This window comes from Scyliorhinus canicula, chromosome 2, assembly GCF_902713615.1.
Source record: "Scyliorhinus canicula chromosome 2, sScyCan1.1, whole genome shotgun sequence".
NCBI classification, from domain to species: Eukaryota; Metazoa; Chordata; class Chondrichthyes; order Carcharhiniformes; family Scyliorhinidae; genus Scyliorhinus; species Scyliorhinus canicula.
The window spans coordinates 148,000,130-148,144,308 of record NC_052147.1 but is presented as its reverse complement, the minus strand read 5'-3'; the positions used below and the strand labels follow the sequence as shown (position 1 = coordinate 148,144,308).

The window sequence follows — 144,179 nt, the reverse complement described above, 5'->3', positions numbered from 1 at the left end:
TCCCATAAACTCCTTATAAATATCTGAGACTCTCCCCTCTCCTACCTCACCTCTGGAAACTACCCTGTCCTGGATCCCCTTTGGTAGAAGGCGTGGAAAGGACGGGACCTGTCTACGTATGAAATCCAGCACCTGCAAGTACCGAAAGTCATTCCCCCTCGCCAGCCCAAACTTCTCCTCCAGCGCCCTCATGTTCGCGAAGCTCCCTTCCAGGAACAAGTCACCCATCCTTCCCACCCCCGCCCTCCGCCACGCTCGAAACCCGCCATCCATCTTCCCCGGGACAAATCGGTGGTTGTCACATAGTGGGGACCAGACCGGCGCTCCCACGTCCCCCGCGTGCTTCCTCCATTGGCCCCAAATCCGCAAAGCCGCCACCATTATAGGGCTGGTGGAGTACCTGGCCGGCGGGAACGGCAGGGGAGCCGTGACCAGGGCTGCCAAACTGGTGCCCCTGCACGAAGCAGCCTCCACCCGCTCCCAAACCGACCCCGTACCCACCATCCATTTCCTTATCATGGCTATGTTAGCCGCCCAGTAGTAGTTGCTGAGGTTCGGCAACTCCAGCCCCGCCTCGCTACGGTTCCGTTCCAGCATCCTCCTCTTTACCCGCGGGGACTTCCCCACCCAAACAAATCCCAGGATGATTTTATTGATTCGTTTAAAGAAGGACTGCGGAATGAAAATAAGGAGACACTGAAAAATAAACAGGAATCTCGGGAGGATCGCCATCTTCACCGTCTGTACTCTCCCCGCTAGTGACAGCGGGAGTGCATCCCACCTCCGAAACTCCCTCCTCATTTGCTCCACCAGCCTGGACAAGTTCAACTTATGCATTTTACCCCAGTTGCGCGCCACTTGTATCCCTAAATACCTAAAACCTTCCTCAACCAGCCTAAATGGTAGCTCCCTCAGCCCATTCTCCTGACCCCTCGCCTGCACCACAAACATCTCGCTTTTTGCCATGTTCAACTTGTAGCCCGAAAACCGGCCAAACTCCCCTAGGTTTCCATAATCCCGTCCATCCCTGCCGCTGGATCTGACATATACAAAAGCAGGTCGTCCGCGTAGAGCGAGACCTTGTGTTCTATCCCCCCCCCCCCCCCCCCCCCCCCCCCCTGACCATTCCCTTCCATCCCCTTGCCGCTCTCAGAGCAATTGCCAGCGGTTCTATGGCCAACACAAACAGCAGTGGAGAGAGGGGGCATCCCTGTCTTGTCCCATGGTGTAGTCTAAACTACTCAGATGTCGTCCTGTTCGTCCTTACACTAGCCTCCGGGGTCTGATATAGCAGTTTAACCCAGTCCACAAAGCCCTCTCCAAACCCAAACCGTCCCAGCACCTCCCACTCCACTCGGTCAAAAGCCTTTTCGGCATCCATTGCCACCACTACCTCCACCTCTCTGCCCTCCGGGGGCATCATAATCACATTGAGTAGCCTTCTTAGATTGGCTACCAGCTGCCTGCCCTTAACAAACCCCGTTTGGTCCTCCACAATCATGTCCGGTATGCAGTCTTCGATTCTGGATGCCAGGATCTTGGCCAGCAGTTTAGCGTCTACATTAATCAGGGAGATTGGCCTATAGGACCCACAGACCTCCGGATCCTTATCCCGTTTTAATATCAGCAAGATGGTGGCTTGCGACATCGTCGGGGGTAACACCCCATTGTCCCTCGCCTCGTTAAACACCCTAACCAGCACCGGCCCCAGTATACCCGCAAACGTTTTGTAGAACTCCACTGGATATCCATCCGGCCCCGGGGCTTTACCCGACTGCATGGCCTTCAGGCCCCCCATTACTTCTTCAGCTCTAATCGGGGCCCCCAACCCCTCGCCCATCCCCCTGCCCACCTTTGGGAAGGTCAGCCCATCTAAGAAGCGCCTCATCCCCTCCAGTCCCGTGGGGGGTTCCGAGGTATACAGCTTACTGTAAAAGTCCCTGAGTACCCTGTTCAATCCTGCCGGGTCTCCCACCCGGTTCCCTGCCCCGTCCACTACCGTCCCTATCTCCCTGGCCGCCTCCCTCTTCCTAAGTTGCTGTGCAAGCATTCTGCTGGCTTTCTCCCCATACTCCTACACCGCGCCCCTGGCCTTTCTGTGTTGCTCTGCGGCCTTCCCAGTGGATAGCACTCCCAGCTCTGCCTGCAGTCTCCATTGTTCCCTAAGTAGCTCTGCCCTCGGGGAGTCCGCATATTCCCTATCCGTCCGTGTCATCTCCTGCACCAGTCTGTCCATCTCTGCCCTATCCGTTCTGTCCCTATGGGCTCGGATTGAGATCAGTTCCCCTCTCACCACCGCCTTCAGCCCCTCCCAGAGCACCGCTGCTGAGACTTCCCCTGTATCGTTGACCTGCAGGTAGCCCTGCATGCATTTCCCCACTCTCTCACACACCCTCTCCTCTGCCAACAATCCCACCTCTAACCTCCATTGTGGGCGCTGGTAACTTTCTTTGCAGACCAGCAGGTCGACCCAATGTGGAGCATGGTCCGAAATAGTGATCGCCGAGTATTCACTTTCTCTCACCCCCTCCAAAATGTCCCTACTCATAATAAAGAAGTCAATACGAGAATAAACCTTGTGAATATGTGAATAGAGCGAGAACTCCTTCCCCGTCGGCCAGCTGATTCTCCAGGGGTCTACCCCCGCCCTCTCCCCCCCCCCCCCCCCCCCCATTTGTTCCATGAACCCTCTCAGTTCTCTTGCCATTGCCGGGACCCTGCCCGTTCTGGAGCACGACCGGTCCAGGTCGGGATCAAGGACTGTATTAAAGTCCCCACCCATAATCAACTTGTGCAAATCTAAGTCGGGGATTTTCCCCAGCAGCCTTTTGATGAAATCTACATCATCCCAGTTTGGAGCGTAAACATTCACTAGGACCACCTTCACCCCCTCAAGCTTGCCCCGGACCATGAGAAATCTACCCCCCCCCATCCACAACTGTGCTGTCCGCCTCAAATTTAACCAGTTTGTTAATCATGATCACGACCCCTCTGGTCTTAGCGTCAAGCCCCGAATGGAGGACCTGGCTAACCCAGCCCTTCCGTAATCTAATCTGGTCCGCCACTTTCAAATGCGTCTCCTGCAGCAACATTACATCCGCCTTCAGAGCCTGTAAGTGCGCGAACACATGTGTCCTCTTGACCGGCCCGTTTAATCCTCTAACATTCCAGGTGATCAGTCTGGTTGGCAGGGCACCCTGCCCTCCCCCTACGCTGATCAGCCATCCCCCTTCTTGGGCCCACCCCCTGCCCATATGCCGCGCCTCCCCTGGTCCACCTCTTGGCAGCTCCCACCCCCGACCCCTTCCCTGTTACCTGGTTCAGTTCCCTCCCTCGTCAGCAGATCATCTTCTCCCCCCCCCCCCCCTCTCCCCCCCCCCCCCCCCCCCCCCCCCCCCCCCCAGCAACAACCCCCTGTAACCTAACCCCTGCCATATACTGGCTGTATGCGGGGCAGCATAGGTTTAAGATGCAAGGGGCAAGGTTTAGAAGAGATGTAAGAGGCAAGTTTTTTACACAGAGGGTTGTGGGTGCCTGGAACTCACTGCCGGAGGATGTGGTGGAAGCCGGGACGATAGTGACGTTTAAGGGGCATCTTGTCAAATACATGAATAGGATGGGAATAGAGGGATATGGACCCGAGGAGTGCAGAAGAAATTAGTTTAGACGGGCAGCGTGGTCGGCACAGGCTTGGAGGACTAAAGGGCCAGTTCCTGTGCTGTACTTTTCTTTGTTCTTTGTTCTTTGATATTTAGTGATAATTATGCCAGGTTGGCGTTGCCAGGGTGTCCTGGTGGTACTGCCTGGGTGCTGTGGTTATATGCCCATGCACAGTTCTGTACATAATTAGCAATGCGACCTCCAACCAGCTGGTGGTGATAGAGATCTATCATGTGACTCAAGACACCTGCCAGTTGGCAGTAAGTCGTACAAGAAGCTAGTTGTACTTAGAGTCGCTCCAGGAGTTCAGTAGCCATTATCTCTATTATAGTTTGTTAGTTATCTTCCTATGAGTTTGTTAATAAATCATCTTTGTAGTTAAACAACTACATGGTCTGTGTGCATCATTACACCGGTTATATCACAGAACAGATTGACACTGCCAAGGGTCAGGGCCTGGGGAGCCATGCCCATGAAAGGGAGATTGAGACTGTAGTTGAGAGAGCCGCAGAGATCGGGGAAGTCTTTCAAAAAGGTGCCCCTATCTCTGAGAGGTGGCCCTGCTGGCAAGCTCAGCTCCCCAGTGCCAGAAAACTTTCAAAGTGCGGCATTGATGGGGAGACACTCCCTTTGCCCAAAGAAGTACCATTGAGTAGCGGAGTCAATCTCGCCTGAAACTGAGCTCTATACAATTGAAGCATTACTTTTTCACTTTTGAATTCTAATTCTTTTAAGATAGTTCCCAGAGATGGTGGTTGGGCAAATGCAGGATGGATAGTACAGGATATCAGGGGAGAGATATTGCAGGCTGTCCGCGGAGGGATAGTGCAGGGTGTCTGGGGTTGAATAGTGCAGGTTGTCCGAGGGGGGATGGTGCAGGATTTCCGGGGAGGGATAGTGCAGGGTGTCCGGGGAGGGGCAGGGTGTCCGGGGAGGGGCAGGGTGTCCGGGGAGGGGCAGGGTGTCCAAGGAGGGATAGTGCAGGGTGTCCGGGGAGGGGCAGGGTGTCCGGGGAGGGGCAGGGTGTCCGGGGAGGGGCAGGGTGTCCAAAGAGGGATAGCGCAGGGCGCCCGGGGAGGGGCAGGGTGTCCAGGGAAGGGCAGTGTGTCCGGGGAGGGGCAGGGTGTCCGGAGAGGGATAGTGCAGGGTGTCCGGGGAGGGGCAGGGTGTCCGGGGAGGGGCAGGGTGTCCGGGGAGGAACAGGGTGTCCGGGGAGGGGCAGGGTGTCCGGTGAGGGGCAGGGTGTCCGGGGAGGGGCAGGGTGTCCGGGGAGGGGCAGGGTGTCCGGTGAGGGGCAGGGTGTCCGGGGAGGGGCAGGGCGCCCGGGGAGCGGCAGGGTGTCCGGGGAGGGGCAGGGTGTCCGGGGAGGGGCAGGATGTCCGGGGAGGGGCAGGGTGTCCGGGGAGGGCAGGGTGTCCGGGGAGGGGCAGGGTGTCCGGGGAGGGGCAGGGTGTCCGGGGAGGGGCAGAATGTCCGGGAAGGGATAGTGCAGGGTGTCCGGGGAGGGGCAGGGTGTCCGGGGAGGGGCAGGGTGTCCGGGGAGGGGCAGGGTGTCCAGGGAGGGGCAGGGTGTCCGGGGAGGGGCAGGATGTCCGGGGAAGGGCAGTGTGTCCGGGGAGGGGCAGGGTGTCCGGAGAGGGATAGTGCAGGGTGTCCGGGGAGGGGCAGGGTGTCCGGGGAGGGGCAGGGTGTCCGGGGAGGGACAGGGTGTCCGGGGAGGGGCAGGGTGTCCGGGGAGGGGCCGGGTGTCCGGGGAGGGGCAGGGTGTCCGGGGAGGGGCAGGGTGTCCGGGGAGGGGCAGGGTGTCCGGAGAGGGGCAGGGTGTCCGGGGAGCGGCAGTGTGTCCGGGGAGGGGCAGGGTGTCCGGGGAGGGGCAGGATGTCCGGGGAGGGGCAGGGTGTCCGGGGAGGGATAGTGCAGGGTGTCCGGGGAGGGGCAGGATGTCCGGGGAGGGGCAGGGTGTCCGGGGAGGGGCAGGGTGTCCGTTGAGGGGCAGGGTGTCCGGGGAGGGGCAGGGTGTCCGGGGAGGGGCAGGGTGTCCGGGGAGGGGCAGGCTGTCGGGGGAGGGGCAGGGTGTCCGGGGCGGGGCAGGGTGTCCGGGGAGGGGCAGGGTGTCCGGGGAGGGGCAGGGTGTCCGGGGTGGGATAGTGCAGGGTGTCCGGGGAGGGGCAGGGTGTCCGGGGAGGGGCAGGGTGTCCGGGGAGGGAGAGTGCAGGGTGTCCGGGGAGGGGCAGGGTGTCCGGGGAGGGGCAGGGTGTCCGGGAAGGGCAGGATGTCCGGGGAGGGATAGTACAGGGTGTCCGGGGAGGGGTAGGGTGTCCGGGGAGGGGCAGGGCGTCCGGGGAGGGTCAGGGCATCCGGGGAGGGGCAGGGTGTCCGGGGAGGGGCAGTGTGTCCAGGGAGGGATAGTGCAGGGTGTCCGGGGAGGGGCAGGGTGTCCGGAGAGGGGCAGGGTGTCCGGGCAGGGGCAGGGTGTCCGGGGAGGGGCAGGGTGTCCGGGGAGGGGTAGGGTGTCCCGGGAGGGGCAGGGTGTCCGGGAAGGGCAGGATGTTCGGGGAGGGATAGTACAGGGTGTCCGGGGAGGGGCAGGGTGTCCGGGGTGGGATAGTGCAGGGTGTCCGGGGTGGGATAGTGCAGGGTGTCCGGGGAGGGGCAGGGTGTCCGGGGAGGGGCAGGGTGTCCGGGGAGGGGCAGGGTGTCCGGGGAGGGGCAGGGTGTCCGGGGAGGGGCAGGATGTCCGGGGAGGGGTGGGGCAGGGTGTCCGGGGAGGGGCAGGGTGTCCGGGGGGGGCCAGGGTGTCCGGGGAGGGGCAGGGTGTCCGGGGAGGGGCAGGGTGTCCGGGGAGATGCGCGGTGTCTGGGGAGGGGCAGGATGTCCGGGGAGGGGCAGGGTGTCCGGGAAGGGGCAGGGTGTCCGGTGAGGGGCAGGGTGTCCGGGGAGGGGCAGGGTGTCCGGGGAGGGGCAGGATGTCCGGGGAGGGGCAGGGTGTCCGGGGAGGAGCAGAGTGTCCGGGGAGGGGCAGGGTGTCCGGGGAGGGGCGCGGTGTCCGTTGAGGGGCAGGGTGTCCGGGGAGGGGCAGGGTGTCCGGGGAGGGGCAGGGTGTCCGGGGAGGGGCAGGATGTCCGGGGAGGGGTGGGGCAGGGTGTCCGGGGAGGGGCAGGGTGTCCGGGGGGGGTCAGGGTGTCCGGGGAGGGGCAGGGTGTCCGGGGAGGGGCAGGGTGTCCGGGGAGGGGCGCGGTGTCTGGGGAGGGGCAGGATGTCCGGGGAGGGGCAGGGTGTCCGGGAAGGGGCAGGGTGTCCGGTGAGGGGCAGGGTGTCCGGGGAGGGGCAGGGTGTCCGGGGAGGGGCAGGGTGTCCGGGGAGGGGCAGGGTGTCCGGGGAGGAGCAGAGTGTCCGGGGAGGGGCAGGGTGTCCGGGGAGGGGCGCGGTGTCCGTTGAGGGGCAGGGTGTCCGGAGAGGGGCAGGGTGTCCGGGTTGGGGCAGGGTGTCTGGGGAGGGGCGCGGTGTCCGGTGAGGGGCAGGGTGTCCAGGGAGGGGCAGGGTGTCCGGGGAGGGGCAGAGTGTCCGGGGAGGGGCAGGGTGTCCGGGGAGGGGCAGGGTGTCCGGGGAGGGGCAGGGTGTCCGGGGAGGGGCAGGGTGTCCGAGGAGGGGCAGAGTGTCAGGGGTGGGATAGTGCAGGATGACCTGGGAGGGATAGTGCAGGATACACCTGGGAAGGGAGTGAGCTGTGGGTGTTCCAGGACTTTTAGGGGGTAGCGGCAGGCAGGGATTGTGCGCTTTGGTGACTTGATTAAAGGGGGCAAATAGGCGGGCTGGAGGAAGTGAATGAATCACCAAGGGAGAATGGTTTTAGATACCTGCAGGTTCAGGACTTTGTAAGGAGAAATGTGCCGTCCTTTCCTGGGCTGCCGGCGCTGGGGTTGCAGGATAAGGGGTTGTCGAACGACAAAATAGGGGAGGGGAAGGTGTCAGATATCTATAAGGATTTGATGGAGTGGGAGGGACATTACGCGTAAATGGGAGGAGGCGTTGGAAGGGGAGGTGGGGGCCGAGATGTCGACGAAGGCCTTGCGGAGGGCGACTGCGTCCTGCTCATGTGCAAGGTAAGCCTCACCCAGTTTTAGGTGATGCACAGGCCCCACATGACGGTGGTGAGGATGAGTAGGTTCTTTGAGGGGGGTGGAGGAGATGTGTGGGCTGTGCGTGGGGGTGTCTGCAAATCCCATCCACATGTTCTGGGCGTGTCCAAGACTGAGGGGGTTCTGGCAGGGTTTCTCGGACGTGATGTCCGAGGTGTTGGGTGTGGATATGGTTCCGAATCCAGAGGTGGCGATACTTGGGGTGTCAGAAGACATGGGAGTCCAGGTGAGAGAGGGCGATGGATTGGCCTTTGCAAATAGCTGAGAACTAGGGTGGTGGGACTCATCCGCTGGAAGTGTGGGTGAGCGACCTGGCAGAATTCCTGAGGATGGAGTAGGGGGGGTCAATAGAGGGGGCCAATAGAGGGGGCCAATAGAGGGGGCCAATGGAGGGGGTCAATAGAGGGGGCCAATAGAGGGGGTCAATAGAGGGGGCCAATAGAGGGGGTCAATAGAGGGGGTCAATAGAGGGGGCCAATAGAGGGGGTCAATAGAGGGGGTCAATAGAGGGGGTCAATAGAGGGGGTCAATAGAGGGGGCCAATAGAGGGGGTCAATAGAGGGGGCCAATAGAGGGGGCCAATAGAGGGGGTCAATAGAGGGGGTCAATAGAGGGGGTCAATAGAGGGGGTCAATAGAGGGGGTCAATAGAGGGGGCCAATAGAGGGGGCCAATAGAGGGGTCTACCCGGAGGTGGAAGCCATTTGTTGATTTCTTTAAGGAGGATTGAGGGACCAGTAAGGGGTCGGGGGTAAGAGGGTTAAAATGGGGAAGACGAGATGTGGTGAGGGGTTGGCGTCAAGGGGAAGATGGAGGCGTGGTTGTTCATTGTATTGTTCTGATTTTTTTGTGTGTACGTGAAAAATACTTGAATAAAATATTTTCTAAAAATATATATATAAATGATTAAGCATTTTCTATATCTCATTGTGAAAGATTTGGTGTGTGTATTAATTGTATTTAATCTTATGGTAAGTGAAAAAGCCTGATTTCAATCTTGTGTCCCACAGAGATGACCGAGGGCCACTCATGTGGCCCACTTTCTAGCCGAGATTGGCCATCACTATTCTAGGTGACAGATGTCACAGGATGGGAAGGTGCTGTTGAAGGGTCCTTGTTAAGTTCTTTGTAGATGGTACACACTGTCGCCATGGTTCACCGATGGTGCAGGGAGGGAGTATTCAAGATGTCTAAAACATGACAATATGGTCCAGGGTCATTGGTCGAGCTGATCATTTGCTGCCTGTTCATCCCGGTCCCCAGATTTCTTTATGGTCCCAGCGCGCTTCCGCTGCGCCACTCTGCTCCCCCCAGATTTCTTTATAATCAAAGGAAAAATAATTCTTTTCTTCTTCTCCAGACATACGGTGCTACTGATTGGGAGGTTTTCCGTGTTCAGGAAAGGGTTTTCCTTGCCGTTGCAAACAGCCAGAGCTACGCGACAGGGGGATTGAACAGACTCAACCCCTTCAACATTAACTCCACCATCTACGAGCTCAACATCACTGCCCAGATGTTTGTCAAGTTTCAGGACATCCCAACAAACAGGTAGCTCATTGGTGGGCCCATAGTGGTGAGTGAGACTCCCACTGATATCGGCCCATCCTTTTGTTTACTCTGATCCTTTATTCCTTCAGCCTTCAATGGTCAACAAGGGAGCTTAAATCTCTTGGGCACCAAGCATTAACACAATGGCAGAAATGTTCAGGCTATTAACAGGTTTTCAGTGGCTGGAGCCTGATAATTGATCCCGGAAATACAAAAGGACGGGAAATCATTCCACCATTGAATATGTCTTTGGTGAAATCACACTGTACCTTCCCAGTGTTCCTGCTGAAAAGAGAGATCTGTTATCGAAGCTTCTCACCTTACACTCGTCAGGACAAATGCAAGAATCCACGTTTCAACCAATCACATTTTTTAAAAAAATCTTTATTATTGTCACAAGTAGGCTTACGTTAACACTGCAATGAAGTTACTGTGAAAAGCCCCGATTTGCCACACTCCGGCACCTGGGTACACTGAGGGAGAATTCAGAATGTCCAATTCATCTAACAAGCATGTCTTTTGGGACTTGTGGGAAGAAACCGGAGCACCCGGAGGAAACCCACACAGACACGGGGAGAACATGTAGATTCAGCACAGACAGTGACCCAAGCCGGGAATCGAACCCGGGTCCCTGGCGCTAGGAGGCCACAGTGCTAACCACTGTGCTACCGTGCCACCCATCAATCACAGCGATTTGTACTGCAGGAGAAAAGAACAAGAACAAAGAAAATTACAGCACAGGAACAGGCCCTTCTGCCCTCCCAGCCTGCGCCGATCCAGATCCTTTATCTAAACCTGTCGCCTATTTTCCAATTATCTACTTCCCTCTGTTCCCCGCCCGTTCATATATCTGTCTAGATGCATCTTAAATGATGCTATCGTGCCCGCCTCTACCACCTCCACTGGCAAAGCGTTCCAGGCACCCACCACCCTCTGCGTAAAAAACTTCCCATGCACATCTCCCTTAAACTTTCCCCCTCTCACCTTGTAATCGTGACCCCTTGTAATTGACACCCCCACTCTTGGAAAAAGCTTGTTGCTATCCATCCTGTCCATACCTCTCATAATTTTGTAGACCTCAATCAGGGAAAACAATCCTAATCTACTCAACCTTTCTTCATAGCTAGCACCCTCCATACCAGGCAACATCCTGGTGAACCTCCTCTGCACCCTCTCTAAAGCATCCACATCCTTCTGGTAATGTGGCGACCAGAACTGCACGCAGTATTCCAAATGTGGCCTAACCAAAGTAATATACAATTGTAACATGACCTGCCGACTCTTGTACTCAATACCCCGTCCAATGAAGGCAAGCATGCTGTATGCCTTCTTGACCACTCTATCGACCTGCGTTGCCACCTTCAGGGTACAATGGACCTGAACTCCCAGATCTCTCTGTGCATCAATTTTCCCCATTGACCGTATAGTCCGCTCTTGAATTAGATCTTCCAAAGTGCATCACCTCGCATTTGCCTGGATTGAACTCCATCTGCCATTTATCTGCCCAACTCTCCAATCTATCTATGTTTTGCTGTATTCTCTGACAATCCTCCTGGCTATCTGCAACTCCACCAATCTTAGTATCATCTGCAAACATGCTAATCAGACCACCTATACCTTCCTCCAGATCATTTATGCATATCACAAACAACAGTGGTCCGAGCGCGGATCCCTGTGGAACACCACTAATCACCTTTCTCCATTTTGAGACACTCCATTCCACCACTACTCTGTCTCCTGTTGCCCAGCCAGTTCTTTATCCATCTAGCTAGTACACCTTGAACCCCATACGACTTCACTTTTTCCATCAACCTGCCATGGGAAACTTTATCAAACGCCTTACTGAAGTCCATGTATATGACATCTACATCCCGTCCCTCATCAATTAACTTTGTCATTTCCTCAACGAATTCTATTAAGTTTGTAAGACATGGGCAGCACGGTGGCCTAGTGGTTAGCACAACCGCCTCACGGCGCTGAGGTCCCAGGTTCGATCCCGGCTCTGGGTCACTGTCCGTGTGGAGTTTGCACATTCTCCCCGTGTCTGCGTGGGTTTCGCCCCCACAACCCAAAAATGTGCAGAGTAGGTGGATTGGCCACGCTAAATTGCCCCTTAATAGAAAAAATAATTGGGTAATCTAAATTTATAAAAAAAAAAGAAAAAAAAAAAAAGTTTGTAAGACATGACCTTCCCTGCACAAAACCATGCTGCCTATCACTGATAAGTTTATTTTCTTCCAAATGTGAATAGATCCAATCCCTCAGTATCTTCTCCAACAGTTTGCCTACCACTGACGTCAAGCTCACAGGTCTATAATTCCCTGGATTATCCCTGCTACCCTCCTTAAACAAAGGGACAACATTAGCAATTCTCCAGTCCTCCAGGACCTCACCCATGCTCAAGGATGCTGCAAAGATATCTGTTAAGGCCCAAGCTATTTCGTCCCTCGCTTCCCTCAGTAACCTGGGATAGATCCCATCCGGACCTGGGGACTTGTCCACCTTAATGTCTTTTAGCATACCCAAAACTTCCCCCTTCCTTATGCCGACTTGACCTAGAGTATTTAAACATCCATCCCCAGCCTCAACATCTGTCATGTCCCTCTCCTTGGTGAATACCGATGCAAAGGGTACTAATTGATTGGCAAGTTGACTGATTGGCTAAGGAGATGCCATTGGGCTCCCAAACATCTGGGTAATTCAACAATGGCACAAGGCTTGAATGTATCCCTTTGTTTGCAGAGAATGTATGTCACTTCGAGCAAATGTAAATGAGTCACATTATGAGCTGGACTGATTATCTTAAATTGGTCATTAGTGTAGCTATTAGTGCACTCAGGATTGTTCAACAAGCGCTGCCCAATCGTGGAATCATTTCTACCGGCATTCAGTCTGGCCACCACACCTCAGAAGGGCTGAATGGCCTACTCTTGCTCCTCTGGTTCCCACAATGTTCCCAGGCTGCCTTGCTGCAGCGTGCAAGTATTTTGAACAAAGGGAACTCCATTTGGGGGCAAAGTACAGAGAGGAGCCGGGAACAGTGACCCCAGAATGGTGGTGATGGAAGAAAGAAAAACTTGCCTTTATATAGCACCTCATTCACAATCATAGCACTTCCCAAAGCGCATTACAGTCAATGAAGTGCTTTTGATGTGTAGTCACTGCTGTAATGCAGGATGCGTGACAGCCAATTTGCACACAGGAAGCTCCCTTAAGACAGCAATGAGATGATCACCAGGGCCCCCTTCTCCTCTTTGAAAAATACCATGGTGTTTGTGCACCCGCCTGAGAGGGCTGACAGGTCCCCGGTGGAACATCTCATTCAAAATGATGGCAGCTCTGACAGTGCGGCACTCCCTCAGTACTGTACTGGCAGTGTCAGCCTGGATTGTTGTGCTTAAGTCTCTGGTGCGGGGGCTTAAACCCACAATCCACTGACTCAAAGGCCACACCAGTCCTACAGAAATGCAAAGCCATGCATCTCGCTGACTAGTCACAACGCAACACAAACATCTGCTCAGTAGACCAGAGCTAATTTGGCTTTTAAAAAAAATATTTTTATTCTCCTCCTTTTTCACATTTTCTCCCGAATTTACACCCACCAACAATTAACAATAATCAGTAACAAGTATGTAAATCCCTATAACAATAACAATGATCCCATCCTCCCACCAACCCCCAAACATCAGCCCGCATGTTCACACAAACAAATGACAAAAAAGGAATTAGGGATTACCCATAGTCATCCTTAATATACACAGCCCCCCTCCCCCCACCCCTCCCCCCCATCCCCCCCCCCCCCCCAACTAATGTTCAATGTTATCCAGTTCTTGAAAGTGCACAATGAATAATGCCCATGACTTGTAGAACCCCTCCGTCCTTCCCCTCAGTTCAAACTTAACCTTCTCAAGGGTCAAGTATTCCAACAGGTCCCCCCCCCGCTACACCAGGGCACAGGGTGGAGAGGCTGCTCTCCATCCCAGCAGGATCTGCCTTCGGACAATCAACGAGGCGAAGGCTAAGTATCTGCCTCTGCACCCGGTTCCAACCCCGACTGGTCCGACACCCCGAATATGGCCTCCCGGGGACCCGGGTCCAGCTTCACGTGCACCACCTTGGAAATTACCCTAAAAACCTCCTTCCAGTAATCCTCTAGCTTTGGACAGGACCAAAACATATGAACGTGATTAGCGGGGCCCACTCCACAACGCTCACACACATCTTCTACTCCTTCAAAAAATCGGCTCATCCTCGCCCTCGTGAGCTGCACTCTATATACCATCTTCAGCTGTATCAGCCCCAACCTCGCGCACAAGGTGGAGGCATTTACTCTCCGGAGCACCTCACACCAGACCCCCTCCTCTATAACCTCTCTCAACTCTTCCTCCCACTTTGCTTTGATCCCTTCCAGTGGTGCCTTATCCTCTTCCAAAATAGCTCCGTAAACCGCTGACACAACCCCCTTCTCCAGTCCCCCTGTCGTCAGCACCTCCTCCAGCAATGTGGAGGCCGGTTCCTCCGGGAAGCTCTGTATCTCCTTCCTGGCAAAATCTCGAACCTGCATGTATCTGAACACTTCTCCCTGCTCCAGCCCATACTTTGCTTCCAGCTCCCTCAATCCTGCAAACCAACCCCTAAGAAACAAATCTTTTAGCGTCTTAATCCCCTTCTCTTCCCATTTCCGAAAACTTCCATCCCACCTCCCTGGCTCAAATCTGTGGTTCCCCTTACATTGGCTTTTCTTAAAAAGAGGGATTTAATAGCCCTGTGTCACGCATGGATGAGTAACAACGCACTTTAAACTAAAATCAGTTAAGGAAAGGCTGGTAGATCAACTTGAGCCAAAACTGTTTCAGCTTTTACTTTAGACCCCCAGCTGTCGCAGCATTTTGTTTTCAACCAAGTTACTTACTCCTTGTAAACTGGTCCCATTATGAGGGGAGATGATGGTGTTTTAATCTAGTCAATGCTGCCTAAAGATCTGGGGACATGGGTTCAAATCTCCCTATGAGAGCTGGTGGATTTTAAAGTCAATTGATAGAGCTGGAATTAGGAGCTAATCATTAGTAATGGTGAAGATAAAGCTATCATCGAGTGTTGTCACATCTTGCCAATGTTAGCCCTTTGAAAGATCTGTCCAGTTAGCCCCTTACTTTTTCCCTTGCACCCCTTTGGGTATTTTTCCAATTTCCTTTTTAAAGTTATAACTGAATCTGTTTCAGGGCAGCACGGTAGCGCAGTGGTTAGCACTGCTGCCTTATGGTGCCAAGGACCCAGGTTCGATCCCGGCCCCGGGTCACTACCTGTGTGGAATTTGCACATTCTCCCTGTGCCTGCATGGCTCTCACCCCCACAAGCCAAAGATGGGCAGGATAGGTGAATTGGCCATGTTAAATTGTCCCTTAATTGGAAAAATAGAATTAGATATTCTAAAATTTAAAAAAATAATAAATAAAATAACTGAATCTGTTTCCATCACACTTGGTGTTGCACATTCCAGATCACTACTCGCTGCGTATTCTTTTTTTTAATACATTTAGAGTACCCAATAAATTTTTTCCAATTAAGGGGCAATTTAGCGTGGCCAATCCACCTACCCTGCACATCTTTGGGTTGTGGGGGTGAAACACAGGCAACACGCTGCGTATTCTTGAAGATAATTGTACTTTGTAATTTCCCAATGTCTGTGATGTCCTGCATAAACTATCGCTGTAATGACAAGGGTATGGGAAATAGTAGGGGTGGCACAGCAGCACAGTGGTTAGCACACTGTTGTTTCACAGCGCCAGGGACCCAGGTTTGATTCCCGGCCTGGGTCACTGTGCGGAGTCTGCACATTCTCCCCATATCTGTGTGGGTTTCCTCCGGGTGATTCGGTTCCCTCCCACAAGTCCCGAAAAACATACTTGTTAGGTGAATTGGGCATTCTCAATTCTCCCTCTGTGTACCGAACAGGTGCCGGAGTGTGGCGACTAGGGGATTTTCACAGTAACTTCATTGCAGTACTTGTGACAATACTTGTGACAATAAAGATAATTTTTATTGTGACACTAATAAAGATTATTCTTATATTATATACTGCTGGAGCTTGTGTACTTGCCTGGGTTTTACCATCAACAGCACCATCTGGTGGACATGCCTTCTCTGTTCTTCCCCCTCCCCGCCTTGTATTCACCAGAATACTTAAAGCATATCCCAGCATGAAGGCGACCATTCAGTCCATCATTAGTTGACAAATCCAGGTTAATCCTGCTTTCCAGCCTCACACCTTGCACCAGTTTGAGTGACTGTCCACGTTATTTCTTCACCTTTTCCAACGGTGACATCCAGATCCCCACCACCCGCTGGGTGATAAGATTCCCCAGCAAATGCCCTCTAATCCTTCTTTCTGAATCCTCTCTCAGTGTTCCAGAACAGGCACCTGAGTGTGGCGACTAAGGGATTTTCACAGTAACTTCATTGTAGTGTTAATGTAAGCCTACTCGTGACATTAATAAAAATTATTATTTTTTTTAAAATAATTTTTAGGGGATACGGCCTTCGCTGGCTAGGCTAGCATTTGTTACCCATCCATAATTGCCCTTCAGAAGGTGGTGGTGAGTCACCATTTTGAACTGTTGGAGTCATGTGGTGTAGGTACACAAACTGTGCTGTTAGGGAGGGGATTCCAGGGGCGGGATTCTCTGTGAACCGGTGGGGCGGGCCACTCCGGCGCCGGGGAGTGGCGTGAACCACTCGTCGGACTGCCCCGAAGGTGCGGAGGATCAGGGGCTAGGCTGGCGCTGGTGGGTTGGCGCCATGCTGGCCGGCGCGGAAGGGGCTTGGCGCCATGCCAACCGCGCTGAAGGGCCTCCGCCGGCCGGCATGAGTTGGTGCATGCGCGGGAGCACCAGCGTGTGCTGGCATCATCCCAGTGCATGCACAGGGGGAGGTTTATCTCTACGCCGGCCATCGCGGAACGTTACACTGGTCGGCGTGGAGGAATAGAATGCCCCCATGGCATAGACCCGCCCGCGGATCAGTGGGCCCCGATCGCGGGTCAGGCCACCATGGGGGCACTCCCTGGGGCCAGATACCCCCGCACCCTCCCGAGGACCCCGGAGGCCACCCGCGGAGCCTGGTCCCGCCGGTAAGTACCTGGTATATTTTACGCCGGCGGTACCGGCCTAAAACAGGTGGCCACTCGGCCCATCGCGGGCCGGAGAATCGCCGGGGGGAGGGCTGCTGCCAACAGTCCCCGACCGACGCGGCGCAATTCCCACCCCCGCCAAATCCCCGGCACCGGAGAATTCGGCAGCCGGCGGGGGTGGGATTCACGCCGCCCCCCCCCCCCCCCCCCCCCCCCCCCCGCCGATCCTCCGACCCGGCGGGGATGTCGGAGAATCCTGCCCCAAGACTTTGGCTCAGCGACAGTGAAGGAATGGTGATGTATTTCCAAGTCAGGATAGTGAGTAACTTGGAGGGGAACCTCTAGGTGGTGGTGTTCCCAGGTATCTGCTGCTCTTGTCCTTCTTGAGATGGTAGTGGTTGTGGGTTTGGAAGATGCTGTCTAAGGAACCTTGGTGAGTTGCTGCATCTTGTAGATGGTGCACACGGCTGCCACTGTGCATCGGCGGTGGATGGAATCCTGCTACCTATCATCCTAAACCTATGCTTCCTGTTTATGGACCCCTCAATCACGGGGAATAAATTGCTGTCCATTGTATCCATACCCATCGCAATTTCATAGACCTCAATGTGTCTTCATCCAGCCCTTTCATATCCATTGGAAACATAGGAAAAAGAATGGGCCATTCAGTCCCTCTAACCTGCTCCATCGTTCAATTAGATTGTAACTGATTATCTGTTACAATATCTGTTTATCCATCCCGGTTCTATATCCCTAACAGCTGACACATCAAATAATCAAACAATCTCAGTTTTTGAATTCCTAATTGAACCAGCCTCAACAGCTTTGTTTGGTGGGGGCGGGGGGGGGGATAAGCTAGGGAGGTCCACATTCCCACCACCCACTGTGTGAGGAAATGCTTCTGGACATCACAACTGAACGGCCTGGCTCTCATTTTGAGATGCTGCCTCTTTTGTTCTGGATTCCCTCCACCAGAGGAAATGGCTTCTGTCTGGTCACCCTATCGAACCATTTAATCATCTTAAACTCCTCTGTTAGATCCCTCTCATTCTCCTATGCTGGAGGGAATACAAGCGTTTGTGTGAGGTAGGAATCAGGAATGAGTGAGATACTTGCAGTCATGCATAGGGATTGTATAATGGTCTCATTGGCCCCGGTCTCCTCTCTGTTACAGTGCGGTTGACTGGGAGTTTTTCACTGTGGGCGATGACAGCTTCCTGGTTGTGGCAAACTCTTTTGATGGCTCCAAGTTTTTTTTAAACAGTGTTATCTACAGGTAAGTGTCTGTCTGTCACCAGCGAGAATGGCAGGGCTTAATGTAACATGTGCAGAGTCCCCATTCGCTCACTGTCCCTGTGCCCGCTGACCTGCACTGGCTCCTGATCCGGCAACACCTCGAATCGCTCCACCACCTCGGTCGCTCCTTCGCCCTGTCATTCCTTCTGGGATGTAGCCCTCTGAGATCTCTGACCAGCTCCAATTCTGACTTCTTGTGCATTCTTGATTTTAATCACCTCACCATTTGTGGCCATTCCTTCAGATGCCTTGGCCAACGCTCTGGAATTCCCTCCCTCACCTGTGACTACCCCATCTATCTCTCTACCCCCCTTTCGTCCATTTAGATCCTTTAACTCTATCTCTTTGACCGGGATACATAGATACATAGAAGATAGGAGCAGGAGGAGGCCTTTTGACCCTTCGAGCCTGCTCCGCCATTCATCATGATCATGGCTGATCATCCAACTCAATAGCCGAATCCTGCTTTCTCCCATAGCCTTTGATCCCATTCTCCCCAAGTGCTATATTCAGCCGCCTCTTGAATATATTCAAAGTTTTAGCATCAACTACTTCCTCTGGTAATGAATTCCACAGGCTCACCACTCTTTGTGTGAAGAGGTGTTTCCTTATCTCTGTCCGAACAAGAAGTGTCTCCTTATCTCTGTCCGGATGTTGATCACTTGTCTGAATGGATCTTAACTTCTGAGCTTCAGAGTTCGGGATTGAGGGGTGGGGATGAGGGTGGGGGGATGGGGGTTGGTGTACACCAAAGATGTGCTGGGAATCCCCCTCCCTCCAAAATCTTCCCCCACCCTTAGAGGTTTACAGGGACGACTTGCATGGCAATTTCCCAGAAGTGCAAACTTCTACTCTGGGAACCATCTGAAAATAGGATTTAATTTGCATAATTTGGACGGTTCCAACTGGGTGACATCAACAATTACCCACATAAAGTTAGACGGAGTAAAACCTCTTTTAACCTCTGGGTAACTATTGCACAGACGCACACCAACTCCAACCCCCTCCCCCACCCGTCCGGCCCCAACTTCCCTGACGCCAACCCATGGGTTTCTTCCCATCTGCCCAATTATCTGCCTCAACAGAACACCCCCTCCAATCCCTCCCCCAAGAGACTACACCATCTGACAGAAACTCCCCGACCCACGTGATTCCCCCCCCCCCCCCAACCACCCCCACGGGGACTCCCCCCCCCCCCCCCCCCCCCCCCCCTTAACTGCCAAGGCCCCATCTTGCAGCCTCTCCCCCAACCGGAGACATGACACTACCTCATCACTAACCGCACCCCCCTCCTCCCCCCGGGGGGGGGGGGGGGGGGGGGAGCTAAACAACCTCAGGGTAAGAGACTGGAGCGGAGTGGCACAATCCGACTCCGACTGTCACTGCGAGGATGTTCAGCATCAATAATATCTCCTCATGTGACTCGGGGATCAAAGTCCGCCTGATCACGTTCCAGTGAGGAGCCTTGGGATGTCCTACTGCGTTAGAGTTGCTATAGAAATGCAAGTTGTTGTTGTTGAGGACAGAAATTAAACACAAAATAGCAAAACAATTGATACAATTGCTGAAAGACTTTTCTTCCTCATAGGTGGCAGGGTTATGAAAGTTTTGTCCCGGTTCATCGGCTCCCAACATACGGATGCACGGACTGGGAAAAGTTCAGCACGGCTGATGGCTCATACCTCATCTATTCCAGTGCCAAGGAGCGCATTTCTAAAGTGCTGAAACTGAAGACCTTTTGACCGAGAGACAATTCAGTCAATGCTCAATGGACGCAGAAAAGGAATTGGGTTCCAGGTTAGAGGCTCTGAAACCCAAGGGCCAGTCACTCACGTTGTTGTTCCTTGCTTGGGAGTGGTTTTCCTTGGTTAAGTGTCAGCAGAAAAGCCAATCCTGTTTACTTTGATTGGAGAGCTTCTTTTAGTTCGAACACTCTGCTTAATCCCAACTGTATTCAGGATTTATCACAAAAGAAGATTGGGAGTATGGAATTCACAATACCAGTGAAAGCTGGCTATGTGTGAGCAACAAAAGGAAGCTATCATTGGTATTTTTAAAATAATCTTTACGAATTTGCTCCTCAGGCCTTTTCCATGTGTTGCCCGAATAAACAACTGGAAGGCCTGGCTGGTTGCAACGGTAGACACGATACTCGGGATTATGAGAAGTGAAGGTTAATGAGTCATGATAGTAGCAATACTGGATGGACAAGGAATCTATGCTATATGTGGTCTTTATTTATTTATATAAATCTATATATAAGGCATAGGCCCAAAATACACACACACAAGCAGACAGAAACTCACAAACAAACACACACAAACAGCCACACCCATGCATCGAGACACACACAAACAGGTGAACACATGCATACAGACAAGCACACACAAACAGACACACACATAGACAGACACACATAAATACCGACACACACAAGACGCATCCACACAAAGACACACGCATGGATATACACACACATACACACATAAATACACATACAGACACACAGAAAGGAACACAAACATGGATGCAGACAGACACACACGCACATAGACACACAACCACACACACACAACCAAACAGACATGTACATAGACACACACATGGATATAGACAGACACACATAGACACACACAAACATAGACACACACATAGATATTGACTAACACATACCAACATTTACAAGATACACACACAAACAGACGCACACATGCACCGACACACACACACGTAGACACACACTGACACACACAGATACAGACACACACATACCAACACAGACACACACACACAGACACTGCCACAACCACACAGCTTCAAGTCTGCTCCATGGATTAAATTACATTTGAACCTCATGAACAGAATGGGGGAGCAGGTCTCCCTCATTGCCACTATTTTATTCTCCTCCCGAGGGCTTATGTTACTTTGCACCCAGTTACTCTGCATTTTCTTTTTTTTAAATGTATTTTATTCCAAACTTATATAAAAGGTTACAAAACATAAGCAATTCGGGGAGCGAACTCCTCAGCACACAACTAAACAGTTTGTACAAACTTTTCCCCATTCCCTCCCCTCCTTCTTCCCCACAGTGAACGACTCGTCAAACACAGCCACAAACTACCCCCAACCTGCCTCAAAGTCCTCCGCTGAACCCCTTATTTCGTATTTGATCTTTTTCAGCCGAAGAACTTCGCCAGCACTTTCACATCCGTATTTAACAGCAATATGGGCCTATATGACCCTCACTCCAAAGGGTCTTTCCCCTTCTTTGGCATTAATGTGATTGTTGCCTGCCTCATCGTCTTCGGCAGCTCCCCCATCTCCAACGCCTCATTAAACGGCAGGTCCGTCGCAAACTCCTTATAGAATTCCGCCTGGCAACCATCAGGCCCCGGGGCCTTTCCCGACTTCATACCCCTTTTTACTGCCCAATATCTCCCTCAGCCCCAAGGGCTCCTCTAGCACCTGCCTCTTCTCTTCCTCCAACTGTGGGAACTCCAGTTAATCTAAAACCCATCCCGTATCCACCTCTTCATCCCCCAGTTCCGCACTGTACAGCTCCTTGTATTAATCTCTAAAAGCCTTGTTTATCTTCCCCGCTCTGACATCACCTCCCCTGCCTCAGTTTGTATCTCCAATATTTTCCTGGACGCAGCCTGCCTTCGTAGCTGATGCAGAACATTCGACTGGCCTGCTCCCCGTATTCGTACTGCACCCTCCTTGCCCTACGCAGCTGTCCTACCATCCTCCCCGTCGTCAACCTATCGAATTGCCCCTGCAATCTTTTCCTCCTCGCCAATCCCTCCGTGGTGGTCACCCTCAAGTACTTCCTATCTACCTCAACTATCTCGTTCATTAGCTGTTCACATTCCTCCCTCCTTTCCGTATCCACATTTGCCTTGAACGAGATAATCTCCCCTCGGACCACCGCATTTAGTGCTTCCCAAAATGTGGCTGCCGGCGCCTCCCCATTTTGGTTCAGTTCTACATAATCTTTAATCGCAGCCTGCACTTTATCGCAAAACCCTCTATCTGCCAACAACCCTGAATCGAGCCTCCATCCGGCCTCTGCTCCCGTCCCGATCTCAGACGAGTCTCCAGCCAGTGGGGCGCATGGTCCAAGATTACTATCCTCGCATACTCTGCCCCCTCCACCTCAACCAAAACCTCCCGGCTCACCACAAAGAAGTTGATTCTTGAATACATCCTGTAAACTCCCTTTCCCCTGGTTTATTGAAACTCCACGGGCGGGATTCTCCCGCAACTGGCCGGATGGCTCGACGCTGGTGCCAAGAGCGGCGCGAACCACTCAGGCATTGGGCTGACCAGAAGGTGCGGAATCCTCCGCACTTCCGGGGGCTAGGCCAGCACCGGAGGGGTTGGCACCAACAGAACCGCCTGCTTGGTTCCGTGCATGCGCACACCGGCCGGCGTGTTCCTGCGCATGCACAAGGGGTTTCTTCTCCGCGCTGGCCATGGCGGAGCCCTACAGAGACCCCCCCCCCCCCCCCCGGAGGACTCACCTAGCCGGCCTACAAGCCAGGTCCCCCCGCCGGCGTGAAACGACGGCCACTCGGCCCATCGGGCCCTGAGAATTGCAGGGGGGGGCCGCTGTCAACAGCCCCCGACTGGCGCAGCGTAAATACCGCACCTGCCCGAAAACTGAATACGGCAGCTGGCGTCGGAGCGGCGGGGGGGGGGGGTCTCGCGCCACCCCCTGGGGATTCTCCGACCCGGCGGGGGGTCAGAGAATCCTGCCCCATAGGTTCACCATAGTCATCTTTTCCATAAACCCACCCAGCTCCTTTGTCATTCGTATCCTACTCATTGACCTGGGTCTCGACCTTTCCGCCCTTGGCTCTAGGACACAGTTTAAATCTCCTCCCATAATCAACTGGTGTGTGGCCAAATCTGGGGTCGCTGCTAGTAACCACCTCATTAAACCTACATCATCCCAATTCAGTGCATGCACATTCACCAGTATCACCGGTGTCCTCTCCAATACCCCACTCACCATCACATATCTCCCAACCAGGTCCCTCAGTTCCTTTGGGCACACAAACCCTGTTTTCTTCCTCATCAAAATTTCTACTCCCCGCGATTTTGAATCAAAACCCAAGTGGAAAACTTGTCCCACCCATCCCTTCCTTAGCCTAACCGGGTCCTTCATGCGGAGCTGCAGCTCCTACAGAAAGACCACCTCCGCTTTCAGGCTCCTGAGGTGCGCAAACACCCAAGATCATTTCACCGTCCGCCACCCTCCCCTTTCGGCTCTACCCTTGCCTCCCACCCCTCTCATGGCCACCTCTCGGCCTTCTCCCTCACCTCACTTCCGTTCACCAGCATTACTTGCTAGCGTGGCAACTCCTGCCCAAAGGCTCCTCCTATTGACCCCCCCCCCCCCACCTTCACCTCTGTTCTGTGAAGAAGACTGCCCGTTGACCTCCCCCTCCCCCACCCAAACAGAATCTCATCTCGAACCACAGGTCACCTTCCCCAAAAACAAACAAAAAGGAAAATACAGCCACAGGCGGCAGGAGGGGTGGGGGGAGGGGGTGTGTGACAGTCAGGACAACCGTCCCCTTACAAACTTTTCACCTCTGCTACCCTTTGTCGACCCAACAGTAAAAAGAAGAAAAACCTCCACATCAGAGGAAAAGAAAAAACCTCCCCCCTCCCTCTGACTCCCACTCTACCCATATTCTCCACTACTCCAGAGTGCCAGCACCTCCATCTCCCAAAATTGTTCAGCTCTCCCCCCAGTTTATGCTCCTTGATAAAGTCATTGGCTGCTTCTGGGGTCTCAAAATAATATTCCCGGCCATCATATGTCACCCATAGTTTCGCCAGGTAGAGCACCCCAAACCTGATCTGCCATTGATATAACACCACCTTGGCTCTGTTGAACCCCGCATGCCGTTTTGCCAGTTCAGCTCCGATGTCCTGGTATATTCAAGGGAGGTCCTTGTTCCCCTCCCATTCGCAGCTATGCTTCTCCCTGGCCCACTGCAGACTCTTTTCTTTCCACACAAATTTGTGGAGTCCCACGATCACCGCCCACGGCAGCTCCCCCTCTTGGCTTCTGCCTCAGAAACCTGTGCACTCTGTCCACCTCAGGGGCCTTGTCCAGCACCCCCTCCACCAGCAGCCACACCAGCATCCTCGACACATACCTCATGGCGCTCGCACCTTCCACTCGAGGCAGGCTAATTATTCACAGATTCCCGACCTGTTTTCCTGCACCTCCACCTTTGCTCTCAATGAGTTTCAAAGGTCTCCGAAGAGCCCCACCTCCACCTCCAGTGCCACCGCTCTATCGCTGTGTTTAGAGATCACTCTCTCGGATCTGTGACATCTGAGCCTCCAAACATCTTTCCACCCTCTCCATCAAGCCCTTCAGGGGTGCCGTAGCCCCTTTGATCAATCCTCCTTCACTCCTTCCTCTGCTGGTGGATCTCTTCCTTGATGAAAGCCATCAACTGTTCCATCTGGGGCTTTGCTACTTGCACTGATCCTTCCCTCTTTCCATGATCCACCATCTTTCCATGAGCTGCTGCGCCACAGGTCCCTTCCAACTCCTTGGCCAGATCTTTCACCTTCTGCCGGGTTTGGTAACCAGCAGACGTGCCACTCCCGGAGGGAACTTCTCCTCCGACAAAGAGCTCTTTTCTATGCCTTCAAGCAGGAGCTGCCCTGTGTGCGACCAATCACACCATGACCGCCATCAGAAGTGTGTCTTACTTTGTATTTTTATATTGTTGCATAGCTGAGCTGTATGGAAGCTATTGACAACCTTAGACTGAGAAAGGGACTGCAAGGCCATTGTGAGAACATTACAAAAATAACATTGTCTAACAATTTAAAGGATGTGACTTCAGCCCTCCAAGTGTGCCAGTGTAAAATTATAGGAGGAATCCCTTAAGTTCAACCACTAAGCTCATCCCCACATAGAGCAGAGCTCTTAGGGCAGACCATGGCTGGATACCCTCCGGTTGGAACCTCAATCCTAGAATCACTCCTGGTTGAATTACTGTGATAAGGAAGGGCCAGAGGACAAGGAACATTCCTGCTGCCTTTGACTTTTATTCGTCCTTCCATCCTAATGGTGTTTTTTAACATGTATGAAACTGCTGCTCAGTAATTTGGAGAAAAGAGAGAGCGGGCCAATTGTTTGTTTGCTACTCCCTGAGCTGGAAAACCAAACAGTACCTAGGGAAAGAAAACCAAACTCTTTGATTGTATTGGATTGCCAACCCCGCATTTGGAATACAACAGAAAACTACACAACGCTAGAACATTGAAATGTATCTGACCTGGAATGCCTGACTGCATCTCAATTGGTATTTCAAAGACGAGCTAAACTAGAGCTGCTAGCACAGGTTCCCAATATAGTCAGATGAGAGAAGGGTGTCTTTGCCTTTCATAGAACATAGAACAGTACAGCACAGAACAGGCCCTTCGGCCCTCAATGTTGTGCCGAGCCATGATCACCCTACTCAAACCCACGTATCCACCCTATACCCGTAACCCAACAACCCCCCCTTAACATTACTTTTTGTAGGACACTACAGGCAATTTAGCATGGCCAATCCACCTAACCCGCACATCTTTGGACTGTGGGAGGAAACCGGAGTACCCGGAGGAAACCCACGCACACAGTGGGAGGACGTGCAGACTCCACACAGACAGTGACCCAGCCGGGAATCGAACCTGGGACCCTGGAGCTGTGAAGCATTTATGCTAACCACCATGCTACCCTGCTGCCCTATAGAGCCTTCTCAAAATGTGTTTGTACAGGGTATTTCAAATTATACAGGGCCTATAAAACACCAAGTTTACATTAGTATCTTAGCAACAAAACCATTATGATTCTTTTAAAAATTTGAATGGTCAAGAATGAAGGATGGTTTACTTTTTTAGAAAACCAAAAGCAGTAAATTAAACAAAAATCAATAGATGAGAGGGGGATCCGACAGCCCCTGGTGGGTCATTGTAAATTAAAAATCAAAAATGGTTATCCACATTGTAAGAACACAATCACATGTTCTGTTGCCTCTTTATCTGCAAGTAATTTGAACCATTTCTGATTTATTTATTTAAAGGGGATTCAATGGTCTTTTAAAAGAACGATTAAATGTTCAAAGTGACATTCTAATGTCTAAATTATGTGATGATGTTTTTCTCTGGGGACTGCCAACGTGTGCAATGAAATTCTGAGGCAGCATGTGGTATGAAACATCCCAGGCCGCTTTGGCTCGGGGAAGAAATAGATCGAATTCTTGTCAGACTGTGAGCTCGGCAGCATCATACAGTTCCCCCAGTAAGTCTCCTTCTTGCTGCAAGGATTTGGGGGCAGAGAGAAACAATAGCCGGCATGGTGCCTGCAAAGCAGGCCTCTCTGCAACAAATGAGGTGCCACGCTTTGTGTCCTAAATACATTTCGACAATTTGCTCAAAACAATTCATCAGGTTAATTTGTGAGATAATTAAAAATATTTAATATTGTTGTTTCTATATCTTTAGGGTGTTATGGTGGCGCAGTGCTTAGCACTGCTATCTCACGGCGCCAAGGACTGGGGTTTGTTCCTGGCCCTGGGTCACTGTCTGTGTGGTGTTTGCACATTTTCCCCGTGTCTGCGTGGGTATCACCCCCACAACCCAAAAATGTGCAGGGTAGGTGAATTGGCCACACTAAATTGCCCCTTAATTGGAAAAAAATAATTGGGTACTTTAAATTATTTTTTAAAAAGTTTTTATATCTATACACTCTTCCCTTGTAAAACAGTAGTGGAAGGATTCGAAGGCTGATTAACAGTCCAACAGGCTGCAGTGTGAACACTCCCAACTGCCTCCCAAGTGCCTCAAACATCCACCCTCACTGGATCAGAGCATCCCATTGGATGTCAGCCATGTACACAGGACCCCAGCTCAGACCTCCACTCATCAGACTTACCTGGAGCTGGGACCGAGCCCAGGAATAGAATCACTCCTAATATAGACAATGGGAAGTCTTGTGGCGCAGTGGATAGCATCCCTGCCCCTGAGTCAGAAGCTCCGGGTTCGGGTCCCATCCCAGGACTGGATGGCCAAGGACAAAACAGGTTGAAATTCTTCCAAACACACTAAGAGCTGGCAGTGAGAACGGGAGAGACTCCTAGTCAGCCATACTTGATGCGGAGTGGTGCCCCCTCGCACTATAGTTCCCTAGCGACAGAGTAGTGACCTGTTCCAGTAATGACTAGCTTTGGAAACAGACAAAATTCCGCCTTAGCGCAACCACTCAGTGCGGGAAGAGAATTGGAAATGGAAAAATACAGTCAGTATGATCTCCAGTCCAGAATCCCTGAAATCAAGTAAAATAAAGAGGCAACAAAACAATGGCCATGAGCTTCAAATATGGGGCTGGTGTTAAAACAGATCGTTTGATGATTTATACTGAGAGGGGGCTTCAGATTTGGCAATCAGTGTTATCTAACAATTCACAACAGTTGGCATGTTGGTTTCCTTTCCTGGGGTATTTTAACTCATCCTGGACATTAGAGTATCTTTGTATCAGGCCCTCTCATACAGCTTCCAAAGGGAAGATGAACAGAATGCATGAATACAGTTTAACTACTTGAATTCAATCCCCTTTTCGATGTTTTGCATGAGAGCTAGTTTGTAATTGTCCTTTTTGTATTAAGGCTGTTCACTGATGCCCTACTGTGATGATACATTGAAGAGTAAGAGATGCCCCTTCAGCAAAGACTCAAGATTATTCAAACCTCAAGAGTGTTGAAGTTTGTTGAACACAGGCTCAACCCTTTTATTTTAAATTATAATCACAAATTAATTGTGCTTTGCGGGCCAGACAAACATTTTTGTTTTCTTAAAAAAATAGTCACAGGATAGAGTTTCAGCAGAGTTTCATCATTTGATTGGATGCTGATTTAGTGTGCAGTAACATCAGTGAATGCCAGATACAAACTATAATCATGAATGGAAATGGGAATCATCGTTGAAGCAACATGTTGAAATGTTCTACTCTTGTGGGAACAGTTCATTATTTGCATTGTATTGTGTTAAGATTATTTTTTGCTCTTGTTCACAAGATGTAAGTGTCGCTGGCTAGGCCAGCATTGTTGCCCATCCCTAATTGTCACTTGAGAAGGTGGTGGTGAACTGCCTTCTTGACCCACTGCAGCCCCTGTGGTGTAAGTACACCCATGGTGCTGTTAGGGAGGGAGTTCCAGGATTTTGACCCAGCGACAGTGAAGCCGATATACTTCCAGGATGGTAAATGGCTTGGGAGAGAACTTCCAGGTAGTGATTTTCCCAGGTATCTGCCACTCTTGTCTTTCTAGGTGGTAGAGGTCTCAAGTTTAGAATGTTCTATTGAAAGAGCCTGCCGCAATGTATCTTGTAGGTGGCAGCTACTGTACATTGGTGATAAAGGGAATGAATGTTTAAGGTGGTTGATGGGTTGATCAATTAGGATGCTTAGTCCTGGATGGCATTGAGCATCTTGAGTGTTGTTGGAGCTGCACTCATCCAGGCAAGTGGAGAGTATTCCATCACACTCCTGACTTGTATCTTGTTGATAGTGGTCAGGCGTTGGGGAGTTAGGAGGTGAGTTACACTCTGCAAAGTTCCTAGCCTCTGACCTGTTCTTGTAACCATAGTATTGATATGGCTGGTCCAATTTAGTTTCTGGTCCCAATGTTAACCCCCAGAATATTGATCGTGGGGGTTCAGCAATGGTAATGCTGCTGAATGTCATAGAGTCACAGAAGTCTACAGCCCATCGCATCTGCACCGGTCAAAAACAACCACCTAAGTATATCAATAGAAGATGCTTAGACTATGTCTTGTTGGAGATGGTCATTGCCTGCCACTTTTGTGGTGCACATGTTACTTTCCGCTTGTCAGCTCAAACCTGGATATTGTCCAGGTCTAGCTGGAAAATGGACATGGACTGCTTCAGTATGGAGGAGTCGTGAATAGTGCTGAACATTGTGCAAACATCCCCACTTCTGACCTTACGATGGAGGGAAGGTCTTGAGAGAGCTGAAGATGGTTGGGCTGAGGATACTACCCTGAAAAACTCCTGCAGTGTTGTTCTGTAGCTGAAATAAATGGGGCTGGATTCTCCATCATTGAGACTATTTCCCCACGCCAGTGGAGTTTCACGCCAGAAAACCTGGCATGAAAGGACCATGAATTCTTAGCCCTGCAGGGGGCTAGCAGGGACCTGGCGTAGATCTCACAGTTTTGCTGCAGATACGGGCCCCCGCACTTCCAGGTTGGAGGCTGCGCATGCACACGGCGGCGGCCTCCAGCGGCCGCATAGGTGCTCCATGGCAGACTCGGACCGCGGAGCTGGACCCAAAAAGAAAACCCCTGATCGGCCACGCGCCGACCCTCAACACCCGCATAAGCATTTACTCGCCACCTATGAGGCCTTCCCCCTCCCTCCGATCGGCCTGTCCCTGACCAGGGTGGCCGCGGACTGAGTCCGCAGCCTTCACGCGAGCATCCCGACCTGCTGGAGCACATTAGTTCCACACCGTCGGGACTTCGGCCGGTCAGGGGCAGAGAATGGCAAAGCGGGCCTCTGGCAGTGGCCTCAGATAGGTACCAGGCAGCGCAGTGTACTCCCCAAGTATTCCGCTTTTCGGGGCCCACAGAATCCGGGAACCGGCACGTCCCAATTCCTTGTGGGAAAATGGATTCTCTGCCCCCGTGACGGCCACGATTTCGGTGTCGGGGTGCAGAGAGTTCAGCCCATGACCTCCAACAACCACAATCACCTTATTTTGTGCTAAGTTATGAATATTAGGGATTGTGTTGGTCTTCTCTGTGGGATATTAAACCACTGGGAATTATGCTCGTAGGCAGAGTTTAAGAAAGGAAAGAACATTATTATCGATGATACTTTCTACTGTCTTTGTGATGGCAAGCCAGCAGATACTGATAGAGGAGGGGGTCAACATACAGATGTTAAAATGCTTCCTACTTATCCTGCACTCTCCTCTATTCCTAGATAACAGAAAAGGCAATAGTAAATTTTGGAATGGAAGATTTGTCTTTCAAATCACAATATTTTTCTCATCAGAGTGGGAGAGGTTAAGGGAGATTATGGACGGGATTTTCCATCCATTCAGGGCAGTGGGATTCTCCAGTTCTGCTACAGTGAATGGGAGATTTGGCTGAGCGGCAAATTCTCCGTCCTCGCTGGCAGCGGTATGCGAGGTGGACTCGCAACGGACATTCCCGGTGTTCATTGTGAGGGGTTTTGACAACGTACTTAGGAAGTGACTGTTTCCATGGTAACCAGAGGACACAGATTTAGGGTGACTGAGAAAAAAAGCGGAAGACGGACATGAGAATTTCTTTTCACAGCATGTTACGGTGATCTGGAATGTTCTGCTTGAAAAGCACTGTAAATGGATTCGACATTAACTTCCAAAAGGGAATTGGATAAAGATCTGAAAGTGGGGAGGGGATTCACAAGTCCATGAGGCAAGAGCAGTGGGACTAATTGGAGTGCTCCGACAAAGAGCCAGCACAGACCTGATGGGCAGAATGTTCTCCCCCTGTGCTGGAAGATTCTATGAACATGGTGCTTTCACCAACTACTCAATTAGAAAAAGCAAGATATTTATTTTATATAATATATACTCTTTAAAGATTGTTGGATAAAAGCATAAATAAAGCTAAAATAAACCATACTGAGTCATTCATGTTTTTGAGGATGGTAATCATATGAATTCATCACGTTGTACAGAAAAATTTACAGAATTTATGTCTGTATACTGAAGAACATTCCATATCTTCTTATTAACACCACATACAAACACCACATACTACTGCTACCAGTGAATCATGGTTATGCACGCCTGACTTTAGAATTGTATACTGTTACAATCCCAGTTGATGTTACTAATGGACAAGTCAGACCTCACTTTTACTTTTTGTTTAGGAATGTGAGAGTGGCTACTGAACAGAATAACAGAGTCAGCTGATGAACTTTTAAGAAAATAGTAAAACATTTATTAAACCAGAAAATATGAGTTATAGTGTAATTCTCCTTCCCCTTCAACACAGATATATAGATTCGTAAGGGTAACACAAGTTACAAAATCTACCTTATCCTCTAACGCCCACAGTAAGTAAGCAGTCCATGTAAACTAATAGGCAACCGATGGTCAGACACATCACCCTCCAGAATCAACTGACGGATGCCACCTAAACAGTTGCTATGGATTTCTCAACTCCCCCAGACACTTGTCACAATGTAAGCCGATTGGTCTCACAGAAGCTTGGTCTTTAACTTGGGTTTCCAATCTCCACTCTCAAAGAACTATCCATGGAATAAAAGCAAATTACTGTGGATGTTGGAATCTGAAACCAAAGAGAAATTGCTGGAAAATCTCAGCCGGTCTGGCAGCATCTGTAGGGAGAGAAAAGAGCTAATGTTTCAAGTCCAGCTTTGACAAAGGGTCATCTGGACTCGAAACGTTAGCTCTTTTCTCTCCCTACAGATGCTGCCAGATCTGCTGAGATTTTCCAGCATTTTCTCTTTGACTATCCATGGAATGTTCCTCCCAAACCATGCTTTCAATTGGCCATCTTTTATTTTTTTTAAATAAATTTTAGATTACCCAATTATTTTTTCCAATTAAGGGGCAATTTAGCGTGGCCAATCCACCTACTCTGCACATTTTTTTTGGGTTGTGGGGGCGAAACCCACACAGACACGGGGAGAATGTGCAAACTCCACACGGACAGTGACCCAGAGCCGGGATCGAACCTGGGACCTCAGCGCCGTGAGGCGGTTGTGCTAACCACTAGGCCACCGTGCTGCCCTCAATTGGCCATCTTCAACAAGGATCTGTGAATCTGATTTTTTACTCGTCTCTCAGTCCGGAAGAAAGTACTCTCAAACACGTTCGTACTTTGGAATATCTTTTATTACGATCGGGGCCGCCCTCTAGGTATTCCGGGGAACCACCTTGGAGAGTGCCAAAGTTTTGCTCAAAACATCCTTCTTTTATATGTATTGTTAGGGGGCTGTCCCTTACATTCACTTGAGCTCGCCCCCATTACAAAGCGTAAATTTGTTATTGCAATAGTTCCAGTACATAATTTTACAGACTTTGGGTTATCTATTGGCACATGAGTATGTAGCAGTCTTAGCTTAATTAGCAGGTGTTAGCCATAGTTGCAAGCGGCTCCCATATTTCATATCCAGTCATCTGGCCATCTTCCTTGATTCTCAAGGCTATTCGGCTTACAGTCATGAGTCGGCTCACGACTTCAAATATCAACTCCCTTATCTCAGCAAGTTCATTATCCGTCAATAACAAGCTCCTCCACTTGTGATTTTCCACTAATGTATCCCATTCATTCTGGCTCTTAAGCTTTGCTTCACATCCTCATTCCCCCCTTTGATCATTCCATGGTCACACAGCCCTCAGGGACTTATCATTGAGAGCCTGAGGAATTCCTCCGGGAAATCATCCTTTGGTCCAACGTCCTCATACACATTTTCGGCACCTACTAGGCCCTGCTTGTCTAACTGGGGAAGCCACTGCAGCATCTGTGGCATCACAGAGGCGCAGCCAGATGCTCACGACTTCAAATATCAACTCCCTTATCTCAGCAAGTTCATTATCCTTCAATAACAAGCTCCTCCACTTGTGATTTTTCACTAATCCCATTCATTCTGGCTCTTAAGCTTTGCTTCACATCCTCAGATCCACCTCCAGGGTTTCAACCGCTTCTTCTGATGTCCTCCTCACCTGGATCACCATGTGCATTTGATGTTGTCTTCCACGCTCTCCCTCGGATACTCAGCCATGCCAACAGAACACTACTGCTTTACAGTAAAGAGTCACAGACCTTCAGCTGTCTCCTTAGACCTGGTGGATTCTCATTTTACTTTATAGCTGTTTCCTGCAGCATTCACTCTTTAACTTGGAGCCTTCTCCTCTGCTTGTTACTTTACCTTCACTGAATGGGACCTGTTTTCTCTCCCTGTCCTTGTCCTTGTTGACATAACGGTTGTCTTGGGACCTTTTCCTGTCCTTCCCTAGTTTCTAGAACCTTTTTATTTAATTTGGGACTTGCTATCTGTCCCTTTCCTGTGCAGACTGCTCTGATACCTTCTTCCAACTAACTCCAAACTGGTTTTTTTTGGCCACCCTGTTGCTCGACAACGGCATAGTTTTTTTTCTACTTCAAGAGTCATAAAACTCAGCAGAATGTAAGCATCATTTAAAGTGAACCTAAAACTCAGGTTCCCCCCTTAACACACAAATACAGAAATACAAATTGAACTGAAACTTAAGGCGATAGTTTATTCGTAACACCCACAAATGCAAATACAACGGGCGTGATTCTCCGCCTCAATCCAGTCTCGCTCGAGTGAAACGAGGCCGGTGAATAGCGGGAGAGGCCGAAAATGAGAACCGTGCCAGGAGCCAAACAGTTTGCGATGCAGCTGGCCCGCTCACATAGGCAAAACCTGGATCTCGCCATAGCGTGGTGAGGAACCAATTCTCACCATATAAGCTCTATTTCCATACAATGTTTTTAAAAATTTAAATTTAGAGTACCCAATTCATTTTTTCCAATTGAGGGGCAATTTAGCGTGGCCAGTCCACCTACCCTGCACATCTTTGGGTTGTGGGGGCGAAACCCACGCAGGCACGGGGAGAATGTGCAAACTCCACACGGACAGTGACGCAGAGCCGGGATAGAACCTGGGGTGCCGGCACCGTGAGGCAGCAGTGCTAACCCACTGCGCCACCATGCTTCCCTATTTCCATACAATTAACTCGAACAACCCCATACCCAAAGAGCCCCAGTGCTCGACGGGTAGTGAAGGACTCTCTGCAGTGGTGGAGGGAGAAGCTTTGGGGGGTCAACCAGGGGCAACCACTCACAGCACCACAATGCCCACCTCTGGATTGTGTATATCCATTCTGGGGGCAACCCTTGTCCGCCTGCCCCATCAACTGTCAAGACCTCTGGCCGTGCGGCTGAAGGCTATTGCTAACAGGGAATAGGCTATCATGTTTAAGTGAGCATTTCACACAACCCAAGTGGATTCCCGTGGGTGGGTGGGCCATTTAGCATGTGGGAGTCATTGCCCAGCATCCCAATCACACCCCGATGCCTGGACACTGCGGGAGGCAACACCACACACGCAGCAGCCGATATCTGAACACCCAGGGGTTGGGACACAGCTCCGGGAACATGTCCATGGTCGGAGGGTGGGTGAGTGCCATGGGGGAGGGGGACATGCCTGGAGTGATGGACCAAGGGTTTGGAGGTCGGGCCGCATTGCAGAAGAAAGTGACAGAGGCATCATACTAGTTGTGCACAAGGGTATTTATTATGTGGAACAATTCTCCACACTCCCGATGGTGCCGCCCCTCCCTCTCCCTACCTACCCCCTCCACTCCATTCCCCCTTCCTGCCCTCAGTGATGCTCGATGTGCTTGGCCCTCCTAGCTCTATCACCAAGTCTCGGTGTGACCCCAGGATGCACATCTGAGGTGGAGGCAGCTAGCTGCTTACCATGTCCCGTGGCCTTCGATGCCTCTGGTGGGCGTCTTCTGGGGCCGGTGAGTCCCAGTTCACTTGTCGGCAACACATGCACAACCGTGCCACCCTGTACCGTGTGCTGTCTGTGAGACACGGCCTACTCAGATGTGTGGAACTTGGGGGAGCTGGTGGCCACTGTGGTGGCAATTCCATGGGATGGATCCGGGTTGGCACTCAGCACCCTGGGGCTTCCTTTGGATAGAGGTGCAGCTGGTTTGAGCTCCTGCTGCCCTTGTATCATCTGGTTCTGCCAGTCTTCACGGTTCCTCATGGTCTGCACCATGGTGTCAATGCCCTCGGCGATGCTCCTCAGTGACTGGGCCATGCAGTGTTGGTCTCGGTGCCAAACATTGCCGGTGCCATCTCCTGTGCCCGTAGCCTCTAAGCGGCAATGGATCTGCTGGAGTGTCATTGACATCTCTCTCTGAATGTCCCGAATGTCTCCATGAGCTCCGGGATGATCTCGTCTACAAGCTCAGCATCAGGCTGGGACCCAGCTGGGTCCTGGGATCTAGCAGCCCTCTGACTGCTTTCTCGCCTGGGGGCTCTTTTCTCCACCTGGGATGTGCATCAGCAGATGTGTGGTGCTCACCAGATTGTGCCCCAGAAGCCTGACTGCTAACATTTCCCACTGAGGTGTGTCTATCTGCGCTTGTCGAGGGTAGGGATGACAGCTGATAGCGCTACAACTATTATGGTGGCATCCTCGGAGCTCTCCTCCGAGGTGTTCTCCTGGGAGACTGGACAGGGGGCCACACGGGATGGGCCGGCGCCATCGGCTGGAGGGCCTGTGGGAGAATGGACATGTGGTCAGTGGGAAGGATGGGTCAGTCAGTAAGCAATAACAACTCATATTTGACGGGTCCTTGGGTTGGGGTCACATGGAGAGTTGGGGGTGGATGCTCACGTGGGGGCTGAGAGGTCTCAGGATTTGGTGGGGAGGGGGGGGGGGAGTTGGTGTCTAGTCACTGGTGCTGCCCGGTGTAGGTCGTTGACCTTTTTCCAGCCATTCCTCCTGGTCGCAGTCCCGACGCTCACAGCCACAGCCACCTTGTCCCAGCCAGCACTGGCTGCCCTGTGGCTGACCATCCAGGACACTAGGGGGAACAGGACATCTCTTCTGACCTCCAGGAGCCTTCCCTGATCTGCATCTCCAAATCTTGGGGCCAGTCTCCTGGAAGCCATTGTTGTGGGGTGGCTGGGGTTGGCTGAGCAAGTGCTGTTTTCGTGCTGCTCGACCTAGTTAGCAGGGGGCTGGTGAGAGTGGTGCCAGCGAATCAGCTGGTGAGTCTTAACTTGTGGCAAGAAGCCCATGAGGTATCGTTAAGTGGACCAATTAACGTTGAATAGTGGTGCCAGCCTCACTGGGCCGAGCGTCGGGAAACCCGCAGCAATTCTCGCTCACTATCAACACTTAGATACCTTTTTAAAAAAATGTTTTTATTGAGTTTTTGGTATACAAAACAAATACTATGGACAAACAGGAGATGAGAAAAAAGGAACAAAACGATAAAAAGTAAAACAAACTTTTTACACATAGATTGCCCCCTCCCCCCACCTTGTGTCTCATGTCTGTCTTGTTGGGCTTGGTTGAGTTACATGTCTCCCTTGCACATGTGGAGGTGTTGACCCTGTGCAGTGCTTCGCTCCAGAGTTCCCACCCTATTTCAAACCACAAGTCTTTCCCGCACTTCTCCCTTGTCTTGTCCAGTTGGACGTTGGCCCCCTTAGCAGTCGCCCGTACATTTCACCACAGTTCCCTTTCCCTAAGATGTCCGCTTCCAGCAGGTCCTGTAGCAGTGATTGTTATGGTGGTCGCGGGTATGTCCTTGTTTCCCTGCACTTTGCAATCAAGGGCAGCACATGGTGCAGTGGTTAACCCTGGCCCTGGGTCACCGTCCATGTGATATTTGCACATTGTCTCCATGTCTGCGTGGGTTTCACCCCCACGACCCAAAGATGTGCTGGTTAGTTGGATTGGCCACGCTAAATCGGCCCTTTATTGGAAAAAACATAACTGGGTACTCCAAATTTATTTTTTTAAATCTTTCCGGAGTGTGTAACAACACACACTACTGACACCATCAATGACCAATCACTAATCCATCATAAATGTGATTTATGTAGTCTGTGTATATTTAAATGAGGTTTGTCCACATTTAGAAGCCTATCACTATTAAAGAGTTCTGTGAAGGTGGGTAAGAGACTGTTACGGGAGAAAAATTATGATTAAATAGATATCATTTTAAATGTTTTTTACTTTGAATTCCACATTGTTCTTTTTTGGAAATGTAATGAACCCCAAGGTAAAGTAGGAGGGGAAGCTTTCTCACAGCAGAAATGCTCAGTTTATTTTTGTTTAAAATATTTTTATTCAAGGAATTTTCAAATTATTTACAAAGCACAGAACACAGGTAACCATCATCCATAAAGCGTTGTCCTAATTCAAAACCCCTCTATAGGGGCTGGTTTAGCGCACACTGGGCTAAATCGCTGGCTTTTAAAGCAGACCAAGGCAGGCCAGCAGGACGGTTCAATTCCCGTACCAGCCTCCCCCAACAGACTCCGGAATGTGGCGACTAGGGGCTTTTCACAGTAACTTCATTGAAGCCTACTCGTGACAATAAGCGATTTTCATTTCATTTTATTTTCATTCATTATGTCCCATCCCAATCTAATTTCCAATTATAAAAGCAAACACACACAAAGTAACCCACAAAACAGTAAAATCATCCCCAAACTGTCCCCCCAGCTGACATTTACCATTCCTTACAGAAGGCAATGACCAGCCTCCATCTCAAAAATAACCCCTCCTCTGAGCCCCTAGTGGCAATCATTATTTTCTCTAAATGAAGGAATTCCACCAAGTCATTCAACCACCCAGCCGCCTTAGGTGGCTCCAGATGCCACCACCCTAACAAGATCCGCCTCCGGGCTATCAGGCTATCAGAGAGGCAAAGGCCATTACATTAGCCTCTCTCACCACCAACACTCCCGGATCCTCGGACATCCAAATATTTCCACCCACGTGCTGGGAGCCACCCACACACCCAGAGGACTTCCAGAACTCCTCCAATTTCGGGCAGGCCCGGAACATATGGGTGTGATTGACCGGACCCCTTAAGCACCATCCGCATCTATCCTCTACCCCCAAAAAAAAACGACCCATCCACGACACTGTCACGTGCGCTATGTGCACCATTTTAAACTGAAAAATAAAAAAATAAATTTAGAGTATCCAGTTATGTTTTTTCCAATAAAGGGCCGATTTAGCGTGGCCAATCCAACTAACCAGCACATCTTTGGGTCGTGGGGGTGAAACCCACGCAGACATGGAGACAATGTGCAAATATCACATGGACGGTGACCCAGGGCCAGGGTTAACCACTGCACCATGTGCTGCCCTTGATTGCAAAGTGCAGGGAAACAAGGACATACCCGCGACCACCATAACAATCACTGCTACAGGACCTGCTGGAAGCGGACATCTTAGGGAAAGGGAACTGTGGTGAAATGTACGGGCGACTGCTAAGGGGGCCAACGTCCAACTGGACAAGACAAGGGAGAAGTGCGGGAAAGACTTGTGGTTTGAAATAGGGTGGGAACTCTGGAGCGAAGCACTGCACAGGGTCAACACCTCCACATGTGCAAGGGAGACATGTAACTCAACCAAGCCCAACAAGACAGACATGAGACACAAGGTGGGGGGAGGGGGCAATCTATGTGTAAATAGTTTCAGTTTTACTTTTGATCATTTTGTTCCTTTTTTCTCATCTCCTGTTGTTTGTTCATAGTATTTGTTTTGTATACCAAAAACTCAATAAAAACATTTTTTTTAAAAGGTATCTAAGTGTTGATAGTGAGCGAGAATTGCTGCGGGTTTCCCGACGCTCGGCCCAGTGAGGCTGGCACCACTATTCAACGTTAATTGGTCCACTTAACGATGCCTCATGGGCTTCTTGCCACAAGTTAAGACTCACCAGCTGATTCGCTGGCACCACTCTCACCAGCCCCCTGCTAACTAGGTCGAGCAGCACGAAAACAGCACTTGCTCAGCCAACCCCAGCCACCCCACAACAATGGCTTCCAGGAGACCGGCCCCAAGATTTGGAGATGCAGATCAGGGAAGGCTCCTGGAGGTCAGAAGAGATGTCCTGTTCCCCTAGTGTCCTGGATGGTCAGCCACAGGGCAGCCAGTGCTGGCTGGGACAAGGTGGCTGTGGCTGTGAGCGTCGGGACTGCGACCAGGAGGAATGGCTGGAAAAAGGTCAACGACCTACACCGGGCAGCACCAGTGACTAGACACCAACTCCCCCCCCCCCTCCCCACCAAATCCTGAGACCTTTCCGCCCCCACGTGAGCATCCACCCCCAACTCTCCATGTGACCCCAACCCAAGGACCCGTCAAATATGAGTTGTTATTGCTTACTGACTGACCCATCCTTCCCACTGACCACATGTCCATTCTCCCACAGGCCCTCCAGCCGATGGCGCCGGCCCATCCCGTGTGGCCCCCTGTCCAGTCTCCCAGGAGAACACCTCGGAGGAGAGCTCCGAGGATGCCACCATAATAGTTGTAGCGCTATCAGCTGTCATCCCTACCCTCGACAAGCGCAGATAGACACACCTCAGTGGAAAATGTTAGCAGTCAGGCTTCTGGGGCACAATCTGGTGAGCACCACACATCTGCTGATGCACATCCCAGGTGGAGAAAAGAGCCCTCAGGCGAGACAGCAGTCAGAGGGCTGCTAGATCCCAGGACCCAGCTGGGTCCCAGCCTGATGCTGAGCTTGTAGACGAGATCATCCCGGAGCTCATGGAGACATTAGGGACATTCAGAGAGAGATGTCAATGACGCTCCAGCAGATCCATAGCCGCTTAGAGGCTACGGGCACAGGAGATGGCACCGGCAATGTTTGGCACCGAGACCAACACTGCATGGCCCAGTCACTGAGGAGCATCGCCGAGGGCATTGACACCATGGTGCAGACCATGAGGAACCGTGAAGACTGGCAGAACCAGATGATACAAGGGCAGCAGGAGCTCAAACCAGCTGCACCTCAATCCAAAGGAAGCCCCAGGGTGCTGAGTGCCAACCCGGATCCATCCCATGGAATTGCCACCACAGTGGCCACCAGCTCCCCCAAGTTCCACACCTCTGAGTAGGCCACATCTCACAGCCAGCACACGGTACGGGGTGGCACGGTTGTGCATGTGTTGCCGACAAGTGAACTGGGACCCTCCGGCCCCAGAAGATGCCCACCAGAGGCATCGAAGGCCACGGGACATGGTAAGCAGCTGGCTGCCTCCACGTCAGATGTGCATCCTGGGGTCACACCGAGACTTGGTGATAGAGCTAGGAGGGCCAAGCACATCGAGCATCACTGAGGGCAGGAAGGGGGAATGGAGTGGAGGGGGTAGGTAGGGAGAGGGAGGGGCGGCACCATCGGGAGAGTGGAGAATTGTTCCACATAATAAATACCATTGTGCACAACTAGTATGATGCCTCTGTCACTTTCTTCTGCAATGCGGCCCGACCTCCAAACCCTTGGTCCATCACTCCAGGCATCTCCCCCCTCCCCCATGGCACTCACCCACCCTCCGACCATGGACATGTTCCCGGAGCTGTGTCCCAACCCCTGGGTGTTCAGATATCGGCTGCTGCGTGTGTGGTGTTGCCTCCCGCAGTGTCCAGGCATCGGGGTGTGATTGGGAGGCTAGGCAATGACTCCCACATGCTAAATGGCCCACCCACCCACGGGAATCCACTTGGGTTGTGTGAAGTGCTCACTTAAACATGATAGCCTATTCCCTCCTCGCACACGAGGAAGTCAAATTTACCATTCGCAGTGCCTCACTCCATAACCCCAACTCAAATACCCACAGTTCCTCCTGCCACTTCCGCTTCATATCCTCCACTGATGACATCTCACTTTTCGTCAATACCTCGTATATGTCCGAGATCCTACCCTCCCCATCTCATCCTCAGACAGAATGTTTTCATGCAACAGCAGGGGTGGTAACCCGGAAACATGGCCAGCTCCTTTCTCACAAAATCCCTAATTTACAGGTACCGGAACCAATTACCTCTCGGCAACTGGAACTCCTCCGCCAACTTGCACAATTCCTCAAAAGTAGCTAAAACTACTAAAAGTAGCCAAAAGGTTCCTAAAACGCTCTATCCGCGCCCGCTCCCAAACCCTAAACATAGAATCCAGCTCTGCCGGAATAAATCTGTGATTGCCATAGATTGGCGCCCAGAATGGCCTACCTTCCATCTTAAAATGTTGCCTGCAGTGATTCCACACACTGAGCCACTGACCAGTGAAACGACCACTGGGCTCATGGGGTTCCTAGCCGGCGAGCATGGAAGATGTGCCAGTAACAGTGCCCTGAAACTAGTCCCTGTACACAAGGTCTCATCCATGCGCCCCCACACTGATCTCTCCTCAACTGCTCACCTCCTGAACCTTCCAATGTTCGCCGCCCAGTAATAATTCAGCAAGCTCGGCAGCACCAACTCCCCCCCCCCCCCCCCCCCCACCCCTCCATCTGTCCCTTTCCAAAAACACCCTCCTCATCCGTGGTACCTTACCTACCAGATAATCCTATTCATCCTTCCAAAGACAGACTTGGGCACAAAAATTGAGAGATTCTGAGAAATAAACAGAAATTTGCACGACCGTCATCTTTACTGCCTGGACCATCCCAGTCAGCAAAAGCGGTAGAATGTCCCACCTCTTAAAATTCTGCTTCACCCCCTCCACAAAGTTCGCCAAATTCAACTTATGCAATTGGACCCAATTATGGGCCACCCTTGTACCCAAGTATTGAAAGCAGAAATGCTTAGTTTCTAACTCCATTCTGGTGAACCCCAGGTTGCAGAGGAGACTGGTGAAAGCCAATCATGATGACCAGTATGTCATCCTGCAATCTATCAGTTACAGCTTCATATCCTAACACTGCCTGGAAACTTCATCGACTGGTCCAATCATTTAGAGGTTAGCAAAGTTTAAGATCCCTATGGTCTCAGTGTCAGGAGGTTGTGTATCTGGCACAGCTATCGTTCGATGCATCTAACTTGTTCGCTCTCTGAGTTGCACTGAGAAGGCGATGGCGTCATTAGTATGGCTGACAGTCAGGAAAATGAGTGTGTCGTTCAAACAAGCCCGACACAAATTCCGCTACCTGGGGATCCAAATAGCCCATGACTGGAAAGGGATCCACAAATGGAACCTCACCAGCCTGACGGAGGAAGTAAAAAAGGACCTGCAAAGATGGAACACACTCCCGCTCTCCCTCGCGGGGAGAGTCCAGACGATCAAAATGAACGTACTGCCCAGGTTCCTCTTCCTGTTTAGATCCATTCCGATCTACATCTCCAAGGCCTTTTTCAAAGCGCTGGACAAACTTATCATGGCGTTCGTATGGGAGGGTAAAAATGCTAGGATCCCAAAGAAGGTCCTACAAAAAACAAAATCCAGGTGGGGGCTAGCCCACCCGAATCTACAATTCTACCACTGGGCGGCAACAGCCGAGCGAGTAAGGGGATGGATCCAGGAGCCAGAAGCTGAGTGGGTGCGTGCGGAGGAGGCCTCCTGCATGGGAACCTCCCTCCGGGCCCTCGCCACGGCAGCACTCCCATCCCCACCCAAAAAACACTCCAGCAGCCCAGTGGTGACAGCCACCCTCCAATCCTGGAACCAACTGCGGCAGCAATTTGGCCTGACCAAAATGTCGGACAAGGCTCCCATCTGCAACAACCATAGGTTCACACCAGCACTGACTGACGCCACCTTCAAAAGGTGGAGGCAGGACGGGGGGACACTGACAGTCAGGGACCTATACACGGACGACAGGATCGCAACACTGGACGAACTGACAGAGAAATTTCGGCTAGCTGGGGGGAACGAGCTACGGTACCTGCAGCTCAAAAACTTCCTAAGAAAGGAGACAAGGACGTACCCACAACCGCCACGACAGACTCTACTGGAAGATCTACTGGACGCAAGTATCCTAGAAAAAGGGAACTGTAGCGACATGTTTGACCGACTGGTAGAAAGGGACGACACCGTACTGGACACAACAAGAAGGAAATGGGAGGATGACCTGGGGATTGAGATAGGGTGGAGACTCTGGAGAGAAGCACTGCATAGGGTCAACTCCACCTCCACGTGCGCAAGGCTCAGCCTGACGCAACTAAAAGTGGTACATAGAGCCCACTTAACGAGAAACCGTATGAGCAGGTTCTTCCCGGAGGTGGAGGACAGATGTGAACGGTGCCAAAGAGGCCCGGCCAACCACGCCCACATGTTCTGGTCTTGCCCCAGACTTGTGGAGTATTGGACAGCCTTCTTCGAGGTTATGTCCAAAGTGGTGGGAGTGAGGGTGGAGCCATGCCCGATAGTGGCGGTCTTCGGGGTTTCAGACCAGCCAGATCTATTCCTGGGGAGGAGGGCGGACGCCCTTGCCTTTGCCTCCCTGATCGCCCGCCGTAGAATCCTGTTTGGCTGGCGGTCAGCAGCACCGCCCAGAGCTGCAGATTGGCTGTCCGACCTCTCGGAATCTCTCCAAATGGAGAAAATCAAATTCGCCATCCGAGGGTCAGACGACGGCTTCCATAGAACGTGGGAGCCATTCATGCAACTGTTCCGGGACCTGTTTGTGGCCAACGTACAAAAGGAAGAATAGCCGGGTAGCCAAGAATCGGGGGAAAATAGACGGGAATTGGGGGAAGGTAGCCGGGGGGGGGGGGGGGGGGGGGTTACGGGTTCGTTATGAGGGTTTGATGGCAAGCTAAGGCCCAAAACCAAACTATAAATAAATGCCTATAAACATGTGCCTCGGCCATATTGGGGAATGTAAAATATGTATGCTGGCTAAAGGGGGCGGCCACAATTGTTGTTATAAAGATGCTTACCTGTAAATATACATGTTAAATTTTTGTGTCTTTTTTTTTCTCTCTAACAATTTGTAACTTGTCATATATAAAACATGAAAACTCAATAAAAAACATTTATAAAAAAAAAAGGAAAATGAGTGTGTCTAATATCCACTCTCCAAAGGCCCATTTCTATCTTTGGAACATAACGCCTGCGCAATATGATCCATCCCGAATTGTGTGGTTGGGAAGCTTGAACTGTGAGACACTCACACCATGAACAGCATGGTGCATATCCTTGTCTGTGCAATAACTTGCTCCTGGGATATTGGCACATCGACTTTTCACATCGAGAACCATGTCAATGTGCAAAAAAGGGTTGAGGTTCAGGAAGCTGCCGGCAGCCCTCTTTAAACTGAAAGAGCAGTTGTCTATCTCATGCAATTGCAATCTCCAAGTTTGTGCATTCTTAAAAATGCACGCTGACTGTGCAATAAATAAGTGTCCTTCCAAATCAATTGTTTCAAGAAGAAAATATTCAAAACACAGTTTTACTTTTAAAATCATCATCATGATTTAAAAAAAAATATTTTTATTCACCTTTTTCACATTTTCTCCCAAATTTACACCCAACAATAAACAACAATCAGTAACGAATGTAATGTCAATCCCCATATCAATAACAACGATCCCATCCTCCCACCAAACCCCCAAACATCAGCCCGCATGTTAACATAAACAAATGACAAAAAGGAATCAGGAATCACCCATAGTCACCATTAACACACACCGCCCCCTCCCCCCAACCTTCACACACATCTTCTATCACCTCAAAGGGCTGGCTCATCCTCGCCCTTGTGAGGTGTGCTCTGCATACCACCTTCAGCTGTATCCGCCCCAACCTCACACACAAGGTTGGGGCGTTCACCCTCCGGAGCATCTCACACCAGAACCCCTCCTCCATACCCTCTCCCAACTCTTCCTCCCACTTTGTCTTGATCCCTTCTAGTGCCGCCTTCTCCTCCTCCAAATTAGCCCCATAAACACTACCCCCTTCTCCAGTCCCCCTGTCGTCAGCACCTCCTCCAGCAATGTGGAAGCTGGCTGTACTGGAAAGCTCTGCATCTTCTTTCTTGCAAAATCTCGAACCTGCATGTGTCTAAATATTTCCCCCTGCTCCAGCCCATACTTCGCTCCCAGCTCCTGCAATCCCACAAAACAACCCCCAAGAAACAAATCTTTTATTCCTTTCTCCTCCCATCTCTGAAAATTTCCATCCCACTTCCCTGGCTTAAATCTATCGTTCCTCCGAATCAGCATTTCCCTTGACCCTGCCCCCAACCCGAAGTGCTGTCGAAACTGCCTCCAAATCCTCAACAAATCTTTTACTACCGGACTCCCTGCATATCTCCCCAGGGCCGTCGGGAGCAGCGCTGTCGCTAGTGCCTTCAATCCTGACCCCCTACACAAACTCTCTCCTCCATTCTGACCCATTGGGAGCTCCATACCTTCTCCACATTCGCCGCCCAGTAATTGATGTGTTGGGTATGCTGCGTCTGCGAGGACTGCGTTTACTATAGCAGTGAGAGAGAGACAGGCTTCCAACACTTGAAGAAATGCAACTCTATTTTATTGAACTCTTAACTATTAAACATACTTTAACTGTGGGTTGACACTATGCTGAGTTGACTGGAGACTTGAGGCTAACCTGACCAGACTATCTTACTACCACATGGTGGATGTTCTAGTTGTTGCTCACGGGCTCTGACTGTCTTAGAGGCTGCATCCCAAGAGAGCGGGAAAACGAGTGCCCTCTGGCTTTATAGTGGCCGTGTCCTGTATGGTGATTGGCTGTTTTGTTCTGTGTGTTCATTCGTCATCCTGTGTGTCAATCAATGTCTGTCTGTGCACCATTATATACTTGTGTATATATTATGACATCTCCCCCTTTTAAAAAATGTGTATATGTCAATAAATAGTGGTTGTGTGTATGAGCCTGACTATGTACAAAGTATGTGAGTGTATTTACATGAGTAGGAGCCTGACTATATACAAAAGACGTGAACGTATTTACATGGGAAGGTGTCTAGTGCAGATAGAGTGACTACAACAAATTAGGAAGAAACAATATGTACAGATGTGTAAACGAAGCATAAGGCAATGAAACATTGTCTATAAATTCAGTCTCTGTGGCGGGCGACAAATTCTGGTTGACCGTCTCAAGGGAGGGTCAGGGGCCGCCTGCACTGGAATGGGCAGAGCTGCCTCCAATGTAGAGGGTGGCAAAAGAAGCGGCAGATCGGTGACCTCTTGGAAGGGTGTGTCCTGAGGAATCAGCAGGCGAGGCGGGACATCACGTTCAGGTGGCAAGCGTGGAAGCAGCCGCAGTGCCCGCCTATTACGCCAAAGAAAAGAGCCATCATGCATGCGAACAAGAAATGATCCGGGGGCCACTTGCTTGATCACCACAGCTGTGACAGACCAGTCACCGTCAGGTAGCTGAACATGAACTTGGTCAGCAGGGACGAGAGCAGGGAGATCTGTGGCGTGGGCGTCATATACCGACTTGCATTGGGCCCGAGACAGTTGCATTCTTTGCAGGACCGGAAAATTGTCAAGGTCCGGGATGTGGATTGCTGGCACCGTCATCCGTAGTGTGCGGTTCATTAGCAGCTGTGCTGGGGACAGGCCAGCGGACAAAGGAGTCGCCCTGTAGGCTAGCAGCGCCAGGTTAAAATCTGAACCCGAATCAGCCGCTTTACACAACAGTCGTATGACAATGTCCACCACCTTTTCAGCTTTCCCATTTGACTGGGGGTAGTGGGGGCTTGAAGTGACGTGCGTGCGATTGTACTGTCGGCAAAATCCATCCACTCCTGACTGAAGAAGCACGGGCCATTATCAGTCATGACTGTAAGTGGAATGCCATGACGGGCAAAGGTCTCTTTGCATGCCCTGATGACTGTTGCTGATGTGAGGTCATTCAGTCTGACCACCTCGGGGTAGTTAGAAAAATAGTCCACGAGGAGGACATAGTCCCGGCCTTTTGCGTGAAAGAGATCAATGCCAACCTTGGTCCATGAGGACGACACCAGTTCATGCGGCTGCAAAGTCTCTTTCAGCTGAGCCGGCTAGAACCGTTGGCACGTTCGGCAATTGAGGACAGTGTTGGCGATGTCCTGATTGACGCCAGGCCAATATACTGCCTCTCTGGCTCACCGGTGACACTTTTCCACCCCCAGGTGACCCTCCTGGAGTTGGCCGAGGACGAGCTCTCCCATACTCTGTGGTATTACTATCCTGTCCAATTTCATTAGTATGCCTTCGACCACTGCCAGATCGTCTTTTATATTATAGAACTGTGGGCACTGGCCCTTTTGCCAACCATCTGTGAGGTGGTGCATGACGCGTTGGAGTAAAGGATCCCTGGCAGTTTCATGATGAATCTGTACAACCCTTTCGTCAGTGGCCGGAAAGTTGCATGTGCAGAACTCAACATGGGCGTCAATCTGGCAGACGAAGTCCGCCTGCTCGCATGGCGTGGTTATGGAGCGAGAGAGTGCATCGACCACAATGAGCTCCTTGCCCGGGGTGTAGACCAGGTCGAAATCATAGCGTCGGATTTTGAGGAGGATACGTTGTAGGCGTGGCGTCATATCATTGAGGTCCTTCTTTATGATGTGAACCAGTAGCCTATGGTCCGTTTCGACCGTAAACTTGGGGAGTCCATACACGTAATCATGGAATTTGTCAATCCCCGTGAGGAGGCCCAGGCACTCTTTCTCGATTTGAGCATAGCGCTGCTCAGTAGGTGTCATGGCTCTAGATGCATATGCGACTGGGGCCCAGGAGGAGGATTCGTCGCGCTGGAGGAGTACTGTCCCAATGCCAGACTGGCTCGCGTCAGTGGAGATCTTCGTCTCCTTGGCAGGATCGAAAAACAGCAGTACCGGGCCTTGGTGAGTTTCGCCCTGAGCTCACGCCACTCTCGATCATGAGTGGGGAACCACTGGAAGTTGGTAGATTTTTTTACAAGATTGCGGAGAGCTGTGGTGTGAGATGCAAGGTTGGGGATAAACTTCCCAAGGAAGTTGACCATCCGTAGGAAGCGGAGGACCATCTTCTTGTCCTCCGGTGTCTTCATAGCATCGATCGCTGACACCTTATCTGCATCTGGCTGCACATCGAACTGCGAAATATGGTCGCTGAGGAACTTTATTTCTGCTTGACTGAACGAGCATTTGGCTCTGTTGAGTCGGAGGCTATGCTCGTGGATCCTCTGGATCACTCGCTTGAGGCGATCGATGTGTTCCTGCGGAGTTGTGGACCAGACAATGATGTAATCGATGTCCACTCGCACCCCCTCAATGCCCTCCATCATTTGCTCCATTATTCGGTGGAACACCTCCGAGGCAGAGATGATGCCAAAGGGCATCCGGTTGTAACAATAACGACCAAACAGGGTGTTAAATCTGCAGAACTTTCGACTGGAGGCGTCCAGCTGTATCTGCCAAAACCCCTTGGAGGCATCCAGCTTCGTGAAAAACTTGGCGTGAGCAATTTCGCTGGTGAGCTCTTCGCGCTTAGGGAGAGGATAGATGTTATGGTTCAAATCTTTGGTGTCGATACAAATGCGCAGTTCCCCATATGGTTTTTTGACACAAACCATGGAGCTAACCCAGTCCGTGGGTTCTGTGAACTTAGAAATTACACCCTGGTCCTGGAGGTCTTGCAGCTGCTGCTTGAGGCGGTCCTTAAGGGGTGCCAGCACCTGACACGGTGCATGAACCACAGGTGTGGCATTCGGTTTCAGAAGAATTTTGTACGTGTAGGGGAGTGTGCCCATACCCTCGAGGACGCTGTGGTATCGTGCTATGATGTTGTTTAATTGGGTTTGGAAGTTGGCATCTGGCGAGGCTGATGCCTCAGCGGGCGATATGGAATTAACCTGCTGCACAAGATTCAGGATTTTGCAGGCCTGAGCACCGAGCAAGGAAGCTTTGTTGGACCCTACAATTTCAAAACGCAGGGTGGCTCTTGAAGAACGATGAGATACCACAAGCTGGCATGAGCCACTGGCAGCAATGGCATTGCCATTGTAGTCAAGAAGCTGGCAGGCCGATGGAAGAATGTTCGGCTTGACGTGGATAGTATCCAGGTCAGACTGCGAAATGAGGTTAGCTGAAGCGCCAGTGTCCAGCCTGAATCGGATGCGAGATTTGTTGACCGTAAGGGTGGCACACCACTTGTCGTTCGGATCAATGCTCATCACTGGGAGTGGTTTAGCCTTTTTTGCGGAAGCATCGTATGCTTGGTGATGATGCCCACCCGGAATGGGGATGTGAGATCCTTGGTGTCGGGATGTGGAACCATGTCGGAGTCGGAGTCTGCAATGGGTTGCTGCACTGACCGAACGTTCCCGCGCTGCTGCTGGGATCGATGTATGTTGGGCAGTAGAGCAGATCTGCACAGGGCTGCGTAGTGGCCAAGCTTGCCACACTGGAGACAACATCAAGATTGCGTGGGACATTGCCGCTTTAAGTGGGCGGAGCCACAGTTGTTGCACATCATGGCGCCAATGTCCGGACGCTCCGTGCACCACCGTGCATGCGCGGTGCGGTCGAACAATGTGCGCACCTGCGCAGTTTGGTCCTTGGCCTCGCCGCCCCCTCAGTCGTTGCGCAATCACAGGAGCCCGGGAAAAGCCTGCAAAATGGCTGCTCTCATCCAGACTCAGGCCCTGGAGCTGTTTTACAGCCTGCACCCGCTCCGCATTGTGGGGGCCTTGCCGCACCGTCTCTGCCGCCTTGATATGGGAGTACCGGTTATTAGCTTGCTCATGTAGGACGCAGGTCTCGATGGCGATGGCGAGGGTGAGCTGCTTTACTTTAAGGAGCTGCTGGCGAAGGGGATCGAAGTGGACCCCGAAAATGATCTGGTCGCTGACCATGGAGTCGGAAGTGGAGCCATAGTTGCAGGATTGCGCGAGGATACAGAGATGAAATGAAAATGAAAATGGCTTGTTGTCACGAGTAGGCTTCAATTAAGTTACTGTGAAAAGCCCCTCATCGCCACATTCCGGCACCTGTTCGGGGAAGCTGTTACGGGAATTGAACCGTGCTGCAGGCCTGGTCTGCTTTAAAAGCCAGCGATTTAACCCAGTGTGCTAAACCACTGTTAAGAAGGACTGAAAAGGTTCACCTTACCCCGAAGCCTCTGCTGGAACACATAGAGTTCAAAGCTCTCATTGACTTTGATGTCACAGTGGCTGTCGAACTTCAGCAGGACTGTTTTAAACTTTGTCTTGTCCTCACCTTCAGAATAGGTGAGCAAGTTAAAAATGTGGATAGCGTGGTCCTTGGCTGTAGAGAGGAAGAGAGCAATCTTTCTGGCATCCGATGCGGCTTCAAGGTCGGTGGCTGCAAGATACAGGTGAACCTTCTGCTTAAAAATCTTCCCGTTGGCACCGAGGTTGCTGGCGATGCGGAGCGGCGGGGGAGGGCGAACGCTGTCCATGTTACCGGATAGCTGATCAATGGTAAAAGGCAGACTATCTCAGGGTAGGTCCGTCAAACTCAAACATGACTCACTGGTACCATGATGTGTTGGGTATGCTGGGTCTGCGAGGACTGTGTTTACCATAGCAGTGAGAGAGACAGGCTTCCAACACTTGAAGAAATGCAACTCTATTTTATTGAACTCTTAACTATTAAACATACTTTAACTGTGGGTTGACACTATGCTGACTTGACTGGAGACCTGAGGCTAACCTGACCAGACTATCATACTACCACATGGTGGATGTTCGAGTTGTTGCTCACGGGTTCTGACTGTCTCAGAGGCTGCATCCCAAGAGAGCGGGAAAACTAGTGCCCTCTGGCTTTATAGTGGCCGTGTCCTGTCTGGTGATTGGCTGCTGTGTTCTGTGTGTTCATTGGTCTTCCTGTGTGTCAATCAATGTCTGTGCACCATCATATACTTGTGTGTATATAATGACAGTAATAATACATCAGGTTCGGAAGATCCAAACCCCCTGCCTGCCATCGTCTCTGTAGCAACGCCTTTTTAATTCTGGCCACCTTCCCTCCCCATATGAACGCGGTAATCATCCCTTCAATCTCTCTAAAAAATGCCTTTGGCAGGAAAATCGGCAGGCATTGAAAAATAAACAGGAATCGCGGCAGCACATTCATTTTAACCGCCTGTACCCGACCCGCCAGTGCCAGAGGGAGACCAGACCATCCCGCCTTTCCAAATCAGCTTTCACCCTCCCCACCAAACTAGAAATGTTGTACCTATGGAGCCCCACCCAATCACGAGCAACCTGCACCCCCAGGTATCTAAAGTGAGTCCCTGCCTTACGGAATGGCAGCCCCCCCCCCTCCCCCCACTCCTGCCCCCGACTCCTGGCCGAGACATCATAAAATATTCACTCTTGTCTAGACTTAATTTGTAACCCGAGAAAGACCCAAACACACAAAGCAGCTCCAGTATTCCCTCTGTTGACATACTTGGTTCCGACACGTAAAATAACAAGTCATTGGCATATATGGACACCCTGTGCTCTATCCCTTTCCATACCCTCAAACTTCTTAATGCGATGGACAATGGCTCAATCACAAGTACAAACAGCAGGGGGGGACATAGGACATCCCTGCCTAGTCCCATGGTGGAGAGAAAAGTATTCTGAGCTGATGTTATTTGTGCAGATACTGGCCCTCGGCTCCTTATGTAATAGCTTTACCGAGTACACAAATATGGGTCCAATTCCAAACCGCTCAAGAACTGCCATCAGGTCCCCCATTCTACCCGGTCTAACGCTTTCTTGGCGTCCAATGCCACAACCACCTCTGTTTCCTTCCCTTCCGCCAGCACCATAGCCACATTCAATCCCCTCCTAATGTTCAAAAAGAGCTGCCTCCCTCCCACAAACCACGTCTGATCTTCACCTATCACCTTCGGGAAGCACTCCTCCAGCCTACCCGCCAGTACCTTCGCCAATACCTTTGCGTCCACGTTTAAAAGTGATATGGGCCTGTACCACCCACACTCATAAAATTTACAGTGCAGAAGGAGGCCATTTGGCCCATCGAGTCTGCGCCGGCTCTTGGAAAGGGCACCCTACCCAAGGTCAACACCTCCACCCTATCCCCATAACCCAGTAACCCCACCCAACACTAAGGGCAATTTTGGACACTAAGGGCAATTTATCATGGCCAATCCACCTAACCTGCACATCTTTGGACTGTGGGAGGAAACCGGAGCATCCGGAGGAAACCCACGCAGACACGGGGAGGATGTGCAGACTCCGCGCAGACAGTGACCCAAGCCGGAATCGAACCTGGGACCCTGGAGCTGTGAAGCAATTGTGCTATTCACAATGCTACCGTGCTGCCACTCGATCAGATCCTTCTCTGTTTTAAGTAACAGGGAAATCGATGCCTGCCCCAAAGTTTGTGGTAACACACCCTTCCCTATCGCCTCCTCAAACATCTCCACCATCAGGGTTGCCAACTTATTTTTGAATTTTTTATAATATTCCACCGGAAACCCATCCGGCCCTGCCACCTTCCTTGACTGCACCCTCCCAATCGCATCTTTTATCTCCTGCTCCACTTTTGCCCCCTCTAATGTAGCCCTGTCCCCCTCCCCTAACCTCGGGTAGTCCAGCCCATCTAGAAATTCCTGCATCCCCTGGCCTCCCCCAGGTGGCTCTGACCTACACAATCTCTCATAGAATTCCTTAAAGACGTTGTTAATCTGATCTGGAGCTACCACTAACTTCCCTGCCCTGTCCCACACCTGGACAATTTGCATTGCCGCAGCTTCCCTAAGGAGCTGACCCGCCAACATACAGATTGCCTTCTCTCCATGCTCGTAAACTGCCCCCCTTGCTCGCCTCAATTGGCGTATCGCCGTCCTGGTAGATAGTCGGTCAAAGATCGCCTGGAGTTCCTTCCCCTTTCCCAACTGCGCTGGGTCCCTATCTTCTGCATACCTCCTGTCTACCTCCAGCATCTCATCTATTACCCTCTGAAGTTCCAACCTCTCCTCTTTGTCCAGCCTAGCCTTGAAAGAGGTCACCTTGGGTCTGGGTCGGGGAGGGGAAGATATCTGATATCTACAAGCTTATGCAGGAGGTGGAAGAGGCGTCAGTAGAGGAGCTGAAAACGAAGTGGGAGGCGGAACTGGGGGAACAGATCGAAGACGGGACATGGGCTGATGCCCTGGAGAGTGTAAATTCTTCCTCCTCGTGTGCGCGGCTTAGCCTCATTCAATTCAAGGTGCTGCATAGGGCCCACATGACTGGGACGAGGATGAGTAGGTTCTTTGGGGGTGAAGATAGGTGTGTCAGGTGCTCGGGGAGTCCAGCGAACCATGCCCATATGTTCTGGGCATGCCCGGCATTGGAGGAGTTCTGGAAGGGGGTGGCGAGGACGCTGTCAAGGGTGGTGGGATCCAGGGTCAAGCCAGGATGGGGACTCGCGATCTTTGGGGTTGGGGTAGAGCCGGGAGTGCAGGAGGCGAAAGAGGCCAGCGTGCTGGCCTTTGCGTCCCTAGTAGCTCGGCGAAGGATTTTGCTACAATGGAAGGACGCGAGGCCCCCAAGCGTGGAGACCTGGATCAATGACATGCGGGCTTCATTAAGCTTGAGAAGGTCAAATTCGCCCTGAGAGGATCGGTGCAAGGGTTCTTTAAATGGTGGCAACCTTTCCTCGACTTTCTGGCTCAACGATAGGGTACTGGGACAGTAGCAGCAGCAACCAGGGGGGACGTTGATTATGTTTGTTTATTTTACCTAAATTTGATTTATTTAATTTTAATTTATGGTTAAGTTCTCTTGTTGGGGGGGGGGGGGTGTGATACATGTGATGTTACGGTTTGGGGGAATTGTGGGTGTTATGGGGCTGTTAGTTGCATATTACTGCTTGTTGCTATACTTGTTGTTATATTTTTATATTTTCTGTAAAAAATTCCAATAAAAATTATTTAAAAAAAAAGAAAGAGGTCACCTCACCCCCCCCACCACCGCCTTTAAAGCCTTCCAGCCAACTGCCTTCGACACCTCACCCGTGCAGTTAAAACCTACATATTCCTCGATTAATGTTTCAATTTTGTCACAGTACCCTCGGTCCCCCAACAGTCCCACATCTAACTTCCACTCTGGTTTCTGTACCAGCCCCTTCTCCATTACCATATCCATCCAATGCGGAGCATGATCTGATATTGCAATTGCTGAGTACTCCGACCCTTTAACCACAGCCAGCAGCGCCTTCCCACCATGAAAAAGTCAATCCGCGAGTACACTTTATGGACCGCTGAGAAAAACAAAGCACTTTCCAGCCAATGCGGTACTTTCTTAACCTTTAGTGATGGTTAGAGCAGAAAAGGTTGAGGGGATGTGTTTAAAATTGTGAAGAGTTTTGTTAAGCTTAGATATTGTCATGTGACAGTACCTTTAAGAAATGGGTGTTTATAAATGGGTGTGTATATAAATATATGTAGTGAGAGTACCTTTAAGAAATGGGTGTTTATTACCACAGTGACGTCAGAGAGTGGGTGGAGCTGGGCTGTCTGTCAGCTTTTTACTTTCGTTTTAGGGTGTTTGCTGCAGAGTGTGTTTTAGTTTCGTTTTCAGTGTTGGAGCTGAAGCCAGGCAAAGCAGGTGTACTGTTGTTCTCTCTGCCATGAAAAGACTATCTCTTGATCATTTGGTGAATTCAGAATTATAAATGTTCTCAGTAGTGACTTTAACCTGATGTGCTTCTGTTAAAAGGTGTTTCTTTTGTCTTCTGGATGTTTGGGAAGTTATTAAGGATTACTTAGTGTTGCATTCTTTGGGGTTTGTATTTGAATTGATGGTTGCCAAGATATTCACTGTATGTTTTAAAAAGGTTAACTTGAGTTCATAGAATAAACATTGTTTTTGCTTTAAAAAATACTTTTCCATTTCTGCTGTACCACCCTTGTAGAGTGAGCTATGTGCCCTCCATACCACAATCCCGTAAAAGCTGTGCTCGGGTGAACTCCCTGATACACTTTGGGGTTCTCTAAATCCTGGCCCATAACAAATTGGGGGCTCGTCCGGGATAAAAGTCTATCTATTGGATTGGCTAAGTGAACTTAAATACAGTGAGGGGTGAGCATGTTGTGGTTGCTTTTCATGTGTGGTATTCTAGTTCAAGTAGGAAGTGTGTTGTAGACAATGGCTCTTTCAGAGTTTCTGAAGTTTTTGGGGGTGGAGACAGTCACACACAGTACCTTACGGACAGAGACTTAAAGCAGACTGTTAGATTCGGCAAAAAACATTGCAGTTAACATTACGTGACAAAATGCAAAAAGATGAGGTCATTATGGCGGTGGCTAAGCATTTAAAGTTGCCTGAGATACAGTTGACTCATTGGAAATGATGAAAATTCAGTTACAAATTAAACAAATGGAACATGAGAAAGAATTAAAGCAGCTTGAATACGAGAGAGATAGAGAGGAAAAAGAGAAAGAAGAAAGGAAAACAGAAAGAATAGCCCTAGCAGAACAACAAGAAAGAGAAAGGGAGATACAGATCAGGGAAAATGATAAAGAGAGAGAGTTTGAACTTCAGAAAATGACCATGAAACATGACAGTCAGTTAATATTGGCAGACGTAAAGGGAAACGTACAGTTGGATGATAGTGATGAGGATAGTGAGAAAGAGCATCATAGTCGAAGGCTTGGTGAGGATCTATTTAAATATGCCCAAACATTGCCAAGGTTTGATGAGAAGGAGGTAGAAGTCTTTTTCATTTCATTTGAAAAGGTAGCTAAACAAATGAAATGGCCACAGGACATGTGGGTATGACTGATTTAAACACAGCTGGCATGTAGGGCTAGTGAAGTGTTTGCATCATTACCGGAGGAGGTATCTGAGTCGTATGAGGAAGTGAAAAAATCCATCTCAGGTGCATATGAACTAGTGCCTGAAGTCTACAGACAGAGGTTGAGAAATTTAAGGAAAGAACCTGGTCAAACATACATGGAGTTTGAAAGGATCAAACATAGTCATTTTGATAGGTGAATAAGGGCTTTGAAAATAGACCAAACGTATGAAGCTCCCAGAGAAATTATACTTTTGGAGGAGTTTAAAAGTTCAATTCTTGATGTAGTAAGAACTCATGTGGAAGAGTAGAGGGTTAAAACTGCGAGATGAGCAGCAGAAATGGCAGATGGTTATGAATTAGTTCATAAATCAAAGCTTGGTTTCAGCTTTCAGCCGGCGAGGGATAAAAACTGGGGACATGAGAAATACTCAAGTGGTAAAGGTAAAGCTGATCTGATGGGAGATAATAAGGAGAGTGTACCTCAGACTAAAAAAGAAATCCAGGACGGTGGAAAAGAAATTAAAAGTTTCAAATGTTTTCACTGTAATAAGCTAGTCAATGTAAAGTCACAGTGTTGGTGGTTGAAGAAAAGCACTGGAAAGGCTGATGTGGTAAAACAGGATAAGGCAGTGGGGTATGTTAAAGTGGGAATGGAAAGCCCAAATGAAGCGAAGGAGGTGCAAAAGAATGTAGAGCCTGATCAAAAGGTGATTGATAAGAAGATGCCAGATCTCTTTAATGAATTTATTTGTGTGGGTAAAGTTTACTCATGTGTATCAGGAGTAGCAGGTAAAGAAGTCACAATTTTAAGAGATACGGGAGCTAGTCAATCTTTAATGGTAAGAGACGAGGAGTTATGTAGTTTGGGAAGAATTTTGCCAGAAAAGGTGGTGATATGTGGAATTGAAATGAAATGAAAATGAAAATCGCTTATTGTCACAAGTAGGCTTCAAATGAAGTTACTGTGAAAAGCCCCTAGTCACCACATTCTGGCACCTGTTCGGGGAGGCTGGTATGGGAATTCAGGGTGAGAGGAGTAGTGTTTCATTATATAAGGTAAGTTTGGACAGTCCAGTGAAGTGGTAGTAGGAGCAATAGAGAAACTATCTTGTCCAGGAATACAGTTTATCTTGGGTAATGATATAGCTGGATCGCAGGTGGGAGTGATGCCTACTGTGGTTGATATGCCAGTGGAAAATCAGACAACTGAAGTGTTGAAAGGTGCATATCCTTGATTTTTCTGGATTGTGTAGTAACAAGGTCACAAAGTCAGAGGTTAAGACAAGAGGAGAAATGAAAGAGTGAAGATGAAATTGAAGTGCAATTATCAGAAACGATTTTTGACCAGATGGTTGAAAAAGAACAAGAACAGGTGGAGGATGAGGCGGATATTTTTAGTTCAGGAAAATTGGCGGAGTTACAACAGAAATAAAACGGATGTATCAGAAACCATACACGTAAGAGGAATCTGCGTGTATACCAGAGTGTCATTACCGTGAAAGTAATGTCTTGATGAGAAAATGGAGACCTTTATATGTGCAAGCGGATGAAAAATGGGCAGACGTTCATCAAGTAGTATTGCCGGTAGGGTATAGAAAGGAGGTGTTGCCATGTCGTGCCAGTGGGAGGTCATTTGGGAATAAGAAAAACTCAAGCTAAAATCCAAAAACATCTTTATTGGCCTGGACTCCATAAAGATGTAGTTAAATTTTGTCAATCATGTCACACATGTCAAGTGATAGGGAAACCTCAATCAGTGATAAAACCAGTGCCCTTAATATCCATTCCAGCATTTGAGGAACCTTTCACAGGGGTCCTAATTGATTGCGTAGGAACGCTTCCTAAAACAAAAAGTGGGAATCAATATCTTTTGACTATAATGGATGTGTCTACTAGGTTTCCAGAGGCCATTCCAGCACGTAATATTACAGCTAAAAAGATTGTGGAGGAGTTATTTAAATTCTTTACTAGATATGGACTACCCACAGAAATACAATTGAATCAAGGATCAAATTTTATCTCGAGGTTATTCAAAGACGTTATGAATACCTTAGGAATAAAACAATTTAAATCAACTGCGTACCATCCAGAATCGCAGGGAGCATTAGAAAGGTGGCATCAGACATTAAAGACAATATTGAGGGCTTATTGTCACGATTATCCAGAGGATTGGGATAAAGGAATTCCATTCGTACTGTTTGCAATTAGGGATGCGCCTAATGAGTCAACCAAATTCAGTCCTTTTGAACTAATTTTTGGTCATGAGGTTAGAGGACCACTTAAATTGATTAAGGAAAAAATGGTGAGTGAGAAATCAGAAATTCCATTATTGGATTATGTTGTCAGATTTTAGGGAACGAGTAAATAGAGCAGGTGAATTGGCTGGACAACATTTAGAAGTTGCACAAGATGTGATGAAACAGTTAGCGGACAAAAAAATTCAAAGTTCGTAGTTTTGCCAGTGGAGATAAAGTTTTAGTGTTGTTACCAGTCATAGGTGAACCTTTAAAAGCTAGGTTTTGTGGACCTTATCAGATTGAAAGGAAATTAAGTGAGGTGAATTATGTGGTTAAGAACACCAGATAGAAGGAAGAATCACTAGTATGTCATGTGAATATGCTTAATAGTTACTTTGAAAGGGAAGAAGAGAAAAATGATTCTAACTCAAAGTGATAAACCAAATCCAGATGACTGTGAATTTGACATACCTCAAATTAAATTGGAAAATGAGGATGTTCTTAAAAATTGGGATAAATCCACGGCACAAAGGGAAATAATGTGATTTCTTGGCATGAGTGGATTTGATCGAACATTGGTGAAAAATATTTGTAGTGTGGTTACTCCACTGATGGACTTGCTCAAGAAACATAACAAATTCCAGTGGACAGCGGAGTGTCAACAGGCAGTTGATGGCCTGAAGGCTGTGTTAACCACTACTCCTGTGTTAGCCATCCCAAATTATATGAAACCATTCAAAGTGGCTGTTGATGCGAGTGATGCGGGTGCAGGTGCGGTGCTTCTACAAGACGATGATGAAGTGGCCTCTTGGTTACTTTTCAAAGAAATTGAATTCTCACCAGAAAAAGTATTTAACGATTGAGAAGGAGACGTTGAGTTTGGTGCTAGCTTTGCAACATTTTTACATTTATGTGACCAGCAATCCGTCTGACACCATTATGTATACTGATCATAATCAGTTGACGTATTTGGAGCGATTCCGGAATAACAATGCAAGGCTGTTTTGCTGGAGTTTATTGTTACAGCCATTTCATTTAAAAATAGTACATGTGGCAGGAAGAGAAAACGTGTTAGCTGACGCGTGTCACGAATATGATGAACGGAAGCAGTTTCAGTTGTGTGGTATTGTGTGAAGCAAATAATGGCATGATGGGAAAACTAGTCAAGTCTTCTTGGTACAATTGAATTTAACCTAAGACACAGATTCAAAATACACAGATATACACAGCCGAGGTCGACCTGACCTAAGAACCGAGTGACTCTAAAATTCTAAGATAAGGTGTTTTCATCATTCGCCTAAATGTAGTCTCAATACATAACAAGCTGAACAACTGTCTCTGCCTGTATGTAAACAAGTTTGTCCAGTTCTTAAAACAAAGACAAGATAATGATATGAAACTCAAGTCCCCTAAAGGTCCGCAAGGTGACGCCATTGTAACGATTATTACTTATGTTTTACTTTTGATCAAATTCCTGACCAAGCTGTATTCATGTTATCTTGATCCTATAATGTATAAGAATCGCCTTCTTTTCTGTACTATCGCAGACTTGAGACGGACTCAGCAGTTTGTAATTGACTGCTTTCCGACTCCAAGTATCAGCCATATACTGCTAGCAGTCAGTTCTAAATTCGGAAATAAAGTTCAGTTTTGCTTACCTAATGAATGCTGTTTGAATTTCTCTATCACAGTCAAGACGCGGGGAAAATATAAAATACAACATTTGGAGGAAGAAGAACGAAAAAAATGGACTATATTATTCTCCCTATTTGCTTGTATTGTCTTTTTTTAAATGACAAAGTATATTTACTGTGTGCATTTCTTAAAGGATAGTGAAAAGGTGAAAAATTAAACCATCTTGAAGTTGATGGTTTATTTTTTTCTTGGGGGGAGGTGTCATGTGAGAGTACCTTTAGGAAATGGGTGTCTAAGAAATATACCTTTAAGAAATGGGTGTTTATCGGATCCTTCACTGGATCGGTCCAGCTCTAGGATGGGTAGGAGGCCGGCGGCGGCCAAGGTACTGAGAGGGCTTATGGACCAGATAGGTGGGGTGGATCCATGGAGGTTTGTGAGGCCGAGGGCACGGGAGGACTCTTTCTTCTCCCACGTACATAGGGTCTACTCTCGGATAGACTTTTTCGTGGTGAGTAGGGGACTGATTCCGAGAGTGGAGGAGGCCGAGTATTCGGCCATTGCAATCTCCGACCACGCTCCGCATTGGATAGAGTTGGAGATGGGGGAGGTGCGGGACCAGCGCCAGTTGTGGCGGTTGGATGTGGGGTTGTTGGCGGAGGAGGAGGTGTGTAGGAGGGTCCGGGCAAGTGTTGAGGGGTACCTCGAGGTGAATGATACGGGGGAAGTTCAGGTGGGGGTGGTCTGGGAAGCCCTGAAGGCAGTGATTCGTGGGGAGCTGATAGCCATCCGGGCACACAGGGAGAGGAGCGAGAGAAGTGAGAGGGATAGACTGGTGGGAAAGATGCTGGAGGTAGACAGGAGGTACGCAGAGGCACCAGAGGAGGGACTGTTGGGGGAGAGGCGCAGCCTGCAGGCTAAATTTGATTTGCTGACCACTAGAAAGGCGGAGGCACAGTGGAGGAAGGCACAAGGGGCAGTGTACGAACATGGTGAAAAGGCGAGTAGGATGCTGGCTCATCAGCTCCGCAAGCGGGATGCGGCTAAGGAAATTGCTAGAGTGGGAAGGGAGTAGAGGTGAATGAGGTCTTCAAGGACTTTTACGGGGAACTGTACCGGTCGGAGCCAACGGGGGAGAGGGGGGGAATGGAGAGGTTCCTCGACGGGCTTTCTTTCCCGAAGGTGCAGGAGGAGCAGGTGGATGGGTTGGGTGCGCCGATTGAGCTGGAGGAGCTAGTTAAGGGGATCGGGCAGATGCAGTCAGGGAAGGCACCGGGGCCGGATGGGTTCCCGGTGGAATTTTATAAAAAGTTTGTGGACCTAGTGGGCCCCTTACTGGTGCGAACACTTAATGAAGCGTGGGAAGGGGGGACTTTGCCCCCAACGATGTCGCGGGCGCAGATCTCGTTAATATTAAAGAGGGACAAGGACCCTCAGCAGTGTGGTTCATACAGGCCCATATCTCTCCTCAACGTAGATGCCAAGGTGCTGCCAAAAATCCTAGCCACCAGGATAGAGGACTGTGTGCCAGGGGTTGTACATGAGGACCAGACAAGTTTTGTGAAGGGAAGGCAGCTGAACACGAATGTGTGGAGATTGTTGAATGTCATCATGATGCCGGCGATTGAGGGGGAGGCAGAGATAGTGGTGGCGCTGGATGCGGAGAAGGCCTTCGATAGAGTGGAGTGGGGGTACTTATGGGAGGTGTTGGGGAGGTTTGGATTTGGTGAAGGGTTTATTAGATGGGTAAGGCTGCTATATGAGGCCCCGATGACGTGCGTGGCCACGAATGGGAGGAGGTCGGAGTACCTCCGGCTTTACCGAGGGACCAGGCAGGGTTGCCCCCTGTCCCCCTTGTTGCTTGCACTGGCAATCGAGCCGCTGGCGATGGCGTTGAGGGATTCAGAGAGGTGGAGAGTTTTGGTGCGAGGTGGGGAGGAACATAGGGTGTTGTTGTATGCTGATGACCTGTTATTGTATGTGGCGGACCCGGTGGGAGGGATGCCGGGGGTGATGGAGCTGCTAGCTGAGTTTGGGACCTTTTCAGGTTATAAACTAAATTTAGGCAAGAGTGAGGTGTTTGTGGTGCACCCTGGAGACCAGGAGGAAGGAATTGGTAGGCTCCCGCTTAGGTGGGAAGGGGAGAGTTTTAGGTACCTGGGGGTGCAGGTGGCCAGGGACTGGGGGACTCATGTTCACAAACATAATTTCACCAGACCTGTAGATCAGATGGAGGAGGAGTTCAAGAGGTGGGACATGCTGCCATTGTCGTTGGCGGGGAGGGTACAGTCCGTCAGAATGACAGTGCTTCCGAGGTTCTTGTTCCTCTTTCAGTGCCTGCCCATCTTTATCCCCAGGGCCTTCTTTAGGAGAGTGACTAGCAGTATTTTGAGCTTTGTGTGGGCACATGGGACTCCGAGAGTGAAGAGGGTGTTCCTGGAGCGAGGGAGGGATAGAGACGGGCTGACGCTGCCCAACCTTTTGGGGTACTATTGGGCGGCCAATGTATCAATGGTGCGTAAATGGGTGATGGAGGGGGGAGGGGCGGCGTGGAAAAGAATGGAGATGGCGTCATGTAGAGGTACGGGCCTGGGTGCCATGGCAACGGCGCCATTGCCGCTCTCCCCTAAGAGGTTTACCACGAGCCCGGTGGTGGCGGCGACCCTAAGAATCTGGGGAGGTGGAGACGGCATAGGGGGGAAACAGGGGGCTCGATGGAGGCTCCATTGGGTGGCAACCATCGGTTCATCCCAGGGAACAGGGATGGGGGATTTAGGGGGTGGCAAAGGGTGGGCATCAGTAAATTAAGGGACCTGTTTATTGGCGGGAGGTTTGCGGGCCTGGGGGAACTGGAAGATAAATTTGGTCTTCCCCAAGGGAACATGTTCAGATACTTGCAGGTAAAGGCGTTTGCTAGGCGACAGGTAGAGGGATTCCCTTTGCTGCCCTCGCGGGGGACGATGGACAGAGTGCTTTTGGGGGTGTGGGTCGGAGAGGGGAAGGTGTCTGACATCTATAAGGTAATGCAGGAGGTGGAGGAGTCATCAGTGGAAGAGTTGAAGACTAAATGGGAGGAGGAGCTCGGGGAGCAGATAGAGGACGGGACTTGGGCGGATGCCTTGGAGAGAGTTAACTCTTCCTCCTCATGTGCGAGGCTTAGTCTCATCCAATTTAAGGTGCTGCACCGGGCCCACATGTCCGGGACTAGGATGAGTAGGTTCTTTGGGGGTGAGGACAGGTGCACCAGATGTTCGGGGAGTCCAGCGAACCACGCCCATATGTTCTGGGCATGCCCAGCACTGGAAGAATTCTGGAAGGGGGTGACGGGGCCGGTGTCGAGGGTGGTTGGATCCAGGGTCAAACCAGGGTGGGGACTCGCGATTTTTGGAGTTGCGGTAGAGCCGGGAGTGCAGGAGGCGAAAGAGGCCGGTGTCCTGGCCTTTGCGTCCCTAGTAGCCCAACGAAGGATCTTGCTGCAGTGGAAGGATGCGAGGCCCCCAAGTGTGGAGACCTGGATCAGTGACATGGCGGGATTTATAAAATTGGAAAGGGTCAAATTTGCCCTGAGAGGATCAATACAAGGGTTCTATAAATGATGGCAGCCTTTTCTGGACTTCCTGGCTCAAAGATAGGTATCTTGGTCAATAGCAGCAGCAACCCGGGGAGGGGGGGGGGGGGGGGGTAAGGGGGGTGTTCCTTATTGTAGTTTCTATTATGTAACTTAATATTGTGTTAATTTGCGTTGTTGTTAAAATGCTGTGTTGTTCATGGAGGTGGGGCGAATGTTTATGATTGCTAATATTATTGTTATTTTTGGTATTTTATTATGGTTCGTTGTTGTATAAATTCAAAATTTTTCAATAAAAATTATTTTTAAAAAAAGAAATGGGTGTTTATCAGTGATGTCAGAGTGTGGGTGGAGCTGGGTTGCCTGACAGCTTTTTTACTTTCGTTTTAGGCTGTTTGCTGCAGGGTGTGGTTTAGTTTTATTTTCAGAGCTGGATAGCTGCAGTCACAGCCAGAAGGGGTATTAGTCTCTCTCTCTCTCCATAATCTAAAAACTGTAAATCGATCCTTTGGTGATTTAAAACTAATAACTGCTCTCAGTGGTGACTTTAACCTGATGTGCTTCTGTTAGAGGTTTTGTTTTTAAGACTTATGGATGTCAAAAGGAAAGCTTAAAGGATTACTTAGTGCTGTATTCTTTGGGGGTTGTATTTGAATTAATGGTTGCTAAGATGTTTACTGTATGTTTTAAAAAGTTTAACTTGAGTTCATAGAATAAACATTGTTTTGCTTTAAAAAATACTTTTCCATTTCTGCTGTACCACACCTGTAGAGTGGGCCATGTGCTCCCCATACCACAATCTATTAAAAGTTGTGAGTCAGGTGAACTCCATGATACACTTTGAGGTTCTCTAAACCCTGGCACATTGAAACACAATGAAAAAAGAAAAGCAGTCTTGGAAGGACCATCATCTTCACCGTCTGAACCCTCCCCACCAGCTTCAGTGGAAGCATGTCCCATCTACAAAAATATATCTCTACTTTTCGGTGTTAATTCTGTGTTAATATATATTCAATAAAGGGCACAGTCATTTTCATTTGTGTTTTGTCTTGGATTGAAAAGTGAAAAATATTAATAGGTCCTGTATAAAGCAGTTAGAATCCTTGACTAATAATTTTGTCAGTTCTTTTTATGCTTTGGTAGTTGTGGGCTTCACTGGCTAAGCCAACATATATTGTCCATTCCTACTTCCCATTGAGAATGTGGTGGTGAGCTGCCTTCTTGAACTGCTGCGGTCCATGTGGTGTAGGGATGGCCACAGTGCTGTTATTGACGTGTTCCAGGATTTTGACCCAGCAACAGTGAAAGAACAGTGATATTGTTCCAAGTCAAGATGGTGTATCACTTGAATAGTGGTGTTCCCAGGTATATGCTGCCTTGGTTGTGGGTTCGGAAGGTGCTGTCTGAGGAGCCTTGGTGAGTTGCTGCAGTACAATTTTTAGACAGTACACACTGCTGCCACTGTGCATCAGTTGTAGGTTGCATGACTGTGGGATAGCGTGCTAATCAAGTAGGCTTCTTTGTCCTGGATGGTGTCAAACCTCTTGAATGTTGTTGGAGCTATAGTCATCCAGGCAAGTGAAGAGTATTCCATCACAATCCTGACCTCTGCCTTGTGGATGGCGGACAGGCTTTATGAGTCAGCGGGGGGGGGGGGGGGGGGGGGGGGGGGGAGCTGCCACAGAATTTCCAGCCTCTGAACCTGCTTCATATATCCACAGTATTTATATGGATGGTCCAGTTTAGTTTCTGGTCAATGGTAACCCCAGGATGTTGGTGCTCAGTGGGTAGCATTATTGCCTACTGAATTAAAAGGTAGTAGGTTTCATAGTCCATGTCCAAAGATTTGTGCAAACAATCCAGGCTGACCATTCCAGGTTGGCCCTCAAGTATGTGATGTTAAACTGAGGCCCTGCCTTCCCTCTCAAGTGGGTGTAAATGATCCTGTAGCACTATCAAAAAACAGCAGGGGAGTTATCGCACGTGACTTAGCCAATGTTGATCTCTAAATCAATATCACAAAAAAATTGTCTGGTTATTATAATGAGGGAGAAGGACATCCATGTAGGGATTTGAAAAATGAAAATCGCTTATTGTCACGAGTAGGCTTCAATGAAGTTACTGTGAAAAGCCCCTAGTCGCCACATTCCGGCGCCTGTCCGGGGAGGCTGGTACGGGAATCGAACCGTGCTGCTGGCCTGCTTGTTCTGCTTTAAAAGCCAGCGATTTAGCTCAGTGACATGCTGGACAAGAAGCCATGTTGGTCAATCAGCATTGAGCTAATATCTGAATTGCACTTGGTATGAGTTAGGATGTGGGCAACAGAATTTGGATGAACACATTTGACAGGCACAAATTTTTGAATGTTGCTGGTGTTAGGGGACAGGGAGTTAACCAAACTCAGTCAATGAGTTACATGAATATCATTCAGGTGACCAGAAATATTGGAAGAGGAGTAAGTCATTCAGCCTCTCGGGCCTGTTCCTGCATTCAGTTAGACAATGCCTGATCTCTGCCTCAATCCCATTTGGTACATTTGTTTTGTATCTCTTGACATCTTTAAAAAAATATCAATCACAGCCCCAAAACCTGCAGCTTTTTTCGGGTGGGGGGAGACGTTTTTTATTACCTTTCCTGTGGGGGAAAAAAGTATTTTCCAATTTCATTCCTAACTCTAACTTTAAGATTATCATCTTGAAAAAACACTAGGGTTGAGGACGTAAACTGCAAAAGCCATTCAAAGGCATGGGCTGAAATAGATTCTGGGTCAGGGCTGCAGCTGGAGAGCCACTTGAGCCTGCTCTGCGCCTGCGCTAGCGGAGCGGTGTCATCACTTCCGTGGGGGATGCGTTAGGAAACCGCTCTATCCTTTCAGCGCGGCGGGAATCTCGCGAGACGTCAGAGTTCCCAAGATGGCGGCGCCCTAATAACCTGTGAGTGAGTGGGTTCCAGTGGAGGTGAGCAGGAGATTCAGGTTAAAGGCCTGGCACCTTCAGGTGGGACATTCCCATGGGATTGAGTGTCCGTGAAAGGAGTGGAGGGGAGAGGAGCTAACGGGGGGGAAGGGGGCAATTGAATCAAAACAGAAAATGCCGGACAATCGCAGTAGGTCTATGGTGCGAGAGAGACGGATCTAAGATTTCGAGCATGGATGACTCTTTCTCAAAGCTGGAGACTACTACATTAGGTGGATTGGCCATGCTAAAGTGTCCCTTAGTATCCAAGATGTGCAGGTTAGGTGGGGTTACAGGGATAGGGTAGGGAGTAGGCCTAGGTAGGATGCTCTTTCAGAGGGCCGGTGCAGCTCCAATGGGCTCTTTCTGAACTGCAGGGATTCTATGACTTCTGACTGGAAATTAGATTAGATTAATACTGTTGTGGGGAGGTGGATGTGAAACAGTGGATTTGGATAGAGGGCCACTAGGACCATTGTTTCCTTGTGCAAGTTGTCCTTTGACATACTGCTTACCTCTGTTCTGCAAGTAACACATTCTGATCTCTTAATATGCCTCTGTCAACGCCCTTCTTAGCCTTGATCACCATCATTTACATTCCTTGTCTTTTTGTCCACAACATCTTTGTCAATCTCCACCTATGCCTAGCCCTGTATCGAGCCTCACTGATACCTGCCACCCCCCACAAAAGTATAAATCTCATCCTATTTCCAGTTCTCGGTTGCTTTGGCAAAGAGTCATCCAGATTGAAATGTTTGTTCTGTTGTCTTTCTGCAGAAGCTGTCAGACCTGCTGAGATTGTCCAGCATTTTCTGTTTTTATTTCAGATTCCAGAAGCTCTAATAATTAGGTTTTATCTGGAGAACAATAGAAGTCTGCCCACTGATCCCTGCACTCAATTTGTTGATGATAAATTTGATGTTCAGTTTATCCCCTCTTTTACTGGTCAATGGAGTTCCTTCCCCTTATCTTTAGTAATATTGCTGAATTACATTCAGTATTGATTGATGAAAGGATTTGTCTGGCCATTACCTTAAATATCTATTTCTTCCACCATAAAATAATGTTTAGTCTTGACATTCAATGGTGTCATCATCTCAAATTTTCACCCCTCTCAACATCCTGGGGGGTTACCATTGACCAGAAACTGAATTGCCCATATAAAAACCATGGCTGCAAGGGCAGGTCAGTGGCTGGGAATTTAACTCTCTTGACTCCCAAAGCCTGACCAACATCTAAAGGCACAAGTGAGGAGTGTGATGGATTATTGTCCACTTGCCTGGATGAGCACAGCTTCAACAATTCTCAAAAAGCTTGACACTATCCAGGATAAAGCAACCCCCTTGATTGGCACCCCTTCCACCATCTTCAGAATTTATTCCCAACCCCTGGCACACCATGGCAGCAGTGTGTACCATTTACAGGATGTACTTCAGCAACTTATCAAGTCTTCTTCAACAGAACCTCCCAAACCTGCAAGTGTTACCATCCAGGGAAGCAGGAAAACTGTAACCTGTGAATGTTGAGAGCAGAGGAATTGCTAGGTTGTAATGCTTTTCAAATTTCCAAAATGCCACAACATTAACTGTTTCCTTTTCTTTTTGCAGCTTGTAAGAAAGCACTGTGGTTATTCCGTTGTGACTATTGAAGTGAAATGGATTGAAAGTGTCTTTGTTCTTCGTTTCCTCACCATGAATATCCACCCTGCTGGATATCAGCTTGTCAGAAATTTGAGACTGTGCAGCTTTCTCTCCCGCAGATGTGCTTTAACTGATTTTACAAGCTGTGCTACTCGCATCCAAAAGTATGGCATTACACCATTGAAGAGGCAGAATGGCTTCCCTTATTGTTTGGGAAATAATTTGGATTTAACAATCCGATTGTATTCCTCTGAAAAGACACTGCAGCAAACTCCCACAGCCATATTAGAAAATGAGTCCGAGTATGGGGATACCCACAGCAGAGAAATCAGTGGTAACTCTGGTCTTTCCATTCGCCATTCATCAAAAAGAGAAATGGCAAGAAACCTAGAACCACTCTCTGAGGAATTTATCACTGAGCAGAAAACCCTAACATCAATGGAAAGGGAAAAATCTGTGGATCAATTCTTTGACAGGCTTCAGAGGTGCACCTCTCCCACCGATGTGCTAGACTTATACGCAGAATCCACAATGACCCGGAGAAGGATCAGCAGTTGCCTGATGACCATATGGAAGACAACCAAGAGGATGTCAGAGGATCAAAAACGATACGAGCGAAAGCTAATGTTTGAGCATCCGGCCTTCGAGACGATCTGCCAGCAGGCACTGCAGGAAGCTCAGTCAATGAATAGTAATGACTTGGCATACAGTCTCTTCGCTTTGGTAAAGATTGGAGTTTCCCAAAACAGCCAACTCATTCACACACTGCTGAGAGTGACCCAGGTAGGTTCAACTGGTGCCTTACAAAGGGTCACTGGCTAGGACTGTAGGCTGAGTAACTGGAATATGGCTCCAAGATAGGGGCGGGATACTCCAATGATGGGGCTATGTCCCCATGCCCGCGAAAAAACGCGGGCCGAATCACTCCAGACTTTCCTGAAGAAAGTCCAGAGCGATTCACTTACCTGAAGGGCCCCTGAGTGCTCCTCGCAGCTCCGGTTGCCGATACGGGGTGCTGCACTTCTGGTCAGAGGTCTACGCATGGCGTCGGCCTGCGTGGCTGCCCCGCATGACATGATGGTGGACCCACACCGCGGACTGGCACCAAGAAGATAGCCCCCCCCCCCCCCCCCCCCCCCCCCCCCCCCCCCCGGCAAGATTGCACGTGTCCGCAGATCAGTGGCCCCCGATTGGTAGCCTGGCCGTCCTGGAGGCCCCCCATCCCCCAGTGAAGGATCCCCCGTCCCCCACCATAAGAGAACTACCCCACTGAGAATTCGGCCAGCTGCACTCGGTGAATTGCCACGGAGGCCTCTTTCAATGGCCCCAACCGGTGCCGCACCAACCGCGCGCGATTGCTAGCAATTCGCTGGGGACTGGAGAATTGCGTGAGCGCCGTTGGACCCGATCTCAGGTTTGGCGCCTGTTCTCCATCCCCGCGCCGATCGCAATTTCAGCTCTGGAGGCTCTGAGAATCTCACCGAGGGATGGTAGCATGTCAAGAAACTTTTTTTTTTGCATCAGTTGAAACTTTCTTTCTCTGGTTTCACAAAACTGAAGCAATACATTCAAACCGGAAAGTCTAAAAAGAGAGTGCAAATTGGCTGATAGACATAGGCCATTCCTGCCCCAAATTTGTTTGTCCTTCTATCCTGTTATTCTTCGGCAGCGGAGGGGCTGGTTTAGCACACTGGGCTAAATTGCTGGCTTTTAAAGCAGAAAAAAAGGCAGGCTAGCAGCACGGTTCAATTCCCGTACCAGCCTCCCGAACAGGTGCTGGAATGTGGCGACCCGTAACTTAATTTGAAGCCTACTTGTGACAATAAGCAATTTTCATTTCATTTCAGATTCATGCCCAGAGTAAACGGAAAATTATAGAATCCCTACAGTGCAGAAAGAGGCCATTTGGCCCATCGAGTCTGCACCAACCCTTTGAAAAGAGCACTCCACCATGGCCCAATTCCCCCCCCCCCCCCCCCAACCCGTAACCCCAGCCTAAGGGGCAATTTAGCATGGCCAATCCATCTAACCTGCACATCTTTGGATTGTGGGAGGAAACCGGAGCACCCGGAGGAAACCTACACAGACACGGGGAGAATGTGCAAACTTCACACAGTCACCCGAGGTTGGAATCAAATCCGGGTTCCTGGTGCTGTGAGACATCAGTGTTAACCACTGTGCTACCCTGCAGCCCAAAAAATGTTTTCTATTTAAAAAGACTTTTTAGTTTCCCATCCTTAATCAAGTGTCAGTAACAGATAGGTGTTCATTTGCAGCTCATCTGCTTCTGAAACTCTCATCAATTACTTTGTTACCTCTAGACTTGGTTATTCGCTGCTCTCCCATTCTACCCTCCTTAAACATGAGGTCATCCAAAACACTGTTGCCCACATATCAACTTGTACTAACTCCCGTTCCCCAATCATCCCCTGTGCTCTCTGACCCACATTGACTCCCAGCCAAGCAGGATCTTGATTTTAAAATTTCACATCTCTCCATGGCCCTGCCACTCCCTGATATCCCCAATCCTACAACCCTCCAAGATATCTGCGCTCCTCCCATTCCAGCTTCTGCTGTATTCCCAATCATAATTGCTCCACCCTTGGTGTCCTTGCCTTCAGTTGCCGAGGTCCCTACCACTTGAATTCCCTTCCCTGCCCAATTCCGCCTCCTTTTTTTACCCTGGGAAGTAAGTTTTGCTGGCTAAGCTAGCATTTATTGCCCATCCCTAATTGCCCATGAGAAGGTGGTGGTGCGCTGGCTTCTTGAACTTCTGCAGTCCATGTGGTGTAGGCATACACACAGCGCTGTTAGGGAGGATTTGTTCTTGTCTCCAAGAACAAATACACAAACCACCAAAAGTTAGTGACATGGGTTAATGAGGGCATAAAAAGAACAAGGGGTTTATGTTTGGAAGGATACGAAAAGTAGCAAAGTTATTTGAAGCTTGTATAAAGTTTTGGTTAGATCACACCCCCAGTACGTTCTATAATTCTATAAATGTTGCCATATTGTAAAAAAGGTATAAAGGGAGGGGTTTCCAGCCCTTCCCCGGGTGATATCTACCGGTCCCACCAAAGTCAGTGGGGATTTGAATGGATTGCCATATCTGCCACAGCAGGGCCAGAATGTCTCTGCAATCGAGGTACTGGAGAGAGTGCAAAAAAGATTCATGAGGATGCTACCATAAGTATGAGGGCATACCAAAGGATGAAAAGACTGGGGAGAAGAGAATGCTGAAGGGTCTGACCCGATAGAGGTTATTTAAAATGATGACATGTTTTGATAGGGAGAGAATGTTTCCTCTTGAGGGGAAGAGCATCACTAGAGGCCGTTGGGTCACTTTATACAGAAAAACGGGAATTCAGAAACATTTCTTCCACAGAGAGTAGGAAGAACATGGACCTGGCTACCACAGGGAGTGCTTGAAATAGGGGAGTCAGTGGCGTAGTGGTATTGTCACTGGATTATCAATCCAGGGTAATGCTCTGGGGACCCGGGTTCGAATCTCACCATGCCAGATGGTGAAATTTGAATCCAACAATAATTTGGGATTGAAAAGTTTAATGATGACCGTGAAACCATTGCCAATTGTTGTAAAAACCCACCTGGTTCACTAATGTCCTTTAGAGTATGAAATCTGCCTGCATGTGACAATCAAAAGGGATCAGGGGATTATGCTGATGGAGTTAGATGAGGAAGGACAGCAGGAGGCTCAAAACTGCAGGGGCTGAATGGCCAGTTTTGAGGTTTTTATTTTATGTACGTATTAATAAGTACATATGTTCAGTACTGTGTAACTATTTGAACTAATTTAGAAAGCAACATCTTATTCTTTTCCATCTGAAAAATGTAAGACGGGTTACAGAATAAGGTGGGTTACAGAATAACGCCGAGTATTTATGTGCCAACATGAACTCAATTCTTCATCGGCTGTCAATGGTGGGTCAAAGTCAGCTTTCATTCCCACCACACGTTTTGTCAGCATTCTGCCGGTTGTTGAATGCTATGGTTGTATAGCGGTGATGTTACTGGGCTGGAAATCCAGAGAATTTGAGTTTGGATGCTGCCGTGGTCCCCTGTATAACCTGCCTGGTCTGTCTGTGGTGTTATAGGAGTGTCTGAACAAATTTGACGAGAGGGCTCTCTCCGTGCTGTCCAATTGTTTGAAGAACATGGAAGACGGCAAGAGTGTCAGCACACTGCGGATGGGCCTGAGGTAAGGCCATTAACTCAACCTCTTCTTGCATAAGTGCCCCAACTCAGTACGTGTTAGAAATGTTGCCATTATTCCACGGAGTCCATGCACCACAGAAGCAGTCCATTCGACCCAACTATCTGTGCTGGTATTTATGCTCCAAACAGGCCACATGTCAGTATATCATTTTATTCCTTTCTCCCTCAGCTCTTTATCAAACTCCCCTTGAATGGATCTACGATGTTCACCTCAGCCACTCCCTGTGGTAGCAAGTTCCACATTCTAACTTACAGTCAGAATAAAGATGTTTCTCCGAACTCCTTAATGATTTATTAGGGGACTGTCTTATCTGGATGGTCCTTAGTTTTAGAAGTGGAAATTCTTTCCTTCCATCTGCTCTATCAAACCCCTTTGTAATTTTAAAGACTTCTAACAGTTTATTCCATAGCCATCTCTTTTCTTGGAAACAGCTCAGATTTCTGATTTCCTCACAGTTGTACTTCCTCAATTCTGGTGTTACCCTTGGTAAATGTTTCTCTCCTTTTCCGGTGCCTCAGCATCCTTCTATACAAATCAATTGTATTTTTAAAAATCACAGCAATTGAAAAAAGGAAGTTGAAATTATGTGAAAACTGGTCGGACTGTTTTAAAACTATTTTTCTTTTTAGAAACTAACCCTCGTACTGAAACGATCTTCTGCCATTTCACCTCTATCTGATAATACTATCCTTGTGTTAGCTCTGTGCTCCTCATATTGCTGGGCCTGCGTTGTTGCATCAGGTCAGAAGCACAGAATGAAGTGGGCGGGGAGGGAGTCCTTTAATCCTCATAATGCTGCCCTTCTATTACTGATTCAATTCTGTAACTCCTGACGCACGCCCAGAGTTTGGGAGATTTCACACACGTAAGTAATAGGGACATCGGACTTGGGAGCAGGAGCAAGCCATTCAGCCCTTCAAGCCTGTGTCGCCATTCAATAAGATCATAGTTGATCTGATTATGGTTTCAAATACACTGTCCATCCTAAGCCTTGACCCCTTGTGTATCAAAAGCGTGTCTAACTCTACCTTGAGTAAATTCACTAACCCAGCCTCCTCTGCTTTCTGGGGAAGAGAATTCCACAGGCTCGCGACCCTTTTGAGAGAAAAACATTCTACTCATCTCAATCCTAAACTCCCCTGGTTCTAGTTTCCTTCACAAGTGGAAACATCCTCCTGGTATCCACCCTGCCAAATTCCCTCAGACTCATTTATTTTAATAAGATCACCTCTCATTCTTCTAAATTCCAATGGGTATAGGCCTGACCTGTTCAACATTTCTTCAAAAGACAAACTTCTCATCCGAGGAATCAGTCGAGTAAACCTTCTCTTAATTGCTTCCAACTCAATTATGTAGTTTATAAAATGAAGAGACCAAATCTGTACACGGTACTCCAAATGTGGTCTCACCAAGGCCCTGTGCAGCCGCAGTGAAACCTCCCCACTTTTCTATTCTATTATCCTTGCGATAAACATTTCATTTGCATTCCCTTTTTTAAAAATAAATTTAGAGTCCCCAATTCATTTTTCCAATGAAGGGCAATTTAAAGTGGCAAATCCATCTACCCTACACATCTCCCACGCAGACACGGGGAGAATGTGCAAACTCCACTCGGGCAGTGACCCAGGGCCAGGGTCAAACCTGGGACCTTGACGCGGTGAGGCAGCAGTGCTAACCCCTGTGCCACCGTCCTGCCCTCTTCCATTTGTATTCCTCATCACTTTCAAAAATTTTTTTAAAATTAAGAGGCAATTTTGTGTGGCCAATTCAATCCACTTTCCCTGCACATCCCTGCCTCACCCACACACAAACACCACATGGACAGTGACCCAGCCCGGGATCAAAACCGGATCCTCGGCACCGTTAGGTAGCAGTACTAGTCACTGTGGTATTGTGCTGCCCTAGTCTTCCTAATCACTTGCTGTAACTGTATAATAACTCCCACTTGTACATCTGTTCAAAGTTAATGGGTGGAGATTAATATACTGGGAGTGCACAGTTTACCCAATATGTACTGTCAGCTTCCAGCAGGGGTGGCTCAGCAAAATTTTCATTTAAAAAAAAAATGTTTTTTATTCCAAACATATTCAAAAGTTCAAAAGCATAAATAAATCGAAGAACATTCTCCACATCTCACAATTTACAGTTTGAATTTTCACCACCTAGACGCTCCCTGCCAGTGTCAGCTGTAACGTATCCCATCTCTTAAAGTCCTCCCTTACCTCCTCCACCAACTTTGTCAGGTTCCACTTGTGCATCGTTGGCCATGCCCCTCACCTGAACCCCCAAATATCTAAACCAGTCCCTGGCAACCCTAAGTGGCAAAGGTCTCAGATTAGATCCCCGACCTGCCTCATTCACCGGAAACACCTCACTCTTTCCAACATTCAGCTTATAGCCCAAGAAGACCGTGAACCTCTCTAGTGTGCCCACAATTCTCCCCATACTCTTCAGTGGGTCTGATACAAAGAGCCGCAAGTCATCTGCATACAACGACACCCAGTGTTCCCTACTCCCCTCACAATCCCCTGCCACTACAAAGAGCCATCGCCACAGTGGGCACCCTTGCCTCGTTCCCCTATACAGCCCGAAGCTCCATGAACTCATCTTGTTTGCCCGTACACTCACTGCCGGGGCCGCGAACAGCAAACGCACCCACGCCACAAACTTTGGCCCAAACCCAAACCTTCCCAAAACCTCGAACGTATACCGAACGGGTACTACCACTCCACCTGGTCAAAAGCCTTCTCTGTGTCCATAGATACCGCTACCTCCGGTAACTGTCCTTTTGATGGGGGTCATGATCACATTTAATAACCGCCTAATGTTAATGGAAAGCTGCCTGCCCTTCACAAAACCTGTTTGGTCCTCTGCAACCACCCCTGGAATGCATCCTTCCATCCTTCCCATTAACTTAGCCAACACTTTCACATCCGTATTTAACAGTGATATGGGCCTACAGGACCCGCAGTCTAGCAGATGCTTCTTCTTCGGGATTAATGTGGTCAACGCCTGGGTCAGTATCTCCAACAACTCCCCTTTTTCCAGTGCCTTGCTAAACATCCCCAATAGATGTGGTGCCAGCTCCATCGCAACCTCCTTATAAAACTCCACCAAGTAACCGCGCAGCCTCTGGGGCCTTCCCTGACTTCATCCCTTTTAAGCTATCCATCACCTCTCTCAGCCGTAGTGGCTCCTCCAGCGCCTGCCTACCCTCCTCATCCAGCCGTGGGAATTACAGCTTGTACAAAAACTGCCCCATATCCCCTTCCTCACCACCCAGATTGGCCCTATACAAATTCTCATAATACTCCCTAAATGCCTCATTTATCTTCTCCAGCTCTGACACTACCTCCCCTTTCCCTGTCCGTACTCTCAGGATTTCCCTGGACGCGGCCTGCCTGCGTAGCTGATGAACCAGCATACGGCTCACCATAAAATAGCGACACTATCACTACCATTGTGTGCGAAGTAAACCTCAAGGTCGCAAAAGAAAGAAAATGTAATTGTCTCCATATTCATACTATCGAACCGCCCCTGTAACTTGTTTCTCTCCGCCAATTCCTCCTCAATGGGGCCCATCAAATATTTCCTGTCCACCTCGACTATCTTCTCTCCTATCTCTGAGCACCTTGAAGAAGGTGAACACCCCCGAACCATCGCTTTCAGCGCCTCCCAAAATGTGGCCGCCAATACCGCCCCATAAAAGTCAATTCAGGAGTATACCTTGTACACGTGCAAGAAGAAGGAGTACTCCCTCTCCCCCAGGTTCCTAAATCTCCACCAATCCACCATTCCCATCCTTTCCATAAACCCTCCCAGCTCATTCGCCATTCTCAACCTTCCTGTTGAATTAGGGCACGTCCTGTCCATCCTTGGTTCCAGCCCCAATTGAAATCATCGTGTCCCCCCTCCCCAAATAATCGTCTGATGTGTGCCCAGGGCTGGAATCGCTCCCAGCAACTCATTCACAAACCCCATGTCATTCCATTTGGCACATACTAGCACCACCGACATCCACTCCAACACCCTGCTCACTATCACATATCTCCCTTGGATCCCGCACTTCCTTGGCTCCTACAGACTCCGTCCTTTTGCTCAGCAGATTGGCCGCCTCCCGTGACTTTGAATCAAACCCCGAGTGGAACACCTGACCCACCCATCACTTTCTCAACCGAACCTGATCCTTCACCTAGAGGTGCGTCTCCTGTTGAAAGATCACCCCTGCCTTCAAACTCCTCAAGTGTGTGAAGACCTGAGATCTCTTCACCGACCCATGCAGCCCCCGTACGTTCCATATTACGAACCTTACTGGAGGCTTGTTCCTCTATTCCCCTTTAATGTCCGCCATTCTCCCATTCCAATTTTGCCCCCTTTAATTTCACCCTAAATCAGGCCTATCCAAGATGGCCCCCTTCTCCATCCATGACCCTGTTCCTGCTCCAACCCTGCCACGTCACATTCCCCCCTCACCCACACAAAGACAGATCCAAAGCCACAGCTCACCTCCTACAAAAAAGAAAAACCAAGGCAAGTGGGTGTGGGGGGGGGGGGGGGGGGTTGCAGTTGCTCCCCCCTACAAACGTATTGCAGCTTAACAAACAACAAAATTGCCCCACCCGAGAAGGAAAAAAAAATCCACACTACCCGCATCTTCCAAACTTTGTTGTTCCAGCTCCTCCATCTCCCATCAACGTTCAGTTCTCCCCCAGCTTATGGTCTCTGATAAAATCTTCGGCCTCCTCTGGGAACTCGCAATAGTATTCCTGGCCTTCAACCATCACCCATAGTTTTGCTGAGTACAGCACCTCATACCTGGTCTGCCTTCGGTATAGAACCGCTTTGGCCTTGATGACCCGGCCCTTTTTGCCAGCTCCAATTTCTTGGTGGATTCGGACGCTGTTCCCCTCCCATTTGCAACTCCTCTTCTCCCTGGTCCACTGCAGGACCGTCTCATACTCCACAAATTTATGGAGCCTCACAATCACTGCCCGAGCCGGCTCCCCTTTCTTGGCTTCTGCCTTAGGGACCTGTGCGCCCTGTCCAACTCTGGGGCCTTGTCCGGCATTCCCTCTGCCAAAAGCCCCGCAGCATCCTTCAGATGCATCTTATGGTGCTCATGCCTTCCACACCATCAGGAAGACCAACGATATGCAGTTACTGCTTTCTAGATCTATTCTCCTGCTCCTCTACCGTTGCCCTTAATGACTTTCAACGGTCCGACAGGAGCCCCAACTCCGCCTCCAACGCCACCATCAGATCACTGTGAGCATTCTAATACATCTCTCACAGGGAGAGTATTCTAATACATCTCTCACAGGGAGACTATTCTAATACAACTCTCACAGGGAGAGTATTCTAATACATCTCTCACAGGGAGACTATTCTAATACAACTCTCACAGGGTGACTATTCTAAAACAACTCTCACAGGGAGTGCATTCTAATACATCTCCCACAGGGAGAGGATTCTAATACATCTCTCACAGGGAGACTATTCTAATACAACTCTCACAGGGAGACTATTCTAATACAACTCTCACAGGGAGAGGATTCTAATACATCTCTCACAGGGAGACTATTCTAATACAACTCTCACAGGGAGACTATTCTAATACAACTCTCACAGGGAGAGGATTCTAATATATCTCTCACAGGGAGAGGATTCTAATACAGCTCTCACAGGGAGAGGATTCTAATACATCTCTCACAGGGAGACTATTCTAATACAACTCTCACAGGGAGACTATTCTAATACAACTCTCACAGGGAGAGTATTCTAATACATCTCTCACAGGGAGAGTATTCTAATACAACTCTCACAGGGAGACTATTCTAATACAACTCTCACAGGGAGAGTATTCTAATACATCTCCCACAGGGAGAGGATTCTAATACAACTCTCACAGGGAGACTATTCTAATACAACTCTCACAGGGAGAGGATTCTAATACATCTCTCACAGGGAGAGGATTCTAATACAGCTCTCACAGGGAGAGTATTCTAATACAGCTCTCACAGGGAGAGTATTCTAATACATCTCTCACAGGGAGAGTATTCTAATACATCTCTCACAGGGAGAGTATTCTAATACATCTCTCACAGGGAGAGCATTCTAATACATCTCTCACAGGGAGACTATTCTAATACAACTCTCACAGGGAGAGGATTCTAATACATCTCTCACAGGGAGAGGATTCTAATACATCTCTCACAGAGAGAGGATTCTAATACAGCTCTCACAGGGAGAGTATTCTAATACATCTCTCACAGGGAGAGTATTCTAATACATCTCTCACAGGGAGACTATTCTAATACAACTCTCACAGGGAGAGTATTCTAATACATCTCTCACAGGGAGAGTATTCTAATACAACTCTCACAGGGAGAGCATTCTAATAATCTCTCACAGGGAGAGTATTCTAACACATCTCTCACAGGGAGAGCATTCTAATACAACTCTCACAGGGAGAGTATTCAAATACAACTCGCACAGGGAGAGTACAGAATTCTAATACATCTCTCACAGGGAGAGTATTCAAATACAACTCGCACAGGGAGAGTATTCTAATAATCTCTCACAGGGAGAGTATTCTAATACATCTCTCACAGGGAGAGTATTCTAATACAACTCTCACAGGGAGAGCATTCTAATACATCTATCACAGGGACAGCATTCTAATACGACTCACACAGGGAGAGGATTCTAATACATCTCCCACAGGGAGAGTATTCTAATACATCTCTCACAGGGAGAGGATTCTAATACATCTCCCACAGGGAGAGTATTCTAATACATCTCTCACAGGGAGAGGATTCTAATACAACTCTCACAGGGAGAGTATTCTAATACAACTCTCACAGGGAGAGTATTCTAATACAACTCGCACAGGGAGAGTATTCTTATACAACTCTCACAGGGAGAGTATTCTTATACAACTCTCACAGGGAGAGTATTCTAATGCATCTCTCCCAGGGAGAGTATTCTAATGCATCTCTCCCAGGGAGAGTATTCTAATACATCTCTCACAGGGAGAGTATTCTAATGCATCTCTCCCAGGGAGAGTGTTCTAATGCATCTCTCCCAGGGAGAGTATTCTAATGCATCTCTCCCAGGGAGAGTATTCTAATAGATCTCTCGCAGGGAGAGCTTTCTAATACAACTGTCACAGGGAGAGTATAACCTTCTTGTGCCGTGTCTACTAACCAACAGACATGCCGCTCCCTGGGGCGAACATCTCCTGCACACCTTCAGCTACACTTTCCTCTCGCAATTCCCCCGTCTTCAGGTAAAAAGAGCTCAAATCAAAGCCTTCGTGCTGGATCTGCCCTGTGTGTGACAACTCGCTCCATGGTCGCCATCGGAAGTCCTAAGCAAAATGTTAGTGCCAACATTCCCTCCGATTTCTTCTTCTGCGCCAGGCTTTATATGACCCAGAATGACTGGAGGTGAAATTCAGAAGCAGTAGGTTTTTGCATCCTTGTAAAGAGAAATGCATAATTTGTTTGGTGTGGCTCTTGCAGGCTCCTCGTAGAGCTACGTATTCCAGAGATCAAGAGAGTGATGGCCCTGCAGACCATGATGAGGTGTATTGGTAAAGATGCCCCACTAGCTCTGAAGAAGAAGTTGGAGGTAGGAAACTGCTTTTCTATTCACGGCGTGTGGGCGTCACTGGCAAGGCTGGCATTAGCTGCACGGAATGTGCTTGCCTTCTGAGAAGGCAGTGGTGGCCACGTCAGAGGGTAGTTAGGAGTCAACCACTTTGGTTATGCTGTGGTACACATCTTCCAACTAACAACAGGAGACCCAGGGACAGGTTTCATTAGTTTATTCATGATCCAAGCATGGAGAGCATTGCACCAGAGAAACCTCCGAAACAGCACTGTTCTCTAATTAAAGCTCTCAGCAATTATGCATCTCTCACAGGGAGAGGATTCTAATACAACTCTCACAGGGAGAGTATTCTAATACAACTCTCACAGGGAGAGTATTCTAATACAACTCTCACAGGGACAGCATTCTAATACAACTCGCACAGGGAGAGTATTCTAATACATCTCCCACAGGGAGAGTATTCTAATACAACTCTCACAGGGAGAGGATTCTAATACAACTCTCACAGGGAGAGTATTCTAATACATCTCTCACAGGGACAGCATTCTAATACAACTCGCACAGGGAGAGTATTCTAATACATCTCCCACAGGGAGAGTATTCTAATACAACTCTCACAGGGAGAGTATTCTAATACAACTCTCACAGGGAGAGGATTCTAATACAACTCTCACAGGGAGAGTATCCTAATAGAACTCTCACAGGGAGAGTATTCTTATACCACTCGCACAGGGAGAGTATTCTAATAGAACTCGCGCAGGGAGAGTATTCTAATACAACTCTCACAGGGAGAGTATTCTAATACAACTCTCACTGAGAGCGTATTCTAATACAGCTCTCACAGGGAGAGTATTCTAATACAACTCTCACAGGGAGAGGATTCTAATACAACTCTCACAGGTAGAGTATTCTAATACAACTCTCACAGGGAGAGCACTCTAATACAGCTCTCTCCACAAAGTCACAGATAGAGTTTGCTTATACAGTTAGTACACAGAACATTGTTTAATTTCCAATCTTGTCTACAGCACGGTTTATTGTTAAACCTTCACCTAATAATAGGACCGGCATCTCCTAGTTAGATACAACCTAGCTGGCGAGTTCTGCTGATTTTACGTCCTTGAGGATGTGTTAAGTTCACTCGGTGTAAGCTTTTGATGAGCATGTGATTTTTATTTTAATGTAGGGATGTTTGATTTAACCCTCCCAAAATAGTTTGAAGTCTCATGTCGACCCAGGCCAGGTAAGAATAACAGGTTTCATTTGTCAGGGACATGAGCTTGGTGAGTTTCTCCAACCATCACTTTTACCAAGACTGTATTTTTATTTCAGTGTCATCTGTGAAAAGGAACAGACTCAAATTTGTTTTGTTGGGGGGAGAGGATGTTTGCAATATCCTTCATTTGTGATGCCACCTGACAAAGGCACAGAATAGAATTGGTGACCTTTGCCGTCCATCCATTCCTTCTTGGTGGGAGAGGACAGAGTAGAAAATGATTAAAATTCTAACAAAGGAACCTGGTTGGCTGGGGAAGAGTGGGAGTGAAGGAGTATCCCTTCCTATTTGAAGTGGGGCACCATTTTCAATAGGCAATTGGCTGTAGGGGTTGGGATGGCCTGCAGAGCTGGAGTTGTGCATGCTCATCATTGACAGACTGCAGGTTTAGGCACCAGTATATTAATATTACCAACCGACATCTTGGTAGAGTACCTTGCAAGGTAAGAGGTAGTAGTGTAGCCGGATGGTCTAAACCGCTGGATTTAGATTCTAATCTTTTCAGAGGCGTGGGTTCAAATCCCGTGGCTAGCAAAGTTTCAGTTGGTTTACTTCAGCAACCCCTTTTGGGTAACGCCTGCAGCTTGGATTTAATACACGGGAGGGTGCATGATGCTTTATTTACTCAACTGATTCCTGGGATAAGGGATTCTCTTATGAAGACAAGTTAGTCTTTTACCCCAGTGAAGAACGAGAGGTGATCGTATTGAAACGTATAAAATCCTGAGTGGGCTTGACAGAGTGGTTGCTGAAAGGATGTCTCCATGGTAGAACCGGAACTAGAATTAGAACCTGTGGACCAGAAACATTCAAACCCTCCACCACAGACAGCAGCCGTGTGTACCATTTACAAGATCATAGATTATCATAGAGTTTACAGTGCAGAAGGAGGCCATTCAGCCCATCGAGTCTGCACCGGCTCTTGGAAAGAGCACCTTACCCAAGGTCAACACCTCCACCCTATCCCCATAACCCAGTAACCCCACCCAACACTAAGGGCAATTTTGGACACTAAGGGCAATTTATCATGGCCAATCCACCTAACCTGCACATCTTTGGACTGTGGGAGGAAACCGGAGCACCCGGAGGAAACCCACGCACACACTGGGAGGATGTGCAGACTCCGCACAGACAGTGACCCAAGCCGGAATCGAACCTGGGACCCTGGAGCTGTGAAGCTATTGTGCTATCCACAATGCACTGCAGTAACTCGCCAAGGTTCCTCAGATAGCACCATGACTGCTACCATCTAGGACAAGTGCAGCAGATACCTGGGAACCACCCACCTGGAGTATCCCCTCTCAGTCACTCACCACCTCGACTTGGGAATATATCGCTGTTCCTTCGCTGTCGCCTGGACAAAATTCCGGAACTCCCTCCCAAACAGCACTGTGGGTATACCGACACCTCAGGAACTGCAACGGTTCAAGAAGGCAACTCACCACCTCCTTCTGAAGGGCAACTAGGGATGGGCAATGAATGCTGGCCTAGCCAGTGACACCCACATCCCATAAATGGATTTTTAAAAAAATTTAAACTAGGGGACTGAGTTTAAGAACAGGATGTCTCTCCCGTTAAAGACAGAGATGTGGAGAATTTGTTTCTAAGGGTCGTGAGTCTGTGGATCTCTGTTACCTGGAGAGCAGTAGAGGCAAGGTTATTGAATATTTTCAAGGTAGAGGTCAGTAGATTCTTCACTAACAAGGGGATCAAAGGATATAGGGGTAGACAGAAAAGTAGATCAGAGCAGCCATGATCTTATTAAATGGGGGATCAGGCCCAAGTGGCCGAAGGGCCTGCTCCTAATACATATGTTGATAACAGGGGATTAGAGGAAACAAAACAAAACCATTAAGCTGCACAGAACTCTGGTAAGATCCCACCTGCAACACTACGTTCAGTGCCCGGTGCTGTACCTCGTAGAGGATATATTAACCTTGGAGAGGCTGCAGTGCGTATTCACCAGAATCATACCATGGGACCGGTTTAGCTCAGTTGGCTGGACAGCTGGCTCATGATGCGGAGTGACGCCAACAGGTTTAATTAATTCCCATACTAGCCGAGGTTATTCATGATCTTGCCCCTCGTCTGAGGTGTGGTAATCCTCAGATTAAATCACCACCAGTCAGCTAACCCCTCAAAGGGGAAAGCAGCCTACGGTCACCTGGGACTATGGCGACTTTTTACTTAGAATGGGCATGTATTCACTTGAAATTAGAAGATTAAGGGGTGATTTTTATCCACGTGCTAAAGATGATTAAAGGAGTTTCTAGATTCTTCCCTACCACCCTGTTTCCTCAGGTGGGGTTAGAACAATGGACAGAGCCTTAAAATTAGAGCCAGGCCACAGGCCATTCAGAGTGAATTCAGGGAGCACTTTTTCCACACAAAGGGTTGTGGGAATGTGCAATTCTCTCCTTTTTAATTAATAAAAAGCTTTGAGTCTGTGGGGGGTGGGGGGGGGGGGGGGCAATTGTAAATGTCAAAGTTGAACATAGAACAGTACAGCACAGAACAGGCCCTTCGGCCCTCAATGTTGTGCCGAGCAATGATCACCCTACTCAAGCCAACGTATCCACCCTATACCCGTAACCCAACAACCCCCCCCATTAACCTTATTTTTTAGGACACTAAGGGCAATTTAGCATGGCCAATCCACCTAACCCGCACATCTTTGGACTGTGGGGGGAAACCGGAGCACCGGGAGGAAACCCACGCACACAGGGGGAGGACGTGCAGACTCCGCACAGACAGTGACCCAGCCGGGAACCGAGCCTGGGACCCTGGAGCTGTGAAGCATTTATGCTAACCACCATGCTACCGTGCTTAATTATTGAGATTAATAATAACAAGAGAAGCATTATTAAACAACAATGACCCCCAAACCACATAAAGAGATATTAAGTCAGATCAGCAGTAGGTCTTAAGAGGTGTCTTAAAGGGCAAAATTGAGGTCGAGAGGCGGAGCCGCGGAGCGGCTCAAGGCACAACCGCCAATAGTGAGGCAATTAAAATCCAGAATGCTCAACAGTTAGAGGCGCACCAATATCTCAAAGTTGTGGGACTGGAAGAGATTACAGTGTTAGGGAGCGGTAAAACAATGCAAGGATTTGAAAAGAAGGATAAGAATGATAAAATCATGATGTTACTTGAGCTACAGTAGGTCAACAAGCATGGAATCCGTAGAATCCCTGCAGTGCAGAAGGAGGCCATTTGGCCCATCAAGTCTATATCGACCCTTTAATGGAGCACCCTACCTAGGCCCAGCCACTGCCCTATCCCTGTAACCCCACCTACCCTGCACGTCTTTGGACACTAAGGGCAATTTAACATAGCCAATCCACCTAACCTGCACATTTTTGGACTGTGGCGAGGAAACTCACGCAGACACGGGGAGAAAGTGCAAACTTCACACAGTCACCCAAGGCTGGAATCGAATCCGGGTCCCTGGCACTGTGCGGCAGCAGTGCTAACCACTGTGCAGCCGCACAGATTGATGGATGAATGAGACTTGGTACGAGTGAAGACAAAGGCAGCAGAGCTTTGGAAGACCTCAAGTTTATGAGAGTACAATGTGGGAGACCAGCTACGTGTGCATTGGAAGGGGCAAAAGTTAATAGATTTTTGCTGGGTAAGTCCATTATGGATATGGTACTGAGGTGGTTTAATAGAGTAAAGATACAGACCAACCATGATTCTAACTGAATGGTGGAATAGGCTTGAGGAACTGACTGGTCAGCGAGTATTTTAGTCTTGGTGACACAATCCTACTCTACCATGTAGAGGATGCTATAGATCATGAGATGGATATTGCACTTCTTTCACTTCATTCATGTAACTGCTGCTATGCATATTATTGGTAGAATGCTACAATTTTAAGGCTCCAATTCAGTTATGTGGCATTGTGTTATTTAAACTATTGCACTTCTTTCACTTCATTCATGTAACTGCTGCTATGCATATCATTGGCAGAATGCTACAATTTTAAGGCTCCAATTCAGTTACGTGGCATTGTGTTATTTAAACTATTCAGACCTAATATTGTTCCAGGCTGCTGTGATGTGATTTTAAAAGCTCTTGCTCTCTGTTTGACAGAACAAAGCACTCTCTCTGCTGAACAAGTTCACTCTTCCCAATTCTCAGTATATGTTTGTCACACTGGCAGCAATGGGCCACCGCTCACACCCACTCTTAGAAGCCTGCGGTAACAGACTAATCGGTAAGTGATCCTTGCATTTAAAATTCTCGGCCTTATTTTCAAGGCCCATCGTTTCGTGTCAACCTATCTCCATAACTTCCTCCAACCAACGACTCTCTCAGATCTCTGAGCTCCTCCAATTCTGGCCTTTTGCAAAGACCTGATTTTAATTGTTGGCAGCTGTATTTTCAGCTGCTGAGGTCAGAGACGCTCGAAAACCTTAAGACTCTCGAAATGATTAAGATTTTGAGAGGAGGGCAGCATGGTGGCACAGAGGTTAGCACTGCTGTCTCACGGCGCTGAGGACCCGGGTTCGATCCCGGCCCCGGGTCACTGTCTGTGTGGTGTTTGCACATTCTCCCCATGTCTGCGTGGGTCTCACCCCCACAACCCAAAGATGTGCAGGGTAGATGGATTGGCCATGCTAAATTGCCCCTTAATTGGAAAGAAAAGCCGAATTGGGTACTTTAAATTAATTATAAAAAGACAACAAAAACAGATTCTGAGGGGTATTGACTGGGTGGCTGTGGAGATGATGTTTCCACTTGTGGGGGAATCTAGAACTAGGGATCACTGTTTCAAAATCGGGGGAGGGGTCACTCATTTAAGATAGAGATGAGGAGAATATTTCTCTCTCAGATGGTTGAGATTCTAGAACTCCCTTCCTGAAAAGTCAGTGGAAGCAGCGTCTTTGAATATTTTTAAGGCAGAGCTGGATAGACTGGATTGATTCTTGATTGACAAGGGAGTGAGCAGGAATGTGGGGTTGAGGTTACAATCAGATCAGCCATGATCTTATTGAATGGTGGAGCAGGCTCGAGGGGCCGACTGCTCCTAATTCATATGTGTTTCCCTCCCTAAACTACCCTCTCTTTGTTTAAGTTGTGATTAAAACAAAGGCAAAGTAGGATGATAATGGGACAAGGAAAGAAACAAAATATGGATCTCAAGGAAGTTACAGCAGAACAACAGGGATTATAATAAGAAGGCAGAATGGAAAGGGCTCCCATGCCCTTGAAATGTGGCGGAGGAATGTATGTAATTCCAGTGGACCAGGATTGCTGGACTGTGATTTCCATGTGAAAAGAGAAAGATGAGGAACTCTTACCATGTCTAATTGTAACCATATTATTCCTCCAGAAAATATCCACGGTGTCCCATTTTGGCGACTCGTGCACATTTTGCAGTCATGCAAGAGTCTCCAGTACCGCAACCCTGATCTACTTAGTGCCGCAGGCAACCATATGGCATCAACCCTGGATATCTGGCAGGTTAAGCAGGTGAGATGGCAACTAGAGTCTAGTCTGAAGGACCCGCTTTGTGTAACTTGGTGGTGGCGGGGCGGTTGAAACAACTGCCAATCTCCAGATGCAATTCTGCAACTCATCCGCTTCATTCTAGATCACAACGTCTTCACCTTTGACATCAAATTCTTCACCCAGATGCATGAAACAGCCATGGGGACCAAATTTGCACCTCAATATGCCAACATCTTCATGCACAAGTTTGAACAAGACTTCCTCACCACACAGGACCTGCAACCGATGTTATACACCAGATACATCGATGACATTTTTTTGCTTTGGACCCACAGCGAAGAATCACTGAAACGACTACACGATGAGATCAATAAATTCCATCCCACCATCAGACTCACCATGGACTATTCGCCAAATTCTGTTGCATTCTTGGACACACTCATCTCCATCAAGGACGGTCACCTCAGCACTTCGCTTTACCGCAAGCCCACAGACAACCTCACGATGCTCCACTTCTCCAGCTTTCACCCGAAACACATTAAAGAAGCCATCCCCTATGGACAAGCCCTCCGTATACACAGGATCTGCTCAGACGAGGAGGAGCGTAACAGACACCTACAGATGCTGAAAGATGCTCTCGTACGAAAGGGATATGGCGCTCGACTCATCGATTGACAGTTCCAACGCGCCACAGCAAAAAACCGCACCGACCTCCTCAGAAGACACACACGGGACACCACTGACAGAGTACCCTTCGTCGTCCAGTACTTTCCTGGGGCGGAGAAACTACGACATCTTCTTCGCAGCCTTCAACACATCATCAATGAAGATGAACACCTTGCCAAGGTCATCCCCACACCCCCACTACTGGTCTTCAAACAACCGCGCAACCTCAAACAAACCATTGTTTGCAGCAAATTACCCAGCCTTCAGAACAGCGACCACGACACCACACAACCCTGCCAGGGCAATCTCTGCAAGACATGCCAGATCATCGACATGGATACCACCATTACACGTGGAAACACCACCCACCAGGTACGCAGCACATACTCGTGCAACTCAACCAATGTAGTCTACCTCTTACGCTGCAGGAAAGGACGTCCCGAAGCGTGGTACATTGGCGAGACCATGCAGACACTGCGACAACGAATGAACGGGCATCGTGCAACAATCACCAGGCAGGAATGTTCCCTTCCAGTCGGGGAACACTTCAGCAGTCAAGGGCATTCAGCCTCTGATCTCCGGGTAAGCATTCTCCAAGGCAGTCTTCCGGACACGCAACAACGCAGAATTGCCAAGCAAAAACTTATAGCTAAGTTCCGCACGCATGAGTGCGGCCTCAACAGGGATCTTGGATTTATGTCGCACTACATCCACCCCCCACCATCTGGCCTGGGCTTGCAAAATCCTACCAACTGTTCGGGCTTGAGACAATTTACACCTCTGTAACCTGTGATTATCCCTCTCCCTGGATCTGTAATGATTTGATTGCCTGCATTCCAAGCATTGTCCAGCATCTCTGACTTTGTCTATATAAATGTTTCTGGAACATACCTCGCCATTCACCTGAGGAAGGAGCTGCGCTCCGAAAGCTCGTGTTTGAATCAAACCTGTTGGACTTTAACCTGGTGTTGTAAGACTTCTTACTGTGCTCAGCTCAGATGGGCTGGGCCGCATTTATTTTTCATTTATGAGATGTGGATGTCTTTGGGTTAGCATATCTTGCCTATCCCTGAGGGCATTTAAGTCAGCCACATTGCAGTGGATCTGCAATCAAGTATATGCCAGACCAAGTAACGACGGCAGATTCCCCTTCGATTAGCAAACCAGATGAGTTTTTACGACAATCAACAATGGTTTCATGGTTATAATTAGACTTCTAATCCCAGATTTTTATTGAATTCAAATGTCACCATCTGCCATTTGGAGGATTCGAACCCGGGACCACAGAGCATAATCCAGCAACTATACCACTACACCACTGCTTCCCAACTGAACCCCTTTCTGTGCTGTATCATTCTATGATGCACCTGTTCTGGGCTGCAGTGACCGACAGCTGAAGGTCCTCCATCTTAGTAACCAATGCTCACGTCAGAGGTTAAAGAAAAGATGTTGAAAAAAGAAGTTTGCAGAGGGGGCAGCATGGAGACGCAGTGGTTAGGACTGCTGCCTCAAGGCGCTGGGGACCGGGTTCGATCCCAGCCCCGGGTCACTGTCCATGTGGAGTTTGCACATTCTTCCGTGGGTCTCACCCCTCACAACCCAAAGATGTGCAGGGAAGCTGGATTGGTGATGCTAAAATTGCCCTTTAATTGTAAAAAAAGAACTGTGCAGAGAGTTCTGATAGAGACTGATCAACCTGGAACATTGATCTGTCCTCTTTCAGCTCGCTTGCCGTTTCAAACATATTTTGTTTTTATAAGTATTTGGCCACATCTGCCTTTTTTAATAACTACTACTGCTGAGCCAAAAATTGTCATGAACATTCCTCAGAATGTGGGGCACTCATCAGACCAGATTCACAAAGCGAACAACAATTTATACCAACGAATAGAGGCTGCTGATTAGTTAGCAAATGGACTTTGGTATATACGTTGTCTCAGAGAATGCATCAGGAGCAGTTAACTTCTAAGCTTTTGTGTAAATTCAACCCAAGCAGGTTGACATCAATACTCAAATACTTCTTCATTGATTTTTACTATTGGTGCAATTCCACAGTTAAGAGCATATAGTTTTGGTTTCCAAGACTGGATCTCACCCAAGCTAATAGGTTACTGGGGAGAAAAACATTTAATTTTTACCATTACAAGACCCTGACTTTTAAAATGGTTGCTCTCAGTAGTTGCAATTCTTTTTAAGTAATTGATTTTGTTCGTAACAGAGACAATTATAAGACATCAACTTGCAAAAAAATAAATAAAATTCAATGACAGAGAGCAGACTGTACTTAAATGCACCTCTAACTTTGAACAGCCTGACACGGCACTGCATCTGCATATGTGCTCCCCCTGGTGGTGTAGCAGTTTTAAAAATAATTTAATTCACATTGTCTCTACAATTCTCCCTCAATCTCCTAACTCTGACAATCCCCAGATCACAAAAAGAGGGCAATTAATTCTGAGTTTAACTTATTCTCCCTGCGCCTTTTTCAGGGATTGTACTTGATTAGGTATTGATTCTCCTCTGACAGTGTCTCACTCTCACTATTGTCTTGGTCCAAGCTAGCCACTCATTAATGATGCGATCTTCCTTTCCTTCCCATACTCTGCCTTCTCCTTGTCGTCTGTGGGAAAGCAGCAATCTGTTGGAAAATTAGTAGTGTTGTACCGATGTGAAGTAGGACAGTATTTCTACATAGATTGAATGCCTATTAAATCCATTTTCTTGATGCATCTTCAGGTGAAAAACTATGCAGAGAAAAGGATTCGATGTATCCATCCTGCTAGTCACACATAACTGTGATGCCATGTCCATCCCAATATATACACTCCCTACTCCATCCGTGTCATCTCCGGTGAGAGGTGAACCCAGGCCAACGGTGGGAAATTGAAGAAATTTCCTTCTGATGCCCTTACATGATCACAGCTAATCCAGAGACCACTCTGGACCTGAATAACGTTATTCAGTGTCCCTCTCTTGTACAAGGTCATCTCTGCACCCAGACTGATCTGGGTCTCGCTCTTGCTCGAAAGAATTCAGTGAATTAGTGCATACCCACCAAGACAGACACCTGTTTACTGTTCCAGATGTTTACCGTTCTCCCCGAGGAGAATTGTCTGTTGATGTTGAACTGAGACCTGAGTTTATACAACATTAAATTCTACACCCCCCCCCCCCCCCCCCCCCCCCCGGTCCTCCTCTAAATACATTGTGCCGTGCCCCCCCCCCCCCCCCCCCAATCCTATACCGCCTCATGTTTGTATAATACCAGGACACAGGGAATTCAATTATGATAAGAGCGTATCTAAATTTGGCCAGCAATCCCTTGAGTATAGGAGATTGAAGGGGGATCTGAGGCATTTAAAATGTTAAATGGATTTGCTAGTTTAGATGGAGAGAAATGTGGCAGCACGGTAGCATTGTGGATAGCACAATCGCTTCACAGCTCCAGGGTCCTAGGTTCGATTACGGCTTGGGTCACTGTCTGTGCGGAGTCTGCACATCCTCCCCGTGTGTGTGTGGGTTTTCTCCGGGTGCTCCGGTTTCCTCCTACAGTCCAAAGATGTGCAGGTTAGGTAGATTGGCCATGATAAATTGCCCTTAGTGTCCAAAATTGCCCTTAGTGTTGGGTGGGGTTACTGGGTTATGGGGGTAGGGTGGAGGTGTTGACCTTGGGTAGGGTGCTCTTTCCAAGAGCCGGTGCAGACTCGATGGGCCGAATGGCCTCCTTCTGCACTGTAAAAATTCTATGATTACAAATACCTGCTCAGTTTGGGAACAAGAGGGCATAACCATAGCATTAGACTAGGTCATTAGGGGTGATGTAGAAAGCACTTCTTAACACAAATTGTAACCGGATCAGGAACCCACTGTCCCCAACAGGTTGAAGATGCTGAGACATTTGGCATTTTCTTTTTTTTTTTTGTAAAATATTTTATTAAGGCATTTGTGATTTAATAACCGTAACAGTAAACCAATACAAACAACTATAAACATAGTGCAAAGATCCACTACCTCCCTCACAGGTCGACATTTGGCATTTTCAAGACTGTGACCGAGCTTTTGTTAGGCAAGAATAGCAAAGGATCAAAGATAGTAAATGAGTTGAAGTACAGATCAACCATAATCTAATTGAATGGTGAAGCAGGTTCAAAGGTCTGAATGGCCTCCTTCTGTTCCTATGCACAGTACTACACTTTGTGTTCTTTACAATATTGACCATAACTTTAAGTTGGGTCATGCACAGTACAAATGTACAGTTATTTTTCTTCAAAGCACTGTTAGTACACTGCCAAGAATAGAACATATATGTATTGTATAACAATTAGTTATACAATTAAACATGTTTCACTTATTTAGTGTGAAACTGAGTTGGAGCAGCACTTTTCAGCCCTTTCCCCCTTTTCTATTTAGGCTTGGGGCGTTGCAGTTGGGGGTGGTTTTAAACTGGCCCATCCCCTTTGATGTACATTTTTAAATTAATGCTTGACACAACAACCAGGGAAGGTGTGGGGTGGGAGGGTCAAGAGTGAGATAGGGAGATACAGGGCAGGCTGCCACCCCCACCCCACAAACCGTGTGGCTCAGATTTGATGGTGCAGTGTGGGCTAGGCTAAGGCAGCATCTCTGTCAGGGATGAGGGGGCAGTTTGGATCTAGCAAGTGGAACCATTGCGAATTCTTTGGGGACAGTGACTTTAATAGCCCCTTTACTCCACCTCTATTGCTTTCGCCTTGAAATTTTCTCACGTACCCCTGGTTGAATACTCCTGTCGCAGACTGTGCAGCAGAGTAGGAATCCTCCTGACAGTGACAAATTGCTATGCCAGTGCTGAGGGAGCCTTACTGTCCGTGGTATACTTAGCCGTAATATACTTCACTCAAAGTGTTTGGTGGGGTAGTGCCGTGTGATCTTCAGTTAACAATTAATCAGTGATAACTGGCTTGTACCACAAGTGGAACACTGTTCCAGAATATCATTCATTGGTAGCATGTGCCATTATTTTACTCTTCTCTCTACTAGATCATTCTCTTCCTCGTGCTGTTCGCGGATCTCGGCTTTCAACACACCAAGTTGATGAACGCGTTTGCGCAGATTGTGCTGGCAAGGTCTGAATCCTTGACTTTGAAAGATGTGCTGTCAGTTCTTCACGTGTACTCCCTGCTGAACCATCGACTAGATGAGAATTTGAAGGAGCAGTAAGTCTCAATCCTGTTAGTGCTTCATCTCACAACTGTTCCAGTGTTACTTGGGTTTAATGTCCCAGCAGCTTGCATTTCCACAGCACCTTTAATATACCAAAATGTCCCAAGGCACTTTGCGGATATGTCATCAGACAGAATTTGACATCGAGCCACATTAGGCAACGTGAGGGCAGGTGACCAAAAGCCTGCTCAAAGAGTTTTGAGGAACAACTTAAGGAGAGAGGTTTAGGGAGAGAATTGCTTGCAGCTGAAAGCATGCTGTGTCACTGACGTTTTCTTGGTGTTATGTCAGGGTCTGTAGATTGCTTTTTAAAATAATTTCATGGAGATGTGGTCGTTGCTGGCAAGGTCAGTGTTTGCTGCCCACCTCTAATTGCCCTTCAACTGAGTTTGGCGGCATGGTGGCACAATGGTTAGCACTTTTGCTCACAGCATCAGGCACCGGGTTCGATTTGAGCCTTGTGTGACTGTCTGTGTGGAGTTTGCTTGCGCTCCCCATGTCTGCGTGGGTTCCCTGCGGGTGCTCCAGTTTCCTCCCACAGTCCAAAGATGGGTAGGTTAGGTGGATTGGCCATGCTTAATTGCTCCTTCAAGTCCAAAGGTGTGCAAGTTAACTGGAGTTGCAGGGTTAGGGCGGCTCAGTGGGCCTGGGTCGGGTGCTCTTTCGGGGGGTAGGTGCAGGCTCGATGGGCTGAATGGCCTCCTTCAGCACTAGAGATTCTATGAGCATGAATATGAATCTATGAATATGAAAGGCTTGCTTGGTTCTTTTAGCGGGCAGTTAAATGTCAACCACATTACTATGGATCTGGTAGTCACATATAGGCCAGACCAGGTAAGGATAGCAATTTCCTTCCCTAAAGGAGATTAGTGAACCAGATGAGTTTTTAAAGACAATTGTTTCATGGTCACCAGAACTGGGATTAGCTGTGAACTGTCGACTTTTATGATTGAAAAGCCGTTATGGTGGGATCTAAACCTGTGTCCAGAGAACATTGGCCTGAGCCTCTAGTTTACTACTCCAGTGACATTACCACTACACCACCGTCTTAGTAAGAAAGGATGCGGCACAATTCTCACAGCTCCGTTGATGGTATTTAGAGTCAGACACTTAAACGTTCAAGTTCCACTCCTGCAGCATGTAATCTAAGCAGATACTTCAGTACAGCATTGAGAGGCGCACTGCCTGTATTGATGTCTTTTGGGTGAGATGGTTAATCTGCACTCATGTCGGTGTTAGAGATCTCATGGCACTATTATGAAGAAGAGCAGAATACTTCTCCCTGGTACTCGGGCTATTATTTATCCCTCAACAAATATCATAAAGAAAGACCATCTTGTAATTTAGTTCACTGCTCTTCATGGAACCTCATTAAGCACAAAATAACCCTACAATCCAATTGTTGTCTAGTTGTAAAAGTTCTTTGAACAAAGCAAGCAAGGTTGTAATTTTAAAAATTAAATGCTTTACGTATCCCTGATACTTGCAATAGACATTTTGGCCAATGTTGTCTGATTGTAACCCATTAAAATCTCATTAAAATCAACATTAAGAATGTGGAACCTGGGCATTTATCTCTGATCAATGCATATGTTTTGAACCAACCAGGCATGGTTGTAATATTTTACATTAATCTTATTTAAACCCTGAATGTACTATTAAGAAAAGAAAGCCGAAAAAATAAAGCCCCATGGACAAGATGCTGCATTTGGTCACATTTATATCAAAATTGATGAAGTAGAATTTGATGCTAGCTAATTCATGTGGCAATCTGGTGTATGATGGTCACTAATAAATACTGTCAGGAAATCAGCAGAAACCTCTTTCTCCAGAGAGTGATGAAAATGTGAAACTTGCCACCATGTGGATTAGTTGAGGCAAATAGCATAGATTTGAGGGAAACTAGATAATGACAGAATTGAAAGGCATGCTAACAGGGTGACTTAAAGTGAACAGAGTGAGAGGAGGCTCATGTGAAACCTAAACTGCGGCAAGCCATAGAACGGAATCATGGGCCAGGATTTGAAGGCCCCGCTTTGGTGTGTCTCCCCTCAGCGGATGTGGTGGGCCAGTTAAATTACCGTTTACTTCAGCGGGACCATAATATCCCACTGGGTGGGAGGGGCTGTAAAGTCCTTACCGTAGAATTATACAGAACCAAAGAAAACGATTCAGCCCATCATGTCAATGCAGACTCTTACAATCAACCAGTTAGTCTCACTCCCATATTTGCTCTCCCCATAGCCCTGCAAATATTGCCCCTTCAAGTATTTAACCAGTTCCCTTTTGAGCCATAAAGGGCAGAAGTATTCTGCCACTGGATACAGTTTCTCCTTAAAGTCCCCAACATAAATCTCTGGGGGAACATCACTGCACACTTACCTCCAGCCTGTAATCCAGCTGCCCTCCACTACCTACTGTCTCTTAGCCAGTTACATATCCATACAGTCACAGCCTCACCTTATGGGGATAGATCAGCTGGGTAGCATGGCCTATTTCTGTGACATAAGTTGTAGCTAATATGCAGGGAAATCTGAGCGAGAAGCTAAAACAATCAGAGTGCATTAACTCTGAGCGGAAATAATAATGTTCAACTCTTGTCTTGTGGTCATTGTCAACCGTAACATTCTGATTGTTTAGAAGACTAATTGAGTTTCTATTTTACTCCTTCCTTCCCGCTTCCCCACTTCTGCCAGATTTCTCCAAACTTTAAGTGATGCATTTGAGCTGTATTTGTCAAAGTGCTCGTCACTGGAGCTTCTCCATGGGATTTACTCTTTCTGTCTGATGGGCCACTATCCCCATGCTGCTCTCAACCAACTGTTTCAGGATAACATTCTGAGTGAGCTTCGTTCAGCAGGTAAGTGATTGTCACTTTACTCTTTCCTATTCGTTTGGATTGTGAGGAACAAGAGTCGGCCATTTAGCCCCTCCAGCTTGAATTAGAACTTGCAACTTTTAACTCCACCTACGTACGTTGCTATCATAACCATTAATATTCTTACCAATGAACATTTATCAATCTCTGTTTTTAAATTTTCAGTTGACCCTCCAGCCTCAGTAGCTTTGCAGGGGAGAGAGTTCTAGATTTCCACCACTGTTTGTGTGAAGGAGTGCTTCCTGACATCACACCCACCCACTAAAGGCTCGATCGCTACTCGGCCTTTTTAGCTTCGATCAAGCGTGAGATCAGGTGTACTGCCTGCTCTTGTCAGCTTGGATCTTGTATGTTTCTCCTGCGGGGAGTCCGGTGGTGTCCCAGCTGGGTGTGGGGGGGGGCTGCCATGTCGCAGAGCGGCAACCCACTTCAGGCATTTGGGGGTGCAGGTGGCCAACATGGCAAGGTGGGACAACCTCCCTGTGTCATTTACGGACCTGGTATAGGCGGTTAAAATGAATGTGCTACTGTGATCTTTGTTTCAGTTCCCGCCGGTCCTTTTATCCAAGTAATTTTTTTAAGGATGTGGACAAGATGGACACCTCGTTTATTTGGGGGTAAAAGTAGCCAGCGTTAGGAAGGTGGTCTTGCAGAGAGGGCGGCGGCGGGGGGGGGGGGGGGGGGTGGTTTCGGCCTCCCAAATCTATTATGTTACTGTTGAGTGGCAAAAGCAGAGGTGGTGTGGGGTTGGGTGGACGCTGGAGGGAGGGGGGGGGGGGGGGGGGGCAGGGTTGAGGGCGCTGACTATGACCAAGTACTCTGACGATGGAGGATTGTGTCCCTGGGGTGGTTGCAGAAGATCAAATAGGCTTCATGAGGGGCAGGCAGCTCGCGAGTAATATAAGACGGCTGTTGAATGTGGTGAATAATCCGTCGAGAGCTCTGGTACCGGAGGTGGTGGTGTCCATGGACGGGGAGAAAGCATTTGATCGGGTGGCGTGGCGTTACTTGTTTGAAGTTTTGGGAAGGTTTGGGTTTGGGCCGAGATTTGTGGCTTGGTTGCGGTTGCTGTATGTGGCGCCAAGAGCGAGGGTGAGGACGAATGATATGAGCTCACGAAGCTTTGATTTACACAGGGGTACGAGGCAGGGGGGCCCGCTGTCGCCGCTGCTGTTTGCGCTGGCCATAGAGCCATTGGCGATGGCCCTCGGGGTCAGCAGAGTGGCAGGGGATAATGAGGGGACAGAGGGAGCATCGGGTGTCGCTCTATGCCGATGACCTCCTGCTGTCTGTTTCGGATCCGTTGGAGAGTATGGGAAGGATTATGGGCCTGTTGGGGAGGTTTGGGGGGTTCTTGGGATACAAGCTGAATGTAGGGAAAAGTGAGGTATTCCCGGTGAATGAGCTGGCACAGCGGGCTAATTTAGAGGGGTGCCATTTACAGTAGCGAGGGATTAGTTTAGGTACTTGAGATTTCAGTCAGCGAGGGAATAGACGGGGCTCCATAAGTGGAACTTAACGAAGCTGGTGGAGGAGGCCAGGGAGGATCTTAAGAGATGGGATACAGACTTCCGGTTGCGGCTATGCGGAGACAAGCCGCACGTTCGGCAGCTCCCGCCAGGAACTGACTTTAGGGCTCTTTTTAGGGCCCCCAGCAGTACTTTTTCGACGTTTCCCGATGTGGGAAGGAGTCAGCAACATTTCCCCAGCAGTATATGGCCTGGACCAGGAGTAGGGCGAGTAAGAAAGTGGTTGCAGCACCAAAGCAGAAGCGAGGGAAGAAGCATAAGATGGCGGCGGGCGGAGACCAGGAGGCAGTGGGCGCAGGAGCAGCAGGAGACTCTCCAGCGCTGCTTCAGGGAGCTTAAAGCAGAGCTGCTGGAGCCGTTGAAGGCTTCAATTGACAAGCTGCTGGAGACCCAGATGGCCCAGGGGGTGGCGATCCGAGAGATCCGACAAAAGGCCTCCGAAAGAGAGGACGAGACCTTAGGCCTCGCGGTGAAGGTGGAGGCGCTCCATAAAAAATGGCAGGAGAGGTTCGAGGAAATGGAGAACCGGTCGAGGCGGAAAAATCTGCGGATCCTAGGCCTGCCGGAAGGGCTGGAGGGGTCAGACATGGGGCCTATGTGGTCATCGTGCTAAATTTGCTGATGGGAGCTGGATCCTTTCAGGGGCCCCTGGAGCTGGAGGGGGACCACAGAATATTGGCAAGAAGGCCCAAGCCTAATGAGCCGCCACGGGCGGTGCTGGTGCGGTTCCACCGGTTTGCTGACCGGGAGTGTGTGCTCAGGTGGGCCAAGAAGGAGCGGACGAGCAGGTGGGAGAACGCGGAGGTACAGATCTACCAGGACTGGAGGCGGCGGTGGCAAAGGAGAGGGCCGGGTACAACCGGACGAAGGGGGTGCTGCACAGAAAAGGAGTGAAGTTCGGCATGTTGCAGCCGGCGCGTTTGTGGGTCACCTACAAGGACCGACACTTTTACTTTGAGTCCCCGGAGGAGGCGTGGGCCTTTGTGCAGGCCGAGAAGTTGGACTCAAACTGAGGGTTGGGTGCGGGGGTCTGCATGTAACTGTTATATTTTGAGGGGGGGGGGTTCTCTGTTTAATGTTGGTTCTTTGTTGTTTTCAGGGCGGGTGGGGCACTATTTTCTGCTTGGGTTTGTTGGATGGGCTCAAGGAGGGGGGCGGACCTGCAGTGTGGGGGGGGCTGATGGTGTGAAGGGGGGTTGGGGCCCCGCGAGGGGACCGGGCCGGTAAAGGGAGCTGCATTAGAGGAGGTGGGGTCGGGCAGGTGGAAGCGCGGGCTTTTTCCCACGCTGAGGGTTGAAGGGGGCAGGGCCGGAGCAGGGAAGCGCGGGCTTTTTCCCACGCTGAGGGTTGAAGGGGGCAGGGCCGGAGCAGGGAAGCGCGGGCTTTTTCCCGCTTGAGAGCGGGAGGGAGAAGAGGAAAGCCTGCTGGTGGACGCTGGGACCGGTCGGAGAAGTGGCGGGAGTAGCCGGGCTCAGCAGGAGTCAGCTGACTTGCGGGAGTGCAATGGAGGGAGCAACGCAGCTGGGGGGGTCCTAGCTTGGGGGTGGGGGGGGGGGTTTCCGGATTTCTGCTGGAATGGCCGAGAAGGAGCTGGAGCATGTAGAGGAGGTCGGGATGGGGGTCTGCCGCCGTGGGGGTCGGGCTAAGATAGGGGCGCGGGAACGTGGCGGGCTGAGGAAGGGTAATGGCTAGTCAGCGGGGGAGGGGGGCAGGTAGCCCCCTGATCCGGCTGATAACCTGGAATGTGAGGGGACTGAATGGGCCGGTCAAACGGGCCACGTGTTTGCGCACCTGAAGGGGCTGAAGGTGGATGTGACCATGCTTCAGGAGACACACCTGAAGGTGGTGGATCAGATTAGATTGAGGAAGGGATGGGTAGGCCAAGTGTTTCATTCTGGGCTGGATGCAGAAAATCGGGGTGGTGGCGATCCTGGTGGGGAAGAGGGTGTCGTTTGAGGCGTCGAATGTTGTGGCAGACAGCGGCGGGAGGTATGTGATGGTAAGCAGCAAGCTACAGGGGGAGCAGGTGGTGCTGGTCAATGTATACGCCCCGAATTGGGACGATGCAGGTTTCATGCGGCGCATGTTGGGCCGGATTCCAGATTTGGAGAGGGGGGGCCTGATAATGGGGGGGGGGGATTTTAACACGGTGCTGGATCCGGCATTGGATCGATCCAGATCCAGGACGGGTAGGAGGCCAACGGCGGCTAAGGTGTTGAGGGGGTTTATGGACCAGATGGGAGGGGTGGATCCATGGAGGTTTACGAGGCCGAGGGCCAGGGAATTTTCATACTTCTCCCATGTGCATAAGGCCTATTCCCGGATTGATTTTTCCGTTATGAGTAGGGCGCTGATTGCGAGGGTGGAGGATGCTGAGTATTCGGCGATAGCTATTTCTGACCATGCCCCGCACTGGGTGGACCTCGAGATGGGGGAGGAGAGAGACCAGCGCCCGCTTTGGCGCTTGTAGGTGGGGCTGCTGGTGGACGAGGAGGTGGGCGGGCGGGTTTGAGGATGTATCGAGAGATACCTGGAGGCCAATGACAATGGGGAGGTCCGAGTGGGGGCGGTCTGGGAGGCGCTGAAGGCGGTGGTTAGGGGGGAGTTGATCTCCATTCGAGCCCACAGGGAGAGGAGAGAGCAGAGAGAGAGGGAGAGACTGGTGGGGGAGATGGTGAAGGTGGACGGAGGCTCCGGAGGAGGGATTGCTGAGGGAGCAGCGTAGTCTCCAGGCTGAGTTCGACTTGTTGACCACCAGAAAGGCGGAAGCTCAGTGGAGGAAGGCACAGGGAGCGGTGTATGAATGTGGGGAGAAGGCGAGCAGGATGCTGGTGCACCAGCTCCGTAAGTGGGATGCGGCCAGGGAGATCGGGGGAGTTAAGGATAGGGGAGGGAATGTGGTGCGAAGGGGTGTAGACATTAATGGGGTCTTCAGGGACTTTTATGAGGAACTGTATCGGTCCGAACCCTCAGCGGAGGAGGGGGGGATGGGGCGCTTTTTGGACCGGCTGAGATTCCCGAGGGTGGAAGAGGGACAGGTGGAGGGACTGGGGGCGCTGGAGGAGCTGATCAAAGGGATAGGGAGCATGCAGTCGGGGAAGGCGCCAGGGCCGGATGGGTTCCCGGTCGAATTCTATAAGATGTATGCAGACCTGTTGGGCCCCCTGTTGGTTAGGACCTTCAGCGAGGCAAGGGAAGGGGGGGCTCTGCCTCCGTCGATGTCTCGGGCGCTGATTTCCTTGATCCTTAAGCGGGACAAGGATCCCCTGTAGTATGAGTCATACAGGCCGATTTCATTCTTAAATGTAGACGCCAAGTTGTTGGCGAAGAGTTTAGCCACGAGGATAGAGGACTGTGTGCCTCAGGTTATCCATGAGGATCAAACGGGGTTCGTGAAGGGGAGGCAGCTGAATACTAACATACGGAGGCTCTTGAATGTTATAATGATGCCGGCGGTAGAAGGGGAGGCGGAGATAGTGGTGGCGTTGGACGCGGAGAAGGCCTTTGATAGGGTTGAGTGGGGGTACTTGTGGGAGGTGCTGGAAGGGTTTGGGTTTGGGGATGGGTTTGTCAGGTGGGTGAGGCTGTTATATGAGGCCCCAATGGCGAGTGTGGCCACGAATAGGAGGAGGTCGGAGTATTTTTGGTTATACCGAGGGACGAGGCAGGGGTGTCCACTGTCCCCCCTGCTTTTTGCGCTGGCAATTGAACCCCTGGCCATGGCGCTGAGAGAGTTGAGGAACTGGAGGGGGCTGGTGCGAGGTGGGGAGGAACACCGAGTGTCGCTCTATGCGGATGACCTATTGTTGTATGTGGCGGACCCAGTGGGGGGAATTCCGGAGGTGATGAGGATTCTCAGGGAATTTGGGGATTTCTCAGGGTACAAGCTCAACTTGGGGAAGAGCGAGCTGTTCGTTGTACACCCGGGGGACCAGGAGGGGGGAATTGGGAGGCTCCCACTAAAGAGGGCGGAGAGGAGCTTCAGGTACTTGGGGGTCCAAGTGGCCAGGAGCTGGGGGGCCTTGCATAAGCTTAACCTCACAAGGCTGGTGGAGCAAATGGAGGAGGAGTTTAAGAGGTGGGACATGCTGCCGCTGTCTCTGGCAGGTAGGGTGCAATCAGTCAAGATGACGGTGCTCCCGAGATTTCTGTTCCTGTTCCAGTGCCTCCCCATCCTTATCCCGAAGGCAGGTGGGTTAACAGGAGCATTACGGGGTTTGTGTGGGCGCACGGGACCCTGAGGGTGAGAAGGGTGTTCCTGGAGCGGGGCAGGGCTAGCGGGGGGCTGGCGCTGCCCAGCCTCTGTGGGTACTACTGGGCTGCCAATGCAGCGATGGTGTGTAAATGGATAATGGACGGGGAAGGGGCGGCATGGAAGAGGATGGAGATGGCATCCTGTGTGGGCACGAGTCTGGAGGCGCTGGAAACGGCGCCGCTGCCGATCCCTCCAACGAGGTATACCACGAGCCCGGTGGTGGCTGCTACCCTAAACATTTGGGTGCAATGGAGACGGAGGTGGGGGCCCCGATACGGGGGAACCACTGGTTTATCCCGGGGAGAATTGATGGCGGGTTCCTGAGTTGGCACAGGGCAGGTGTTAGGAGGTTGGGGGACCTGTTTGTAGACGGGAAGTTTGCGAGCCTGGATGAGCTGGAAGGGAAGTTCGGGCTCCCCCCGGGGAACATCTTTAGGTACATGCAGGTAAGGGCGTTTGTCAGGCGGCAGGTGGCGGAGTTCCCTCTGTTGCCGCCGCGTGGGGTCCAGGACAGGGTGCTCTCGGGGGTGTGGGTTGGAGAGGGGAGGATCTCAGCAATGTACCAAGTGATGCAGGAGGTAGACGAGGCCTCGGTGGAGGAGCTGAAGGGTAAATGGGAGGAGGAGCTGGGTGAGGAGATTGAGGAGGGGACGTGGGCGGATGCCCCAGGAAGGGTGAACTCCTCCTCTTCTTGTGCGAGGCTTAGCTTCATACAGTTTAAGGTGCTGCATAGGGCTCACATGACCGGGACAAGGATGAGCCGGTTTTTTGGGAGCAAGGAGAGGCGTATTAGGTGCTCAGGGAGCCCAGCAAATCATGTCCATATGTTCTGGGCATTCCCAGCGCTGGGGGAATTTTGGAAGGGTGAAGCGAGGACGGTGTCGAGGGTGGTAGGATCCAGGGTCAAACCGGGCTGGGGGTTCGCAATATTTGGGGTTGCAGAGGAGCCGGGAGTGCAGGAGGCGAAAGAGGCCGGCATTCCGGCCTTTGCGTCCCTCGTAGCCCGGCGGAGGATTCTTCTTCAGTGGAAGGATGCGAGACCCCCAAGCGTGGAGGTCTGGGTCAATAATATGGCGGGTTTATTAAATTGGAGAGGGTGAAATTTGCCCTAAGGGGATCAGTGCAGGGGTTCTTCAGGAGGTGGCAACCATTCCTAGATTTCCTGGCGAAACAGTAGAAAAAGGCCAGCAGCAGCAGCAAGCCGGGTGGGAGGAGGGAACGGGGTTGTCTCTTTGTTTTGGGTTGAAGGGACGTGTATATTTGTTCATTGTTAATGACGGGCGTTAATCTATTCCTTTTTTGTATACGCGGGGGGGGGTTGTTCTTTCTTTTCTTAGTACTTTTTTGTTATTGATATTTTGTGAAAATTTTAATACAAATTATTTTTAAAATAGAAAAGATGGGATACACTGTACTTAACATTGGCGGGGAGGGTCCAAGTGGTGAGAATGAATATTCTGCCAAGGTTCTTGTTTATCTTTCAGGCTCTCCCGATCTTTATAGCAAAGGCCTTTTTTTGGAAAGTGGACACAATCATCTCTGACTTTGTATGGGCGGGGAAGGTGCCGAGGGTGGGGAGGACCCTGCTACAGAGGCAGTGGCAGCGGTGGGGGGGGGTTGGCTTTGCCAAACTTGCTTCATTATTATTGGGCGGCGAATGTGGACAAGATGCGGCGGTGGTGGGAAGGAGAAGGGGGAGATTGGGTTAGGATGTAAGGGGTCTAGTTTGAGGGCTATGGTGACGGCAGCATTGCCAATGGCTCGGTATTCGGGGAGCCTAGTGGTGCAGTCCACGGTGAAGATATGGAATCAGCTGAGGAGGCATTTTAGGGTGGAAGGGATGTCGGTGCTAACGCCGCTATGCGAGAATCATGGGTTTGAGCCGGGGGGATGGATAGTGTATACAGGAGGTGGAGGGAAGTGGGGCTGGTCAAGGTGAGGGATTTGTATTTGGAGGAAGGGTTCGCCAGTCTGGAGGAGCTAAAGGAGAGGGTAGAGCTGCCGAGGGGTAGTGAGTTCAGATATCTACAGGTTAGGGACTTTGCACAAAAGATCTGGAAGGGGTTCCCTAGATTGCCGGGATACATCCTGCTGGAGCGACTGCTGCTTCCGGATGTGAAAGGGGAGGGAAGAATTGGGGATATATACAAGTGGCTGGGGGAGCAGGGAGGTGAGCGGGTGGTGAAGATCAAGGAGAAATGGGAAGCGGAGTTGGGAATGGAGATCAATTGGGGAGTATGGAGTGAGGCACTGCGAAGGGTAAACGGGACCTCCTCTTGTGCAAGGATGAGCCTGATACAGTTTAAGGTGGAGCACAGGGTGCATATGACTCGGACAAGAATGAGTGGGTTCTTTCAGGGGGTAGCAGATGTGTGAGAGAGGTGTGGGCGGGGGCCAGCGAATCATGCTCGCATGTTTTGGGGTTGTGAAAAATTGGGAAGATTCTGGGCGGGAGTGTCGCGGTCTTAGCCAGCATAGTGGAGGAGAGAGTGGACCTGGACCCTTTGGTGACGATATTTGGGGTTTCAGAGAAGCCGGAGCTCACGGAGAGGAGGAAGGCCGATGTCATGGCCTTCGCCTCTCTGATTGCACGGCGACAAATTTTGCTGGAGTGGCGGTCGGCATCGCCACCGGGGGTAGCAGCATGGTTGGGTGACCTGTACGACTTCCTGCAGTTAGAGAAGATAAAGTATGAGTTAAGGAGCTCAGCAGGGGAGTTCGAGAAAAGGAGGGGGATGTCTGTGACCGTGTTTGAGGAGCTGTTCGTTGCAAAGTTTGGTGGGGGGGGTGCTGAAATAGGAGGAAAATCTGTACAAACTGTATAGTTGATTGTTGGGAAGACTGCTTCCTGGGGTATTTATTTGCTGTAACCTACTTTGATACAAGTTTGAATAATATGAATTTTTAAAAAAATGCATGCTTATAATGATTGTTTCTGGGGCTGGTTTAGTATAGTGGGCTAATCAGGTGGCTCGTAATGCAGAACAAGGCAGCAGCGCGGGTTCAATTCCCATACCGGCCTCCCCGAACAGGTGCCGGAATGTGGCAACTAGGGGCTTTTCAAAGTAACTTCATTGAAGCCTACTTGTGACAATAAGCGATTATTATTATTATTATTATTATTCTATAAATAGATGGTTATAAAAGTCTGTAAAGATTGGCACTGGTTCTATGCTTTACCACCTGAGTTTCTGGAATATAACAACCGCGGATCATTTCTCTCCAGGTCCAAGTAAACTACAACAAAAGATATTTATTGTTGTTTTGAAACTCTCTCTGCTTTTATTCCTTCTAGCCAATTTGTACCGTGAGTCAAATGAGAGAATGCTTCAGTGCATCAACCTATGCCTGGAGTTAGAAAATCCATCCTTCACCAGGCCAGTGAATGCCAGTATTGCCAGTCCCTTACCGCCCAGAGCTACGGTGAACTTGGAGGTGCGGAAGACAGTGGATACCATCTTGGGTGACAACAGCCTGTATCACCAGGGGTTGGTGTTGAAAAACATTTATTTTATAGGTATTTGAATTTTTGAAAAAACACTGATCAGTTACTTGAGATCTGTGTTATTTTGTCACTGAGGGTTCAATACCTTTTACCAATCGGGTGTCAAGGGCTTAGAGCGGGAGAAGAGGCGATGGATCAGAATCAGGGACTTCAATTGTGTGGAGAGGCTGAAGGAAGTTAGAATCATCGAATGATAGAATTTATAGTGCAGAAGGAGGCCATTAGGCCCATCGAGTCTACACCGGCCGTTGAAAGAGCACTCTACCTCAGCCCACACCTCCACCATATCCCCGTAACTCAATAACCCCACCTAACCTTTGGACACTAAGGGACAATTTAGCATGGCCAATCCACCTGACCTGCACGTCTTTGGACTGTGGGTGGAAACCGGAGCACCCGGAGGAAACCCTCACAGAAACGGGGAGAAAGTGCAAACTCCACCCAGACAGTCATCCGTGGTTGGAATTGAACCCTGGACCCTGGAGCTGTGAGGCAGCAGTGCCAACCACTGTGCCACCATGCTGCCCTAAGTTGGGATCATTTTCCTTTGGGTAGAAAAGACTTAAGGGGAGATTTAATGGAGTTGTTCAAAACCATGAGGGGCTTTGATGGAGTAAAGAAGGAGAAAGTGATTCCAGCGGTAGGTGGGTCAATGACTAGAGGATACAAATTCAAAGTAGTTGGGAAAAGAATAGGAGGGGAAATGAGAGTGTTTTGACACAGAAAGTTACAATACCCACTACCTGAAAGTAAGCTGGGAGCAAATCCAGTAATAAAAGAGATTAGATTTATAGTTGAAAGGGACAATCTTACACAGCTATAGGAAAGAGCAGAGGAGTGCGGCTAACTGGCCAGCTCTTTTCAAAGAGCCAGTACAGACACAAGCCGTAGCAAACACATCAATTGAAGAAATGTTCATTCCTGATGCATGGAAAGCACACCGAACATTGGAAACTTCAGAAATCAGCAGAGCTGACTCGGAATATTTGTCTTAACGCATCTGGAGAGCATCAGAATAGTCAATTCTGGGTTGAACAGAAAGATGAGGTAGGGGGAGGAATGAACGATATGACTGAGATGAAAGTAGAAATTCTTGGTCATGGAGAGGAGAGGGTATCCTTTCGTGTTTTATAAAGACGCGAAGAATCACCGGAGCATTCGAACTTCAGTCTCATCGATAGAAATGAATGTGATAAGTGTAGAAATGTAAGCAGTGTTTTTAATTTTTATGTAATCTGGACAGAAACTCTTCCTAACTGGTCTCAATCATTATAATCTCTCTTTTCTGTGTTCCCATCAAGATTTTGAAATTGCTGTGGACCAGGAGCAAAAGAATGCGGTTCCCTTTTGTCAGGGTGATGGGATTGGCAGTGATCCGAACATACAGCGGTAGGGTTTACTTGTACGCCTGTTGGTTGCTCCAGTTTGTGTTGCGGAACTTGCTGCCTGGCCGTGTACAGTTACGATTTTAAAAGCTTGCCAACGGGATTGCCACAAATTTCCTCATGAGATCCCACATGTAAACATCAGTCTCGATACCCCATTATCATTCTATGTACCTACAATTAAAAGATTCCGGACAATTTCTTTAGATTTTGGTTGAAGGTGCGAATCAATTACTGTTGCTTTTTAGTAGATTACCCAGGCAGTTCTCAGCTGTTTTGACACTACCTGCACGATTCGGGAGCACAACAGATTTCAACTTTTATTCTTTTATTCAGGAAGAGGAATCAAAAAGGGAATCAGTAACTGGTGGTTGTCTGGGAGAGCTTTTGAAAAAAAAATTGAAAACTTTGGCAATGCCATTTGGGTTTAAGAAAAGAAATAGTTATTTTGAACAAAGTCCCGTTGTAACGGCATTAATCCTTCACTTTGTTGAAATGTTACCCGAAGTGATAACTATCATTCTCTACCTTGCAGAGTGGCTGTGCTTTGTACTCCAGCATCTGCCTTTTGCCTGGGCACAGTGCACCCCAAGGAGAGGTTGGCATTGAAGATTCGGCATCTCGAGTTACTGGGGTACCGTGTGGTATTGGTGAGTATCCTTGGTTTGCAGTCTTTCTAATCCAGTGGGAAAAGGTGTGATTTGCTCAAAACAATGGCTAAAAATTCCACTTGAGCACTCTCCTGGTGCTCAAAATGAATAAAGTTTCCATAATTTTTATTTTTGGCTAGGCTTTGGGTTATTGCCTTGTTTCATGGAAAAATATCTGCGTATAATGCAGCATCACAGATAGGTAGTTAAGGGGTCTCGTACAGCTGTAATCTTTTGCCAATTCTGCTTCATTTGCTCGAACACTCAATCATAGCCACTGGAGGAGGCTATTCAGTCCTTCAGCCTGTGTTTCGGAGAGGGATGTGGCTGCGGGAGTGGTGTTGGGGAATGGGCTGGAGGGGTGGTTTGGGGGTATGGACTGGGGGGTTGGTTTTCGGGAGTGGGCTGGGGGGTGGTGTTGGGGGATGGACGTAGAGGGGTGTTGTTGGGGGGGGGAGGCTGGGGAGGTGGTATTGGAGGGTGATGTTTGGGGGTGGGCTCGGGAGGTGGTGTTGAGGGGGTTGGGGTGGTGATGTTGCGGGCCTAGGGTAGTGGTGTTGGGGGATGGGCTGGGGCGGGATGGGCTGGGGGGTGGCGGGGAGGGGTGGTAGCTGGGGGGTGGCATTGGGGTTTGGAATATGGGCAGGAGCGGGGAAGAGTTCCAGATATGAAGAATTGCTTCCCAGCCTCAGCAGGAACAGCCTAACTTGTTTTTTTCAAACTTCAGTTCGTAAGTTAAATTACAAGTTGCATAACCGCGCATAACACATCGTAAAAGCAACCAAGGAAAAATTAAAATTACAAAAGAGAAAACCCAAAGAGAGAAAGGGAAAACAGGAACAAACAAAGATCATTATCTATTTGACATACACTTGTCTCTCCTCCCTCTGTAGCTGTGGTTCCCCCTTTGGATGATCTGCCCCTGCTGTACTCCCAGTGTGGCCCGAACGTGTACTAACCGGTGTGTTCTTGTTCTTCACACTAGTTTTCCGTGTGCCCTCGTGACTTTGTCTCTTATCCTGTGCTCTTTCTCATTAACCTTCAATCCCTCCCCCACCCCCTCTTCCCTTCCCCCTTTCCTTTTCCTTCCCCCCCCCTAAATAAAGAGTTCTAACTGCCCTGAGACCCCTAAGACCACCACTTTTGACAAAGCTCCACCCTCACCTCCACAACATTGGACATTGCCTCAAAGAAGGTCCAGAACTCGACAAATCTGGGGCAGGCCCAGAACATGTGGGTGTGGTTGGCCAGGCCTCCCTGGCGCGGTTCACATTTGTCCTCCACATCTGGGAAGAACCTATTCATTCGGGTTCTGGTTAGGTGCGCTCTCTGCACCACCTTTAGCTGCATTAGGCTCAGCCCTGCGCATGTGGAGGTGGTGTTCACCCTGTGTCGTGCTTCCACCCCCCCCCCCCCCCCCTCCTACTTCTATACCTAGTTCTTTCTCCCATTTTTCCTTGGTCTCGTCCCGGGGGAGCCTACCTCCTCCAATGGTCACTTGTACAGTTTCCCCTCCCTAGGTCACCCGTGTCCAACAATTCCTCAAATATCGAATATCCTGGTATCTGGGGGTATGTCGTCGTTTCTCTGGGGAAGTTTTTGACCTGTGTGTCTCAGTCTGTTTCCTTTTGGTCGTTGGAACCTCTCCATGAGTTCCTCCAGGGTCGTTATTCTGTTGTCTGTGTACATGTCTCTCACCATCAGTGTCCCCTCGCCCTGTCCCCACCTTTTGAAGGCATAAACCTGTGGTTACAGATGGGGGCCATAGTGGACATTTCAGTTAGGTTAATGTTTTGTCTCATCTGGTACCACGTTCGGAGCGTGGCTACCACCATTGGGCTTCTTGAGTATTTGGTCGGAGGGGATGGGAGTGCAGTTGTGACTAGGACTCAGAGGGATGTCCCGCACAGGAACTCTCCTCCATCCTCGTCCATTCCATTCCCGGTTCCTTCACCCATCCCCTCACTCTTCCTGCTGTAGCCGCCCAGTTTGGGAGGGCCAGGCCTCCCGTGCTGCTACTCCTTTGTAGGATCCGTTTCGTATTCTCTTTCTCTCCCCCCCCCCCCCCCCCCCCCCCCCCCCCCCCAACACACACACACACAAACACCATGATTAGTTTGTCTACCGTGTTGAAGAAGGCCTTGGGGATGGAGATTGGGAGGGATCTGACAGGAAGAGGAACCTGGGCTATATATGCATGTTGATCGTCTGCACACTCCCCGCCAGCGAGAATGGGAATGTATCCACCTCTTCAGGTCCCTTTTGACTTGCTCCACCAGACTCTTCAGGTTCCATTTGTTGATCCGTGTCCAGTTGTGGGCTACTTGGATCCCCAGATAGCAGTTTTGGTTTGGGCTTGTTTGAATGGTAGTCCCTCCATCTCTGTCCCTCCTCCTTGCAGGATCACTGGGAAGATTTCACTTTTGCTCAATTTGAGTTTGTAACCCGAGAAGCTTCATGAACCCTTCCATGTTGGCTTGGGAGTTCGGGAGGTAGAGGAGCATGTTGTCCGCATAGAGTGATGCTCTGAGCTCTCTGTCCCCTCTCTGATTACCTGTCCAGCCCTTCGTCATTCTTGATAGCCAGAGCAAACCCCAGTGGAGATAGCAGACATCCCTGCCATGTGCCCCTGTGCAACTGGAAGTATTTAGAGCTGGTGGTGTTAGCCCTTACGCTCGCAATGGGAGCACTGTACAGTAGTTTCACTCAAGCCGTTTCTATGAGGTACTTCCACTCAACTCTGTCGAAGGCCTTTTCTGCATCCAGGGAAATGATCACTCCTGGTGTTCTCTCCCTGGATGGGGTCATTATCACATTCAGCAGCGCCTGATCTTCGATGTTAGCTGCCTGCCCTTGACAAAACCTGCCTGGTCCTCTGCGACCACCTCTGGTCTGGCACGCAACTCTCCAGCTGCTTAGTCAGGATTTTTGCCAGGATTTTTGCATCTACATTGATCAGTGAGATTGGTCTGTTGGACTTTATGCTTTTTGGGTACAAGCAGTATTGAGGCTTGTGCTAGTGTTGGTGGCAGGGAGCCCTTTACCAGTGAGTCTGCAAATATCACCCGCAGGTGCAGGGCTAGTGCTGTCGCACATTTTTTGTAGACGTCCACCAGGAATACATCTGGCCCCAGCACCTTCCCGGCCTGCATGGAGTTGATGCTCTCTATGACTTCTCCCAGTACTAATGGTGCTTCCAGGCTCCGTCTTCTATTTTACCGCACGACTGGCATGTCCAGTCCATCGAGACACTGCTCCATCCCTGAGTCCCTCTCCAGGGGCTCGGAGGTGTACTGCCCCAGTAGAAGGTCTCGAAGGCCTAGTTGACCTTTTCCGGCGCGGCGACCAGCCTCCCATTGTGATCCTAACCTGAGCTATTTCCCCCGGGGCTACCTGCTTTCTCAGCTGATGAGTCAGCAGGTGGCTGGCTTTGTTTCCATGTTCGTAAAAGGTCCCCCCTGTTTAGCAGAACTGGTGCACTGCTTTCCTGATGGCGAGCAGGTCAAAGTCCATTTTGTAGCTTCTTCCTCTCCACCAGTAGCTCTCCTGTCGGGGCTGTGGAGTACCTCCTGTCCACCTCCAGTTTGGAGTCGACCAGTTTCTGCCTAGCCATCTTCTCCTTCCTATCGCTGCATACCTTGTACTTAATAATTTCTCCTCTTGGTACTGCCTTCAGCACCTCCCAGAAATGGAGGGTGAGACCTCCCCATTCTGGTTGTTGGTAATATACCAACCTGTGGCCTGTCATATCATTTTGTAGAATGCCTTGCTGACAAGGAGGGCCGTGTCCAGCCTTATAGATATATAGAGAAATACAGCACAGAACAGGCCCTTCGGCCCACGATGTTGCGCCGAACTTTTGTCCTAGGTTAATCATAGAATTTTGGACAATTTTTCATGGCCAATCCACCCAACCTGCACATCTTTGGACTGTGGGAGGAAACCGGAGTACCCGGAGGAAACCCACGCAGTCACGGGGAGGATGTGCAGACTCCACACAGACAGTGACCCAAGTCGAAATCGAACTTGGGACCCTGGAGCTGTGAAGCAATTGTGCTATCCACAATGCTACCGTGCTGCCCTTAAGTTAACCTACACTCCCTTATTCTACCCTAATCCATGTACCTATCCAATAGCCGCTTGAAGGTCCATAAATTTTCCGACTCAACTACTTCCACAGGCAGTGCATTCCATGCCCCCACTACTCTCTGGGTAAAGAACCTACCTCTGACATCCCCTCTATATCTTCCACCATTTACCTTAAATTTATGTCCCCTTGTAATGGTGTGTTCCACCCGGGGGAAAAGTCTCTGACTGTCTACTCTATCTATTCCCCTGATCATCTTATAAACCTCTATCAAGTCGCCCCTCATCCTTCTCCGTTCTAATGAGAAAAGGCCTAGCACCCTCAACCTTTCCTCGTATGACCTACTCTCCATTCCAGGCAACATCCTGGTAAATCTCCTTTGCACCTTTTCCAAAGCTTCCACATTCTTCCTAAAATGAGGTGACCAGAACTGCACACAGTACTACAAATGTGGCCTGACCAAGGTTTTGTACAGCTGCATCATCACCTCACGGCTCTTAAATTCAATCCCTCTGCTAATGAACGCTAGCACACCATAGGCCTTCTTCACAGCTCTATCCACTTGAGTGGCAACTTTCAAAGAACTATGAACATAGACCCCAAGATCTCTCTGCTCCTCCACATTGCCAAGAACCCTACCATTAACCCTGTATTCCGCATTCAGATTTGTCCTTCCAAAATGGACAACCTCACACTTGTCAGGGTTAAACTCCATCTGCCACTTCTCAGCCCAGCTCTGCATTCTATCTATGTCTCTTTGAAGCCGACAACAGCCCTCCTCACTATCCACAACTCCACCAATCTTCGTATCATCTGCAAATTTACTGACCCACCCTTCAACTCCCTCATCCAAGTCGTTAATGAAAATCACAAACAGCAGAGGACCCAGAACTGATCCCTGCGGTACGCCACTGATAACTGGGCTCCAGGCTGAATATTTGCCATCCACCACAACTCTCTGTCTTCTATCGGTTAGCCAGTTTGTTATCCAACTGGCCAAATTTCCCACTATCCCATGCCTCCTTACTTTCTGCATAAGCCTACCATGGGGAACCTTATCAAATGCCTTACTAAAATCCATGTACACTACATCCACTGCTTTACCTTCATCCACATGCTTGGTCACCTCCTCAAAGAATTCAATAAGACTTGTAAGGCAAGACCTACCCCTCACAAATCCGTGCTGACTATCCCTAATCAAGCAATGCCTTTCCAGATGCTCAGAAATCCTATCCCTCAGTTCCCTTTCCATTACTTTGCCTACCACCGAAGTACGACTAACTGGCCTGTAATTCCCAGGGTTATCCCTATTCCCTTTTTTGAACAGGGGCACGACATTCGCCACTCTCCAATCCTCTGGTACCACCCCTGTTGACAGCGAGGACGAAAAGATCATTGCCAACGGCTCTGCAATTTCATTTCTTGCTTCCCATAGAATCCTTGGATATATCCCGTCAGGCCCGGGGGACTTGTCTATCCTCAGGTTTTTCAAAACGCGCAACACATCTTCCTTCCTGACAAGTATCTCCTCAAGCTTATCATGGAGGCATTGGGTCTCTAGCCCGTCTCCAACCTCACAACCATGTAGTACAGAGTGTGGTCGGAGATTCCGATTGCAGAGTATTCCGCTCCTACTACTCCTGGAAGCACCGCCTTCCCTACCAAAAAAAGTCAATCCTGGTGTAGACTCCTTCTCCCCTGGGTGTGTGAACCTCCATGGGTCCACTGCCTCCACCTGGTCTATCAACACTCCCTGTACCTTCGTCATGTATTTCTTTCCCCGATTTGGGGTTTTATCTCTCTGTCTGCGGGTCCTGTACACAGTTAAATTCCTCTCCCATAATGAGTCGGTGTGTGTCTATGTCGGGGAATTCCACCATGATCTTTTTCATGAATTCTGTGTAATCGGGGCCGTCCAAAATGAGCATGGTCACCATCCTCTCAATGAGTCTGGGTCCCTGCACTCCAGGGTTTCCCTTTGTTCATGGGCCACCTAAGATGGCTGCCATCATTGTGTGCCCCATTTGGGTGAGTGGCTGAACCCTTGCACTCCAGGGTTGCCCTTTGTTTGGGGACATTCCAACATGGCTGCTTGCGGTGCCTTTGGGTTCCTTGATACCAGGTGCAAACTGTCATAACAGCCGAGCGCCCTTTTTCCCCTTGTCTCTCTGCTATCCCCCCCCCCCCCAGTTGCTGCAACTGTCCTTTCCCCATTTTACCCCTCTAGTGCTGTCACTCTTTCCCCCCCCCTCACGGTTGCCAGGCACCATCTCCCCAACGGGAGGTTCCCCACCCCCTTGCTCGTACTTCCTAGTACTAGCTTAGTCTGTAGTGTGGTGCACCGCCCTCCCCGGGGTCAATCTATGCCACCAACCCAACCTACGCATGCCCATTCTCCCTTCCTCCTCCTCACCCCCTCCTGCTCCCTCTGCTCTCGCCCCTTCTTTGAGACTTAACTCCAGAATTTAAACACAAGGCGGTTCAGTCCATTACAAATATTCTCTCAGTGACTCGATACACTAGGGTATCTGGTTCAACGCTGGTTGCGTTGTTTTCTTCCCAGCCCATGTTTTTAGATCACATGGGGTCAGCGGTGAACTAGCTGGATGGATCCAGAACTGGCTTGGCCATAAAAGACAGAGGGTAGCTGTGGAAGGGCGTTTTTCCAAATGGAGCTCTATAACTAGTGGTGTTCCGCAGGGATCAGTACTGGGACCTCTGCTCTTTGTAATATATATAAATGACTTAGAAGAAAACGTAGCGGGTCTGATTAGCAAATTTGCGGATGATACTAAGATTGCAGGAGTTGCGGATAGTGATGAAGATTGTTAGAGAATACAGCAAGATATAGATAGGCTGCAAAATTGGGCGGAGAGATGGCAGATGGAATTTAACCCAGACAAATGCGAGGTGATGCATTTTGGTCGATCCAATTCAGGTGGGAGCTATAACATAAATGGCAGAACCATCAGGAGCATAGACACACAGAGAGATCTGGGCGTGCAGGTCCACAGATCCTTAAAAGTGGCAGCGCGGATGGAAATGGTGGTAAAGAAAGCATATGGCATGCTTGCCTTCATAGGACTTCATATCGAGTATAAAAGCTTGAAAATTATGTTACAATTATATAGAACGTTGGTTAGGCCACATTTTGAATACTGTGTCCAATTCTGGTCACCGCACTACCAGACGGATGTGGAGGCTTTGAAGAGAGTCCAGAAAAGGTTTACCAGGATGTTGCCTGGCATGGAGGATATTAGCTATAAGGAAAGGTTGAATAAACTGGGATTGTTCTCCCGAGAGATGGCGGCTGAGGGGCGACCTGATAGAAGTTTATAAAATTATTAGGGGTATAGATAGGGTGAACAGTTGGAGGCTTTTTTCCCTGGACGGATATGACAATTACAAGAGGGCTCAAGTTCAAGGTGAGGGAGGATAGGTTCAGTGGAGATGTCCGGGGGAAGTTTTTTACACAGAGGATGGTGGTGGCCTGGAATGCACTGCCAAGTGAGGTGGTTGAGGCAGATACGTTAACAACCTTGAAGACTTATTTGGATAGACACATGAACAGACGGGCTATAGAATAATATAGGCAGCTGGTCTAGGTAGGACACGTGATCGCCGTAGGCTTGAAGGGCCTGTTCCTGTGCTGCATTGTTTGTTCTTTGTTGTTTGACTGCAGTGAAATAGTGTTCCCTGCCATGGAATGTCACTCAGAGCTTGGCTGGGTATAGCATTCTGAACTGCACTTTGTTTTTATAGAGCAGCATGGTAGCACAAGTGGATAGCACTGTGGCTTCACAGTGCCAGGGTCCCAGGTTTGATTCCCTGCTGGGTACTGTCTGTGCGGAGTCTGCATGTTCTCCCCGTGTCTGCGTGGGTTTCCTCCGGGTGCTATGGTTTCCTCCCACAGTCCAAAAACGTGCAGGTTAGGTGGATTGGCCATGATAAATTGCCCTTTGTGACCAAAAAGGTTAGGAGGGGTTATTGGGTTACAGGGATAGGGTGGAAGTGAGGGCTTAAGTGGGTCGGTGCAGACTCGATGGGCCAAATAGCCTCCTTCTGCACTGTATGTTCTATAAAGGGACACCTTGGCTTTGTTAAATTCTGCCCGGCACTTGGCCAGGTCTGCCCCAATGTCCTGATACACCCAGATTGAGTGACCCTCCCAGATCCTTGCCCGGTCTTGGTATCGGTGCAGTTTCACAATGAAGTGCCCATGGCTGTTCTAGGGCCAGAGTGACCTGTGGAATCTGTCTACTTCGCGCGGCTTGGGGAAGCTTTCCCTTCCTACCAGTTTGCCTAGAATTTGGACCACGTATTCCGTAGGGTTCCTGTCTCGGTTCCCTCCGTGGGCCCACAATGCGGAGGTTCTGGTGGTGTGGCCGATTTTCTTGATCCTCGACCTTCCCTTTTAGTGTACCTTACGACGCCACCAACCTTGCCAGTTCCGTCTCCAGTACACCAATCCTATCACCATGGTCGGTCGAGGCCTTTAGTTTTACGAGGATGCTACCAGGACTTGATGGTCTCAGTTATATGGATAGGCTGGGACTTTTTTCCCTGGAGCGTAGGAGGCTTAGGGGTGATCTTATAGACGTCTATAAAATAACAAGGAGCATAGATATGGTAGATAGTTAGCATCTTTTCTCAAAGGTAGAGGAATCTAGAACTAGAGGGGATAGGTTTAAGGTGAGAGGGGAGAGATACAAAAGAGACCAGAGGGGAATTTTTTTCACACACACGGTGATGAGCATCTGGAACGGGCTGCCAGAGGCAGTGGTAGAGGCGGGTGCAATTTGTTCCTTTAAAAAACAGTTAGACAGTTAGGTGGGTATAGAGGGATATGGGCCAAATGCGGGCAAGTGGGACTAGTATATTGATAGAAACTGGGAAGCATGGACAAGCTGGGCCGAAGGGCCTATTTCATGCTGTAAACATTTATGACTCTGTGACTCTATTCTCCAACTCCCTGATCGTCGCCTCCTGAATCTCCAGCCGCCTTTCTGCCTTTTCCAGTGCCGCATGCTGTCTTTGCCATCTTTTTGGCACCTGGAGTTGTTGCCACTTGACACGCCTTGCCTTGATGGTGTTGGAGGAGGGTGAAAGGGTTTCTCCCCATTTTAATGGGCTATTTTAGGCTGAAAGTGCCTAAATTTGAGTTTTGATGAGGAGAGCCACCTTTCACACATCTGCTCAGCTCATCCCTGTCACTGGACGCCTAACTATAGTTGTGACTTTATACTCCCAGTAACTATCTTAAGTGTACAAAAAGGTCTGTTGTCGAACAGGAGATTTCCACTTTAGTTTATTGTCTCTGTGGTTCAAGCAATTGTCTTCTGCCAACCTGTGAGGCAATTGTTTTTTGAATTCATTCCAATGTGGGCAATGCTGGCTGGGTGGGCTGCATTTGTCATTCCTATCTACCCAGAGAAGGAGAGAAGTGGACTGCTCCCTTTGAAATTATTTGATAGATCTGATTGTCTTACGAGGCAAATTCAGGAGCCAGTTAAGAGTCAGCTATGTAGGATGTAAGATCATAACATATAGGAGCAGCATTAGGCTATTTGGCCCATCGGGTCTGCTTTGTCATTCTATTACGGCTGATATGTTCCTCCTCTGTTCCCTGCAATGCTACAGACTTAAGAGATGGATTGCACAATCAGCCAGAGCAAATTGTAGGATTTGAGTCAATTATCGGGCAGAGCATGTGAGGACTCCCTTAAAGTACACCAGTGAAACTGTTGGTTCAATTAAGTAGCTTCATGTTCACATTTACTGATACCAGCATTTTATTTCCAGATTTATTTAAAGATGATTTCAATTTCTCCAACTACTAACTCCAGCAAAATTAGCATAAAATCAAGCTTGACACACCAGCGCAGTACTGAGGGAGTGTACTGCACGGTGTGTCTGCATCTATGCACAGAGAAAGCAGGAGGAACTTTAAATATATATGTTTCAGATTAAAATATTTGTGCATCCACCTGCTGACCACCTGGCTATGTTTGGAGACTCAGTAAGTGAGGGGTTGAAGGTACAAATATGTTTTCTGTCATACCCGAAAATCATTCATGGTTGGCCACAGAATGAATCGCAGGTTGTCCCATGCCCTTTGTAGGAGGGTAATGTTTTAATGCCAGTTATCTCCCGTCGCTATTTTAATTCTGATTTTCCTCCCCGCATTCTCTCTGTTTATTCCAGGTCTCAGAACACGAGTTTGGGAAGCTATCAGAAGATGAGCGAGTTGATTTCCTGAAGAGCGCGATCTTTGCTGAATGAGCAGCCTTTGAGGATCGGTGCCGTTTAACTGAGGACATTGAACTAAATTGCTCTTGGTGGCCCCTAAATAGTCAGCTTCAGCAGGCCTATGGTGTAGCTGCACCCTTCGATAATTAATGTCTCTAAATTGAATCTAAGCTTTGTTTGCCCTGACGCTATCGATTCAGATTGATCTCCGGTTCAGTATGAAGTTGGAACAAATGCACTCAGCTTTCTGTTTTAATCAGGAGTACGGGGAAGGATTGATGGATCAATTGGTCTTCCTTTCAGTAAGATAGTAAATTTTGTCCTGGAGCAAAGACTCGGGAAGCATAACACTGCTGTTGCATTTCCCCACTCTTTGATTCTCCCTGACCCCAACCCAAGCCTGATAGTCATCTCCTACCCTTGCTTTAAGGGTCCATATCACAATGGGTTTGTCCTCCAGTGGATTATTTGCAGTAGCTTTGTCTAGAATTTGTCCTTGCTTATTGTTGGAGCATTTGCACTGACTGAGGAGTTGATTCATGAGGCGATCGTTTATACCCCTAGGGAGAGTGTGAAAACTTATTTTGTGAAGACAGACGTGTTGAAAAAGCCGACACCTGCCTCTTTCTTTTTGTCTTGCCTGTTGATAGCTCTGTTACTGTCATTCTTCTGCTAGCCTGGTTTCGCTTAAAGCAGCAATGTCAACATTGTATTGTGATTGCTGCCTGACAACTAGCGTAGTTCTGCATTGGGGTTAGATGCTGTTGTGGTTCCAAGAAGCTAAGTAGTTTCCATTTCTTCTTCTTTTTGTCTTGCCCACAATGGCAGTGTGTGTGTGAATATGAAAGGAGCACATTTTTCAGGATATAACGGGATGTTTGTAAGGTGTTCATGAATCGATTACAGTGGAAGATGGATTGGGGGTGGCCAGTCCCACTCTCAAACTTACCCATCTGTTCCTGGTGGCTTGACAAGTCAAGCTGACTTGAGATGTGGTCGACTGCAATGGAGAACATTGTACCTTCTGCGTCTGGGCCAGTGAACTTCAGAGCCTTACAATGTTGTCTGTAAATTGTCAGAAACTTCCACTAGTTTATTACTGAAATGTTTTACGCAGCTGCCCTTATTTATGAGATGAACAAAGGACGAACACAGGTTCATTTTTTAAAAAATACTTTTAATGTGCCGATTATTGTTTTCCAATTAAGGCGCAATTTAGCGTGGTCAATCCACCTAACCTGCACATATTTGGATTGTGGGGGTGAGACCCACACAACCACCGATTCAGTGACCCGGGACCAGGATCGAGCCTGGGTCCTGGGCACCAATAGGTAGCAGTGCACAAGCACAAGTTCATGATTCAACTCAAATTTATTCACAAACAATAGAACAGTTACTATTCCAAATTATCTCCATATTATCTGCCCAATACTACTTGGGCCGATGAACAAATCGAGCTGCGGGTTGTCTCAGGGCCCACATCTGCGAAGGTGGTTCTTGCACGCCTCTTCCGTCCGTCTCTGGTTCCCTGCCAAGTCTGTTTGGTCCGTAGTGTCCAGGTCGATTCTTCACTGGGAGGATCTTTGGGAGTCCTTCTTATCTCTCTCTTTGTGCCCTTCCAAAATTTTCTCTGGCCCTCAGCCAATAAGGTCACTGGGCGGGGTCACAACATCCAATGGAGTTGTCGATTGCAACTCTGCAGGTCACCAGGAAACCCCCCCCCCCCCCCCCTCCCCAAAACCAGGGGTCCATTCTCAGGTGCATTGTCCGCACACAACCTTATCCAATGTAAGTTAATGGCGGGAAATCAAGATGCCAGAAAGATTGGCTGCATCTGGGAAATCCACAGCAATTAATCTATCTAAATGGGGCTGATTCTCTCTGATCTCCTGTTTAGAGGACAACTCCAGACTTCCGCGGCTGTCTATCTGTCCAGTGTATTTGAACTTGGCTGTTTTAATTCCCATCAGGCCTGTCTGACTGTGGGTTAATTTAAAGTGTCCAATTCTGTATCGGGCCTAAGATTCAGGCTGTTGGCCATTTTACCACAGCATTCAGCTGTACTGCGATGCTTTCAATGCCAGTCAGAGAATACCATTTCCTCTGCTGCATCCACCAAGCCATTCTTGTGCATTTGGAAAGGTTGGCGATGTAGACATTATTCCTCACATGTGGAGACCACCCCACATGATACGCTCACCAACTTTGTATGCAAACCTACTGTGGTGTGGCCACTGCCATGAACAAGCAACTGCGCAGAGCCTTAGGGGCAAAGCTGAGAGAGTTGCGAGGACCAGGTATAGTTATCCGTTCATCTGTAATGAAGGCTGCAGCTGACTCCTGATGGAGGGGCTACAGCTGGTAACATCTCTCTAATGCTGTACCATCCTTCCTAAAGTGTGGTACCTTGAACTGAATGAAATACTCTAGTTGAGGCTAAATCTGTGTTTTCTACAGGTTTAACATAACTTCCTTGCTTTTGTACTCTGCGTCCCTATTGATGGAGCCCAGCGTACCTTATGCTATGTTAACTGTGCTCTCAACCTGCCCTTCCACCTTCACCAATCGATGCACATTTACACCCACGTCCCTCTGCTCTTGCATCCCCTTCAGAATTGTGCCCTTTATTTTATATTTTCTCTAAATTCTTCGAACCAAAATTAATCAGTTCACACTTCTCTACATTAAATGTCATCTGTTGTTTGTCCGCCCATACCACCACCTGTCCTTCTGAAGTTCTACACTGTTCTCACAGTTCACAATTCCTGCAAGTTTCATATCATCTGCAAATTTATAACTTTTCAGTTGGCTGAGTATGGCTAATACTCTGCTTATTACAAAAAAACCAAAGGAACGTGTTTGATTCACAGTACCTCCAAATATTCGTATCATCTGCACGTTTTGAAGTTTTGTCCTGTACACCAAGATCTGGGTCATTAACATATATCAGGAACGGCAGGGTCCTAATACTGACGCCTGGGAAACTGCTACAGTCTGAAAGCTGACCGTTCATCACGAGTCTTTGTTTTCTGTCACTCTGCCAATTCTGTATCTGTGCTGCTATTGTCCCTTTTATTCCATTGTAAGAAGAATGTGGATTAAATGTACAATTTACTTTTTTAATAAAAGTAACGTGATAGATATAGTAACAAATGCAAGGTGTGTATAAAGCCAGTCAAACTAAATCAGAGAGAGATAGCATCTTTCAGGATCTCCCAATGTGTTTTACAGCGGAAAAAAAAGTACTTTTGAAACATAATGTTATATTGATGTTATAATGTAGAAAATGCGGGAACCCATTTGCAAGGTCCGACAAACGGCACTATGATAACGACCAGATAATCGTTAGCGACTCAATTTGCAAATACAGATATCTCATACAAGTTAACTCATGACCAATAAAGCCGATATCTGGTTGATAAGGGAGCATAAGGATTGACATTTGTACCAAAGAACCTGTTTCTGTCCTGTAAGTTCTATGTCTGTGATGTCCCAATTGTGAGGAATTGGCATAATGTTCCCCACCACTTACAGTTGTCACGCTGGTGTCAGCTCAATTTACCCACTATATACTATGAACACTGCACCCTAGAAATGAAAGAACTACAATTCTGGTGAAAATAGCATTGGGAAAAGCACATGACAACTGCGATCCAGGAGCTGGGGTGAATGGAAAAGGGAGGCAGGGGTCAACAAGAAGTCAAATGTCATCTCCCAGAACAAACGAGGTGCTGAGAAGGGTGCCCAGAAGTTCAGAAAATCCGGTTGGGGTTGTCTTGTTTTTATGTTGCATGATAACCAACATAATTATCGTAAAGTAACTTTATTAAGAATAGATGAGATACACAATTGTGGCCTAGACTTCTAGTCTGGTTATAGTTTAGATTTACAAGTACTATCGAACCTCTGATTCCTGGGTCAGGTGACCCAATGAAGTACAAAATGTACCATATTCTATCTAATACTGTAATCCAATCTCTCTAATGTGATGGCTGGAGGCAAAGTGACTGCTTTTGCACAACAGGCAGAAGCTCGCCCCAATTTGCATCTTTGGTCACCACTCGCAGAGGGTATCAAACTTCGAAAAGACATAAGACTGGTTGAATGGGCATACAAATGGCAGGTGAAATTTAGACAAACAGTATGAAGTGATTTTGGTAGAAAGACCAAGGAGTTGCATAAACTACATCTCCACATCATAAACTAAACAGCACAATTCTAAAGGGAGTTTCCAAAGCAGTGGTATATGCACACAAATCATTGAAGGTAGCAGGACAGGTTGCGGAATTGGTTAATAAAGCATATGGGGGACTTCCGGTTGCGGCTATGACCAGCTAAGTCGCACATTTGGCAGCTCCTGCGACAAAGGTGTTTAAGGGCCGATTGGAGGGCCCCGACGGTACTGTAAAGACGAATCCCGGTGGGGGAAGGCTCCCTGAGGAGAGTGAGACCAACTTTATGGTCGGTACTCGGAGAGGGGCGACAAAAAAAGCGGCAGCAGCTCCCCAAAAAAAGCGGGGGAAGAGGACCAAAATGGCGGCCGGTGGTGCACTAGAAGATTGGAGAAAATGGGCGGAGGAGCAGCAGGCCGCTCTCCTCCGGTGTTTTACGGAGCTGAAAGTGGAACTCTTAGAGTCCATGAACGCGACGACCACAAGGCTGATGGGGGCCCAGGCGACCCAAGAGGCGTCGATAAGAGAGCTGCAGCAGGAGATGGCGGTGAGGGAGGAGGAAGCCACGGTCCTCGTGGGAAAGGTGGAGGTGCACGAGGCACTCCACCTGAAATGGCAGAGCCGCTTTGAGGAGCTGGACACGCGAATGAGGCGGAAGAACTTGAGGATCCTGGGCCTAGCAGAAGGCCTGGAGGGGCCTGATCTCCCGAAATATGTAGCGGAGATGTTGAGCTCCCTGATGGGAGAGGGGGCCGGTCCATCGCCCCTGGAGCTGGAAGAAGCATATCGGGTCATGGCTAGGCGGCCTAGGGCAAACGAGCCCCCGAGGGCGGTGCTGGTGCGGTTCCAGCGTCTCTGCGATCGGGAGAAAGTGCTGAGGTGGGCCAAGAGGGAGAAAAGCAGCAAATGGGAGAATTCGACGGTGAGGATATATCAGGACTGGAGTGCGGAGGTGGCAAAGCGGCGGGCCCGGTTTAACCGAACGAAGGCGGTGCTGCACGCAAAAAGGATCAAGTTTGGAATGCTGCAGCCAGCGCGCTTGTGGGTCACCTACAAGGACCAGCACCATTACTTTGAGACCCCAGAGGAGGCATGGACTTTTGTTCGGGAGGAAAAGCTGGACCTGAACTAGAACTTGGGAACGCCGGCGGTCGAGGCCGCCCGAGTACCCTTGACTGATCAAGTGGCCCATGTCTTTCTTAGGCCAGGTCGGAACTTGGTTAAAGTTGATGGATCGTTTGGTTTCTTTGAAACTTGTGTTATGGGGGGTTTCTTTGTTCCTTTTTGTGTGTCTCTTCCCGTTGCCAACTTCCCTTAATTATTGTTGTTGTAGGGGGGGCTTTTTTACTGTTTTTTGATCTATTCTTTAAGGGTTATGGTTACTGTTGGTTAAGTACGTTATTATTGGGTAGTTATTTAGTTATGCAGGCATAGTTATGTATTTATGTATTTATTTGCGATTTGTTATTTATATTGTTATATTGTTAAGTTGGGGAGGCGGGACGGGGGGGGAGCAAGTGGGTTATGCGTGTTTTCTTTTTCTCTTTTTTCTTCCTCGTTTTAAGGGGGCTTTGTTATCGGTGTGGATGGGGACGGGGGTGGAATTGAAGATGGCGGGGTAGGGTGTGGCCGGGCGAAAGCGCGGGCTCTCCCCTGTTTCCCGCGCGCGGGACGGAGGAAGGGGGAGGAGAGAAGAGTGGGGTGTGGCCAGCAATGGCGGCTTTTCCCGCGCTGAAGCGGAGTCAGAGAGGGATGGCAAGGGGGGGGGAGGAGTCGGAGTGTGGCAGGGGCAGCCGGGTCAGCGAAAACCAGCTGACTCTCGGGAGTACGATGGTGGATACACTGCGGCTAGGAGGGGTCCTAGCAGGGGGGGGGGGGGGGGGGGGGGGGGGGTTAGGGGGGGATACCGGGTTGCTGCTGGAAAGGCTGAGGACGGGAAGGGAAGAACGGGAGGAGAGAGGGGGGGGGGCATCGCCATGGGGAACGGGTCAGAAGGGGAGGGTTGACCCGGGGCGAACAGGGGACAGAACATGGCTGATAGACAGGGGAAAGGGACGGGTCGCTCCGCGACCCGGTTGATTACTTGGAATGTGAGGGGGCTGAACGGACCGGTCAAGAGATCAAGGGTTTTTTCACACCTAAAGGGACTGCAGGCGGATGTGGCAATGTTGCAGGAGACTCACTTGAGAGTAGTAGACCAGGTGCGCCTGAGAAGGGGGTGGGTGGGACAGGTGTTCCACTCAGGCTTGGACGCAAAGAACCGGGGGGTGGCGATTTTGGTGGGAAAGAGGGTGTCGTTCGTGGCGGCGCAGGTGGTAGCAGATAAGGAGGGTAGGTACGTGATGGTGAAGGGTAGGCTGCAGGGAGAGAATGTGGTGCTGGTAAATGTATATGCCCCGAATTGGGATGACGCGGGTTTTATGAGGCGCCTGTTGGGCCTCATTCCGGGTCTGGAGGCAGGAGGCCTGATCATGGGGGGGGGACTTCAACACAGTGCTCGACCCTGGGCTGGACAGATCGAGTTCCAGGACGAATAGGAGGCCGGCAGCGGCGGAGGTGCTAAGGGGGTTCATGGAGCAGATGGGGGGGGTAGACCCATGGAGATTTGGCAGGCCAAGGGCGAGGGAGTATTCTTTTTTCTCCCACGTCCACAGGGTGTACTCCAGAATAGACTTTTTTGTACTGAGCAGGGGGCTGATTTAGAGAGTGCAGGACACGGAGTACTCGGCCATTGCGATTTCGGACCATGCACCACACTGGGTAGAGGTAGAACTGGGGGAAGCACGGGACCAGCGCCCGCTGTGGCGCCTGGATGTGGGGCTGCTGGCGGACGATGAGGTGTGCGGAAGGGTCCGGAAGGGCATTGAGAGATATCTGGGCACGAACGACACGGGCGAGGTGAAGGTGGGGGTAGTATGGGAGGCCCTGAAAGCAGTGATTAGAGGAGAGCTGATCTCCATAAGGGCACACAGAGAAAGGAAGGAGAGGCAGGAGAGGGAGAGACTGGTGGGGGAACTTATAGAAGTGGACAGGAGATATGCGGAGACACCAGAGGAGGGGCTGTTGAGGGAGCGGCGCAGTTTACAGGCCCAGTTTGACCTACTGACCACTAGGAAGGCGGAGACGCAATGGAGAAGGGCACAGGGTGCGGTCTATGAGTACGGGGAAAAGGCGAGCAGGATGCTAGCACACCAGCTGCGCAAGCGAGATGCAGCCAGAGAGATTGGGGGAGTGAGAGAGAAGGGAGGGAACGTAGTGCAGAAGGGGCAAGAGGTGAATGGGGTCTTCAGAGATTTCTACAGGGAATTGTACCGGTCTGAGCCGCCCAGGAGGAGGGGGGGAATGGAGAACTTCCTCGATAGATTGAGGTTCCCAAAGGTCCAGGAGGAACGGGTGGAGGGGCTGGGGGCGCCGATAGAGCTGCAGGAACTAGTTAAAGGGATAGGCCAGATGCAGGCGGGGAAGGCGCCGGGGCCGGATGGGTTCCCGGTGGAATTTTATAAGAAGTATGTGGACTTGGTGGGTCCAGTGCTGGTGCGAGCCTTCAATGAGGCGCGAGAGGGGGGGGCTCTGCCCCCGACAATGTCACAGGCCCTGATCTCCTTGATCCTGAAGCGGGACAAAGACCCTGTACAGTGTGGGTCCTATAGGCCTATCTCCCTCTTGAATGTAGATGCCAAACTGTTGGCAAAGGTCCTGGCAACCAGAATAGAGGATTGTGTGCCAGGGGTAATCCATGAGGACCAGACGGGTTTCGTAAAGGGACGACAACTTAATACAAATGTCCGGAGGCTGTTGAATGTAATTATGATGCCAGCAGTGGAGGGGGAGGCTGAGATAGTGGTAGCACTGGATGCGGAGAAGGCATTCGATAGGGTGGAGTGGGAATACCTGTGGGAGACGCTGGAACGGTTTGGGTTTGGGGAGGGATTTATCAAGTGGGTGAAGCTGCTGTATTCGGCCCCGATGGCGAGTGTGGTTACAAACGGGAGGAGGTCGGAGTATTTTGGGCTCCATCGAGGTACCAGGCAGGGATGCCCCCTATCCCCCTTACTATTTGCATTAGCGATCGAACCGTTGGCGATGGCACTGAGAGGTTCAGGGGGTTGGAGAGAACTGACAAGGGGAGGGGAGGAGCATCGGGTATCACTCTATGCGGATGATTTGTTGTTGTATGTGGCGGATCCGGAAGGGGGAATGCCGGAGGTAATGGAAATACTAGCGGAGTTTGGGGACTTTTCGGGATATAAATTAAATGTGGGTAAAAGTGAGGTCTTTGTGATACACCCGGGAGATCAGGGGGAGGGAATTGGGCGGCTCCCCTTTAGGAGAGCAGTAAAGAGCTTCAGGTACTTGGGGGTGCAGGTGGCAAGGAACTGGGGGACCCTCCACAAGCTGAACTTTTCAAGGCTGGTGGAGCAGATGGAGGAGGAGTTCAAGAGGTGGGACATGGTACCGCTGTCGCTAGCAGGGAGGGTGCAGTCAGTCAAATGACGGTCCTCCCGAGGTTCTTGTTTCTGTTCCAGTGCTTGCCCATCTTCCTCCCCAGGGCCTTCTTCAAGAAGGTAACTAGCAGCATTATGGGCTATGTGTGGGCGCATGGCACCCCTAGAGTGAGAAGGATTTTCTTGGAACGGAGTAGGGACAGTGGAGGATTAGCGCTACCCAATCTTTCCGGATACTACTGGGCGGCGAACGCATCGATGGTGCGCAAGTGGGTGATGGAGGGGGAGGGGGCAGCTTGGAAACGTATGGAGAGGGCGTCCTGCGGCAATACAAGCCTGGGGGCGCTAGTAACGGCACCATGGCCGCTCCCCCCCACAAGGTATACCACAAGTCCGGTAGTGGCGGCCACCCTTAAAATCTGGGGGCAGTGGAGGCGACACAGGGGGGAAGTGGGGGGTCTGATGGCGGCGCCACTGAGAGGGAACCACAGATTTGTCCCGGGGAACACTGGCGGGGGATTCCAGAGCTGGCACAGGGCGGGCATCAGGCAACTGAGGGACATGTTCATAGAGGGGAGGTTTGCGAGCCTGGGAGAGCTGGAGGAGAAATTTGAGCTCCCCCCGGGGAACACGTTTAGATACCTGCAGGTGAAGGCATTTGCCAGACGACAGGTGGAAGGATTCCCCTTGCTTCCCGATGGAGGGGCGAGTGATAGGGTGCTGTCAGGGGCCTGGGTCGGAGAAGGGAAGGTCTCGGACATCTACAAATAATGCAGGAGGTGGAGGAGGTACCGATAGAGGAGCTGAAAGACAAGTGGGAAGCGGAGCTGGGAGAGCAGATAGAAGATGGGACATGGGCGGATGCCCTAGAGAGGGTCAATTCGTCGTCGTCGTGCGCAAGGTTGGGCCTCATCCAATTTAAGGTGCTGCACAGAGCCCATATGACGGGGACTAGGATGAGTCGGTTCTTCGGGGGTGAGGACAGGTGTGTTAGGTGTTCGGGAAGCCCTGCGAACCATGTACATATGTTCTGGATGTGTCCGGCACTGGAAGAGTTCTGGGAGGGGGTGGCGGGGACGGTATCGAGAGTGGTGGGAACCAGGGTCAAACCAGGGTGGGGGCTAGCGATTTTTGGGGTTGGGGTGGAGCCGGGGGTACAGGAGGCAAGGGAGGCCGGAATATTGGCCTTTGCGTCCTTGGTAGCTCGGAGAAGGATCTTGATTCAGTGGAGGGACACAAGGCCACCAAGTGTTAACACCTGGTTAAACGACATGGCAAGCTTCATCCAATTGGAAAGAATCAAATTCGCCCTGAGAGGGTCGGTACAGGGGTTCTTCCGGCGGTGGCAGCCCTTCCTTGACTTTCTGGATCAGAGATAGGAACTGGAGGCCGAAACAGCAGCAACCCGGGGAGAAAAGGGGGGGGGGGGGGGGGGGAGGGAGGGAGGGGGGGGGGGGGATAGCAACGAAGGGAGCACGTCAGCGGGGGGTCGCGGGCAATGACTGCCCGAGGCCATCGGCAGAAAGGGAAAAACGGTTTGGTTGCTAGACTGATAGCGCGGAGGGGGGGGTGCGCGCGGGGGAGGGCGTGGGGAGGTTTTTCCAGGGGGGACTTGTGGTGTTATAATTTAAAATGTAATAGGGGTAAATGTTTGTATCGAAAATTTCAATAAAAATTATTTAAAAAAAAAAAAATAAAGCATATGGGATTCTGGGCTTTGCAAATGGAGCATAGAGTATAAAATCATGGGAGTTATGGGAAAGCTACAAAACAAAGCTGGGTGGGAGAGTGAGCTGTGAGGAGGATGCAGAGATGTTTCAGTGTGATTTTGACAGGCTGAGTGAGTGGGCAAATGGTTGGCTGATGCAGTATAATGTGGATAAATATGAGGTTTTGAAGCAAAAACAGGAAGGCTGATTATTATCCAAATGGCTATAACTTAAGAGAGGGAAATGTGTAACGAGACCTGGGTGTCCTCGTACACCAGTCACTGAAGGTAAGCATGCAAGTGAAAGCATGGTAAAGAAGGCAAATGGTATGCTGGCCTTCATTGCGAGAGGATTCGAGTACAGGAGTAGGGATCTCTTGCTGCAATTATACAGGGCCTTGGTGAGACCTCACCTGGAATTTTGTGTGCAGTTTTGGTCTCCTTATCTGAGGACTATCTGTGTGTGTGGTGGAGACAGATTCAAGTGAATCAGGTAGTTATCTGAAGAGAGAAAAGAAATGCAGTGCTAAAGGGAAAAAGTGGTGGGATGGGACTGACAAGATGGGTCAAATGGTTTCATTCTGTGCTGTAATTCTCTGATTTCTTTGATGTTTGGGTCGGGTAAGAGGCAGGGGCAAAATTTTCTGCAGTCTGAAACATCTCTGAAACAGCAAGACCACCTTTGTTCGTGGGAATGACCAAGGCTAATTGCAAAGTACGAAGATCCACCAGAAGTGACAAAGATTTTTTAAAAAGATGTCTCCTTTTTCCATGACCTCCAACACTTGAATTTTTGAGAATCTAAAGAGGGAGCACCAAGGTGATAGTCAAGGAACTACCACCTGAACTATATTAGGTCATATTATGTGACTGTTGGTGATCATCACTGGCTGATTAGAGTGTGAGAATTCCCTTCCCGTTCATCACATCTTAGCAAAAATATTAGTTAGTTACCAGTATTGGCCTGTAGAGAAGACTTTGAATCAAATGCATAGCCACAGATGCATCTCTTCAGTTTCGGAGGAAATTAAAGCTGATTTGAGTAATGAATTTGCTAAGAAGGGGATTCAGTTTGAAGACATATGAAATAGGAGCAGGCATAGGTGAATCTGTCCTGCAAGCCCATCCCACCATTCAATGAGATCATCTCCACTGTCCCCTTATCCCTTGATGTTTTAAAGATGTATGAATCTATCAATCTCTATCTTGAACATACTCTAACTGAACCTTCAAGCCCTCTGGGAATTCCAAAGATTCACCACCCTCTTGAGTGAAGAAATTCCTAATTGCTTGGCCCTTTACTCTGAAACCCTGTCCCCTGGTTCTAGACCCTCTGAGCAGACATTCTTCAGTAGATGTCAGCCAGGTGTCCACCTGGCCACAGAGTTGTCTCAATTGTCCAATTCTAAAAGTTTAAATGATCTTCGAGGTTAGAGGAGAAAGCTCCAGAACTGAATCGTGCTCAAAATGAGAAAATGGCAAACCTGGAAGATATTCCCTCCTTATTGACCTTGTGACCTTGTTGTGGCCTTCTGCTATGAGTCAAATCGGTGAGTTGATGTATGCAAGGGGGTTGAGCATGGAGTCCCACCTTAAGATTTCTGAAATTCTCATTTTGTTGCTTTGACCAATCCTTAATTTTAAATCCTTCGATTGGCCTTACCCCCCCCCCCCCCCCCCCTTATCTCGGTAATCTCTCCAGCCTCACAGCTCTCCGAGACATCTGTCCTCCTCAAATTCTGGCACCTTGTGCATCCCGATTTTAATTGCTCTACCATTGGTCGCTGTGTCTTCAGTGGCCATGGCTTTAAGTCTGGCATCATTATCGTATATGACCTGGTGTCAAATTCTGTTTTGTAACGCTCCTGTGAATTGCCGCAGGATATTTTGCATTTTGTTAAAAGTTGCTACATAAATACAAGTTGTTATTCAAAGTATTCATAAGGAATTCATTAATCTACCCGGTGATCAACATCAATGTAGCCCCAAAGCAGCGACGGCAACAGAAACAATCCCGCAGGAAACTCACCACTAAGAGAGACCGATGTAGCCAGCCCTACTGCCAACCTGACAACTGGTGACCCAGAGACGCAGAGTGTCCACAGCACCTGCTCTGCCCTCCAGGCCACCACGATCAGTACCTGTGAAGAAACACTCAGTCACTTGACCAGGAAACACCAAGACTGGTTCAATGAGAATGCAGAGCTGAGAAGCTGAAAGCACAAGACTTTTCTGAACATGAATCACCAATCCAAACTCAAAAATAAGGAAGCAGCTCTTGCAGGTGGCTGAGGGCTGAGATCCAGCAAAAAACCCGCAACCTAAAGAATAGGTAGATGGCGGGTGGAGAAAGTGCAGGAGATCCAGCAGTTAGCCAACAGCGTGAGATTTTTTTTAGCACAGCCCACTGCTGGCCGAGAACAGAGAGGTGCTCACAGAGGCAGTCAGCACCTACTGGAAGCAGCACTTCGAAGACCTCCTTAACAGAGACTCTATCTTCAACGCGAGTGTTCCGACTACATCCTGCAATATGTTACCCACCACCATCTGAACACAACCCCAACCTGGCACGTGGTAGACAAGGCCATCCAACAGCTAAAGAACAACAAGGTATCAGGAGCAGATGGAACCTCCGCCAAAGCAGTAAAACATGGCGGAGAAACACTATTGGAACAAATACATGACCTCTATTCCCTTATCTGGGAGGAGAACACGTGGGGAGGTCTCAGAGATGCTGCAATCATGACCGTCTTCAAGAAAGGTGACAAGTCCGGGCAGCACGGTGGCGCAGTGGGTTAGCCCTGCAGCCTCACGGCGCCAAGGTCCCAGGTTCGATCCCGGCTCTGGGTCACTGTCTGTGTGGAGTTTGCATATTCTCCCCATGTTTGTGTGAGTTTCACCCCCACAACCCAAAAGATGTGCAAGGTAGGTGGATTGACCACGCTAAGTTGCCCCTTAATTGGAAAAAAAAGAATTGGGTACACTAAATTTATAAAAAAAAGAAAGGTGACAAGTCCGACTGCAGTAAATGCAGAAGAATCCCTGTTGTCGGCCCATTTCGATAAAGGTAAGAGTGCCGTATGCTTTCTTGACCACCTTCTCCACCTGCTTGGCACTTTCAGTGACCTGTGGATCTGTACACCCTCTGCATGTCAATATTCTTAAGTATTCTGACATTCACTGTACATTTCACACCTGTATTAAATCTTCCAAAATGCATGTCCTCACATTTTTCTGATTAAATTCCATCTGCCATTTCTCCGCACAAATCTCTAACTGATCTATATCCTGCTGTATCCTCTGACTGTCCTCATTGTTATCTACAATTCCATCAAACTTTTTGTGGACCGCAAATTTACTAATCAGACCAGTTATATTTTCCTCCAAATCATTTATATATATTCCAAACAGAAAAAGGTCCCAGTACTGATCCCTGCGTAACACCACTAGTCACAGCCCTCCATTCATAAAAGCATCTTTCCACTGCTACTCTCTGCCTTCTATGACCGAGCCAGTTGTATTCATCTTGCCAGCTCACCTCTGATCCTGTGTGACTTCAACTTCTGTACCAGTCTACCATGAGGGACCTTGTCAAAGGCCTTACTGAAGTCCATGTAGGCAACATCCATTATCCTATCTTCATCAACCATCATTGTCACTTACTCAAAAACCTCAATTGAGTTAGTGAGACACAACCTCTCCTTCATAAAACCATGCTGCCTCACTAATATGTCCACTTGCTTCCAAATGGGAGTAAATCCTGTCTCCAAGAATCCTTTCCACTAATTTCCCTACCACTGACGTAAGGCTCACTGGCCTGTAATTTCCTGGATTATCCTTGCTACCCTTCTTGAACAAAGAAACAATATTAGCTATTCTCCAGTCTTCTGGGACTTCACCTGTAGCCAGTGAGGAAAGAAAGATTTTCGTCAAGGCCCCAGCAATTTCCTCCCTTGCCTCTCTCAGTATTCTGGGGTAGATCCCATCAGGCCCTGGGGACTTATCTACCTTAATGTTTTTTCAAGACGCCCAACACCTCTTCCTTTTTGATCACAATGTGACCTAGACTATCTACAACTCTTCCCCAGACTCATCATCCACTAAGTCCTTCACTTTGGTGAATACTGATGCAAAGTACTCATTTCATGCTTTGCCTATTTCCTCCGGCTCCACGCATAGATTCCCTCCCCTGTCCTTGCGTAGGCCAACCTTTTTCTTGGCTACCCTCTTGCTCTTTATTTATGTATTAAAAGCCTTGGGATTTTCCTTAATCCTGTTTGCCAATTACTTTGTATTAGCCCTCCTGACTCATTGTTTAGGTTCCTCCCTACTTTCCTTATATTCCTCACGGGCTTCGTCTGTTCCCGGGCTTCTAGCCCTAACAAATGCTTCCTTTTTCTTTTTGACTAGGCTCACAAGATCCCTTGTTATCCAAGGGGGCAGCATGGTGGTTAGCATAAATGCTTCACAGCTCCAGGGTCCCAGGTTCGGTTCCCGGCTGGGTCACTGTCTGTGCGGAGTCTGCACGTCCTCCCCGTGTGTGCATGGGTTTCCTCTGGGTGCTCCGGTTTCCTCCCACAGTCCAAAGATGTGCGGGTTAGGTGGATTGGCCATGCTAAATTGCCCGTAGTGTCCTAAAATGTAAGGTTAAGGGAGGGGTTGTTGGTTTACGGGTATAGGGTGGATACGTGGGTTTGAGTAGGGTGATCATTGCTCGGCACAACATCGAGGGCCGAAGGGCCTGTTCTGTGCTGTACTGTTCTGTGTTCCTGAATCATGCCATATTTATCCTTCTTGTTCACAGGGATATACCAGTCCTGAATTCCTATCAACTGACATTTGAAAGCCTCCCACATGTCAGATGTTGATTTACGCTCAAACATCCCCAATCTAGATGCTTCAGTTCTTGCCTAATACTGTTATAATTAGCCTTCCCCCAATTTAGTACCTTCACCCGAGGTCTACTCTTATCTTTATCCAACAATATCTTAAAACTTACTGATTATGTTCCCCGACTGAAACTTCGACCACCAGGCCGGGCTCATTCCCCAATACCAGTCCAGTACGGCCCCTTCGCTAGTTGGACCCTCCTGGATGCTCCTTACAAACTCTGCCCCATCCAAGCACCTAGCACAAAGTGAGTCGCATTCAATATAGGGGAGGTTAAAATCGCCCACTACAACAACCCTGCTTTTACACCTTTCCAAAATCTGCCTACATATCTGCACCTCTATCTCCCGCTGGCTGTTGGGAGGCCTGTAGTAAACCCCCAATATTGTGACTGCAGCCTTCCTATTGCTGAGCTCTACCCATATAGGCCGTGAATCAGGCTGACTGTTCCTGATCCTCCTTGGTGACCACAGGTCAAGACTCTACTGTGTTGGCCTTTTTATTGCAAAACTTTGTCAAAAATATCAAAGCATATTTCCTGGAGACATCCTGTTTGGATAGTCAGCGCTCAGCACCTTTTTGTTCTCTTTTTCTATTTTTTACATTTAAAAAAAATAAATTTAAAGTGCCCAATTTCTTTTTCTCCAATTAAGGGACAATTTAGCATGGCCAATCCACCTACCCTACACATCTTTGGGTTGTGGAGGTAGACTCACACAGACACATATGCAAACTCCACACAGACAGTGACCTGGAGCTAAGATTGAACCCAGGTCCTTGACGCCATGAAGCAGCAGTGCTAACCACTGCGCCACGATGCTGCCCCTCTTTTAATTCTCTTTAGCCTGGTCCCTGCCTTTGTCCAGACAAATCCATTCATCGCAAACTTATTTCCACAACCAAAACAATGATGTGATGTCTCTGGCTCCCAAGTTGTCATGTAGGTGATAAAGTCCATTTCTCCTTCCTTACCTGCTGTTGATGTCTATTTATGTAGTGGCTGTGATCTGGGAGAAAGGTCACCCAGTTTCTTTAGTTGGATTGTCTGAGGGCTGTTGTTTTGCCTTTGAGATGATAATGTTCCAGTTACATGCAGGTTCGAGATTTTGCCAGAAAGGAGATCCAGAACTTCCCGGTGGAGTCGGCTTCCACATTGCTGGAGGAGGTGCTGACGACAAGGGGACTGGAGAAGGGGTTAGTGTCAGCGGTCTATGGAGCTATTTTGGAAGAGGAGAAGGCACCATGGAGGGGATCAAAGCAAAGTGGGAGGAAGAGTTGGGAGAGGATATGGAGGAAGGGTTCTTGTGTGAGGTGCTCCAAAGAGTGAATGCCTCCACCTCGTGTGCGAGGTTGGGGCTAATACAGCTGAAGGTGGTATACAGGGCACACCTCACGAGGGTGAGGATGAGCCGGCTCTTTGAAGGAGTTGAAGATGTGTGTGAACGTTGCGGGGGGGGGGGGGGCGCTAATCACGGTCATATGTTTTGGTCCTGTCCAAAGCTAGAGGATTACTGGAAGGAGGTTTTTAGGGCAATTTCTGAAGAGGCGCACGTGAAACTGGACCTGGGTCCCTGGGAGGCCATATTCGGGGTGTCAGACCGGCCAGGGCTGGAAACGGGTGCGGGGCCAGATGTAGCCTTCGCCTCATTGATCACCCGAAGGCGGATCCTGTTGGGATGGAGGGCAACCTCTCCACCCTGTGCCCTGGTGTGGTGGGGGGATGTGTTGCAATTCTTGACTCTTGAGAAAGTTAAGTTTGAACTGAGAGGAACGACAGAGGGGTTCTACAATTCATGGGCATTATTCATTATGCAATTTCAAGAACTTGATAACATCGAACATTAGTTGGGGGGGGTGGGTTGGAGGGCTGGACGGGAGGGGGCGATGGGTGTTAATGAGAGCTATGGGGTATTCCTGATTCCTTTTTCTCATTTGTTTATGTGAACATCTGGGCGAATGTTAGGGGTTTGGTGGGAGGATGGGATCGTTGTTATTGATGTGGGGAATGACATATTTGTTACTGATTATTGTTTATTGTAGGTGGGTGTAAATGTGAGAGAAAATGCGAAAAAGGAGGAGAATAAAGAAATATTTTTTAAAAAAGATAATATTCCAGTGTCTTCACGCAGCATTGATTTTGTTTTGGTCTGGACATGTTTTGAAGATTAACCTCTTACAGTACTACTTGCCTCTATGTGGTGAGGTTTGACCTGTTTGTTTGCAGTGTTTATGTCCACAAATCTTTGGGGATTTTATATTTAGAAATAATAATAACCTTTATTAGTGTCACAAGTAGGCTTCCATTAATACTGCAATGAAGGTACTGTGAAAATCCCCGAGTTGCCACACTCCGGCGACTACTCAGATACACAGAGGGAGAATTCAGAGTGTCCAATTCACCTAACAGCATGTCTTTCGGGACTTGTGGGAGGAAACCAGAGCACCCGGAGGAAACCCACGCAGACAGGGGGAGAATGTGCAGAATCCGCACAGACAGTGACCCAAGCCGGGAATCGAACCCAGGTCCCTGGCCCTGTGAAGCAACAATGCTACCCACTGTGCTACTGAACACATCTGGTTGCGGAGGATTCCTATCCTTTTTGAGAAGTAAGGATGGTGGCCGATTTGGAAGGAAGGGTACCAGTAATTAAAGTAATATACAAGTTTGGGGAGCGGCCGTGATGGGACACTTTGGAGAAATCTACCCCAGTGGACCAGGGTAAGGGAGGAAAGTGGCAGAGGGAACCAAATGGATGGTCTCCATCCTTGTGACAATACTGGAGTGTGCAGCAACTGCTTTGATGGTTCATCACTGCTTATCAAAAACACAATGGTAAAGGACCCTTGCATTTCTCTAACATGTTTTACAATCTCAAAAGTCTCAATTGTGTAGCCATCACAGGTGGCCACCTGCAAAGGACCATGGGATGTATGGCCAACCCAGGACTCAGACACATTCAGAGCTTGTGTGTTTATTTGCAACCCAGATAGCTGGACACGATCGAAACCCCCGCTTGTTTGCATTCTAATAGCCCATTTCCCCAGAACAAAAGAACTGTACTCAGGTAACCGATACAGATACAGACTAATCAACGCCACTCCCTTTACTCAGGGAGCCCAAACAGCCATGGTCAATGATCGCTCGGAACACACCCAGCCATCAAGGCACTCGCCCCTTTATTGGCAAAAATCGAAGGCAGTGATCGAAGCCTGTTGAATTATTGGGTCCAAGTTCAGGACCGTCCCAAAGAGCGCGAAATCCCAGAGGGATAAGAAGAGTCACAGCCATGTGCTCGGTCTCTCTCAGATCTAGCCTATGCCAACCCAAGTGCAACATAATGACAAGACAAACAAGTTCAAGACCAACGATCACTACCAGACGGATGAGCCCAGCAGAAACAGAGCCACTTCTTCCACCCAGCCACGCAAGATCCGGACAAAGGTCTCATCCATCTGCATAGAGACGGTTGCCCTAAGGTTAAGTATGGGTTATTGTAGTTGTTAGGTATAGTTTAACTTGTAGTGTTTGGTGTTGCATGTCGAAGTAACCCTTGTGTGTAAATAAACCATCTTTGAACTTGAACTGACTAACTGGTTGTGTGGTCCTTTGGTCGATATCCAGTAAAGCCTTGTGGTGGTATCATTTGAAACCTGGCGACTCTAAAGAGCATCATTATTAATTGGCAACATTATTGGTGGCAACAATTGCTTCACGGCCAATTATGTTTTGTATAGTAGAAAACACAGCCCCATAGATATGGGAAAGGCAAACAGCAAATTCCAACAATCGGCACTGTGGCAGTAGCCAGTTAATCTGTTCTAGTGGCACAGGTTGAAGTACAAGTATTATAATAATAATAACCTTTATTGTCACTAGTAGGCTTACATTAACACTGCAATGAAGTTACTGTGAAAAGCCCCTAGTCGCCACATTCCAGCACCTGTTCGGGTACACAAAGGGAGAATTCAGAATGTCCAAATTACCTAACAGCACATCTTTCGGGACTTGTGGGAGGAAACCGGAGTACCCGGAGGAAACCCACGCAGACACAGGGAGAACGTGCAGGAATCGAACCCGGGACCCTGGCACTGTGAAGCAACTGTACTAACCACTGTTGAAGTTCCTGGCGGTGCGACATGCTCTCACTATTGTGCTGGAGTGCTCGCCTACATTCAAGTAGCACTTGAACCCACGACCTTCTGACTCGGGCAGCTGCCACCCCTCTACAAGCGTGTTTGCAATACCACTCTCACATTCAGCAGTGGAATATAAATTACAGTATTGCCCCCCCCCCCCAACCCCCTCCCCAGTTTATGCTGTTGAAACCAGAGTTTGTTTGCACAGTTTTAATGAGCAGAATTGCGGCTATACACAGCTTTGTGCAGCTGTTGGCTAAATGCTTGTTTAGATGAGGCCTCCTCGTTATAAGAACCTGCGATAAAATCTAACTTTCAAAGGACCTGCGATTCTCAAATTATTCAACATTTGCCGTCGAACAATGGAAGATTTGTAATGCCGGCCTCATTATTGCATCGAGCAGACACACAGCTGGCATTGTAGATTGTGGAAATATGGTATCCTTGAGTAAATGATGCACTGGCAAATATTCAGTGCATGAAAGAGGTGAACACATTTTTTCAATATTTCTGTAATTCATTGTGCATTGAGTAGTGTATAATTCACTCACATCTGGTGTTGTCTGCCATATGAACATATGCAGTCTCCACTGGTTTAAGAAAAATACTGATTTCAAAGCTGCTTGAAAGACCCGAGAAAGTCTGTAGATCCTGCTGGACTCTTGTGCTTTATCCGGCTGTTACTGTCTTACATCAGGAATCTTCAGTATTTCCTTAATGGACTGCAGGCTGTGTTAACAAAAATTACTCTTTGGCCTCACAAGCAAGCTAAATCTGTGTCGCACCCGCGCTATGGAAAAATGGCTTTTTAGCAACTTGGAGGTAGAAATGTCTCTCTTCTCTGGATGTGATTTAGTTCACTGCTAGTATTCGGAAGAACTGATGTCCTTTTCCAGGGAGCCAGCTTGAGGGATTTAAACCATCAGACATCAGATGATTGACTGCTCTACCCTTTATATTATTCAAAATTTATTTGGAGGAGATGATGCTTTGTGTAACATAGGACGATGACAAGAAAAGTGATGGAAGAGCCACACTCTGAAGAAAGGGAATAGCTTCCGTTCAATTGATACTGTGGGAATATTATTGGTAGGATCTGACTTTTCAATGTTGAGTAACGGCATTAAAATTAGAGCAAGACCCTGAAGTTTTCATTCAATCATTTTGGCAAGTCCAAAATCAGATGCAACTGGCCGGCCTGTGTGCAGAATGATAACTGGCGTTAGGAGAGTCAGCATGGATTACTGTGGCCTGCACTGAGTACGGTGTTTGAGAAATGTATTGATAAAGTCACCATTGTAGTGATCTGCATCACTGTAATACACAAGGGGCTAATGTAAATACACTACAACTAAGTAACCACTAGATGGAGCACTAGTGATGTACATAATAGACGGACAGGAAGTCAGGAGGACACTCTTCACAGGAACGGCAGCGAGTGAGCAGGACACAGACAGACAGCTCTCATGTAACATCTAGTATAAGCTCTGGAGAGAGAACAGACTTACTCAATAAAGCATTTGCTTCAGCTGGAAGACTATGAGCTTTATTAGGACATAAGAAATAATATAACCATGATGCTAGATGCCCATGGGCTGATTTCCCCTTTGAAGGGGAGAGCTGAATTCTGAGGATTTTAACCAAAGGATCACCACAACTCAGGCAAGAGGTGAGGTTGAGAACTCAAATTCCCAGTATTGAGGCAAGTTAATTGATAGATCATGATTTTAAGGGGTTGGTTGAGGGATAAATATTTTGAAGGGCACAGGGGAAAACTCCCTGCTCTTCTTTAAAAAATGATGATGTTTTAAGAGAGGGCAGAGGGGTGTCAGTTTACTACCTCATCTGAAAGATGCCACCTCCAATACTGCCACAGTTTCTCAATCCTGGGAGTGTCAGTCGAGGTTTTGTGCTCAGGTGACAGTGCTAAGGAGGCACTAAATATGGGGAAGTGGTGGCACAGTGGTATTGTCACTGGACTAGTAATCCAAAGCCCTGGGGACCGGGGTTTAAGCCTACAAAAATGTGGAATTAAATGCCTAATGATGACCACCAAACTACCATTCATTGTCGTAAATACCCATCTGGTTCACTAATGTCCTTCAGGGAAGGAAATCTGCCATCTTTACCTGGTCTGGCCTACATGTGACTCCAGACCATGTCAATGTGGGTGACGACTTCCGGTAGCGGCCATGTCTGAACACGGTTGCGCACACGGCACCTCCCGCGGGGATCGGAGTTTCGGGGCTGTAAACGGAGCGGCAACGGCACTTTGGCGGTGATTCCTGGCGTGGCAAAGGACGCTGGAGAGGTTCCCCCCACTGCTGCATGGAGGGAACTAGGAGCGGGGCCGTTAAAAGAGCGATTGCGGGTAAGCAAGCAGAGCAGATCCGGGAGGACAAAATGGCGGCTGGTGCGGACCAAGCAGCCTGGGCCCAGTGGTCGAGAGAGCAGCAAGAGTTTTTGAGAAGCTGTTTCGCAGAGCTGCAGAAGGAGATGCTGGCTCCTTTGAAGACCTCCATGGAAAAGAAGGTTGAGACTCAGAAGGTCCAGGAGAAGGTGATTAAAGAGGTGGAGAGGAAGGTATCTGATAATGAGGATGAGATCCTGGGCCTGGCGGTCAGAATCGAGGCGCACGAGGCCCTACACAAGAGATGGCAGGAGAGACTGGATGACCTCGAGTATAGGTCCAGGAGTCACAACCTGCGGATCCTGGGCCTCCCTGAAGATGCGGAGGGGGCGGACGCGAGCACGTATGTGACTACAATGCTGGGACGCTGATGGGGGTGGGGGCCTTCCTGCGGCCCTTGGAACTGGGATAGAGTCCTCGCGAGGAAGCCTAGGGCGAATGAACTACCGAGGGCGATGGTGATAAGGTTCCATCGCTTCACAGACAGGTAGAATGTCTTGCGTTGGGCAAAGAAGGAGCGGAGCAGTAAATGGGAGAACGGCGAGATTTGCATATACCAGGACCTGGGAGCTGAACTGGCTAAGAGGCATACGGGATTCAACCGGGCTAAGGCGGTCCTCCACAGCAAAGGGGTGAAGTTCGGGCTCCTGCATCCGGCGAGGCTTTGGGTAACTGGTAGTATGACTAGGGAGATTACGGTACCTTTAGAACCATGCTGCCATTGGTGCAGAAGACTCGCTGCCCATTGGCTCAGGCAAATCATGCGCCTCTCTGCCAATTGGCTGAGGCTAGTCATGTGACTACCCACTGATTGGCTGAGAGGTTGGTAGCTCCGCCTACGAGGCGGGGTATAAGAACCCGTACCGGCTGGCAGTCGACCGTTCTCTGTACGTCTATTGCCGAGCACACATCTAGTGTATTAAAGCCTGTTGTTTAGAACTACTTCATGACTCGAGTCCAATTGATGGTCCATCAATTTAATACACTAGAATTTTGAAATGGAGCTACGGATCAAGCCAGAATGCCTCTGCATCAGCCCGCATGCTACAAATGCGTCAGCAACGTTTAAACATTGGCTGGCGTGTTTTAACAGCTACCTCACCACAGCAGAAAACCGCCCAACAAGGGAACAGAAACTCCACATTCTCCACTCGTGCGTGGGCACCGACGTCTACTCTCTGATAGAGGATGAACTGGACTATGACGCCGCTATGGATCTGCTGAAGGGACATTTCATCAGGCCAGTGAATCAGGTCAACGCGCGGCACCTCCTGGCTACGAGGCAACAGTTCCCCTGTGAGTTCCTCAACGAATTCTATCGGGCCCTCATTGTCCTAGGGAGAAACTACGCCTGCCCGCAGGTCGCTGCAGCGGAGCACACCGAACTCTTGATCAGGGACGCCTTCGTGGTGGGCATGCAATCATCCCAGATACGCCAGAGGCTTCTGGAAAAGGACACTTTGTCTCGTTGAGGCACAGACCCTCGCACCCTCCTTGGAGGTCGCTGACCGCAGCGCCCGCGCGTATGCCCCCGGCCGCGCGGCGGCCCCTTGGGCAGCGTGGCACGCAACCCCCGCCCCAGCCGATTCTGACCCCACCCCCCAGACCTACGCTGCAGGGCGCCCCGATAAGCCCACGGGCCCCCGCTGCTACTTTTGCGGTCAGGCCAAGCACCCCCGCCCGCGCAAACCTCACCCCGGATTGCAAACCCGTCGCCACTAGGAGCAGACGGTACAGTACCCAGGACCGGACCTTCATCAGGTCCAAGGTCCAGAGGCTGCTGAAGGAAGGAGTCATCGAGGCCAGCAACAGTCCCTGGCGAACACAAGTGCTGGTGGTTAGGACTGGGGAGATAAACCGGATGGTCATTGATTACAGTCAGACCATCAACAGGCTTACGCAGCTGGACGCGTATCCTCTCCCCCGTATCTCCGACCTGGTTAACAGGATCGCGCAGTACAAAGTCTTCTCCACGGTGGACCTTAAGTGCGCCTATCACCAGCTCCCCATCCGCGCGAGTGACCGACTGTACACCGCGTTTGAGGCTGATGGGCGCCTCTACCACTTCCTTAGGGTTCCATTCGGTGTCACAAATGGAGTTTCGGTCTTCCAAAGGGAGATGGACCGAATAGTTGACCAATATGGTTTACGGGAAACCTTCCCGTATCTCGACAATGTCACCATCTGCGGCCACGACCAGCAGGACCACGACACCAACCTCCGCAAATTCCTCCGTACCACAAACCTCCTTAACCTCACTTATAATAAGGATAAGTGCGTGTTCAGCACCGACCGTCTAGCCATCCTCGTCTATGTAGTGCGTAATGGAGTGATAGGCCCCGACCCTGAATGCATGCGCACCCTAATGGAACTTCCCCTCCCCAACTCCCTAAAATCCCTCAAACGCAGTCTGGGCTTCTTTTCATATTACGCCCAGTGGGTCCCTAACTACGCTGACAAAGCCCGCCCCCTCATCCAGTCCAACATGTTCCCCCTGTTGATGGAGGCCCGCCAGGCCTTTAGCCGCATCAAAGCGGATATCGCAAAGGCCACGATGCGCGCTATCGACGTGTCCCTCCCATTCCAGGTCGAGAGCGACGCGTCTGATGTAGCTCTGGCGGCCACCCTCAACCAAGCAGGCAGACCCGTGGCCTTCTTCTCCCGGACCCTCCACGCTTCCGAAATCCGCCATTCCTCGGTGGAAAAGGAGGCACAGGCCATAGTAGAAGCTGTGCGACATTGGAGGCACTATCTGGCAGGCAGGAAGTTCACCCTCCTCACAGACCAACGGTCAGTGGCCTTTATGTTTGATAATGCACAGAGGGGCAAGATCAAGAACGACAAGATCTTGCGGTGGCAGATCGAGTTGTCCACGTACAACTACGATATCTTATATTGTCCTGGAAGCTCAATGAGCCTCCTGATGCCCTGTCCCACGGTACCTGCGCCAACGCACAGGTGGACTGCCTCTGAACCCTCCACGCGGACCTCTGCCATCCAGGGGTAACCCGCTTCTTCAACTTCATTAAGACCCGCAACCTGCCCTACTCCATCGAGGAGATCAGGACCTTGACGAGGGACTGCCACATTTGCGCAGAGTGCAAGCCGCACTTTTACCGCCCCGAGCAGGTGCATCTGATAAAGGCTTCCCGCCCCTTTGAGCATCGCAGCATGGACTTCAAAGGTCCCCTCCCCTCCTACAACCGCAACACATATTTCTTAAATGTGATTGACGAGTACTCCCGCTTCCCGTTCGCCATCTCCTGCCCCGACATGACCACGACAACCATCATCAAAGCTCTCCTCTCCATTTTCTCCCTGTTCGGTTACCCCGCATACATACATAGCGACCGGGGGTCCTCCTTCATGAGTGAAGAGCTGCGTCAATTCCTGCTCAGCAGGGGCATCGCCTCTAGCAGGATGACCAGTTATAACCCCCGGGGTAACGGTCAGGTCGAGAGGGAGAACGGTACGGTCTGGAAGACCGTCCTGATGACCCTACGGTCCAGGTGTCTCCCAGTCTCCCACTGGCAAGAGGTTCTCACAGACGCCCTCCATTCAATCCGGTCTCTCCTCTGTACTGCCACGAATCAAACCCCCCACGAACATCTTCTTGTTTTTCCCAGGAAGTCGTCCTCAGGATCCCAGCTCCCAACCTGGCTGGCCACCCCCCGGGCCCATCTGCTCCGGAAGCACGTGCGGGTGCACAAGTCCGACCCGTTGGTTGAACAAGTCCAGCTACTCCACGCGAACCCACAATATGCCTACGTGTAGTATCCCGACGGATGACAGGACACGGTCTCCCTTCGGGACCTGACACCCGCCAGAGTGTGGCCACAACCTTCAGCACCAACACCTCCCCTCCAGTCCCAACCGCACCCAGCTCCCCCGAGACCCAGCGCACAGGAACCCCCTCCCCTGGCCCGGCCACCGCTAGCACCGACCAGGGGTACGGACACAGGACCACGACCGCCGCTCCCGGAGTCACGGACGACCACCGCTCCAACATCACCGGCCCCGCTGCGCAGGTCCAGCAGGACATCAAAGGCACCCATCCGGTTGATCGAGTCAATTTGATGTTCTGATGGACTTTATGGACTCCTTGTGTTCGTGCACATGTTTTCTTTGCATATTTTTTTTTCTTTGTTTTAAATTGTTGTTCGATTATACACTGTGTGCGGTGATATTGTTTTTGCATGTTCGTTGCGGGCCAGTGGGCAGCCATAAGATACCTCGGTACAACTTGAATGATCTCTAGTCATACTACCAGCCTTACGGGGCACACGCACCTTTCCCCCCCCCCCCCCTCCTCTCTCTCCTGCTTCTCTCTTCCCCCCCCTCCCCCGTTTCATTCTCTACAAGGGATGAATGTGGTAGTATGACTAGGGTGATTAAGGTACCTTTAGAACCATGCTGCCATTGTGCAGAAGACTCGCTGCCCATTGGCTCAGACAAGTCATGTGCCTCTCTGCCAATTGGCTGAGGCTAGTCATGTGACTAGCCGCTGATTGGCTGAGAGGTTGGTAGCTCCGCCTATGAGGCGGGGTATAAGAACTCGTACCGGCTGGCAGTCGACCTGTCTCTGTATGTCTACTGCCGGGCACACATCTAGTGTATTAAAGCCTGTTGTTTGGAACTACTTTACGACTCAAGTCCAATTGATGGTGCATCAGTAACGTACCATTACTTTGATACGCCGGACGAGGCGTGGACATTTATTAAACATGAAAAGCTGGACTCAAACTAAGGAGCAGCTGCACGTGGGTGAAACACTCTGGTGGGGATGTGTAATCAGTTGTTAGCCTAATGTAAGATTCGCAGTCGAATTTAAGTTGTTCGCTTTTCTTTTTCTGGGGTTTTTCCCTTTTTTATTATTATTCTGTGTTTCTCTCAGGACGTGGGGTAACGCCCGGGTTGTGTTTTTCGTTGCATGGGAAGAATCTGGATGGCTCTTGCCCTCTTACCCTGTGGGGGAGGGGGGGTTGAGGGCCCGAAGGAGGAGACAATAGTAAGATTGGAGATAGAGGCAGGAGCGGCCGGGGTCAGCATGGGTCAGCTGACTTACGTAAGCGTAATGGGGGGAAATCAGTGCTAAGCGGGTGCCTGGCACGGGGGGTTGGGGCTGGAGGGTTTGGGGGGAATGGGACACTGCTTTGCTGACTGACGGGGAGCCAACTGTCGGGGACGGATGGAGAGTCGGGTTGGGGGGCCTCCGATGGGAGGGCTGGAGAGAGCGGGGGGCGCGGGCACGTGGCCGGCCAAAAAAGGGAGATGGCTAGTCGGCAGGGAGGGGGGGGGAGGTCAACCCTCCGTCCAGGTTGATCACGTGGAATGTGAGGGGTCTGAACAGGCCGGTCAAAAGGGCCAGTGTGTTCTCGCATTTAAAGGGATTAAAGGCGGACGTGCCCATGCTTCAGGAGACGCACTTAAAACTCGCTGATCAAACGAGGTTAAGGAGGGGATGGGCAGGTGTTCCATTCGGGGCTAGACTCTAAGACCAGAGGGTTGGTAATTCTGGTTTGTAAACGGGGGGCATTCGAAGCAGGGAGTATTGTGGCAGACAAGGGGGGGGGGGGGGGGGGGGGGCAGGTACATAATGGTGAGTGGCAAGCTGCAGGACCCCAGGTGGTGTTAGTGAACATTTATGCCCCGAACTGGGATGATGTGGAACTCATGAGGCGCATGTTGGGTAAAATCCTGGACCTAGAGTCAAGTAACTTGATCATGGGGGGTGGGATTTTAATACTGTCCTGGATCCGGCTCTAGACCGGTCTAAGTCCAGGTCGGACGGAGACCGGCGGCGGCCAGGGCCCTGTGGGAGTTCATGGATCAGATGGGGGACGTGGACCCACGAAGATTCGCGCAGCCAAGGGCGAAGGAGTTCTCCTTTTTCTCCCACGTCCACAAAGTCTACTTGCAGATTGACTTTTTTGTGTTGTGCAGGGCATTAATCCCGTGGAGGGGGTCGAGTATTCGGCCATTTCGGTCTCGGACCATGCCCCGCGCTGCGTGGACTTGCGACTGGGGGCAGAGCGAGGGCAGCGCCCTCTCTGGAGACTGGATGTGGGACTGCTAGCGGATGAGGAGGTGTGTGGGCGGATAAGGAGGAGCATCCAGAACTATGTGATCACGAATGACACAGGGGAGGTAACAGCAACAACGGTCTGGGAGGCTATGAAGGCAGTTATTAGAGTGGAGTTAATTTCTATTAGGTCCCACAGAGAGAGGAGGGAGAGGGCGGAGAGGGAGAAGGAACCACTTCACTGTGGGTCCCACAGGCCGATATCACT

The 144,179-nt window shown here is 49.4% G+C and overlaps 2 protein-coding genes across 5 annotated transcripts in view; both read left to right on the top strand.

Annotated features, from left to right (window-relative positions):
- Positions 1–19,991, top strand: part of LOC119959188 (thrombospondin-type laminin G domain and EAR repeat-containing protein-like) — a 129,573-nt gene extending 109,582 nt beyond the window's left edge. The window contains exons 10-12 of one of the 2 annotated variants that reach the window (XM_038787589.1): positions 9,159–9,346; positions 17,650–17,751; positions 19,360–19,991. In XM_038787589.1, coding sequence (XP_038643517.1) covers positions 9,159–9,346; positions 17,650–17,751; positions 19,360–19,513 — 444 coding nt within the window. In that variant the 3' untranslated portion in view covers positions 19,514–19,991. Of the gene's footprint in view, positions 1–9,158; positions 9,347–17,649; positions 17,752–19,359 lie in introns of those variants that run through there. The other variant, XR_005459146.1, reaches the window with a different exon arrangement.
- A 45,405-nt stretch (positions 19,992–65,396) lies between these two features.
- fastkd2 (FAST kinase domains 2) lies at positions 65,397–119,280 on the top strand. Of its 3 annotated transcripts, none has more exons than XM_038787586.1 (12): positions 65,397–65,500; positions 67,105–67,920; positions 71,253–71,356; positions 78,898–79,006; positions 84,360–84,483; positions 85,603–85,742; positions 91,407–91,582; positions 94,286–94,449; positions 103,547–103,768; positions 105,058–105,145; positions 105,677–105,791; positions 116,083–119,280. In XM_038787586.1, the coding sequence occupies exons 2-12, from the start codon at positions 67,189–67,191 to the stop codon at positions 116,158–116,160; spliced, it is 2,052 nt and encodes a 683-aa protein (XP_038643514.1). In that variant the 5' UTR covers positions 65,397–65,500; positions 67,105–67,188; the 3' UTR covers positions 116,161–119,280. The 3 variants fall into 3 exon arrangements, with proteins under 3 accessions (XP_038643514.1, XP_038643516.1, XP_038643515.1); XM_038787587.1 differs by having other exon boundaries at positions 65,441–65,539; XM_038787588.1 differs by lacking the exons at positions 105,677–105,791; positions 116,083–119,280 and having other exon boundaries at positions 103,547–103,739.
- The last annotated feature ends 24,899 nt before the right edge of the window (positions 119,281–144,179 follow it).

Bases quoted from the DNA above. Each gene is read 5' to 3' on its own strand.
- fastkd2 (XM_038787586.1), top strand. From the start codon at position 67,189: ATGAATATCCACCCTGCTGGATATCAGCTTGTCAGAAATTTGAGACTG. The intron at 71,357-78,897 runs GTAAGGCCATTA...TGGCTCTTGCAG, and splicing joins ACACTGCGGATGGGCCTGAG to GCTCCTCGTAGAGCTACGTA. The intron at 84,484-85,602 runs GTAAGTGATCCT...TTATTCCTCCAG, and splicing joins CTGCGGTAACAGACTAATCG to AAAATATCCACGGTGTCCCA.